At 45.8% G+C, this 144,179-nt stretch overlaps 1 protein-coding gene across 2 annotated transcripts; it reads right to left on the bottom strand.

The window, feature by feature from the left end:
* Positions 1-73,103: 73,103 nt before the first annotated feature.
* On the bottom strand, positions 73,104-123,178 carry LOC137377831 (transcription cofactor vestigial-like protein 3). 2 transcript variants are annotated; one of them, XM_068047909.1, is made up of 4 exons: positions 122,989-123,178; positions 122,008-122,244; positions 80,460-80,870; positions 73,104-75,192 (listed from the first exon to the last, which is right to left on the bottom strand). In XM_068047909.1, the coding sequence occupies exons 1-4, from the start codon at positions 123,044-123,046 to the stop codon at positions 75,149-75,151; spliced, it is 750 nt and encodes a 249-aa protein (XP_067904010.1). In that variant the 5' UTR covers positions 123,047-123,178; the 3' UTR covers positions 73,104-75,148. The 2 variants fall into 2 exon arrangements, with proteins under 2 accessions (XP_067904010.1, XP_067904009.1); XM_068047908.1 differs by lacking the exon at positions 73,104-75,192 and having other exon boundaries at positions 80,347-80,870.
* Between the last annotated feature and the right edge of the window lie 21,001 nt (positions 123,179-144,179).

Raw genomic sequence — 144,179 nt, 5'->3', positions numbered from 1 at the left:
AGGTGATAGAGATGATGCTGAAATAAAAAAGAGGGTATATGTATGTCAGGTGAACTCATCAAGTGAGATCCAGGCCATATACAATAAGTTAAGAGAGGAGGTGAGGAGGAAAATAAGACTGACAGAGAGAGAATATGAGAATAGAATGGCAGTCAACATAAAAGGGAACCCAAAGATCTTCTACCCGCATGTAAATAGTAAGCGAGAAGTAAGAGGAGGAGTGGGGCCGATTCGGGACAGAGAGGGAAATATATGCTTAATTTCCTTTGCTCTATGGAAAATAAACTCAACTTTTCCAACCTAACCTTGTAACTAAAATCCCCCATCTCTGGAATCATTCTGGTAAATCTCCTCTGCACCCTCTCAAGGACCCTCACATCCTTCCTGAAGTGTGGTGACCAGAACTGGATGCAATACTCCAGTTGGGGCCTAATCAGAGCTTTATAACAAAAATCACAAGAAGTCAGCATACAGCACAGCGAGTTAATTAGGAAGGCAAATGGAATGTTGGCCTTTATTGTGAGGGGGATGGAGTGTAACAGTAGGGAAGTCTTGCGACAACTGTACAGGGTGTTGGTGAGACCACACCTAGAGTACTGTGTACAGGTTTGGTCTCCTTATTTAAGATATATTTGCATTAGAGGCCGTCCAGAGAAGGTTCACTTGGCTGAAGGAGTTGTCTTATGAGGAAAGATTGAGCAGGTTGGGTTGATACCGATTAGAGTTTAGAAGAATGAGAGATGATCTTATTGAAACATATAAGATCCTGAGGGGGCTTGACAGGCTAGATACTGAGAGGATGTTTCCCCTCCTGGGGGAATCTAGAACTAGGGAACACAGTTTCAAAATAAGGGGTCTCCATTTAAGGGGGAGCTGAGGAGGAATTTCATCTCAGAGGGTTGTTAATGTTTGGAATTCTCTTCCCCAGAGAGCAGTGGAGGCTGGGTCATTGAATATATTCAAGGCTGAGTTAGATAGATTTTTGATCCACAAGGCAGTCGAGGGTTATGGGGACAGGCAGGAAAGTGGCGTTAAGGCCACAATCAGAACAGCCATGATCTTATTGAATGGTGAAGCAGGCTTGAGGGGCTGAATGGCCTACTGTTGCTCCTATTGCTTATGATCTTATGCACTTAAATTCCCCTCCAAATCACATCGAATCCTGACTTGGAAATATATTGCCATTCCTTCATCATCACTGAACTTCCCACCTAAAGGTTCCTCAGATCTTAGCTGAGCATCAATTTAAAGCTGTCTCATAAGGAAGCATGTAGGATCACCAAACTTTCCATGTAGGATCACCAAACTTTCCATGTAGGATCACCAAACTTTGTACATACAAAGTCAGTGATAGTTGTGTATCATTGACTTTCTGCAGTAACAAATGAAAGTTAATTGTTTGCCAATAGTTAAAGCAAAGATACACATGACACTTCTGCAAAACACATCAGAATTGCCACAAGTCAACCAGGGGGGAAACATGGGGAAAACACCAACATAGCAAATGAACCAAAAATTACTTGCAGGGGAAGCTAATTCGAATTTCTTGACACTTATCACTCAAATGACTACACTGACTTTTTCTTCCAACCATACTGAGTAGTTTCCAGAGCGTTTTGGTGAACCATTTAACTTCTGGTGTGTAATCTCACACAATCTGAGGAACAATGCTGAGCATTGCACAAATGACACTGACGTTGCAAAGCCAGAACTGAAAAGAAGCGTGTCAGAGATTGGCAGAGTGTGAATCACTCAGCTAGTTGTGTTGCTGCCTTTTCGATAAATGCAGGATTTGTTTGTCACAGTAGTGAAGGTAATTGTTCCTAAATGTGTAATTACAGATACTCAGTTCCTTTCTACATTTACATTGAATAAACACTGACAGACTGGTGCAGGAAGGCAATCTGAGGTCAGACAGATTCCTTTTTCATTTGGTGTGTGTGGAAAACATTTGTGGTATGCATGCAATTTCTTTACTTTTTGTTTAATATCTATAAATTTAAGGTTGTTTCTTGGTTTGGGGATTAGTCAGACTTCAGGGGGGGAATCTTATGCTCTGCCCCGTGGCGGCTTTGGAGGCAGGGAGAGCATAAAATTGGGTGGGATGGTGGTGGGGGGTGGGGGGAGGGGGGTCGGAGTGGGGGGGGGGGGGGGGAGGGGGGTCGGAGGGTCGGAGTGGGGGGGGGGGAGTGGGGGGGGAGTGGGGTCGGAGTGGTGGGGGGGAGTGGGGGCAGAGTGGGGGAGGGGGTTGCTGAATGGCCTTCCTGCCCCACCGCCAATTGAGGCCCTTAAGTGGGCAATTTATCCCAAATTAAGGGCCTCGTCCAGCCGCTGCCGCAATTCGCCGTGTGACTGAGGGCCCTGTCGCTGCACGGGAAGCACAGCACGGAAAACCATCTGGGCTGCTTCCTGACTCCGGTGGTGGGGGAGGTGGGTTCCCTTGTTAATAGGCCTTTAGTGCCAGAACAAGGAACCCGGCATCGGGAAGGGGGGTGGGGGGGCCGCTGAGAGCCACCCACCCCCCTGCCTTGCTAACAATCCTCCTACCCCTCCCTCCGCCGCAACCCCCATCCCGTGAGACCCCTCCTGCACTCACCTACCTGCGGCCTGGGTCCAGCCTTGGGTTGGTTCTCCACCAACAGCAGCCACTGTCTCTGCTCAGTAGAAGATCTGCCAGCTTCTGATTGGCCGGCAGCTCTCCGAGGGCAGGACTTCCAGTGACAGGGTCTTTGATCCCGTGGAAGGCACACCGCTGTCCAGTTGTGTGCCGAATTGGCACAAGATTTGGCATGGAGATATTGCCATCACTTTTTCTGGATGTCGAGAGCCCCATCGCCAGCATAAAATCCCAGCCTATATCTCATTTCTGTAGCTAGGTAAACGTCTGGGAGTGTGCCTCCCTCATCTTAACAAGAGATGTTTTTTGATGTTCTTCCAAATGAGTCTGGCTGATACATTAATCTAAAAGTATTTAGAATTACATCTCGTGTACAGCACAGAAACAGGCCATTCGGCCCGTCTGTTCCATGTTGGTGTTTCTGATCCACACAAGCCTCTTCCCGCCCCTCTTCATCTCACTCCATCAGCATATCCTTCTCCATCTGTTTATCCAGCTTTCCCATAAATGCATCTATACCATTCACCTCAATGGTTCCCTATGGTAATGAGATCCACATTCTCACCACTTTCTGGGTAAAGGAGTTTCTCCTGAATTCTCGATTGGATTTATTAGTGACTGTCTAATATTGATGGCCCCTAGTTTTAGACTTCCCACAAGTGGAAACAACTTCTCTGTGCTTACCCTATCAAACTCTTTTAAGACTTTCAAGGCCTCCGTTAGCTCACCTCTCAGACTTTTTTGTAGAGAAAATAAACTGACAATAACAAATACTGAATTGGAGAGTAATCACTTCAAAGCACATTGCATGGTGTGGTTGTGCCTTGTTTTACTAATTTTTAAAAATTCATTCTTGGGCTTTGAGCATCGTTGACAAAGCCAGCATTTATTGCCCATCCCTAATTGCCCTTGAGAAGGTGGTGGTGAGCTGCCTTCTTGCACCACTGCAGTCCATGTGGGGTGGGTACACCCACAGTGCTGTTTGGAAGGGAGTTCCAGGATTTTGACCCAGTGACAGTGAAGGAACGGCGATATAGTTCCAAGTCGGGATGGTGTGTGACTTGGAGGGGAACTTGCAGGTGGTGATGTTTCCATGCATTTGCTGCCCTTGTCCTTCGAGGTGGGAGAGGTCGCAGGTTTGGAAGGTGCTGTCGAAGGAACCTTGGTGTGTTGCCGCAGTGCATCTTGTAGATGGTACACACTGCTGCCACTGTGCATCGGTGGTGGAGGCAGTGAATATTTGTGGATGGTGTGCCAATCAAGCGGGCTGCTTTGGTGTCAAGCTTCTTGAGTGTTGTTTGAGCTGCACACATCCAAGCAAGTGGAGAGTATTCCATCACATTCCTGACTTGTGCCTTGTAGATGGTGGACAAGCTTCGGGGAGTCAGGAGGTGAGTTACTCACCTCAGGATTCCTAGCCTCTGACCTGCTCTTATAGCCACGGTATTTATATGGCTACTCCAATTCAGTTTCTGGTCAATGGCAGCCCCTAGGATGTTGATACTGGGGGATTCAGTGATGGTAATGCCATTGAATGTCAAGGGGAGATGGTTAGATTCTCTCTTGTTGGAAATGGTCAATGCCTGGCACTTGTGTGGCACAAATGTTACTTACCACTTATCAGCCCAAGCCTGGCTATTGTCCAAGTCTTGGAGCAGCAAATACAGTATACTAAATTGAAAGAAGTACAAGTAAATCGCTGCTTCACCTGAAAGGAGTGTTTGAGGCCTTGGATAGTGAGGAGAAAGGAGGTAAAGGGGCAGGTGTACACCTCCTGCGATTGCAGGGGAAGGTGCCATGGGAAGGGGACGAGGTGTCAGGGGTAATGGAGGAGTGGATGAGGGTCTTGCAGAGGGAATGATCCCTTTGAAATGCTGACAGGGAAGTGGGGGGGGGGAAGATGCGTTTGGTAGTGGCATCACGCTGGAGGTGGCAGAAATGACGGAGGATAATCCTTTGGATATGGAGGCTGGTGGGATGGAAAGTGAGGACAAGGGGAACCCTGTCGCGGTTCTTGGAGGGAGGGGAAGGGGTGAGGGTAGAGATGTGGGAAATGGGCCGGACACGGTTGAGGGCTCTGTCAACCACAGTGTGAGGGAATCCCCGGTTGGGGAAAAAGGAAGACATATCAGAAAGGCTGTTGTGGGTGGTAGCATCATCAGAGCAGATGCGTCAGAGATGGAGAAACTGGGAGAATGGAATGGAGTCCTTACAGGAGGCAGGGTGTGAAGAAGTGTAGTCGAGGTAGCTGTTTGTGGATTTTGGGAAGGAGGTAGAAGCGGGCTGTCCGGGGTTACGTTACTATGAGGTTGGAGGCTGTAGAGGGAAGATCTCCAGAGGAGATGAGGTCAGTGACAGTCCTGTGGACAGTAGCTTGATGATCGGTGCTGGGGTCCTGGTCCGGGGGAAGTAGGAAGAAGTGTCTGAGAGGCACTGAGCCTCTGCAAGGTAGAGGTCGGTACGCCAGACAACAACAGCACCATCCTTATCTGCAGGTTTGGTCACAATGTTGAGGTTAGACCTGAGAACACGGAGTGTCGCAAGTTCAGAGGGGGACAGGTTAGAGTGAGTGAGGGGGGCAGAGAAATTGAGATGACCAATGTCTCGCCGACAGTTTTCAATGAAGAGATCAAGAGCGGGTAAGAGGCCAGGGGGAGGGGTCCAGGTAGAGGGAGAATGCTGGAGGCGGGTGAATGGGTCTGCTGGTCGGGGGGAGGACTCCTGGTCAAAGAAGTGAGCCCGGAGGTGGAGGCGACAGAAGAAGAGCTCAACGTCATGCCGAGTGAGAAATCCATTGAGGTGGGGGTGTAACGGAATAAAACTGAGACTTTTGCTGAGTACAGAACGTTCAGCATCAGAGAGGGGGAGGTCAGAGGGTATAGTGAATACATGGCAAGGGGTCAAATCAGAAGGGGTGGGGTCAGAGGGAAGTGAAGCGGAAGGTGGATCTGGAGGGGCATTAGACCCCATCAGCTGCTGGAGCTTGCGTTCCTTAACGCCTGAAAGGAAGAAAAAAAGTTTTTTGTTAATGCGTCGGATGAGACGAAAGATGAAATGAAACTGCGGAGTAGAACAGCTTTGAGATAAGGTGAGGCAGTGCTGCTGGAGAGAGAGGTCCAGTGTGTGCATATGGCGGCGCATAGCACTGAGTGTGGATCTCAGGATGCGGCGAGAGTAGCAGTCCGAGGAATGTTGTATTTCTCGGAGATACCTGTGATCCTGGGTGGATTCAAAGCATGATGGGTGAAACTGCAGTTGGAATCCACGTGGAATAAGTTGGAGCCGGAGACAGTCACTGAGGAAGGAGATGTGGCTGTGAAAACGAGTTTTGGTAGATACCTTATCAAACACCAGGAGGGAAATAGAAAGCAATGAAGGTGAACAAGGTAAAAGAGACAAACGAAAATCCCGTTGGAGAGAAGAGCAGAACTTCTTCAAGGTGGGCATTCCTGGAAGAGAAGTGGCAGTGAATTAAACACTAAAATAAAAACAAAATACTGTGGATGAAGATTGAGAGTAGACTGATGGGGCGGTAATTGGTCAGGTTGAACTTGTCCTGCTTTTTGTGTACAGGACATACCTGGGCAATTTTTCACATTGCAGGGTACATGCCAGTGTTGTAGCTGTACTGGAACAGCTTGGCTAGGGGCACGGCAAGTTCTGGAGCACAGATCTTCAGTACCATTGCCGGAATATTGTCAGGGCCCATCGCCTTTGCAGTATCCAGTGTCTTCAGTCGTTTCTTGATATCATGTGGAGTGAATCGAATTGGCTGAAGTCTGGCATCTGTGATGCTGGGGACTTCAGGAGGAGGCCGAGATGGATCATCAACTCGGCACTTCTGGCTGAAGATTTTTGCAAATGCTTCAACCTTATCTTTCGCACTGATGTGCTGGGCTCCCCCCATCATTGAGGATGGGGATATTTGTGGAGCCACCTCCTCCAGTTAGTTGTTTAATTGTCCACCACCATTCACAGCTGGATGTGGCAGGACTGCAGAGCTTAGATCTGATCCATTGGTTTTGGGATCGCTTAGCTCTGTCTATCGCATGCTGCTTACGCAGTTTGGCACACAGATAGTCCTGTGTTGTAGCTTCACCAGGTTGCCACCTCATTTTGAGGTATGCCTGGTGCTGCTCCTGGCATGCCCTCCTGCACTCTTCATTGAACCAGGGTTGGTCTCCTGGCTTGATGGTAATGGTAGAGTGGGGGATATGCTGGGCCATGAGGTTACAGATTGTAGTTGAGTACAATTCTGCTGCTGTTGATGGCCCACAGCATCTCACGGATGCCCAGTTTTGCATTGCTAGATCTGTTCGAAATCTATCCCATTTAGCACGGTGATAGTGCCACACAACACGATGGACGGTATCCTCAATGTGAAGATGGGACGTTGTCTGCAAAAGGACTGTGTGGTGGTCACTCCTACCAATACTGTCATGGACAGATGCATCTGTGACAGGTAAATTGATGAGGACGAGGTCAAGTATGTTTTTCCCTCTTGTTGGTTCCCTCAACACCGGCCGCATACCCAGTCTAGCAGATATGTCCTTTTGGACTCGGCCAGCTCAGTTAGTAGTGGTGCTACCGAGCCACTCTTGGTGATGGACATTGAAGTCCCCCACCGAGAGTACATTCTGTGCCCTTGCTACCCTCAGTACTTCCTCCAAGTGCTGTTCAACATGGAGGAGTACTGAGTCATCAGCTGAGGGAGGGCGGTAGGTGGTAATCAGTAGGAGGTTACCTTGCCCATGTTTGATCTGATGCCATGAGACTTCATGGAGTCTGGAGTCGATGTTGAGGACTCCCTGGGCAACTCCTTCCCTACTGTATACCATTGTGCCACCACCTCTGCTGGGTCTGTCCTGCCGGTGGGACAGGACGTACCCAGGGATGGTGATGGCAGTGTCTGGGACATTGTCTGTCAGTTATGATTCCGTGAGTATGACTATGTCAGGCTGTTGCTTGACTAGTCTGTGGGACAGCTCTCCCAACTTTGACACAAGCCCCCAGATGTTAGTAAGGAGGACTTTGCAGGTCGACAGGGCTAGATGGTACACACTGCTGCCACTGTGCGTCAGTGTGGAGGGAGTGAATGTTGAAGGTGGTGGATGCTGCCGTGCCCGGCCAGTAGCCGTTAAAGTCACTGTAGCCTTGCACTTCTTCACCTCTGGCTCCTTCCAAGGATCAATTGTGGACCTTAGGGGCATCTCTCAAGCAGCTGCACACTGCTGCACCTCGCAGCTCACTGATGCCCTACTTGTGAATGTTAGGCAATACATACAATTTCAGACAGATGAGGCCTCACAGGCACAAAGGGCAGTGGGCTTTGCCTCCATTGCTGGATTCCCCCAGGTGCAGGGCATCATTGATTACACCCATGGCCATTGAGCAAGTGCCCAGTGAGATTCAACAACAGGAAGGGCTTCCACTCCCTCAACATTCAGCTGGTCTGCGACCCCAACAATAGCTTCCTGTATTTGTGTGCTCGCTTTTCTGACAGTTGCCATGACTCCTTCATCCTTGTCCAGTCCAGGCTGCCTCAGCTCTTCATTCTACCACACCCCCTATCTCCGTGGATAGATTCTAGGGGACAAGAGATATCCCTTGAAAACAGGCCTACTCACCCCTTTACAAGAACACATGATAGAGCCACAGAGGTGCTACAATCAAAGCCAACTGCTCACGAGGACCACCATTGAGCAGGACATCGGGCTTCTGAAGATGCAGTTCTGGTGCCTGGACTGGTCACGTGGTGCCCTGCAGGACTCTCCTGCAAGGGTCTCACACATGGTGCTGGTCTGCTGTGCTCTCCATAACATGGCCCTCCAGAGACGTGTGGACCTTGAAGAGGGTGAAGCGCTGGATGGACCCAGAACATCAGCGTAAGCACAGGAGCAGAAGGTGGAGGCAGGGGTGGAAAAGGAGAAGAGGAAGATACAGAACACAGAGATGGCCTTGCTGCACAGGGAGGTGGCCCCAGCTGCACAGGGAGGGGGCCGGACCCTGCTCAGGTCTCGAGGGTCTCGTCAGGATGCCATCAACATAAGGGATCATCTGATTCAGGCTCGTTTCAGTTGAGCCCCTCTGACCCAGGAGGAACAGCATGATCTGGAACACACGTGGAGCTTCCTGTGAGAGCACTGCCATTGAGGATGCAGCTTGGAACAGCTCAACTCTTATCACCAATGAAGGATACACATCTGCCCAGAGGTTTCACTGTCACTCTTTATGCACCCTTGCTTCCCTTCGCCACTTCATCCCTCTTTTCTTGCCCTGCCTTTAATAAAAGGCAGCTCACACGTCTGACTTCCTGTGTCAATATTTACATGGTGCTCCAAAAGACAAAAAATGTAGTTACAGGTGAAAGAAACCCGAGTCACCCACACAGTCACCCACACAGTCACCCACACAGTCACCCACACAGTCATCCAAAAAGTCACCCACACAGTGACCCCCTCACTGACCCACACAGTCACCCACACAGTCACCCACACAGTCACCCACACAGTCACCCACACACTGACCCGCTCAGTGACCCGCTCAGTGACCAGCTCAGTGAATCACTCAGTCACCCGCTCAGTCACCTGCTCAGTGACCCACACAGTCACCCACACAGTCACCCACACAGTCACCCACACAGTCTCCCACTCAGTCACCCACTCAGTCACCCGCACACTGACCCGCACACTGACCAGCTCAGTGAATCACTCAGTCACCCACACAGTCACCCACACAGTCACCCACACAGTCACCCACACAGTCACCCACACACTGACCAGCTCAGAGAATCACTCAGTCACCTGCTCAGTGACCTGCTCAGTGACCCACACAGTCACCCACACAGTGAACCACACAGTCACCCACACAGTCACCCACACAGTCACCCACACAGTCACTCACACAGTCACCCACACAGTCACTCACACAGTCACCCACACAGTCACCCACACAGTGACTCACACAGTCACCCACTCAGTGACCCACTCAGTGACCCACTCAGTGACCCACTCAGTGACTCACTCAGTGACTCACTCAGTGACTCACTCAGTGACTCACACAGTCACCCACACAGTCACCCACACAGTCACCCACACACCGACCCACTCAGTCACCCACACAGTCACCCACACAGTCACCCACACAGTCACCCACACAGTCAGTCACTCAGTCAGTCACTCAGTCAGTCACTCAGTCAGTCACTCAGTCACCCGCTCAGTCACCCGCTCAGTCACCCGCTCAGTGACCCGCACAGTCACCCGCTCAGTGACCCGCACAGTCACCCGCTCAGTGACCCGCACAGTCACCCGCACAGTCACCCGCTCAGTCACCCGCTCAGTCACCCACTCAGTCACCCACTCAGTCACCCACTCAGTCACCCACTCAGTCACCCACTCAGTCACCCACTCAGTGACTCACACAGTCACCCACACAGTGACTCACTCAGTGACCCACACAGTGACTCACTCAGTGACCCACTCAGTGACCCACTCAGTGACCCACTCAGTGACCCACTCAGTGACCCACACAGTCACCCACTCAGTCACCCACTCAGTCACCCACTCAGTCACCCACTCAGTGACTCACTCAGTGACCCACACAGTCACCCACTCAGTGACCCACACAGTCACCCACACAGTCACCCACACAGTGACTCACTCAGTGACCCACACAGTCACCCACTCAGTCACCCACTCAGTCACCCACTCAGTCACCCACTCAGTCACCCACTCAGTCACCCACTCAGTGACTCACACAGTCACCCACTCAGTGACCCACACAGTGACCCACTCAGTGACTCACACAGTCACCCACTCAGTCACCCACTCAGTCACCCACTCAGTCACCCACTCAGTCACCCACTCAGTGACTCACACAGTCACCCACTCAGTGACTCACACAGTCACCCACACAGTGACTCACTCAGTGACCCACACAGTGACCCACACAGTGACCCACACAGTGACCCACACAGTGACCCACACAATGCTCGGCTTGACATGGTGGTCTCCACTCTCAGTCATTTCTATGCTGTGCTCCTTTTGTGGCCTCTGAGTAGGTGGAGGCAACTGCTCACCTGTCTCCGCCTGCGGCTGAGATGCACGAGGTGGTCGTCCTCATTGTGGAGGTGCCTGTGGAGGCACCTCCAGGGGATGCTGCACCGGCATCAATGCAGGGGAACCTCCGTCACTGGGCCCTGCTGCACAGATAGTCCCTTCAGTCAGAGCGGCCAAGGAGGCTGATAATGATGATGTTGCCCCATGAGGGGTGGCACCCTCATCCTCCTTGGTGAGTGGCTGAGCCCTTTGCTGATGCTCCAGATGGCTGGAGGGGAGCACCAGCTAGGGCACAACTGGCATCCCCTCCAAGCATCTCTGCATCATTAGCGTCACTGTCTGATCAAAGCTACATAGTGTGGCATACATTCTGTGGAGGTCAGTGCGTTGCTACTGCATGCATTCTGAATGCTGCAGCACATGGCTCTCTATGACGTTGACCACTCTCTCAATGGAGGAGATCATGCTGTCAAAGCCCTGAGCCACCATTGTGCACATGAACTGATTGGACTCCTCCATTCTCAGCCCATAATCCCGCACTGCCCCAGGGAACTCTGACATCTGGAAGCACATCTGTTGTTACTGATCTAAGTACAGCCTCCTTTCCTGTGCCTCCCGAGACCCTGCATCTGTACCCAGCTGAGCAGGGTTGTGTCTGTCCTCCATTCTCCGTGGAGGACTGCCCACAGCTGCCTCTGTCACCTACTCCTGCACAATTGTGATACACTCATAGTTCATTGCCAGACCCCCCTTTTTGTTAGTATCTAATAAGTTCTGTTAATGGATGTTAAATACCTAGTAGTTGAAGGTAATAGGGTGAACAGGTGTTGGGTGTTGATTAGTTAAGTGTACTCAGATGTGTATACATAAAGAAGAGCCAGTCAACACTGGCTGGGTGTTGTTTGGAAAGGAGAAATAAGCTCTGTGACAAACAGTAAATAATCTCCACTAAAGCATCCTGGTCTCAGGGTCTTCTTTGCAAACAGGCTTGGAAGTTTCTCTGACACTTGTATGTGTGAGGACCCACTGTATCTGTGCTGGGGGATGGTGTGTCTATAAGGTATGACAGTGCTTGCTCTGAGGTCTGTTTGATATCGCTTGGCTCAGTGATACTACAGGAATCAGTCTTTGTGTCACCATGTCAGAATCTGCAGGAGACACAAGAGGAGATCATGGGAACTAGCCTTGGAGAGCAGAAACCTCTACAGTGCTGAGGCTTCTCAAAGCAGCTCAGTCTTTGGCATTCTGTTGGATGGATCGGATCCAACAGATTCTGCATCGGATTCTGTTGGATGCAATGCACTCCGTTAATGTATGCATTCCATTTTCTCTTCATCCTCTCCACCAGGGATGCCCATCTCGCCTTCCCCCAACTTGCTCATGGTCAGCTACTCTGGCAATCTCCATGGCTGCCTCTTCTATGCTGGTGACATTGTGAAAGATGGGGACCCCTCCTCTGATCTGGGCTCTTTCATGGGCATTGTCAGCCCATCTCAAAAGAGAGAGAGATAAAGCATTGCTGGCCTCTATGGCCAATGCTACCTGCTCATTTTCATAAGCTGCATGTATCAGTGCTGGCAAGTCCTCAACAGCACTAGGACTCTGAGCCTTGCTGAAGGGTCAGTGAGTGCCCTGGGTACACATTCCTCCCATGCTCCCTCAGACTCCTCAGCTGGTGTGTCTCCAGAGTTTGAATACCCAGAAACCTGTTATGAGGGTTTGGTGTTTCACTCACCTTGTCAGAGTGAAGAAGGTCATTAGACCTCTTTCAGCATTGGAGACAGTTCCTCCAGACCACACCCTGTCTGCTCAGGGTCTCTGCCACCTCGATCCAGGCCTAGGTTGCTTGCTCTGGGAGGGTGGCCTTCTCCTGCCACCGTCCGTGAAGGAAATCTCCCTCACTGCCTCGAGTGGGACCTCCGGGTTTGCATCTGCAAAGCCAGAGGCAGCCCTACCCTAGGTTCCAGCCGACTGCCTCTCCTGCTCCATCAGTAACAGTACCACAGCAATTGATTGAGTGAAATGGCAGCCACAGTAATAGCTGCTGTGGTAGGTTTGAATTGGGCCTTTTCTCTTTCAGACCACCTCTAACCCTGCCCTGGAAGCTGCTAATTGGCTGCCCAACCAACCTGCCAGCCAGTTAACAGGCCCTGCACACAGCCCCCCCCCCCCAATTCTTAACAATCAGGGCCTGTGCGACTGCTTCCCCCCTGGGGCCAGGGTCGGGACCTGGAAACAGTGCTGCTATCTGATTCCTGACCCTGGAAGGAAAATCAAGCCTCAGGTCGCTCTGTTCCTGCTGTCCCTTTAAAATTGTACTGTTTAGTTAATACTGTCTCCTCGTCAAAGGTCATTGCAGAAAATAAAAGCTCATGGTGTAGGGGGTAACATATTGGCATGGATAGAAGATTGGCTAGCTAACAAGAAACTAGGCATAAATGGGTCATTTTCTGGTTGGCAAGATGTAATGAGTGGTGTGTCACAGAGATCGGTGATGGGGCCTCAACTTTTTACAATTTATATAAATGACTTGGAATGAAGGGACTGAAAGTATGGTTGCTAAATTTGCTGATGAGACAAAGATAGGCAGGAGAATAAGTTTATGAAGAGGACATAAGGGGCCTACAAAGGGATATATATAGGTTAAGTGAGTGGGCAAAGACCTTGCAAATGGATTATAATGTGGGAAATTTTCTACTTTGGCAGAAAGAATAAAAGAAGCATATTATCTAAATGGTGAGAGATTGCAGAGCTCGGAGATGCAGAGGGATCTGGGTGTCTTAGTGTATGAATCGCAAAAGGTTAATATGCAGGTACAGAAAATGATTAGGAAAGCGATTAGAATGTTAGAGTCATAGTCATAGAGTTATACAACACAGGAACAGGCCCTTTGGCCCATCGTGTCTGTGCTGGCCATCAAACACCTATCTATTCTAATCCCATTTTCCAGCACTTGGCCCCTTGCCTTGTATGCTATGGTGTTTCAAGTGTTCATCTAAATACTAATGTGCGGGTTCCTGCCTCTACCACCTCTTCAGGCAGTGCGTTCCAGATTCCAACCACCTTCTGCGTGAAAAGATTTTCCTCAAATCCCCTCTAAACCTCCTGCCCCTTACCTTAAATCTATGCCCCCTGGTTATTGACCCCTCCGCTATTGGAAAAAGCTTCTTCCTATCTATCCTATCTATGCCCCTCATAATTTTGTATACCTCAATCATGTCCCACCCTCAGCCTTCTCTGCTCGAAGGAAAACAATCCTAGCCTTTTCAGTCTCTCTTCATAGCTGAAATGCTCCAGCCCAGGCAACATCCTGGTGAATCTCCTCTGCACCCTCTCCAGTGCAATCACATCCTTCCTATAGTGTGGTGCCCAGAACTGTACACAGTACTCCATCTGTGGCCTAACTAACATTTTATACAGCTCCATCATAACCTCCCTGCTCTTATATTCTATGCCTTGGCTAATAAAGGCAAGTATCCCATAGGCCTTCCTAATCACCTTATCTACTTATGCTGCTGCCTTCAGTGATCTATAGACAAGTGCACCAAGATCCCTCTGTATTTCCTAGGGTCCTACCATCCATTGTATATTCCCTTGCCTCGTTAGTCCTCCCAAAATGCATCACCTCACACTTCTCAGGATTAAATTCCATTTGTCGCTGCTCCACCCATCTTACCAGCCCATCTATATCATCCTGTAATCTAAGGCTTTCCTCCTCACTATTTACGACATCACCAATTTTCGTGTCATCTGCGAATTTACTGATCATACCTGCTATGGTCACATCTAAATTATTAATATACACTACAAACAGCAAGGGTCCGAGCACCAATCCCTGTGGTACACCACTGGTCACAGGCTTCCACTCGCAAGAACAACCCTCGACCATCACCCTCTGCCTCCTGCCACTAAGACAATTTTGGATCTAATTTGCCAAATTGCCCTGGATCCCATGGGCTCTTACCTTCTTAACCAATCTCCCATGCGGGACCTTATCAAAAGCCTTACTGAAGTGCATGTAGACTACATCAACTGCTTTACCCTCGACACATCTAGTCGCCTCCTCGAAAAATTCAATCAAGTTAGTTAGACATGATCTCCCCCTGACAAAGTCATGCTGACTATCCCTGATTAATCCCTGTCTCTCCAAGTGGAGATTAATCCTGTCCGTCAGAATTTTCTTCCAATAGTTTCCCTACCACTGATGTTAGACTCACCGGCCTGCAATTACCTGATTTATCCCTGCTACCCTTCTTGAATAATGATACTACATTATTATTGTTTATCGCGAGGGGAATCGAATACAAAAGTAGGGAGGTTATGCTTCAGCTATACAGGGCATTGGTGAGACCACATCTGGTGTACTGTGTACAGTACTGGTCTCCTTATTTAAGGAAGGATGTAAATGCGTTGGAGACAGTACAGAGAAGGTTTACTAGACTGATACCTGGAATGGGTGGGCTGTCTTATGAGGAAAGATTGGATAGACTAAGCTTGTATCTGCTGGAATTTAGAAGAGTAAGAGGCGACTTGATTGAAACATATAAGATCCTGAGGGGTGTTGACAGGATGGATGTGGAAAGGATGTTTCCCCTTGTGGGTGAATCTAGAACTAGGGGTCACTGTTTAAAAATAAGGGGTCACCCATTTAAGACAGAGATGAGGAGAAAGTTCTTTCTGAGAGCTGTGAGTCTTTGGAATTCTCTTCCTCAAAAGGCAGTGGAAGCAGAGTCTTTGAATATTTTTAAGGCAGAGGTAGATAGATTCTTGGTAAGCAAGGAGTGAAAGGTTATCAGGGGTAGGTGGAAATGTGGAGTAATCAGTTCAGTCATGAACCTATTGAATGGCAGAGCAGGCTCAAGGGGCCGAGTGGCCTACTCCTAATTCATATGTTTGTATGTTACTATCCTCCTCGCTGTTTAATTACATTTCTGAATTTTGTATCATCTGCAAACTTTTAAATTATGCCCTTGATACTCAAGACCCATTAATGTATATTAAAAAAAGCAGTGGTCCTAATACTGACCCCTGGGGACTCCATTGTATTCCTTCATTCTGAAAAACAACAGCAACAACTTGCATTTTTGTGGCACCTTTACTGTAGTAAAACTTCCCAAGGTGCTTCACAGGGAGCGATTATCAAACAGAATTTATCACCAAGCCACAAAAGGAGATATTAGGTCAGATAACCAAAAGCTTGGTCAATGAGGTAGGTTTTAAGGGGCATCTTAAAGGAGGAGAGAGAGAGACAGAGAGGTTTAGGGAGGGAATTCCAGATCTTGGGGGTGAAAGCATGGCCACCAATGGTGGAAAGTTTAAAATTGGGGATGCTCAAGAGGCCAGAATTAGAGGAATGCAGGGATCTTGAAGGGTTGTGGGACTGCAGGAGATTGGAGATAGAGGGTTGAGGCCGTGCAGAGATTTGAAAATAAGAATGAGAATTTTAAAATCAAGATGTTGCTTGACCAGGAGCCAATGTAGGTCAGTGAGCACAGGGGTGATAGAGAAACGGGACTTTGTGTGAGTTAAGAGATGGGCAGCAGAGTTTTGGGTGACCTCAAGTTTATGGAGGGTAGAATGTGGGAGACCAGCCAGGAGTGTGTTGGAACAGTCAAGTCTAGAGGTAGCAAAGGCATGAATGAAGGTTTCAGCAGCAGATAGGTTAAGGCAGGGGCGGAGTTGGCTGATGTTAGAGATGGAAATTGGCAGTCTTAGTGACATTGTGCATGAACTGTCTGGTTCAACCCAGACAGTTGCCAGCGAGAGGGATGAAGTAGGTGGCTAGGGAATGGAGTTTGTGGCCAATCACCATTTACCTTCTGCTTTCTGTCCCTTTGCTAATTTTGTATCCAGTCTGCCACTTTTATCCCATCAACTTCAATTTTGCTATCAAGCCTATTTATTATGTGATACTTTTTCAAACATCTTTTGAAAGTCCATATGCACATCAACTGCATTATCCTCATCAACCCTCTTTGTTACTTCATCAGAGAACTCGAGCAAGTTAGTCCAACATGATCTGACTTTAACAAATCCATGCAGACTTTCACTTATTCCCTCATACTTTTCCAAATGCCAATTAATTTTGTCCCAGATTGTTGTTTCTAAAAGCTTTCCCCCAATGACATTAGACCGACTGGCCTGTAGTTGCCAGGTTTGTCCTTCTCCCCTTTGTTGAACAAGGGTATAACATTTGCAATCCTCCAGTTCTCTGGCACCAACCCCGTATCTAAGGAGAATTGAGGACTGAGGACTCAGTAATCAAGAATGCATTCCATCTGGTCCGAGTGACTTTTCTACTTTGAGTGCACCATCCTTTTCAGTCTCTCCTCTTTATCTATTTTTATCCTATCCAATATCACTACTGCCATCCCCTTTACTGCTACATTGGCAGCATCCTCTTCTCTAGTGAAGACAGATGCAAAGAGTACTTGAGCCATGCTGTCAGCCTCCTCAAGCAGATCTGCTTTTTGGTCCCGAATTGTTCCCATTATTCCTTTGGCTACTCTTTTGCTATTTATTACTGATCTTACACAGTTTAAACTCACAAGAACATAAGAAATTGGAGCAGGACTAGACCATTCGGCCCATCGAACCTGCTCTGCCATTCAATACGATCACAGCTGATCTTGTCTTTAACTCCAGTTTCCCACCCACTCCCCAGATCCCTTGATCCCCTGAGAGATAAAAATTCTGTCAATCTCAGCCTTAAATATATTCAATGATGGAGCATCTACAACCCTCTGGGGAAAATAATTCCAAAGATTCACAACCCTTTGAGTGAAGAAATTTCTCCTCATCTCTGTCCTAAATGATCGGCTCCTTATCCTGAGACTGTGTCCCTGTGTTTTAGATTCCCCAGCGACATAAAACAACTTCTCAGTGTCTAACCTGTCAAGCCCCTTCAGAATCGTCTGTTTCAATTAGATCGCCTCTCATTCTTCTGAACTCCAGAGAATATATACCTAATTTACTCAGCTCTCATCATAGGACAACCCCCTCATCCCAGGGACCAATTTAGTGAACTTTTGCTGTAGTCTCTCCTATGCAAGTATAGCCTTCCTCAGACATGGAGTCCAAAACTGCACACAGTATTCCAGGTGTGGTCTGACTAAAGCCCTGTACAATTATAGCAAGACTTCATTATTCCTGTACTCCAATCCCCTTGCAATAAAGACTACATTGCCATTTGCCTTCCTGATTGCTTGCTGTACCTGATTGCTAACTTTGTGTTCCTTGTACAAGCACACCCAAGTCTCTGAGCATTGTCATGCTAGCCCCCCCACCTGCCAAGAATGAGGCACATTAATTTTGTCATGAACATTGATTTTTAACTGGAGTGAGGAAATGACTTGTTAAACAGATCAGCCATGTTGGAAAAGACATTTGCATATTAACAGACAGTGCTTGGAAGGACAACGGACCATTCCCTGACACATTCAACCCACAATGGACCTTGCTCACCTGGTATTGTGTGTAAGAGGAGCATTCCAGAGACTGCTAAAGTGATACAATCCAGGACTGGTTAGACCAGCTGGTCACATGACCAACTGGCTGTTCCAGAGTCTTTTGAACTAGCCACAGATAATTTGAACTCAGACTGTTTGCTTCTGGAATGAGAATATCTCTCCTGTCTGCTCCCATCTCTTTCTCACAAACCTTTTAATCCACTGAAGGCACATGAGCCCCCAAGGGAGAAAAGTCTCCTACAGCGAACAAGGTTTAAGAAGAATACTGGGCCCCAACAAAAAGATCTACCAACAATCAAGGACTCTACATTGAACTCGTAGAACCGTAACAAAAACTCTTCAGATATTGCCTCAAATGTTTCCACTTTATTTTTCTTCTGCTCTTTTCTGACTCTTTACATGAGTGTATTGCATATGTATACTAGCATAGACATGTCGTGTATCCATAGTCGTCAACCGAATTAGAGTTGAAGCTTAATAAATTTCAACTTTTCTTCTTTAAACCTAGGAATGCCTGTTTGTGCTGGTTTCTTTGTCTTATAATTGAAAAGCAGTGAACAAGGATTCACTAAGGGGGAGCTAAAAACACGGTGTGTTTAAAATTAAACCCTGTTATGGTAAGACCAGGTGAAGGCTGAGAGGGAACCCTAGACCTCTTTCTCACCTGGTGGTAACAACATCAACATTACAAGTTTCACACCTTTCAAAAAATATTCTGCTTTTTATTCTTACGACCAAAGTGAATAACTTCACACTTCCCTACATTATACTCCATCTGCCATCTTGTTGCCCACTCACTTAACCTGCCTATATCTCTTTGCAGCCTCTCTGTCCTCCCCACAGCTTACCTTTCCACCGAGCTTTGTACCATCAGCAAACTTGGATGCATTCTGATGAAAGGTCACAGACCTGAAACGTTAACTCTGTTTTTCTCTCTCCACAGATGCTGGCAGTCCTGAGTATTTCCAGCACTTTGTTTTTATTTTGGATACATTACTCTGTGTGTCTTTGTCTAAGTTTTTAACATAGATTGTAAGTAGTTGAGGCCCCATCACTGATCCTTGAGGCATTTCACTAGTTACAGTCTGCCAACTTGAAAATGCCCTATTTATCCCTACTGTCTGCTTCTTGTCCATTAATCAATCCTCTATCTATGGTGTTACAAATAGGTGAGTAAGGGGTCCCCTCTCAGCCTTTTCCTGGTTTGACCGTAACAGGGTTTAATTTTTAAAACAGTGTTTTTAGCTTCCCCTCAGTGAATCTTTGTTCACTGCTGTCCAATTGTAATGGCAAATAAATTAACCAGACAAGTTTTCTGTTTTGAACAAAGGAAGGTGTGAGTTTATTAACCTTAAAACTTTTATTCGATTAAAACTTCTAAAAATACACGCCGTGACCACGCTAGCATGCATATGCGATAAACACATGGATAGAGACAGAAAAGTGGAAAGAATCAATGGGAAAGGTTTGAATCAATAGCTGGAGTTTCATTTACTGTCTTTTGAGTTTGATGTAAAGTCTTTGATTGCAATTCGATCTTGCCGTCTCGTTGGGGCCCAGTACACACTTTCAAACTTGTTTCGATGGTTTTTTGTCTTCCTGAAATACAGTTGCAGTTTCTTTTCATGAGAGAGAGAGAGAGAGAGAGAGAGGGTGATGCTATCTTCCTTCAAATTCAGTTGCAGTCTAACCTCAAACTGTTCCGTGAACATAATTCAAACCAAACCTCGGCCAATCATGTGGCTAGCTCCCCACCTGGATTGTTTGTGGATTCTTTCAATCTCAGTAGACTTCCTCAGTAGGGATCTGGAACGCTAGCTTCCCACACACACATCTTTTGGTCAAAATCCAACTGGTTAATTGAACCAGGGAGCAGTTCCATTGTCTTCTACAGGCAACTGTCTCCCAGAATACAAATGAGCAGTATGTTTTCAGCCACTGCTGTGATCTCTTTAAACAAGTCATCTTTTCAGTCCAGCAACAATTTAAAATTAATATTCCATATGATGAAATTAATATGCCTCATTCTTGGCAGGTGTGTTTTCATCAAAATGCTAATATATTATCCCCAACTCCATGAGCCCTTATCCTGCATATTAATCTTTTGTGGGGCACCTTATCGAATGCCTTTTGGAAATCCAGGTATTCTACATCTACTGGTTCCCCTTTATCTACCCTACTAGTTACATCCTCAAAAAGCTCTAATACATTTTTCAAACAGGATTTCCCTTTTCATAAAACCATGTTGGCTTGTTCTAATCATACAAACTTATGGACATACGAATTAGGAGCAGGAGTAGGCCACTCGACCCCTCGAACCTGCTCCACCATTCAATAATATCATGGCTGATCTGATTGTAACTTCGACTCCACATTCTCGCATACCCCGATAACCTTTCACCCCCTTGCTTACCAAGAATCTATCTACCTCAAACTCTCTCCCACAAACAGCAGTTGAAGCTAGAACAGTTGTTAATTTTAAATCTGAGATAGATAGGTTTTTGTTAACCAAAGATATTAAGGGATATGGGCCAAAGGCAGGTATATGGAGTTAGGCCGTGGATCTGCCATGATCTCATTGAATGGGGCGGAACAGGCTCGAGGGGCTGAAGGGCCTCCTGCTCTTCCTGTCTTCCTTAGAGAAAACAAGGTGACCCCTTATTTTTAAACAGTGACCCCTATTTCTAGATTCTCCCACAAGAGGAAACATCCTTTCCACATCCACCCTGTCAAGACCCCTCAGGATCTTATATGTTTCAATCAAATCGCCTCTTACTCTCCTAAACTCCAGAGGATACAAGCCTAACCTGTAAAATCTTTCCTCATAAGACAATACCACCCATTCCAGGTATTCTTTTTTTCTTTTTCTTTTGGGCCTCCTTATCTCGAGAGACAATGGATACGCGCCTGGAGGTGGTCAGTGGTTTGTGAAGCAGCGCCTGGAGTGGCTATAAAGGCCAATTCTGGAGTGACAGGCTCTTCCACAGGTGCTGCAGAGAAATTTGTTTGTTGGGGCTGTTGCACAGTTGGCTCTCCCCTTGCGCCTCTGTCTTTTTTCCTGCCAACTACTAAGTCTCTTCGACTCGCCACAATTTAGCCCTGTCTTTATGGCTGCCCGCCAGCTCTGGCGAATGCTGGCAACTGACTCCCACGACTTGTGATCAATGTCACACGATTTCATGTCGCGTTTGCAGACGTCTTTATAACGGAGACATGGACGGCCGGTGGGTCTGATACCAGTGGCGAGCTCACTGTACAATGTGTCTTTGGGGATCCTGCCATCTTCCATGCGGCTCACATGGCCAAGCCATCTCAAGCGCCGCTGACTCAGTAGTGTGTATAAGCTGGGGATGTTGGCCGCTTCAAGGACTTCTGTGTTGGAGATATAGTCCTGCCACCTGATGCCAAGTATTCTCCGAAGGCAGCGAAGATGGAATGAATTGAGACGTCGCTCTTGGCTGGCATACGTTGTCCAGGCCTCGCTGCCGTAGAGCAAGGTACTGAGGACACAGGCCTGATACACTCGGACTTTTGTGTTCCGTGTCAGTGCGCCATTTTCCCACACTCTCTTGGCCAGTCTGAACATAGCAGTGGAAGCCTTACCCATGCGCTTGTTGATTTCTGCATCTAGAGACAGGTTACTGGTGATAGTTGAGCCTAGGTAGGTGAACTCTTGAACCACTTCCAGAGCGTGGTCGCCAATATTGATGGATGGAGCATTTCTGACATCCTGCCCCATGATGTTCGTTTTCTTGAGGCTGATGGTTAGGCCAAATTCATTGCAGGCAGACGCAAACCTGTCGATGAGACTCTGCAGGCATTCTTCAGTGTGAGATGTTAAAGCAGCATCGTCAGCAAAGAGGAGTTCTCTGATGAGGACTTTCCGTACTTTGGACTTCGCTCTTAGACGGGCAAGGTTGAACAACCTGCCCCCTGATCTTGTGTGGAGGAAAATTCCTTCTTCAGAGGATTTGAACGCATGTGAAAGCAGCAGGGAGAAGAAAATCCCAAAAAGTGTGGGTGCGAGAACACAGCCCTGTTTCACACCACTCAGGATAGGAAAGGGCTCTGATGAGGAGCCACCATGTTGAATTGTGCCTTTCATATTGTCATGGAATGAGGTGATGATACTTAGTAGCTTTGGTGGACATCCGATCTTTTCTAGTAGTCTGAAGAGACCACGTCTGCTGACGAGGTCAAAGGCTTTGGTGAGATCAATGAAAGCAATGTAGAGGGGCATCTGTTGTTCACGGCATTTCTCCTGTATCTGACGAAGGGAGAACAGCATGTCAATAGTCGATCTCTCTGCACGAAAGCCACAATGTGCCTCAGGGTAGACGCGCTCGGCCAGCTTCTGGAGCCTGTTCAGAGCGACTCGAGCAAAGACCAGTAAATATCATGCAATGATTTTCTAAATGCATTGTTAAGACTTTCTTAATAACAGATTCCAGCATTTTCCCAACAACTGATGTTAGGCTAACTGGCCTGCAGTTCCCTGTTTTCTCGCTCCCTCCTTTCTTTAAATGCGTTGTAACATGCCAACTTCCAATCCACTGGGAACGTTCCAGAATCCAGGGAATTTAGCAAACTCCTCCATAGTCTGTTAACTGGAAATAAACTATCAATAGGGACTCTTTCATTATTTTACAGATCTTTATCAGGTTACCTCTAAGTCTACACTGCTCTAAATTAAATAGACTTAGGCTCTTGAGCCTATCTGAGTAGCTGAGGTTTTTAATGCTCAAATCATTCTTGTTACTGTCCGCTGGTCCTTATCCAAAGTCATGTGTGTGGATCAAAACTGGGCCCAGTACTCCAGGTGCAGCCTGTTCAGTGTCAAAGTGATGTCCTCTGTTTTATACTGAATGGTTGTATTAATACAGACCTGCTAGCCTTTGCTACAGGTTCTCCACATAGGTCAGGAATCTTCAAAATGGCAATCGGTCCCCAATGGCAACATGGGAGCTCAATCTGCATACGTAAAGAAGGATCCCACCAATTTCAAGTGGGTGCTCCCGCCACATGCTCAGGTGATCAGGTTAAAATTCCAGAATGTGGGATCAGAGCAGGAGGTCAGAATCCCGGCTGATTTCGACAGCTTGGTTTTCCATCAGGTGGATAGTGTTAAAATTGCTCCTTATAGAGAGATGGAGAAAGAGAGCGACAGTGACAGATATAGTGCAAGACATAAACATGGAAAGCAGGAAACAGAAAGGATAAGACAATGTGGGACAAGCAGGATGTCGCAAGATATCTGATCTGCAAAACAATTTAAACCGTTTTTCTGTTTGTCAGCAACACTAGCAGGGACAGCCCTGGTGGCATTAAAAGTTCTGTATTTCCCACACATCTCTCACTTCACACTTCTCAAAGGGTCACACCCCTCAAACGCTCATTGTTATCAAAAATTCACTAATATCTTTACCCCACCTGGGTCTATATGTGACTGCAATCCCACACCAATATGGCTGATTCTTCATTTCTCTCTGAAAAGGCTGAGCAAGTCACTCAGTTTTATCAACTTGCAAGCAAGGAAAACAAGAAGAAAACAGTAGAAACAACCTGACATTGACCTAGGCACTGCCCAGTCAATCTTGCAAAGTCCTCCTCACTAACATCTGGGGGCTTGTGCCAACATTGGGAGAGCTGTCCCACAGACTAGTCAAGCAACAGCCTGACATAGTCACACTCACCAAATCACACCTTCTAGACAATGTCCCAGACTCCTCCATCACCCATCACTGGCTATGTCCTGTCCCACTTGTATGTTTGGTTGGTATGCTACCACCTTCATATACTTAATTGGTGTGGCTTAGAGAGGTTCCTTAGTTTTGAGTACTTAGAACATTAAGCTTTACTACATAATAATTATGCACAGCTTCACACCAGTGCGTGTGACTCCTCTGAAGCCATGCTGCATCTCTCCAAGTCTCTATCACATGTGATCTCTTACATCATCATGGTAGGAGGTGTTCTTTACACTTTCTCAACATTAACTCTTTCAGACCCTTATACTACACCACTGGCAGGACAGGCCCACCAGAGGTGGCGGGGGTACAGTGATATACAGTCGAGAGGGAGTGGGCCTGGGAGCCCTCAACATCGACTCCGGACCCCCATCTGGCCTCGTGTTCTCCTCCCATTCCTTGTCCTGACCAAGGGAGAACCTCTAGCAAGATTCCCATGACCAATCACTTCCTTTCTCCTGGTGACTCCTATAAGATGTCCAGTAAGGTGGAGAAATGCAGCACTCTCTCCTTTTGGGTGAAGTGCTCAGAGAATTTTGGAATAATTGTCGATAGTGTGTTGGTGAAGTCTGACAAAGGGTCTCAGAAATTTTCCCAATTTGCTTCAAAAGTCCTGTTTACATCTCCAGCAGTGAGTAAACAGCAAAAGGTGATATACCTTTAAGTAGTGCTCGAAACTCTCTATGGCTGATCTACTTCTGTTCTGTTGATCCATGTTGGGAGAGGATGTTAAACCAAATGTTACCAAAACACTGTGCAGCCTTGTTAGTGAATGCTAGCAGGCAATTTAATTATCAATCATCCACTTAATAATCGGTTGAGGAACAGAGGGATCTGGTGGGGGGTGGGTGTACAGATACACAAATCATGAAAAGAAGTGATGCAGGTTAATAAGGCCATTAAAAAAAAAAGCACTGGAGTTCATTTCTAGAGGAATAGAATTGAAAAGGAGAGAAATTATGCTAAACTTGTATAGAAACTTGTTTAGACCACATTTGGAGCTCTGTGAACAGTTCTGGTCTCCATATTACGAAAAAGATATAGAGGGAGCGGAGAAGGTGAAAAAAAGACTTCCTAGAATGATACCAGAACTGAGGGGTTATATTTAGCAGGAAAGATTAACCAGGCTGAGAAATGGCCGAGGGGTAAGCTGATAGAGGTCTTCAAGATAATTAAATCGTTAGATATTGTAGATGTAGATGTACAGAAGATATTTAAATGTGTGGGCGTGACTAGAACCAGGGGCCCTAAATGTGAAAAAAAAAGTGCTGGAACTACTCAACAGGTCTGGCAGCATCTGTGGAGAGAGAAACAGAGTTAACGTTTCAGTTTGATGACTCATCAGTTCAGATGGGGTGAGATGAGGAGGGGTAGGAGGGGGGCTCATGTGGAGCATAAACACCAACACGGAGCAGTCGGGCCGATTGGCCTGTCTCTGTGCTGGAAATACTTTATAATCGATGTAAACAACTGACAGCTGAACAGGATTACAACAACAACTTGCATTTATAAAGCACCTTTAATGTAGTAAAATGTCCCAAGGCGCTTCACAGGAATATTATCAAACAAAATATAACACCAAGCCATATCAGTCGATATCAAGACAGGTGACCAAAAGCCTGGTCAAAGAGGCAGGTGTTAAGGAGCCTCCTAAAGAAGGAGAGAGAGAGAGAGAGATGGAGAGGCGGAGAGGGTAAGGGAGGGAATTCCAGAGCTCAGGTTCCAGGCAACTGAAGGCCAGTGGTGGAGCTAATATTAAAATATAAAGGAAATGATCTTATCTGAGCCCAGCTTACTTAATAATTTTAAATGGGTAAAAAGAGAACAGATTTTGTAGTTGCTATGATGAAAGAGCAGGGGAGTGGAACTGGATCATTATTTCAAAGAGCCATCACTTTCACTGCTCTATCTTTCTATGATTCGATGAATAGTTTGAAGAACAGGTGCTATAAATGCTCAGACCTTCCCGAGTACATTTTACCCTGGTTAATGCTTCTATCTTGTACTGCACATTGTGAGTAAATCTGCTTTACACCAGAAATCTCACCACACAACATCCTACTCTCAACTGTTTCGAAATCCCTCACGGCAACTTTAGACTCAACTAAGTTATATGATGTTGCAAATGTCAACCAGTCACAACTATTGGCAAACTGGCAAGCAACATTCAGTGAAAAATGTCAAGAAATCATATCACTTTGAAAAGCTGACTGGTGCTTTTAGTTATAGTGAGTTGTGAAATATGTCGGTGTGACAAGGGGAACTTTTTAACCCTTTAAATATCGAATTCTGTTTGCAGATATGAAAATACACAAATATTTTTGCCATGTGCCTGATATCATGCTGCAGCTGTACAGAATCTTAGTTAGGCCACACTTAGAATATTGCGTGCAATTCTGGTCGCCACACTACCAGAAGGACGTGGAGGCTTTGGAGAGGGTACAGAAGAGGTTTACCAGGATGTTGCCTGGTCTGGAGGGCATTAGCTATGAGGAGAGGTTGGATAAACTCAGATTGTTTTCACTGGAACGATGGAGGTGGAGGGGCGACATGATAGAGGTTTACAAAGTTATGAGCGGCATGGACAGAGTGGATAGTCAGAAGCTTTTTCCCAGGGTGGAAGAGTCAGTTACTAGGGGACAGAGGTTTAAGATGCGACGGGCAAAGTTTAGAGGGGATGTGCAAGGCATGTTCTTTCCACAGAGGGTGGTGAGTGCCTGGAACCTGCTGCCGGGGGAGGTGGTGGAAGCAGGTACAATAGCGACGTTTAAGAGGCATCTTGACAAATACATGAATAGGATGGGAATAGAGGGATACGGTCCCCGGAAGTGCAGAAGGTGTTAGTTTCGGCAGGCATCAAGATCGGTGCAGGCTTGGAGGGCCGAATGGCCTGTTCCTGTGCTGTACTGTTCTTTGTTCTATATAGTGCCTTTCACAACCTCGGGACATGTTAAAGCTTGTGTGGAGCATGAACGCCAGCATTGACCATTGCACTGAATGGCCTGTTTCTGTGCTGAAACAATTCAATGTAAAGCATTTTAAAGCCAATGAAGTATTTTTGAAGTGTATTCATTGTTGTAATGTAGGAAATGTGGCAACCAATTAACACACAGCAAGTTTCCCAAATTACAATGTGATAATGGCCAGATAATCTGTTTTTGTGATGTTGGTTGAGGGATAAATATTGACCAGAACACCAGGGTAAAACTCCCCTGCTCTTCTTCAAAATAATGCCATGGGATCTTCTGCATCCACGAGAGAGCAGACAGACCTTAACGTTTCTTTCAAAAGACAACACCTCCAACAGTGCAGTGCTCCCTTGGTACCGCACGGGAGTGTCTGCCTTGATTTTTGTGCTCAAGTACCTGGAGTGGGACCTTGTGATTCAGAGGCAAGAGTGCTATATTTTTGAATCTTAACCGTGTTCAGTACCAAGCTCCTCTGTTGTATCAAACAGCTCCAGCAGTTCAAAGCGAAGGCCCACCAGTACCTTCTCAGGGCAACTCGGGGTGGCTGTCTCTTGAATGACACATTAAACTGAGGCCGCCTCTGCCCTCTCACATGAATGCAGAAGATTCAATGGCACTATTTCGAAAAGAGTAGAGGAGTTATCCCTGTGTCCTTGCCAGGGACACTCTCGGCCTGGGAACAAATGAAGGAAAAAATAATGCACAATCCAGATGACTAGTTGCTCTGAGAGTGTTTTTTATTCTGTGACATTTTATAAATTGTGGATTGAAGGGAAAGTACTGTTTTCAGTTCAACATTCATACACAAAGTGAAAGCATCAGTTGTTGTGATCTCATGGATTGACAACACCAGTTATGGTTTAAAGGGGTACATTGAGCAGTCACAGTGTTTTCAAAGATTTCTTAGTTCCATTCTCATGGAACCGCGATTAAGTAGGAAACTTTATTGAATGTCACTTGGTTGTGCTAGCATTGGTGAGGGTCTAACATTGCAGACGGAAGGATCTGAACTAACCCTGTCACAACACTGAACAGAAACTGCTTGAATGAGTACTAGAGGAACTGTCATGCTAGGCCCCCACCTGCCAAGAATGAGGCACATTAATTTTGTCGTGAACATTGATTTTTAACTTTTGCTGGAGGGAGGAAGTGACCTTTTAAACTGATCGGCCATGTTGGAAAAGACATTTGCATATTAACAGACAGTGCTTGGAAGGACAAAGGACCATTCCCTGACACATTCAACCCACAATGGAGCAGCTATTATTTGTAAGAGGAGCATTCCATAGACTGCTATGGTGATACAATCCAGGACTGGTTAGATCAGCTGGTCACATGACTAACTGATCCAGGGTCTTTTGAACCAGCCACACAGAGTATGAACTCAAAGACTGTTTGCTCCTGGACTGAGAAGATCTGTCCTGTCTGCTCCCATCTCTTTCTCACAAGCCTCTGAATCCACTGAAGACACATGAACCCAGAGAGAGAAAAGTCTCCTACAGCAAACAAGGTTTAAGAAGAATACTGGGCCCCAACGAAAGCAAGATCTACCGACAATCAGGGACTTTACAGTGAACTTGATGAACCGTAACAAAAACTCTTCAAATATTGCCTCAAACTTTTCCACTTTATGTTTCTTCTGCTCTTTACTGTCTCTATTTGCATGAGTGTATCGCATATGAATGCTAGTGTGGGCATGTTGTGTATCCCTAGGCGTCAACCGAATTAGAGTTGAAGTTTAATAAATTTCAACTTTTCTTCTTTAAACCTAAGAAAGCCTGTTTGTGCTGGTTTCTTTGCCCTATAATGGGAAAGCGGTGAACAAGGAGTCACCAAGGGGGAGCTAAAAATATAGTGTGTTTAAAATTAAACTCTGTTATGGTAAGACCAGGTGAAGGCTGAGAGGGAACCCTAGACCCTATCTCACCTGGTCATAACAGGAGCAGATGTGTCATCCTCAGCACTGGCATTTGAGAAAGACACCAACTGAGGCATCCTTTTCACAGGTATATGTTATCGGGTTACTACAGGGGTTAAATATTATAAAGTAACCAATCTTGTGTGGCATTATTGACAGGCAGACTGTGGTCTGAAGCAGGCTTGAGATGTTTAGTTGCTGATGTAGAGTTGTGTTGGGCCTAGCTTCTCCACATAAGTGGTCGAAGTCGGCACATCTTGAGGCTAATTGCTGTTTCTATAAATTTCTCCCCAGTTGCGGATCCTGGTAAATCTCCAGTTCCTCCTTTTGCAGATAGGCTGCATGATCAAGGTCAGAACAAGCTAGCAGGAAATAACAGCCTTTATTTCTCTTTCACATACTTTTTAAAAAAGATTATTTAGTTGGAATTTGTTGCTGTCTTATTAATATAACATTTGAGCCAATCAGGTGCAAGAATCGCACATATGTACTGCATATGTCAGAGTGTGACCCTGTCAAACATGCTGGATGCATGTTAGATTTAGGTAAATCAATGTTAATACAGGACATCCTCATAAACATGCTCCCAATCTCTGGAATTGGCTCCTTTTAATCCCCTCTGCCTCTCCAGCTCTTTCTCCTCTTTTCAGATCATCCTTTAAGCTCATCTTTCCAAGCAAACCTTTGACCTCCCCATCTGATCTTCCGTTTCTTGTCTGGGCGTCTGTTTCCCTCACATCAGTGTACAAAGCACCATGGGAGATCTTCCAAGTTAAAGGTGCTATATAAATGCAAATTGTTTATGGAGCTTGCTTTGAGGTTTACTGTTAGGATCAGGATGTATCATCAGGGTTGCAGATATAAAATGGTTTTCTAGATAATAATTGAATAACAAGGAATAAAAGGAAGGCAACAAAATTAAACAATGCCAACAGATCTTCCCCTTTGACTCTTGAGGAAGGGTGTAACCAATTTAAAATTGTAACTAACAGTGAGGGGACAGATTAGGAGAAGTTTCTCAAACAAAGGGTCATGAGAGCACAGAATGCTTTGCATTAGAACTAGCTGAGGCAAAGACTCATTCATGTTTTACAGGAAATTTGGATAAATATTTGAAGCAGAAGTGGTGACGGCTATATGGAGAGGGAAGGGAATTGGAATTAAATTTTAATTGAACCAAGAAACCACAGTTTACATATCAGTTTATCATAGAATCATAAAATAGTACAGCACAGAAGGAGGCCATTTGGCCCATCGAGTATTTTCTGGCTGTTTCAAAGAGCAATCCAGTTAGTCCTACTCCCAATTTCCTGCAAGTATTTATCCAATTCCCTTTCAAGGGCTACTATTGAATCTGTATCCATCACCCTTTCAGGCAGTGCATACTAAATCCTAACCACTCGTTGCATAAAATGTTTTTCCTCATGTTGTCTCTTGTTCTATTGCCAATCACTTTAAATCTGAGTCCTCTGGTTATTGACCCTTCAGCCATTGGAAACAGTTTCTCTTTATTTACTCTTCTAAACACTTCATGATTTTGAATACCTATATCAAATCTCCTCTTAGCCCCCTCTGCTCAATGGAGAAAAACCCCAGCTTCTCCAGTCTATCCATGTAACTAGAATCCCTCATCCCTGGAAGCATTCTAGTAAATCTTTTCTGTACTCTCTCCAAAGGTTTCGTATTCTTCCTAAAGTGTGGTATCCAGAGTTGGACGTAATACTCCAGAAGGAGACCATTTGATTCATTGTGGCTTTTTCAGCTCTTTGCTCAAGCAATATAAAACTAGACCCTCTGCCCCCTCTCTCAAAGCCCTGTAGTTTCCTCTGCTTCAAATATATATCCAATTTTCCTTTAAAAGATGAAATATTCTCTGCTTTAACAGATCCCTGTTATGAACAAGTTGGGAAATCCATTTGTGTCTCTGTCAGGGGCTTGGAAGATAAACACACATGTTGAAATATCCTATGTGACATCAGTAAGAGGTAGCAATAAACTTAATTGGTTTGTGGGGTTGTTGATGCAGACAGGTCAGCTCAGGAGGTTGCTTTGGGGTGCCATGGAAAGGGCAATTATAGATAATAAAACAATAAATGGGATGGACTTACGGGAACAAGAAGTTAAGTAAACACAATTATAAACATTTTAATTAGATAAATGCTCACAACTTCAAGAGCAAGAGAATTCCAGTAAAATATTAAGTGAAGATGGTAGTTAAAGATATGGATTTTAAAATCAGGATAAACACACACAGGATGGTAACACCTATATGCTAAAAGTCAGATGACACTTCAGAAACAGTATAAACATGAGAGGTTTTCAAGCAAAGATTAGAAGTGTTGAATCCTCGACAATGCTTCTCAACTACAGGGAATTTAAGGTAAAACGTTTACTTTAAATTTTGATGGATATTCTGGATATTCTAAGATATTTTACTATAACATTAGCAAGGTTAAACTTTTGGATTCTATGTTAGAAATAAGATTATGTGTTGCATCTTTTAGTAATAGTTGATATTGTGATATTCTTATCCACTTAGAAGTGTATTGCATGTTAAATTCTTTGATAAATCTATAAAAGTTAATAAATCGTCTCATGTAACATTCTGTATACAACTACAAAAATCCCCCTCTCTGTGTCTCTTTAAGTGGAGAGATACGTATTAAAGAGAATTCCCAGACCCTTATAATATCTGGGATAACCTCTCCGTTCATTCACACCATTCAGTGATTTTTCTCCCATCATGCATTGCCTCGCACTTTTTGATTCGTTCATGGGATGTGGGCATCACTGGCCAGGCCAGCATTTATTGCCCATCCCCAATTGCCCTTGAGAAGGTGGTGGTGAGCTGCCTTCTTGAACCGCTGCAGTCCATGTGGGGTAGGTACACCCACAGTGCTGTTAGGAAGGGAGTTCTGGGATTTTGACCCGGCGACAGGTCCTTAACTGCATTAAACTGTATCTGCCACCTGCCTGCCCATTCTGCTATCCTTTTTGTTTTCCTGAAGTCTCTTACAGTGCTCTTGACTGGGTCATCAGCAAATTTTGGGATTGTAGGGTAGTATTTCCTTGGATTTTCTACCATTGTGCTGGTGTAACTATGCCTCAATTACGCACATGAACAGGATCTCCTCTACACTTTTGGCAAAACTATAGCAGTGAAGCAGTGGAAATTCCAAGGAAATTCAGGGCCTACATTTCTATACCAAGTCCAAATCATCTCGATATACACCCTGAAACAAAGTGTAACCAGTATCCGTCTCTGGAGAGCACCATTTCCAGTCCTTCGCCAGTTTCAGCAGCAATATTTACTGTAACTCTTTGTTTCCTGTCTGTCAACTAATCTTCTAACCATGTTGCTACATTTCCTCAGAACATATGTTCAAATTTTACAAATACAAAAGCAAAATACTGTGGATGCTGGAAATCTGAAACAAAAACAGAAAATGCTCAGCCGATCAGGCAGCAACTGTGGAGAGAAAGGTCACAGACCTGAAAGGTTAACTCTGCTTCTCTCTCCACAGACGCTGCCAGACCTGCTGAATATTTCCAGCATTTTCTGTTTTTGTTCCAAATTTTACTATCTAGCCTCTTGTGAGGCACCATATTGAAAACCTTCTGAAAATTCATAAACACTCCATCGACTGCATTCCTTTTATTTACCAATTGGCCACTTCTTCACAAAAACTATTAGATTTGCCAAATACCGCTTGCCTTTAACAAATCCGTGCTGACTTTGCTCCATAAACTGTGCATTTCTAAATGCTGACTAATTTGATTTTAAATTATGGATTCTGATGTTGATATTCTCCCAGAGATTTTCCAATTTTGCTGTAAATTTGACAGAACATCGGTGGAAATCCCAGAGAAATGGCATGAAGATTAATTTCTTTGGGGTTTCTGTGATCTTTTGGTAAAGTTACGGTGGGCGATTGGGAGTTCTGCTGTGAAAGCTACTGCCGTAAATGTTTGTCCACAACTGACATTAACTGGTCAGTAGTTACCTGGTTTATCTTCTCTGATCCAGAACACGGCTGTTACACCAGTTACTTTTCAGTCCCAAGGTACAATTTGGATATTTAAGGGCGATTGGACAGTAGTATCCAGAATCACTGCTATCCCCTCTCTAACTGCCTTTAACAGCCCCGGATGTACAGATGGACCCAGTGACGAATCCACCTCCAGTTCTGCTCATTCGTCCCATCCAAAATCTTTTCACCAGTTCTCTCTATCAATTGTTCCACAGCCTCCTCTAATACACCTACATCCTCACTGCCACCATCACTTGTCAAAACAGCTGCAAATATTTATTTAATATCTCCACCAGACCTTCCACCTACACAGTTAAACTTCAACCCTAACTTTCATTTTGTTCATGCATTTAAAAGCTCTTACTATTTCCTTTCTTCTTATCTTCTGGTCTTTTTCCATCCTCCCCTTTTCACCTTTCTAATTTCTATTCACCTTCCTGTTACACTTTGTATATTCCTCATGATTATCTTCAGTTTTGTTAACCCTAATTTTATTTGCTACAAGAGCAGCTCAGAGGTGAGGAATCCTGCGGTGAGTAACTCACCTCCTGACTCCCCAGTGTCTGCCCACCATCTACAAGGCACAAGTCAGGAGAGTGATGGAATACTCTCCACTTACCTGGATGGGTGCAGCTCAAGAGGCTCGACACTATCCAGGACAAAGCAGCCCCCTTGATCAGCACCACATCCACCACCTTCAACATTCACTCCCATCACCACAGTGGCAGTAGTGTGTACCATCTACAAGATGAACTGCAGCAACTCGCCAAGGCTCCTTTGAGAGCACCTTCCAAACCCACGACCTCTACCACCTAGAAGGACAAGGGCAGCAATTGCATGGGAACACTACCACCTGCAAGTTCCTCTCCATGCCACGCACCATCCTGACTTGGAATGATATCACTGTTCCTTCACTATCGCTGGATCATAATCCTGGAGCTCCCTTCCTAACAGCACTGTGTAATGCCAATCACTTGTTGCCATATAGAATATATTTACTTTGTATTCTATGCATCTGATATTTGCAGCTTTCCAATATTGATCCATTAGCACATTTCTGCAGTTTTCTATCTCATTAACTTGGCCCACGTTCCCTTTTTATCTTACTCAGTGTTGCCTTATTCTAACCCAGCACCCTTAGTGTTGACTCTTCATTCTCATTTTCTATACTTTTTTTGAACCTAACTAAGTTGTGGTCACTATTTCCTCATTGCTCTCCAATTCTCACATCAGTTACATGGTCCACTTCATTTCCCAGAAGAAAATTAAGCAAGGCTTCTTCCCATGTTATACGCAAAACTGACTGATCTCAGAAGCAGTCCTGGGTACTTTCTAAAAGGTGTTCGTATTACCTTTCTTTCTATCTTGGGATGTTTAAATCATCCAATACTATTGCCCTACTGTCCTTGTATACTCTGAACTGTCTGCAATCTCTACCTCTAGCTTACCCCACTGTTTGGAAGTCTGTAATTCCCCTAAAATCTGTACCAGTTCCCTTCCTGTTTCTCAAGAAGTGAAATTAGGAAACACTTCTACACACAAAGTATGGCAGAAATTGAGAACTCTCTCTCGCAAATGGCAATTGATGCTAGATCAATTATTAATTTTAATCCTGAGATTGATAGATTTTTCTTGTCCAGCGGTATTAGGGGATATGGGACAAAGGAATTAGGTGACAGATTAGCCATGAACTCAATGAATGGCAGTACATGTTCAAAAGACTGAATGACCTACTCCTGTTCCTATGTTCCTTAACACCATCTACATGGATTCTGTTTCCTCCAGGATATCCTCATGTTCTGTGATAGAGTTCTTCACCAACACTGTCATCTTATCCATCCCCCTTTCTTGCCTCTCTGCCTCTCTTGAAAATGTTAGAACTGGGAATAATACATTCCCCATCCATGCATATAACTTCTAGCTGCTTTCCCTGCCTTTCCAGAAGTTTTCCCACTCATTCAATGATGTCTTTCACCTTGGCACCAGGCAGCAACATATCATTCATGACTATAAAAAAATTGGCTATTCTGCTGCCTATCAAATTCTCCCATTACTAACATTCTCCTATTCTTCTAGTTTACTTACCTCCAGCTTCCAGGTAGTCCTTTGCTACACGATGATGCAAATGTTGCCCAGGATCATCCACCTCTGGGTCACTGTTATTGTCCATCAATACTTGTCCAAAACTAACAATCGTAAGACCTCTGGGGTTGAAATCTTGACAAGAATGTTCCTCAAGTACACCAGACGAATACTTAACTCCTTGTCAAGAAACTTTGCAGGGTTTACCACCCAGCCTGTACCTGGGACTGAGTGATGCCCAAATGTGACTGAGCAACTCTGCTTCATCAACAGGAGTCAACCTAGAATCAGAGAATCATAGGATAATACAGCATAGAAGGAGGCCATTCGACCCATCGAGTCTGCAATGGCTCTTTCAAAGCGCAATCCAATTAGTCCCCATATCCTGTAATTTGGTCTCCTTCAAGCATTTATCCAATTCCCAAATCTGTATCCATCACCCTTTCAGGCAGTGCCTTCCAAACTCAAACCACTCTTTGCATAATATGCTGGAACTCCCTTCCTAACAGCACTGTGGGTCTACCTACCCCACATGGACTGCAGTGGTTCAAGAAGGCAGCTCACCACCACCTTCTCAAGGGCAATGAGGGATGGCATTAAATGTTGGTCTTGCCAGCGATGCCCATATCCTAAGAACAGATTTTAAAAATGAAGCACTGAAATACATCTCAAAACACTTGACAATACATGCCATTCCCTTGCATGATTTTCTATAGTTATTACATATCTTGAGTCATATTTGTATCTGATTGTACACACAGTTTACATTTAGTCACACTGGAGTGTTTTTTTTTGTTCATGGGATGTGGGCATCACTGACCAGACCAGCATTTATTGCCCATCCCTAATTGCCTTTGAGAAGGTGGTGGTGAGCTGCCTTCTTGAACCGCTGCAGTCCATGTGGGGTAGGTACACCCACAGTGCTGTTAGGAAGGGGGTTCCAGGATTTTGACCCAGCAACAGTGAAGGAACGGTGATATAGTTCCAAGTCAGGATGGTGTGTGACTTGGAGGGGAACTTGCAGGTGGTGGTGTTGACATGCATCTGCTGCCCTTGTCCTTCTAGTTGGTAGAGGTCGTGGGTTTGGAAGATGCTGTCTAAGGAGCCTTGGTGAGTTGCTGCAGTGCATCTTGTAGATGGTACACACTGCTGCCACTGTGCGTCGGTGATGGAGGGAGTGATTGTTGAAGGTGGTGGATGTGGTGCTGATCAAGCGGGCTGCTTTGTCCTGGATAGTGGTGAACTTCTTGCGTGTTGTTGGAGCTGCACCCATCCAGGCAAGCGGAGAGTATTTCATCACACTCCTGACTTGTGCCTTATAGATGGTGGACAGGCTTTGGGGAGTCAGGAGGTGAGTTACTCGCTGCAGAGTTCACCTGCTCTTATAGCCACAGCATTTATGTGGCTACTCCAGTTCAGTTTCTGGTCAACGGTAACCCCCTGGATGTTGCACTTTATATCACCTCAATATTGTACGAGTGATGCTGAACACTCGGAATCATTAACGTCAGGAAAGCTAGCAGTACATTCTCAACAAGGAGAACACATCATTTTATCAGCAGCTGAAAGATAAATCAACATTATGCTTAATTACTTTGAATTATTAAAAAAAGACTTAATAGATAGGGCAATGGTTTTAAACTCCCAGTCACTGTGCTTTAAGCAAACAGAATTTTCTTGAGAGGCAGAAAGAGAGAGACAGAAAGAAAGAGTGTGACTGAAGTTGAGATAGGGAAGAAGAAAGGAAGAAATATGGAGAACAACAAAAGAGAAGCAGGGACATATGTAGAAGAAAACAGGATGACAGAAAGAGAGAGAGGGGGAGAAACAGAAAAGCAGAAAGAGAGAGATAGAGGGTGGGGAAATGAAAAACCAAAATCTTTGTGGCCTAATTTCACCCACAGAATTCATATCTTTCTATCTATTTGTTCTTGGCACACAATTTCTTCCCTGTTCTCTGTAACCGTTACAAATATTTGATTGGATGATACACCTTAACCCACCCAGCAATGGATGGTTTTAAAGTTTTTTGATGTGTAATAATCACAGAAACACGTCCCTATCAAATCACATTAGCTCGAAACAAGTGGAAAGCAATCAGTGTAGCGAACATTTGGGATGACATCACGGAATCATAGCTGTGGTTTTGGTGTGTCACTGATATATATTGGTCTAAATAGTAAGCAGTCTGCTAAATATGTAAATATTTCTTTAAGACTGAAATTGCTACACTCTGCGTAGGGAGATCTGACTTTTACCTACATTAATCGCAACTGCCCGCAAGGGTCGGTTGAAAGTTTTCTATCTTCTGAGTCAGATAGTTGCAGGTTTAAGACCCAGTCCAGGGGCGGCAGTGGGTGGCTTGATGCTACAGCACGGAAACCCTGTGAGGAAAGAAAGAACTTGCATTTCTATAGCACCTCTCACTGACTCAGGACGTCTCAAAGGGCTTTACAGCCAATTAAGTATTTTTGAAGTATAGTCACTGATGTAGAAAATGTGGCAGCCAATTTGCACGCAGCAAGATCCCACGAATAGCAATGAGATGATGATTAGACTGTCTGCATAGTGAATATTGGTTGAGGTTTAAAACAAACTCCCATTCCAGATACATAATCTAGGCTGACACAATGCAATACTGAGGGAGTGCTGGGGGAGAGGCAGGCCAGTATTTGTTGTCCATCCCTAATTGCCCTTGACAACTGAGTGGCTTGCTAGGCCATTTCAGAGGGCAGTTAAGAAGCAACCACATTGCTGTGGGACTGGGGTCACATGTAGGCCAGACCAGGTAAGGACAGCAGATTTCCTTCCTGTAAGGACATTAGTGAACCAGAGGGGTTTTTATGACAATCGATAGTTTCATGACACCGTTACTGAGACTAGCTTTCAATTCCACAGCTCAGAAATAAAAGCTGTCTCCACTGAGTTAAATTGTGCAGAAAATGAACTGTGAACTTCATGGATTATGCTGCCCTCCATAGGGCAAGATGGCAATGAATGGGGTAATTGTTCATTGGAATCTTTTACCTCTGTTTGTCACCATTCTATTACTTTTTCCTTTCAGAAGAACATAAGAAATTGGAGCAGGAATCGGCTGTTTGGCCTTTGACTCAGCTCTGCCATTCAATAAAATCATGGCTGATCTAATCTCGGCCTCAACTCCACTTTCCTGCCCATTCTCCATAACCCATTACTAATTAAAAATCTGCCTATCGCCTCCTGAAATTTACTCAATGTCCCGGCATCCACCGCACTCTGGGGTAGTGAATTCCACAGACTCACGACCCTTTGAGAGAAATAATTCCTCCTCATCTCTGTTTTAAATCTGCTACCCCTTATCCTAAAACTATGACCTCTCGTTCTAGATTGCCCCACCAGAGGAAACATCCTCTCTAAGTCTACATTGTCAATCCCCTTAATCATCTTATATACCTCAATTAGATCTCCTCTCATTCTTCTAAACTCCAGAAAGGGCCTAAACTGCTCAATCTCTCTTCATAAGACAAACCCCTCATCTCTGGAATCAATCTAGTGAACCTCCTCTGAACTGCCTCCATTGCAACTACATCCTTCCTCAAGTAAGGGGACCAAAACTGTACGCAATACTCCAGGTGCGGTCTCACTAATGCCTTGTACAGTTGCAGCAACACTTCCCTTTTTTTATACTCTATTCCTTTAGCAATAAATGCCAAAATTCCATTTGCCTTCCTTATTACCTGCTGTACCTGCATAATATTACAACTTACTATCCCACCTATTTTAGTGTCATCTGCAAATTTGGCTATAATACCTTCTATCCCTACATCTAAATCATTCATATAGATTGTACATAGTTACACTCGGCAAGTTACACTCCCTCTTGGGCAAGTAAGTCCTTCCTTAGGACAGGAGATCAAAACGGCACACAGTATATCAATGCCCTGTATAATAGTGAGGCTTCTTTACTGTTATTCTCCAATCTCTTTGTAACAAAAGCTAACATACCATTTACCTTCCTAATTGCTTGCTGTACCTGCATGTTAACTTTCTGTGATTCATGTACAAGGACACCCAGGTCCCTCTGAATGCAAACATTTCCCAGTCTCTCACCATTCAAAAATATTCTGCTTCTTTTATTTTTCCTACCAAACTGGATAACTTCACACTTCATCACATTGTATTCCATCTGCCATTTTCTTGCCCACTCACCCAACCTGTATATATCCCACTGCAGCCTCTTTGCATCCTCCTCAGCACTTACTTTCCCACCAAACTTTGTATCTTCAGCAAATTTGGTTACTTTACACTCAGTCCCCTCAACTAAGTCATTACTATAGATTGTAAAAAGCTGAGGCCCAAACATTGAACCTTGTGGTTCTCCACTACTTACAGTTAGCCTGGGGAGATGGTGGTGTAGTGGTAATGTCACTGAGCTAGTAATTTAGAGGCCAAAGCTAATTCCCTGGGGAATTTCTTGACTACACTTCTTCACACCCTGTTTTCTGTAAGGACTCCATCCCATTCTCCCAGTTTCTCCGTCTCCGATGCATCTGCTCTGATGATGCAACCTTCCACAACAGCGCTTCTGATATGTCTTCCTTTTTCTTCAACCGAGGATTCCCCCCACCGTGGTTGACGGGGCCCTCAACCGTGTCCGACCCATTTCCCACACTTTCCACACCATCAACCTCCACATCTAAAGGATCATCCTCCGCCATTTCCGCCACCTCCAGCGTGATGCCACCACAAAACACATCTTCCCCTCCCCTCCCCGTCAACATTCCGAAGGGATTGTTCCCTTTGCAACACCCTGGTCCACTCCTCCATTACCCCCACCACCTCGTCCGCTTCCCATGACACCTTCCCCTGCAATCGTAGGAGGTGTAATACCTGCCCATTTATCTCCTCTCTCCTCACTGTCCAAGGCCCCGAACACTCCTTTCAGGTGAAGCAGCGATTTACTTGTACTTCTTTCAATGTAGTATACTGTATTCCTGCTCACAATGTGGTCTCCTCTACATTGGGGAGACCAAACGTAGATTGCATAACCGCTTTGCGGAACACCGACGCTCGATACGAAACGTGACTGCGAGCTTCCGGTTGTTGGCCATTTCAATGCTTCCCCCCCTGCTCTCATGCTCACTTTTCTGTGCTTGGCCTGCTGCACTACTCAAGTGAACATCAATGCAAGCTCGAGGAGCAGCACTTCATCTTTCGATTAGGCACTCTACAGCCTTGTTGACTCAACATTAAGTTCAACAATTTCAGAGCATGACTGGCCCTTTTTTATATCTTAATTTTTATTTTATTTTTTCACCATGTGCCTGTTTTTCATGAGCATTTGGACAGAGCTGCTCATTACTCTGTCATTAACACTCTCTCTGGACTAATACTTTGTCTTTTACCACAAGCATTAACACTCTCTTTGCCTTTGTCCCATTACAGCATTGTTATTTAATCTCTCCTGCCCTCTGCCCTATCACACACCTTCCCTTTTGTTCTCTTCCCCAGCAAAACACCCCCCCTTTCACTTGCTTAGAACCTAATTCTTTTCTAACCTTTGTCAGTTCTGATGAAAGGTCACTTACCTGAAACATTAACTCTGCTTCTCTCTCCACAGATGCTGCCAGACCTGCTGAGTATTTCCAGCACTTTCTGTTTTTAGTTCCCTGGGGAAACAGGTTCAAATTTCACCATGGCAGCTGGTGGAATTTAAATTGATTAATTAATGAAAATCTGGAATTGAAAGCCAGTCTCAGTAATGGCACTTTAGGGAAGGAAATCTGCTGTCCTTACCTGGTCTTTGCTACATGTGACTCCAGACCCACAGCAATGTGGTTGACTCTTAACTGCACCTCTGAAATGACCTAGAAAGCCACTCAGTTGTCAAGGGCAATTAGGGATGGGCAATAAATGCTGGCTTTGCCAGTGATGCCCACATCCCATGAAAGAATAGAAAAAAACTGAAAATGCCATACTTTCTGTTTTCTTTCTATTAACCAATCCTCAATCCATGCTAATACATTACTCCCAATCCCATGAGTCCTAATTTTGTGTAATAACCTCTTGTTTGGCAGCAAAGGAAAACCAAGGGATTGATTAAGAAGGGGAAAATAGAGTACAAGAGTAAGCTTGCGGGGAACATAAAAACTGACTGTAAAAGTTTCTATAGGTATGTGAAGAGAAAAAGATTGGTGAAGACAAATGTAGGTCCCTTACAGTCAGAAACAGGAGAATTTATTATGGGGAACAAAGAAATGGCTGACCAACTAAATGCATACTTTGGTTCTGTCTTCACAAAGGAGGACACAAATATCATACCAGAAATGTTGGGGAACACAGGGTTTAGTGAGAGAGAGGAACTGAGGGAAATCAGTATTAGTGGAGAAATGGTGTTGGGGAATTTAATGGGATTGAAGGCCGATAAATCCCCAGGGCCTGATGGTTTGCATCCCAGAGTACTTAAGGAAGTGGCCCTGGAAATAGTGGATGCATTGGTGGTCATCTTCCAAGATTCTACAGACTCTGGAACAGTTCCTACAGATTGGAGGGTAGCTAATGTAACCCCACTATTTAAAAAGGGAGGTAGAGAGAAAGCAGGGAATTATAGACCAGTCAGCCTGACGTTGGCAGTGGGGAAAATTCCAGAGTCCATTATCAAAGATTTTATAGCAGAGTACTTAGAGAACAGTGGTAGAATCGGGCAGAGTCAGCATGGATTTATGAAAGGGATTTCTTGCTTGACAAATCTACTAGAATTCTTCGAGGATGTAACTAGTAGAGTTGATGAGGGGGAGCCAGTGGATGTGGTTTATTTGGACTTTCAGAAGACTTTCGACAAAGTCCCACATAAGAGGTTAGCGTGTAAAATTAAAGCGCATGGGGTTGGGGGTAGTGTATTGTGATGGATAGAAAATTGGTTGGCAGACAGGAAACAAAGAGTAGAGATAAATGGGTCTTGTTCCGAATGGCAGGCAGTGACTAGTGGGGTACCGCTGGGATCGGTGCTAGGACCCCAGCTAGTCACAATATATATTAATGATTTAGATGAGGGAACTAAATGTAATATTTCCAGATCTGCAGATGACACAAAACTGTGTGGGAGGGTGAGTTGTGAGGAGGATGCAGAGAGGCTTCAGGGTGATTTGGACAAGTTGAGTGAGTGGGCAAATGCATGGCAGATGCAGTATAATGTGGATAAATGTGAGGTTAACCACTTTGGTAGCAAAAACAGGAAGGCAGATGATTATCTGAATGGCTATAAACTGAGAGGGGAATATTCAGCGAGACCTGGGTGTTCTCGTACACCAGTCGCTGAAGGTAAACATGCAGGTGCAACAGGCAGTAAAAAAGGCAAATTGGCCTTCATAGTGAGAGGATTTGAGTACAGGAGCAGGGATGTCTTGCTGCAATTATACAGGGCCTTGGTGAGGCCACACCTGGAATATTGTATGCAATTTTGGTCTCCTTATCTGAGGAAGGATGTTCTTGCTATAGAGGGAGTGCAGTGAAGGTTTACCAGACTGATTCTTGGGATGGTGGGACTGACGTACAAGGAGAGATTGAGTCAGTTAGGATTATATTCGCCGGAGTTCAGAAGAGTGAGGGGGGATCTCATAGAAACCTATAAAATTCTAACAGGACTTGACAGGGTAGATGCAGGAAGGATGTTCCCGATGGTGGGAGAGTCTAGAACCAGGGGTCATAGTCTAAGGATACGGGATAAACCTTTCAGGACTGAGATGAGGAGAAATTTCTTCACCCAGAGAGTGGTGAGCCTGTGGAATTCGCTCCCACAGAAAGCAGTTGAGGCCAAAACATTGTATGTTTTCAAGAAGGAGTTAAATATAGCTCTTGGGTCTAAAGGGATCAAAGGGTATGGGGCGAAAGCGGGAACAGGTTACTGAGTTGGATGATCAGCCATGATCATCATGAATGGCAGAGCAGGCTCGAAGGGCCGAATGGCCTACTCCTGCTCCTATTTTCTATGTTTCTATGTTTATCAAATGCTTTTGAAAATCCATTTACACCACATCCATTGATTCCCCCTTAACCATCTTACTAGTTACATCCTCAAAAAACTCTAACAGATTTGCCAGAAATGATTACACTTTAATAAATCTGTGTTGGCCCTGCTTATTCGTTTCATGATTTTCTAAGTGCCCTGTTACCATACCCCTAATAATAGATTCTAGCATTTTCCTTCCTACCTTGTGTCAGAATAATTGGCCTAAAGTTCCCCATTTTCTCTCTCCTTCCTTTCTTGAATGATGGGATTATGTTTTGCTACCTTTCAATCCATGGGGACTATTCTAAAATGTAAGGAATTCTGCAAGATTAAAACAAACGCATCCACTATCTCTGCAGCCACCTCTTTTAAAACCGTGGATGGAGGCCATTACGTCCAGGGGATTTGTCACCACTTAGTCCCATTCATTCCTCTAGTCCTCACTGTCACTTGACTCGCCTCTGCCAGGCCTCGGGATCCAGACTGGATTTTATGGACCCCAGGCCCTTAATTGGTCTTAGGCGGGACTTCCACCTCACTTTGCAACCACGGGCTGAATTTAGTGTTGGCAGCAGGGGTCTCCTTCAGCGGTCAGCTGGACCTGTGGCCAAATCTTGTCAGCAGCAGCCAATCAGAGGCCGGCAGCTCATCGACCTCAGCAATGCCACAGGGAGTGGTGGCCACTGCTGGGGCTGCACCTGAAAGAAGCGCACACATCAATGGATGTGCGCCCTCACAAATAGACAAGTGGGGTCTGGGGTGTCGAGGCCTGTTAGGCAGGCCCCAGTGAGAGTAGGGGGGTGAGGGTTGATAAGGGCAGGCACCGCCATTGGTGCGGGGGCAGCCATTGCCGCCGGGGGCCCCTACATGGGCTAAAGAGTGCCCGTAAAGGAGGGCAGCTCCCCCACCTGGAGCCTGCCAGGAAGCTGCCAGGATTTACCTGGCGATCTCCACATGTGGCAGAGGACCCCCTCCCCCCCACCCCCACCCCTCCCCCCCACCACATCCTCCTCCCCCCCACCATCCCACTGGAAGCAGGAAGAAGCCCTTAATTGGCCACTTAAGTGGCTCAACTGAGCTGTGGGCCCGCCACCTTCCTCACCGCTGGTAAGATGGCAGGTCCCGTCCTTGCCTCCCATCCCATACCCAGAGGGCTGGTAAAACCCAGCCTCACATCTTCATAATGGCTCGTAGATCAAATCTATTAATTTCTCTTTGTGCTATTAAATCATCTAATTTGTTGCAAATGCTTCACACATTCAGATATAGTGACGAGATTTGCTGTTTTTAATTATCTCTGATGTCACCTTAGTCACTCCCGCCCTATTATCTTTGTTACTCTCCCTGCCCTATCCTGACTCACTCTGCTTATTTTAACCCAAAATACTGCTCTGCTCCAGAGCCTTGACATTCCTCTCACTGCTTTTGAATTTACCCTTTTCTGACGCCTCTCACCACCACTTCCCTCTGTTAGTTTTAAGCCCTAACCAAGCCCGAGTTATACAATTCGCCAGGACACTGTTTCCAGCCCAGTTTAAGTGGAGCCCATACCAATGGAACAGTTTCCTCTTTCCATATGAATTAGGAGCAGGAGTAGGCCATTCGGCCCCTCGAGCCTGCTCCACCATTCAATAAAATCATGGCTGATCTGTTTGTGTTTCGAATTCCACACTCCCATCTACCCCTATAACCTTTGATTCCCTGACCTAACCAGAATCTATCTACCGCCGCCTTAAAAATATTCAATGACCCCGCCTCCACCATCTTATCTATTTATTTATTTAGAGATACAGCACTGAAACAGGCCCTTCGGCCCACCGAGTCTGTGCCGACCATCAATCACCCATTTATACTAATCCTACATGAATCCCATATTCCTACCACATCCCCAATTCCCCTATCACCTACCTATACTCAGGGCAATTTAGAATGGCCAATTTACCTATCAACCTGCAGGTCTTTGGCTGTGGGAGGAAACCGGAGCACCCGACGGAAACCCACGCAGTCACAGGGAGAACTTGCAAACTCCGCACAGGCAGTACCCAGAAACTGTCTGAGGCGGACAGTTACAAAGTCGCACAATCCTCTGAGAGAAAAAATTTCTCCTCATCTCTGTCCTGAAAGGGCGACCCCTAATTTTAAAACAGTGCCCCCTAGTTCTGGACTCACCTACAAGAGGAAACATCCTTTCCACATCCACCTTGTCAAGACCGTTCAGGATTTTATACACTTCAATCAAGTCTCCCCTCACTCTTCTAAACTCCAGTGAAAACAAGCCCAGTCTGTCCAACATTTCCTCATAAGACAACCCACTCATTCCAGGTATCAATCTAGTCAAACATGGGCAAGGTAACCTCCTACTGATTACCACCTACTGCCCTCCCTCAGCTGATGACTCAGTACTCCTCCACTTGGAGGAAGCTCTGAGGATGGCAAGGGCACAGAATGTACTCTGGGTGGGGGACTTCAATGTCCATCACCTAGAGTGGCTCGGTAGCACCACTACTGACCGAGCTGGCCGAGTCCTAAAGGACATTGCTGCTAGACTGGGTCTGTGGCAGGTGGTAGGGGAACCAATACGAGGGAAGAACATACTCGACCTCGTCCTCACCAATCTGCCTGCCGCAGATGCTTCTGTCCATGACAGTATTGGTAGGAGTGACCACCGCACAGTCCTTGTGGAGACGAAGTCCTGCCTTCACATTGAGGATACCGTCCATCGTGTTATGTGGCACTATCACCGTGCTAAATGGGATAGATTTTGAACAGATCTAGCAATGCAATACTGGGCATCCATGAGGCGCTGTGGGCCATCAGCAGCAGCAGAATTGTACTCAACCACAATCTGTAACCTCATGGCCTGGCATATCCCCCACTCTACCATTACTATCAAGCCAGGAGACCAACCCTGGTTCAATGAAGAGTGCAGGAGGGCATGCCAGGAGCAGCACCAGGCACATCTCAAAATGAGGTGTCAACCTGGTGAAGCTACAACACAGGACTATCTGCGTGCCAAACTGCGTAAGCAGCATGCGATAGACCAAACTAAGCGATCCCATAACCAACGGATCAGATCGAAGCTCTGCAGTCCTGCCACATCCAGCCGTGAATGGTGGTGGACAATTAAACAACTAACTGGAAGAGGTGGCTCCACAAATATCCCCATCCTCAATGATGGGGGGAGCCCAGCACATCAGTGTGAAAGATAAGACTGAAGCATTTGCAACAATCTTCAGCCAGAAGTGCCGAGTTGATGATCCATCTCGGCCTCCTCCTGAAGTCCCCAGCATCACAGATGCCAGACGTCAGCCAATTCGATTCACTCCACGTGATATCAAGAAACGACTGAAGGCACTGGATCCTGCAAAAGCTATGGGCCCTGACAATATTCCGGCAATAGTACTGAAGACCTGTGCTCCAAAACTTGCTGCGCCCCTAGCCAAGCTGTTCCAGTACAGCTACAACACTGGCATCTACCCTGCAATGTGGAAAATTGCCCAGGTATGTCCTGTACACAAAAAGTAGGACAAATCCAACCCGGCCAATTACCACCCCATCAATCTACTCTCAATCATCAGTAAAGTGATGGAAGGTGTCATCAACAGTGCCATCAAGCGGCACTTACTTCGCAATAACCTGCTCAGTGACGCTCAGTTTGGGTTCCGCCAGGGCCACTCAGCTCTTGACTTCATTACAGCCTTGGTTCAAACATGGACAAAAGAGCTGAACTCAAGACGTGAGGTGAGAGTGACTGCGCTTGACATCAAGGCAGCATTTGACCGAGTATTGCATCAAGGAGCCCTCACAAAACTGAGGTCAATGGGAATCAGGGGGAAAACCCTCCGCTGGCTGGAATCATACCTAGCACAAAGGAAGATGGTTGTGGTTGTTGGAAGTCAATCATCTGAGCTCCAGGACATCACTGCAGGAGTTACTCAGGGTAGTGTCCGAGGCCCAACCATCTTCAGCTGCTTCATCAATGACTTTCCTTCAATCATTAGGTCAGAAGTGGGGATGTTCGCTGATGATTGCACAATGTTCACCACCATTTGTGACTCCTCAGATACTGAAGCAGTCGTGTAGAAATGCAGCAAGACCTGGACAATATCCAGGCTTGGGCTGATAAGTGGCAAGTAACATTCGCGCCATACAAGTGCCAGGCAATGACCATCTCCAACAAGAGAGAATCTAACCATCTCCCCTTGACATTCAACGGCATTACCATCACTGAGTCCCCCACTATCAACATCCTAGGGGCTACCATTGACCAGAAACTGAACTGGAGTAGCCATATAAATACTGTGGCTACAAGAGCAGGTCAGAGGCTAGGAATCCTGAGGCGAGTAACTCACCTCCTAACTCCCCAAAGCCTGTCCAACATCTACAAGGCACAAGTCGGGAGTGTGATGGAATACTCTCCACTTGCCTGGATGGGTGCAGCTCCAACAACACTCAAGAAGCTCGACACCATCCAGGACAAAGCAGCCCACTTGATTGGCACCCCATCTACAAACATTCACTCCCTTCACCACCGACGCACAGTGGCAGCAGTGTGTACCATCTACAAGATGCACTGCAGCAATGCACCAAGGCTCCTCAGACAGCACCTTCCAAACCTGCGACCACTACCAACTAGAAGGACAAGGGCAGCAAATACATGGGAACACCATCACCTGCAAGTTCCCCTCCAAGTCACACACCATCCTGACTTGGAACTATATCACCATTCCTTCACTGTTGCTGGGTCAAAATCCTGGAACTCCCTTCCTAACAGCACTGTGGGTGTACCTACCCCACATGGACTGCAGTGGTTCAAGAAGGCAGCTCACCACCACCTTCTCAAGGGCAATTAGGGATGGGCAATAAATGCTGGCCTGGCCAGCGACGCCCACATCCCATGAATGAATTAAAAAAAAACCTCCTCTGAATTGCCTCCAATGCATTCACATGATGAAGGGTCACTGACCTGAAACATTAACTCTGTTTCTCTCTCCACAGATGCTGTCAGTTCTGCTGAGTATTTCCAGCATTTCTTGTTTTTATTCCAATGCATTCACATCCTTCATTAAATAAGGAGACAAAAACTGCACACAATATTCGATATGTGATCTCACCAATGCCCTGTAGAACTGAACATAACATCCTTACTTTTATTTTCAATTCTGCAGTCGTTCTCCCGTAATACTCCGCTTATCTATTCTACCTGCCAAAGTAAACAACTTCACATTTTCCCACATTATACTGCATCTGCCAGGTTTTGCCCATTCACTCAACCTATCTATATAAGTCTGCAACCTCCTTATATCCTCTTCACAATATACTTTCCTACCTATCTTTGTGTCTTCTGCAAATTTAGCTACCATGCCATCGCTCCCTTCATCTAAGTCATTGATATAAATTGTAAAAAGTTGAGGCCCCAGCACAGATCCCTGCGGGACTCCACTCGTCACATCCTGCCAATCAGAAAAGGACCCATTTATTCATACTCTCCGTTTTCTGTCAGCCAGCCAATCTTCTATCAATGTTAATATGTTACCCACTACACCATGAGCTCCTACTTTGTGCAATAACCTTTTATGTGGCACCTTGTCAAACGCCTTCTGGAAATCCAAGTACAGTATGTCAACAGGCTCCCCTTTATCCACATGCATGTCACTCCTTCAAAGAACTCCAATAAATTGGTTGAACATGATTTCCCTTTCACAAAACCATGCTGACTATTCCCAATTACCTTGGGTTTTTCTAAGTGCCCAGCTACAACCTCCTTAATAATCGATTCCCCAGTACTGGTGCTAGTGCCCCATGAATCGAAATTCCTTCTTACCACACCACTCTCTGAGCCACACATTTAATTCTCTCATGTGCTTGACTCTGTGCCAATTGGCCTGTGGTTCAGAAAACAATGCAGAAATTATTACCTTTGCGGTTCTGCTTTTTAATTTGGACCCTAACGCCTCAAAGTCTCAGCAGAACCTCATTTCAAGTTCTACTTATGTTGTTGGTTCCTTTGTGGACCACAATAACTGGATCCTCCCCACCCTGACTCCAAATTCATCTCCAGCCATGAGGAGATGTCTTTAACCCTGGCACGGGGCAGGCAACACAACCTTCGGAACTCCTGGTCACAGCTGCAGAGAACAGTATCTTTCTCCCTGACTACACTGTCTTCGATCACTATTCTCTACCACTATTGGGAGATCGCCTGTGAATTGAGGTTCTGATGAAGAAACTACCCTGTGGATACCGTGGATTTCTTGGAGTTGGAAGCAGCATTCAATGTTATTCAGCTGACTTGTCTGTTCATTCAACCAAACTGTCTTTGTCATTTATTGATTAGTTTCCTGACTCCAGTTTTTTGGAGCTATTACTGATAGTACAAAGAAATCAATGCAGGTTCCATACAATCTGCTCAGTAACCCAGCTTTGCTTTGACATTTGACATCACTACCAGTGCTCAGTGACACAAACAGCCAACATTTATTTCCTGCAATTGCACAGCCACTAACTTCTTCTTCTTAGGCAGTCCCTTGGCACCGAGGATGACTTGCTTCCACTCTGGTTCAGTGAGTTCTAAAATGGCTAACGAGTCTAACGTGAAGTGCAGACTCTCCCACATGTGGGGAAGGGGCTGTTTGAAGAGTTGGATAGCTGAGTTACTTGGGGAGCTCCTTCCACTGCCTGAACTTGGCCTTTGTGCGCTCTCATTGAAATCTCACGAGGTGTTCGGTAGCTTCCCGAATGCACCTTCTCCAGTTTGAACGGTCGATGAACAGGGAGTTGGTGGGTAGGTTGGATTTCTTCAGGGATGCCTTGAGAACATCCCTAAAGTGTTTCCTCTGTCCTCCTGCGGTGAAGCTCAGGGTAGAGCAGTTGCTTCGGGAGCTGGGTGTCAGGCATGTGAGTGTAAAGTGTAAAGATTCCACTAGAACTAACATTGCCCTCATGTTATTGGCTGATTGTTCCACTTGGCAGTCTCTTTGCTTTCTGTTACCCGGAAACAGTGCCAAGTGGAAGCTGCTCGGAGATGCCACTATCACTTGCTGATCCACTGTAACTTTCGGTCATGTCTACAATCACATTGGGTTCATTGGCATTACTTGGAGGCAGAGATACACAGCTCAACAAGGCAATGAAACATCTGCGGAACTTAACAGGAAAAAGATACAAACACAATCAAGTGAAAGAAAGCTGCTGGAGTGCAGCTCTTTATACCTCAAACCTAATCTAGTTAACACCTTTCATTTTTATTGAAGACTGCTTGTCCTGTTGTCTGACCGCAGAGAACCCTGGTCTCAATAGGTAGCACCCTGGCTTCCAGTTACAAGATTGTGAGTTTTAAGTTCCAAACCACAGACTTGAAACATAATCTGGGTTGCCACTAGTGCTACAGTACTGAGGGAGAGCTGCACTGTCAGAGGGTCAGTACTGAGGGAGAGCTGCACTGTCAGAGGGTCAGTACTGAGGGAGAGCTGCACTGTCAGAGGGTCAGTCCTGAGGGAGTGCTGCACTGTCAGAGGGTCAGTACTGAGGGAGTGCTGCACTGTCAGAGGGTCAGTACTGAGGAGTTGCTGCACTGTCAGAGGGTCAGTACTGAGGGAGTGCTGCACTGTTGGTGGGTCAGTACTGAGGGAGTGCTGCACTGTCAGAGGGTCAGTACTGAGGGAGTGCTGCACTGTTGGTGGGTCAGTACTGAGGGAGTGCTGCACTGTCAGAGGGTCAGTACTGAGGGAGTGCTGCACTGTCAGAGGGTCAGTACTGAGGGAGTGCTGCACTGTTGCAGGTGCTGAACTTTTGGATGAGATGTTTAACCAAGGCCCTGAATGCCCTTTCAGGTGGATGTTAAAGATCCCATATCAGGTATTTCGAGGTCCCGGCCAATATTTATCCCTCAACCAACGTAATTTCAAGTGTTAGTGGTTGAGGCAGAAACTATGCTGACAGCAACTTGCATTTATATAGCACCTTTAACATTGTAAAACATCCCAAGTTGCTTCACAGGAGGATATCAGACAGAATGAGATCCTGCAGGCAGATTTGGGAAATTGGGAAATAAATTAAGAAGTAGGACATCAAAGTTTGTAATCTCTGGATAACTCCTGGTGCCACACACGAGTGAATACAGAAATAGGAGGATAGTGGAGCCGAATGAGTGGTGCCGGTGGTGCAGGAGGGAGGGTTTTAGATTCCTGGAACACTGGGACCAGTTTTGGGGCTGGTGGGATGTGTACAGACTGAACGGGCTGAACCTCAACTAGACCAGGACTAATATCTTGATGGGAAGGTTTGTTAGTGCTGTTGGGGAGAGTTTAAACTCACTGGGGAAGGGATGGGAAACTGAGCATTGATTCAGAAGCAAGAGAAGTAAAGCTGGAAATAGAAGAAAATAGTGAACAAAGCAGCGTTCAGTGAGTGGTGAGATATCCTTCAATGTAAGAGTTTAGTGTTATGAAAGTTTCCATTTTTGTTAAAAATTGAGAATCTATATTTTTAAAAACTGAAAAGGATTTCATGGATACTGGAATCTTGAAGAAGCTAAACTCTGGGTGTTTTTTAAAACAAAGGTCAACAGAAGGTTGACCAGTAAACAAATTTTTACTGGAAGGTACATGTTTGCAAAGAACCCAGCAGGGGGTTGTGTTCTAAGCTGAAAGGACAGATGTTTACAACGAAATGACACCACAATTTATGGTTGTCACAAAATTGTTGCTGAACTGTTAGTTTCATTTTGAACTGTTAAAAAAAGCCAGTTGATTTGGCTAAACACAGGCAGTTGGAGCTTGCTAACTGACCTGCCATGAGGACAGAAGATCCAGCCAGCTGATATCTCTCACTTTGAAGAATCCCTGCTCTTGAAAAGCAAATTCTGTATCAAGTTGTACTGTGGCCTCCTGTATTTGAAGAAATCCCACATGTTTGCAGAAAACCTTGCATCTTTGAAGGAACTTTGCACCGAATGTGCAAGAATTGAAACTTTTGTTGCTGTACACCTGATGTAAGATCTATGTGAAGCCTTCTGTGCTGAATATCTTTGACAGCCTACCCAGACTGTTCATCACATTGCCTGGAAAGTACTGTTCTCGGAAGATTCCTAGTGGCAGTCACCTATTCGCCTTTGGGGCACCTCACCAAAAAAAAAAGGACTTCCATATCTTTTCTTCAGTATTTTTTTTTATTCCTTCTGTTTCTTTCTAACAGCTGTAAACAAAAGTCCTTTTTTCCCCCCAGTTAACCAGTTGTGTACGTGAGTGTGTGTGAGGGCTAGGATAAAAATAAAGGACTTTAATATTTCCAGTTGTGCATGTTTTACTTCATTATTGGTTAATACTTGGTTTATAATAAATGGATAATTTAGTTGTTTATTAAAGAAACCTGGTTGGTGTGCTTTATTCTGGGGAAAAGTAGAGTATCTGATTGATTGTTTTGTTAAGTGGGAAAATTTAAATATATGTTGTGACCTGTGGAGAAGTGGGACTGAATTAACAGTGCACTCCTCCCACCTCGGTCGTAACACCAGTGAATAAGGCAAATGAACTGAGGGCACAGATATTTAGGTGGGAATGTAAGCTGTGAGAAGGACACAGGCTGCAAAGAGATATAGACAGGGTAAGTGAGTGCCGAACTAGGCAGCAGATGGAGTATAATGTGCGAAAGTATAAGGTTATTCACTTTGGTCGTAAGAATAGAAAAGCAGAATGTTTTTTTAAAAGATGTGAAACTTGTAAATATCGATGTTCAGAGAGACTTGGGTGTACTCGTACAAGGAACACAGAAAGTGACATACAGGTACAGCAAGCAATTAGGAAGGCAAATGGCATGTCGGCCTTTATTGCAAGGGGATTGGAGTACAGGAATAAAGAAGTCTTACTAAAATTGTACAGGGTTTTGGGGAGACCACATCTGGAATACTGTGTGCAGTTTTGGTCTCCATATTTAAGGAAGGAAACTTACCAGGCAGGGAGAGATCTTGATGGTGTTATCAGGGCGAGTGTGAGTTGTGTTTCTTTGGATTTTTTTGGAGGGGGTTTCAGTGTTGACTTTGGCCTTTCACCCTGTTGCTGTTGGAGTTCTCCCATGGTTGTTGTTTTCATGCTGGCTTGGGTCTTGTTGCCTGTCCAGGGAAGACTTTAAGCAAATGGCTGCAACTAACACCCGAGGTCCAGGCCAGGGGTTGTGTAACACTGTTCGGGTGCCGGTGAAAAACAGTGAAGGAGGTGTACCCATGGACCGGGCCTTCTTCATTAAATGAGTCCTTTTCCAATGCTGTGGATTCGAAGCTACCGACATCTTCTGACTGCAGGACTTCCCCAGCGGCGGTCACTTCAATGTGACGTTTAAGAGCATGGAAGGATGCGTGAAATTCCTGAAGATATTCAAGGAGAGAGAAAACCAGGAGCCGCTGTTGATCCTCACGGCGGGGCTGCTGTTTACACTGTCATCGCAATGGGACTGGGCGGTGTCCATCCACCTCTACAACCCCCATGTTCCTGTCATAGATGTGCTTGCTTTCCTCGCCAGGTGCAACGAGGTGGCTGCGAGAGGCACCAAGGTCAAGGACCTGTTTGGGATTTGGACCAGCAAACAGCAGGTCAAGGTGACCTTGAAGGTGGATGCCTGCGGAACCGTCCTCCATCCTCCCTCCAGCTTCACTATCAGGGGAAGTCAAGGCTTACTGAAAACGATGGTTATTCTAGGCAGGATTGCTGGAGTAAACCACTTTTAGTACAGATGTGGTATCTAGTGCGATAACCCTTGCTGCTGAGCAAGCCTTCCATGAAAAAGGCACAAATGGAAATGGACACAGAACATGATTAAAGGAATTGTCTTTGGGAAGTCAGTAGATAGTGTAAATTGCATATCAAGACATTATTGCACCCCTTTAACAAAGCTTAGCATCTCTAATAAGAAGTGTTAATGGTATCAGGCGATCGAATTTGCCAATGACAAAGTGTTGTCCCTTGGCCTGGGAAGCCAAGAAAATAATAAGAGCAGTTGAAAGCACTGTAGAAGCGATAGATAATGACATGGAACTCTCTGCCTGCAAGGGTGCTGGAAGCGGAGATGATCAATGACTTCAAGAGGAAGTTGGATGGCTACCTGAGAAAATAGACTTGCAGGGCTATGGGGATCAAGCTGGGGAGTGGGAGTGACTGCATAGCTCCGTGGAGAGCTGGCATGTACTCGATGGGCCGAATGGCCTCCTATGTTGACTATGAAGCTATGACTTTGGGATAACGTTCATTCGACAAAGAGTGCCCTTGTAAATATGGGTTGTAAAAAATATGGAAAATCATTTTTTTTTGCTTTGATCCACCGAAGAGTGTGCACAGGCCTCCATAGTGCGTCCTCGTCCATTAGGTGTATGGAGTGAAGGGTGGGTGAGATAAGCCAGCCACTCATCTCCCTGTTGCCAGGAGCTGAACCACTCCAGGCAGCCATTGGAGTGAATATGGGGCCTGAAAGGGCAGAGCAGGGGCAGGCTGAAGGCAATGGGGGCTCTTCTCAAGGTGCTTTGATGGCTGAAGGCAGATTTTCAGCCTCTTTGCTGGTGACACCAATGCTGCATGCTGGTCTGATGACTGAGGCAGCCCCTGTACAGATACAGGTGTCCCTGAATGTGTCAGGCATCTAGAGGACATACAGGGAGTCAGAAACCAGGTCTTCAGTGGATACCCCTTGTCCCTCAGGATCCAGCCATGAAGACATCGGGTGGCTGGAAGAGCTAAAGCAACTAGAACTGTCTAAGGCAGCTTCCTGGGAACTGTGCACACATCCACAAGATCCTTTTCTGGTGGTCGCAGACTGTTTGAACATTCATCGAGTGGAATCCCCTTCTTGTTCACGAAGGCTCTTGGCTGCTCTGTACGTGCGTGCAGTCAATTACCTCCTGCACCTGAGGGATTCCAGCAATGGCACCAAATGCCATTGTCCTCTCAGTCTGACTGGCCTAATTGGTGTGAAACCTTATGTATTGCCCTGCCCTCCGGTACATGGCATCTGTTACCGGCTTGAAGCTGCGATGGTAAGTGGATCCTGAACCTTGAGCTTAATTTTAACCCAACCCGAGGGAATGGGATGGAATCCAGTTTAAGTGCCCATCATTGTCTGTGCCAGTTCTCTGTAACAGCAACTCATCTAGTCCCACTCTCTGTCTTTTCCCCATAGCCTTGCAAATTTTTCTTCTTTAGATATTTATCCATTTCTCTTTTGAAAGCCTCGATTGAATCTGTCTCCAGCACACTCTCAGGCAGTGCATTCCAGATCCTGACCACTCGCTGTGTAAAACGTTTCTCCTCATCTCACTGATGCTTCTTTGGCCAATCACCTTAAATCTGTTTCTCGAGCTTTCTGCCAATGGGAACAGTTTCTCTCTATCTACTCTGTCCAGAACGCTCAGGATTTTGAACACCTCTATCAAATCTCCTCTCTTTTTTACTTTTTTATGCAGTGGGTGGTAATCACCTGGAACTCGCTGCCCACAAGGGTGGTGGAAGTGGAGATGATCAATGACTTCAAGAGGAAGTTGGATGGCCACTTGAGAGAAATAGACTTGCAGGGCTCCGGGGATCGAGCCGGGGAGTGGGGCTGATTGCATAGCTCGTTGGAGAGCCAGCATGGATTTGATGGGCCGAATGGCCTCCTTCTGTGCCGTAAGTGACTCTGACTCTTCTCCAGGAAAACAGCCCCAGCTTCTCCAATCTATCCACATAACTGCAGTTCCTCATCCCTGACCATTCTCCTGGATCTTTTCTGCACTCTCTCTAATGCCTTCACGTCCTTCTTGAAGTGCGCTGCCCAGAATTGGACACAATACTCCAGCTGAGACTGAACCAGTGTTTTATAACGGTTTACCATAACTTCCTTGCTTTGGTACTCTATGCACCTATTTATAAAGCCCAGGATCCCGTATGCTTTATCAGCTGCTCTCTCAACCTGACTTACTCCCAGGTCCCTCTGCTCCTGCCCCCCCCTTTAGAAATGTATCCTTTATTTTATATTACTTTTGCTCGTTCTTCCTCCCAAAATGGATCACTTCACACTTGTCTGCATTAAATTTCATCTGCATGTGTCCGCCCATTCCACCAACCCGTTTATGTTCTCGTGAACAGGATCACTATCCTCCTCACAGTTCACAATATTTACAAATTCAAAATCAGAAAAAGAAGGAAAAAACTGGCTGCTTATTCATTATCTGTCAGCCACTGGTGAAATTGGACCGTGGCGGGCGATGTTGGGGAGCTGGCCTGATGGGGCCAATGCCACTTTACCATTCCCCCACATTCCCATCTGAGCACCCACTACCACGAGGATTGTAAAATACCTCCATGAGAGGTTGTTTCACCTGGCTGGAGAATCCAAAACATGGGGACACAGTCTCAGGATAAGGCGTCAATTATTCAGGACTGAGATGAGGAGAAATTTCTTCACTCAAAGGATTGTGAATCTTTGGAATTCTCTACCCCGGGATGTTGTCAATGCTCCATCGTTGAATCCATTTAAGGCTGGAATAGATAGATTTTTGGTCTTGCAGGGAATCAAGGGATATGGGGAGTGGGCAGGAAAGTGGAATTGAAGCCCAAGATCAACCATGATCGTATTGAATGACGGAGCAGGCTCGATGGGCCAGAGGGTCTACTCCTGTTCCTAATTCTTGTGTTGGGTGGTGGTTCCTTGTACCTTCTGCCCTTATCCTTCTGGTTGATAGAGGTCGTGGGTTTGGAAGGTGCTGTCGAAGGAGCCTTGGGGTGTTGCTGCAGTGCATCTTGTAGATGGTACACACTGCTGCCACTGTGTGTCGGTGGTGGAGGGAGTGAATGTTTGTAGATGGGGTGCCAATCAAGCGGGCTGCTTTGTCCTGGATGGTGTCGAGATTCTTGAGTGTTGTTGGAGCTGCACCCATCCAGGCAAGTGGAGAGTATTCCATCACACTCCTGACAGGCTTTGGGGAGTCAGGAGGTGAGTTACTCGCCGCAGGATTCCTAGCCTCTGACCTACTCTTGTAGCCACAGTATTTATATGGCTACTCCAGTTCAGTTTCTGGTCAATGGTCACTCCCCAGGATGTTGATAGTGGGGGATTCAGTGATTATAATGCCATTGAATGTCAAGGGGAGATGGTTAGATACTCTCTTGTTTGAGATGGCCATTGCCTGGCACTTGTGCGGTGCGAATGTTACTTGAAAAACTTCTAAATATAATGAAAGGAGGTGACATTCAGTTGGTTTATTCATAGAGAAAGGAGGCACAGGCGGCAATGTTGCTGAGCAACAGATTGTCACAGCGCTGTAATACTACGGATATTCCAGTCCAGGACAGGCTGGGATCATTCTGCAGGAAGCTATATTTGCTGTGTATTAGTTATCACTGAATATTGTTTTAGAATAAAGCAGGAAGCTTGCTGTGGGCCTTCTGTCAGTGTTTCTGTAGATTTCCTGCTCCCCTCTCACGTTATGTTTGATCGTGTTTGATGCCACATTCCCAGTGAATGGAGCAGTCTCCATGTCAGAAGAGGCCAGGAGTAGAGAGGTGGATACACTCACACTCACACTCACACTCACACGCACACGCACACTCACACTCACACGCACACTCACACGCACACTCACACTCACACTCACACTCATTCCTTCACAAACACACTCACGCATTCCCACATTCACACAAATGCTCATACACACTCACTCATATACTCACACTCACATACTGATCACTCACACACACTCACTCTCACTCAGACACTCATTCGCTCTCACTCGAACACTCACACTTACACAAACACGCTCACTCATATACACATTCACAAAGACACTCACACACTGACTAACACACACATATACACACTCTCACAACAGATTCTCACACTCACACACACATACATTCACGCACTCACTCGTGCACACACACGTAAACTCATTCACATACACACATACCTTCTCCTTATTTTCTCTATCAAAACCCTTCATGATATTAAACACCTCTATTAAATCTCCTCTTAACCTTGTCTACGCTAAGGAGAAAACCCCATCTTAGAGTCATAGAGTTATACAGCACAGAAACAGACCCTTCGGCCCATCGTGTATGTGCTGGCCATCAAGCACCTATCTATTCTAATCCAATTTTCCAGCACTTGGCTTGTATGCTCTGGCGTTTCAACTGCTCATCTAAATACTTATAAATGTTGTGAGGGTTCCTGTCTCTACCACCTCTTCGGGCAGTGTGTTCCAGATTCCAACCACCCTCTGGGTGAAAACATTTTTCCTCAAATGCCCTCTAAACCTCCTTCCCCATTAACTTAAATCTATGCCCACTGGATATTGACCCCTCAGCTAAGGGAAAATGTTTCTTCTTATCTATCCTATCAATGCCCTTCATAATTTTGTTTTCCTCTAGCAGGTCTCCCCTCAGTCTTCTCTGCTCCAGTGAAAACAACCCAAGCCTATCCAGTCTCTCTTCATAGCTGAAATGTTCCATCCCAGGCACCATCCTGGTGAATCGCCTCTCCAGTGCAATCACATCCTTCCTATATTGTGGCGACCAGAATTGCACACAGTACTCCAGCTGTGGCCTTACCAAAGTTCTGTACAACTCCAACATGACCTCCCTGCTTTTGTAATCTATGCCTCGACTGATAAAGGAAAGTGTCCCATATGCCTTTTTCACCACCCTATTAACCTGCCCTTCTGCCTTCAGAGATCTATGGACAAACACGCCAAGGTCCCTTTGTTCCTCGGAACTTCCCAGTGTCAGGCCATTCATTGAATACTTCCGTGTCACATTACTGCTTCCAAAGTGTATCACCTCACACTTTTCAGCGTTAAATTCCATCAGTCACTTTTCTGCCTATTTGACCATCCCCTCTATATCTTCCTGTAACCCAAGACACTCCACCTCATTGTTAACCACTCGGCCAATCTTTGTGTCATCGGCGAACTTACTGATCCTACCCCCCCACATAGTCATCTATGTCGTTTATATAAATGACAAACAATAGGGGACCCAGCACAGATCCCTGTGGTACGCCACTGGACACTGGCTTCCAGTCACTAAAACAGCCGTCTGTCATCACTCTCTGTCTCCTACAGCTAAGCCAATTTTGAATCCACCTTATCAAGTTACCTTGTATCCCATGTGCATTTGCTTTCTTGATAAGTCTCCCATGTGGGACCTTGTCAAAGGCTTTGCTGAAATCCATGTAAACTACATCAACTGCACTACCCTCATCTACACACCTGGTCACATGCTCAAAAAATTCAATCAAATTTGTTAGGCATGACCTCCCTCTGACAAAGCCATGCTGACTATTCCTAATCAAATTTTGCCTCTCCAAGAGGAGATAGATTCTCTCCTTCAGAATTTTCTCCAATAGTTTCCCTACCACTGACGTGAGACTCACTGGTCTGTAGTTCCCTGGCTTATCTCTACAACCTTTCTTAAATAGTGGGACCACATTAGCTGTTCTCCAGTTCTCTGGCACCTCTCAGGATTAAACTCCATTTGCCACTGCTCTGCCCATCTTACCAGCCCATCTATATCATCCTGTAATCTAAGGATTTCCTCCTCACTATTTACGACAACACCAATTTTCGTGTCATCTGCGAACTTACTGATCATACCTCCTATATTCACATCTAAATCATTAATGTACACTACAAACAGCAAGGGTCCCAGTACCGATTCCTGTGGTACACCACTGGTCACAGGCTTCCACTCGCAAAAACAACCCTCTACCATTACCCTCTGCCTCCTGCCACTAAGCCAATTCTGGATCAAATTTGCCAAATTGCCCTGGATCCCATGGGCTCTTACCTTCTTAACTAATCTCCCATGCGGGACCTTATCAAAAGCCTTACTGAAGTCCATGTAGACTACCTCAACTGCTTTACCCTCATCTACACATCTAGTCACCTCCTCAAAAAATTCAATCAAGTTAGTTAGACACGATCTCCCCCTGACAAAGTCATGCTGACTATCTCTGATTAATCCCTGCCTCTCCAAGTGGAGATTAATCCTGTCCCTCACAATTTTTTCCAATAGTTTCCCAACCACTGATGTTGGACTCACCGGCCTGTAATTACCCAGCTTCTCCAGTCTCTCCACATAACTGAAGTCCCTCATCCCTGGAACCATTCCAGTAAATCTCCTGTGCAGCCTCTCCAAGGCCTTGACATCTTTCCTCAATGTGGTGTCCAGAACTGGACGTAATCCTCCGGCTGGGGCCTAAACATTGATTTTTAAACCAAGAGAGTACAACATCCGTCTACAGTTCTGATGAAAGGTCACTGACCTGAAACGTTAACTCTGCTTCTCTCTGCACAGATGCTGCCAGACCTGCTGAGTATTTCCAGTACTTTGTGTTTTTATTTCAAATTTCCAGCATCCGCAATATTTTGCTTTTAACCATCTAATGTAACCATTTGCTGCCATTTTCACCTTTGCTGACATGCAATGATGATGCATTGTATTAATTGTATATCAATTAGGGGTTAATAGTTTTCAGGTGGTGGGTATTAACTGGAGACTCTCCTGTGCTGATATATTTCAGAGCAGACAGTAAGAGGGTTGTTGGGTTTGCACGATATGTAATGTGTGTCTCTGTAAATAAAAGCTCGTCAGTTCCTTCACTGCTGGGTTATCTGCCTTCTAACACAGAGCACGACTACAGTAGTGTTTAATTATCACAAGATTCAGCTGTCCTTCTAATAATGTGTTTGTAAAGTGACAAGGCAAGAAGCAATACATCATTTTACTGGGACCGCGACCACATCAATAAGTGGCTTTAAAATTTCTGGCAGGAGCACAAAAACATAAAGTGAAAACTCGGATCAATCACAATCGCGATGTGCTGTGGGATATGACAGGATGAGGAACATACAAGCAAAGTACACCCCAGGTACACTGAGTACAGTGTGCCCCAGGTACACTAAGTAGAATGTGCTTCTGGTATACAGAGTACAGTGAACTTCAGGTATACCGAGTGCAGTGTGCCCCTGGTATTCTGAGTACCGTCTGCTCCACATTTACTGAATACAGTCTGCTCCAGGTATACCGAGTACAGTGAGCTACGGGTGTACCGAGTTCCGTGTGCCCCAGGTGTACCGAGTACACCCTGCCCCAGGTGTACTGAGTACAGTGTGCTGCATGTATACAGAGTACAGTGTGCTCCAGGTATACTGACTAGGGCGGCGCAGCGGTTAGCACCGCAGCCTCACAGCTCCAGTGACCCGGGTTCGGTTCTGGGTACTGCCTGTGCGGAGATTGCAAGTTCCCCCTGTGACCTCGTGGGTTTCCGCCGGGTGCTCCGGTTTCCTCCCACAACCAAAGACTTGAAGGTTGAGAGGAAAATTGGGCATTGTAAATTGCCCCTAGTGTAGATAGGTGGTAGGATAATTGAGGGAAGGTGACATGTGGTCGGGAATATGGGATTAATGTAGGATTAGTATAAAATGGGTGGTTGATGGTCGGCACAGACTTGGTGGGCCAAAGGACCTGTTTCACTGCTGTATCTCTCTATGACACTATGACTACAGTGTGCTCCAGGTATACTGAGTACAGTCTGCTCCAGGTATGCTGTGTACAGTGTGCCCCTGGTATACTGAGTACAGTGTGCCCCTAGTATACTGAGTACAGTCTGCTCCAGGTGCATTGTGTACACTGTGTTCGGGGTATACTGAATACAGACTGTTACAGGTATATTGAGTACAATTTGCTCCAAGTATACTGAATACAGTCTGCTCCAGGTATACTGAATACAGTGCACCCCAAGTATACTGAGTACCGTGTGCCCCAAATATACTGAGTACAGTGTGCCCCAGGTATGCTGAATACAGTGTGGTCCAGGTGTAGTGAGTACAGTCTGCTCCAAGTATACAGAGTACCGTATGCTCCAGGTATACTGAGTACACTGTGCTCCAGGTATACTGAATACAGTCTGCTCCAGGCATACTGTGTACAGTCTGCTCCAGATACACTGAGTACAGACTACTCCAGCTACACTGTGTACAGTGTGCCCCAGGTATACGGAGTACAGTGTGCCCCTGGTATACTGAGTACAGTCTGCTCAGGGGTGCTGAGTACAGTTTGTTCCAGGTATGCTGAATACAGTCTGCTTTAGATAGACTGAGGACAGTCTGCTGCAGGTATACTGAATGCAGTGTGCCCCACGTATACTGACTACACTGTGCTCCAAATATACTGAGTACAGTGTGCTTCCGGTATACTGACTACACTGTGCTGCAGGTATACTGACTACACTGTGCTCCAAGTATACTGACTACACTGTGCTCCAAGTATACTGAGTACACTGTGCTCCAGGTATACTGACTACACTGTGCTCCAAGTATACTGAGTACAGTGTGCTTCAGGTATACTGAATACAGTCTGCTGCAGGTAGGCCGAGTACAGTGTATACTCCAGGTATACTTAGTGCAGTATGCCCTTGGTATCCTGAGTACAATGTCCCCCAGGTATACCGAATACTGTGTGCTCCAGGTATACTGAGTAGAGTCTGCTCCATGTATACTGAGTGCAGTCTGCTTCGGGTGTACTGAGTACAGTCTGCTCCAGGTAGACTGACTAGTGTGCGCTCTTTTATTAGAATTAGAACATTACAGCGCAGTACAGGCCCTTTGGCCCTCGATGTTGCGCCGACCTGTGAAACCATCTGACCTACACTATTCCATTTTCATCCATATGTCTATCCAATGACCACTTAAATGCCCTTAAAGTTGGCGAGTCTACTACTGTTGCAGGCAGGGCGTTCCACGCCCTTACTACTCTCTGAGTAAAGAAACTACCTCTGACATCTGTCCTATATCTATCACCCCTCAACTTAAAGCTATGTCCCCTCGTGTTTGCCATCACCATCCGAGGAAAAAGACTCTCACTATCCACCCTATCTAACCCTCTGATTATCTTATATGTCTCTATTAAGTCACCTCTCCTCCTCCTTCTCTCCAACGAAAACAACCTCAAGTCCCTCAGCCTTTCCTCATAAGACCTTCCCTCCATACCAGGCAACATCCTAGTAAATCTCCTCTGCACCCTTTCCATAGCTTCCACATCCTTCCTATAATGCGGTGACCAGAACTGCACGCAATACTCCAGGTGCGGTCTCACCAGAGTTTTGTACAGCTGCAGCATGACCTCGTGGCTCCGAAACTCGATCCCCCTACTAATAAAAGCTAACACACCATATGCCTTCTTAACAGCCCTATTAACCTGGGTAGCAACCTTCAGGGATTTATGCACCTGGACACCACGATCTCTCTGTTCATCTACACTACCAAGAATCTTCCCATTAGCCCAGTACTCTGCATTCCTGTTACTCCTTCCAAAGTGAATCACCTCACACTTTTCCGCATTAAACTCCATTTGCCATCTCTCAGCCCAGCTCTGCAGCCTATCTATGTCCTTCTGTACCCTACAACATCCTTCGGCACTATCCACAACTCCACCGACCTTCGTGTCATCCGCAAATTTACTAACCCACCCTTCTACACCCTCTTCCAGGTCATTTATAAAAATGACAAACAGCAGTGGCCCCAAAACAGATCCTTGCAGTACACCACTAGTAACTAAACTCCAGGATGAACATTTGCCATCAACCACCACCCTCTGTCTTCTTTCAGTTAGCCAATTTCTGATCCAAAGCTCTAACTCACCTTCAACCCCATACTTCCGTATTTTCTGCTATAGCCTACCATGGGGAACCTTATCAAACGCCTTACTGAAATCCATATACACCACATCCACTGCTTTACCCTCATCCACCTGTTTGGTCACCTTCTCGAAAAACTCAATAAGGTTTGTGAGGCACGACCTACCCGTCACAAAACCGTGCTGACTATCTCCTAATGAACTTATTCTTTTCAAGATGATTATACATCCTGTCTCTTATAACCTTTTCCAACATTTTACCCACAACCGAAGTAAGGCTCACAGGTCTATAATTACCAGGGCTGTCTCTACTCCCCTTCTTGAACAAGGGGACAACATTTGCTATCCTCCAGTCTTCCGGTACTATTCCTGTCGACAATGACGACATAAAGATCAAGGACAAAGGCTCTGCAATCTCCTCCCTAGCTTCCCAGAGAATCCTAGGATAAATCCCATCTGGCCCAGGGGACTTATCTATTTTCACACTTTCCAAAATTGATAACACCTCCTCCTTGTGAACCTCAATCCCATCTAGCCTAGTAGCCTGAATCTCAGTATTCTCCTCAACAAAATTTTCTTTCTCTACTGTAAATACTGTATACTGAATACAGTCTGCTCCAGATATACAGAGTACAGTGTGCTCCAGGTATACCGAATACACTGTGCTCCAGGTATAATGAGTACAGTCTGCTCCAGGTATACTGAGTACAGTATGCTCCAGGTATACTGAGTACAGTATGCTCCGGGTATACTGAGTACTGTCTGCTCCGGGTATACTGACTGGTTTCTGCTCCAGGTATACAGAGTACAGTCTTCTCCAGGTATACAGAGTACAATGTGCTCCAGGTATACTGAGTACACTGTGCTCCTGGTATACTGAATAGAGTCTGCTCCGGGTATACTGAGTACAGACTGCTCCAGGTATACTGAGAACTGTCTGCTCCGGGTATACTGACTGGTTTCTGCTCCAGGTATACAGAGTACAGTCTTCTCCAGGTATACAGAGTACAATGTGCTCCAGGTATACTGAGTACACTGTGCTCCTGGTATACTGAATACAGTCTGCTCCAGGTATACCGTGTACAGTTTGCTCCAGATACACTGAGTACACACTACTCCAGCTACACTGTGTACAGTGTGGCGCAGGTATACGGAGTACAGTGTGCCCCTGGTATACTGAGTACAATCTGCTCCGGGTATACTGTGTACAGTCTGCTCCGGTTATACTGTGTACAGTCTGCTCCAGATATAATGACTGGTTTCTGCTCCAGGTGTACAGAGTACAGTCTGCTCCAGGTATACAGAGTACAGTCTTCTCCAGGTATACAGAATACAGTGTGCTCCAGGTATACTGAATAGAGTCTGCTCCAGGTATACTGAGTACAGTCTGCTCCGGGTATACTGACTGGTTTCTGCTCCAGGTATACAGAGTACAGTCTTCTCCAGGTATACAGAGTACAGTGTGCTCCAGGTATACTGAGTACACTGTGCTCCTGGTATACTGTGTACAGTCTGCTCCGGGTATACTGAATAGAGTCTGCTCCGGGTATACGGAGTACAGTCTGCTCCGGGTATACTGAATACAGTCTGCTCCGGGTATACTGACTGGTTTCTGCTCCAGGTATACAGAGTACAGTCTTCTCCAGGTATACAGAGTACAGTGTGCTCCAGGTATACTGAGTACACTGTGCTCCTGGTATACTGAATACAGTCTGCTCCAGGTATACCGTGTACAGTCTGCTCCAGTTACACTGAGTACAGACTACTCCAGCTACACTGTGTACAGTGTGCCACAGGTATATGGAGTACAGTGTGCCCCTGGTATACTGAGTACAGTCTGCTCCGGGTATACTGTGTACAGTCTGCTCCAGGTATACTGAATACAGTCTGCTCCAGGTATACTGTGTACAGTCTGCTCCAGGTATAAAGACTGGTTTCTGCTCCAGGTGTACAGAGTACAGTCTGCTCCAGGTATACAGAGTACCATATGCTCCAGGTATACTGAGTGCACTGTGCTCCAGGTATACTGAATACAGTCTGCTCCAGGTATACTGACTACACAGTGCTCCAAGTATACTGAGTACACTGTGCTCCAAGTATACTGACTACACTGTGCCCCAGGTATACTGAATACACTGTGCTCCTGGCATACTGACTACACTGTGCTCCAAGTATACTGAATACAGTGTGCTCCAAGTATACTGAGTACAGTGTGCTTCAGGAATACTGAGTACAGTCTGCTCCGGGTGTACTGAGTACAGTCTGCTCTGGGTGTACTGAGTACAGTCTGCTCTATGTATACTGAGTGCAGTCTGCTCCAGGTATACTGTGTACAGTCTGCTCCGGGTATACAGAGTACAGTCTGCTTCGGGTATACTGAGTACAGTGTACTCCAGGTATACTGAATAGACTCTGCTCCGGGTATACTGAGTACAGTCTGCTCCAGGTATACTGTGTACAGTCTGCTCCAGGTATACTGAGTACATTCCGCTCCGGGTATACATGGTACAGTCAGCTCCAGGTATACTGTGTACAGTCTGCTCCATGTATACTGTGTACAGTCAGCTCCAGGTATTTTGAGTACAGTCTGCTCCAGGTATACTGAGTTCAGTTTGCTCCAGGTATACAGAGTACAGTCTGCTCTATGTATACTGAGTGCAGTCTGCTCCAGGTATACTGTGTACAGTCTGCTCCGGGTATACTGAGTACAGTCTGCTCCGGGTACACTGAGTACAGTGTACTCCAGGTATACTGAATACAGTCTGCTCCGGGTATACTGAGTACAGTCTGCTCCAGGTATACTGTGTACAGTCTGCTCCATGTATACTGTGTACAGTCTGCTCCGGGTATACTGAGTACAGATTGTTCCGGCTATACTGAGTACAGTCTGCTTCAGGTATTCTGAGTACAGTCAGCTCCAGGTATTTTGAGTACTGTCTGCTCCAGGTATACTGAGTACAGTGTTCCCCAGGTATACTGTGTACACTGTGCTCCTGGTATACTGAATAGAGTCTGCTCTGGGTATACTGTGTACAGTCTGCTCCGGGTATACTGAGTACAGTATGCTCCGGGTATACTGAGTACAGTGTGCTCCAGGTATACTGAATAGAGTCTGCTCCGGGTATACTGAGTACAGTCTGCTCCGGGTATACTGAGTACAGTGTGCTCCGGGTACACTGACTGGTTTCTGCTCCAGGTATACAGAGTACAGTCTTCTCCAGGTATACAGAGTACAGTGTGCTCCAGGTATACTGAGTACACTGTGCTCCTGGTATACTGAATACAGTCTGCTCCAGGTATACCGTGTACAGTCTGCTCCAGATACACTGAGTACAGACTACTCCAGCTACACTGTGTACAGTGTGCCGCAGGTATACGGAGTACAGTGTGCCCCTGGTATACTGAGTACAGTCTGCTCCGGGTATACTGTGTACAGTCTGCTCCAGGTATAATGACTGGTTTCTGCTCCAGGTGTACAGAGTACAGTCTGCTCCAGGTATACAGAGTACCGTATGCTCCAGGTATACTGAGTGCACTGTGCTCCAGGTATACTGAATACAGTCTGCTCCAGGTATACTGTGTACAGTCTGCTCCAGATACACTGTGTACAGACTACTCCAGCTACACTGTGTACAGTGTGCCCCAGGTATACGGAGTACAGTGTGCCATTGGTACACTGAGTAGAGAGTGCCTCTGGTATACTGAGTACAGTCTGCTCAGGGGTACTGAGTACAGTTTGTTCCAGGTATACTGAATACAGTCTGCTCCAGGTATACTGTGTACAGTCTGCTCCAGATACACTGTGTACAGACTACTCCAGCTACACTGTGTACAGTGTGCCCCAGGTATACGGAGTACAGTGTGCCATTGGTACACTGAGTAGAGAGTGCCTCTGGTATACTGAGTACAGTCTGCTCAGGGGTACTGAGTACAGTTTGTTCCAGGTATGCTGAATACAGACTGCTTTAGATAGACTGAGGACAGTCTGCTGCAGGTATACTGAGTGCAATGTGCCCCAGGTATACAGATTACAGTGTTCTCCAGGTATACTGAGTACAGTGTGCTTCAGGTATATTGACTACACTGTGCTCCAGGTATACTGACTACACTGTGCTTCAGGTATACTGACTACACTGTGTTCCAGGTATACTGACTACACTGTGCTTCAGGTATACTGATTACACTGTGCTGCAGGTATACTGACTACACTGTGCTCCAGGTATACTGACTACACTGTGCTTCAGGTATACTGAATACACTGTGCTCCAAGTATACTGACAATACTGTGCTCCTGGTATACTGACTACACTGTGCTCCAAGTATACTGAATACAGTGTGCTCCAGGTATACTGACTACACTGCTCCTGGCATACTGACTACACAGTGCTCCAAGTATACTGAATACAGTGTGCTCCAAGTATACTGACTACACTGTGCTCCAAGTATACTGAGTACAGTGTGCTTCAGGTATACTGAGTACAGTCTGCTCTGGGTGTACTGAGTACAGTCTGCTCTGGGTGTACTGAGTACAGTGTGCTCTAGGTATACTGAGTACAGTCTGCTCCAGGTATACTGAGTTCAGTTTGCTCCAGGTATACAGAGTACAGTCTGCTCTATGTATACTGAGTGCAGTCTGCTCCAGGTATACTGTGTACAGTCTGCTCCGGGTATACAGAGTACAGTCTGCTTCGGGTATACTGAGTACAGTCTGCTCCTGGTATACTGTGTACAGTCTGCTCCAGGTATACTGAGTACATTCCGCTTCGGGTATACATGATACAGTCAGCTCCAGGTATACTGTGTACAGTCTGCTCCATGTATACTGTGTACAGTCAGCTCCAGGTATTTTGAGTACAGTCTGCTCCAGGTATACTGAGTTCAGTTTGCTCCAGGTATACAGAGTACAGTCTGCTCTATGTATACTGAGTGCAGTCTGCTCCAGGTATACTGTGTACAGTCTGCTCCGGGTATACAGAGTACAGTGTACTCCAGGTATACTGAATACAGTCTGCTCCGGGTATACTGAGTACAGTCTGCTCCAGGTATACTGTGTACAGTCTGCTCCATGTTTACTGTGTACAGTCTGCTCCGGGTATACTGAGTACAGATTGTTCCGTCTATACTGAGTACAGTCTGCTTCAGGTATTCTGAGTACAGTCAGCTACAGGTATTTTGAGTACAGTCTGCTCCAGGTATACTGAGTACAGTGTTCCCCAGGTATACTGTGTACAGTGTGCCCCTTGTATACTGAGTACAATGTTCCCCATGTATACTGAGTGCAGTCTGCCCCAGGTACACCGAGTACAGCATGCCCCAGGTACTCCGAGTGCTGTGTACCCCAGGTACACCGAGTGCAGTGTGCTCCAGGTATACTGAGAACTGTCTGCTGCAGGTACACTGTGCACAGTTTCCCCCTGGTATACTCAGTACAGTCTGCTCCAGGTATACTGAGTACAGTCTGTTCCTGTTATACTGGATACAGTGTACCCCGGCTATATTGAGTTATGTGTACCCCTGGTATACTGAGCAATGTTTGCCCCTCGTATACTGAGTACAGTTTGCTCCAGGTATACTGAGTACAATGTTCCAGAGGTATACTGAGTATAGTGTGCCCCAGGTATACTGTACAGTGTGCCCCAGGTATACTGAATACACTGTGCTCCAAGTATACTGACTACACTGTGCTCCAGGTATACTGACTACACTGTGCCCCAGGTATACTGAATACACTGTGCTCCAATTATACTGAGTACAGTGTGCATCAGGTATACTGACTACACTGTGCTCCTAGTATACTGAGTACAGTGTGCATCAGGTATACTGACTACACTGTGCTCCATGTATACTGACTACACTGTGCTCCAAGTATACTGACTACACTGTGCTCCAGGGAGACTGAGTACAGTGTGCTTCAGGTATACTGACTACACTGTGCATCAGGTATACTGACTACACTGTGCCCCAGGTATACTGAATACACTGTGCCCCAGGTATACTGAATACACTGTGCTCCAAGTATACTGACTACACTGTGCCCCAGGTATACTGAATACACTGTGCCCCAGGTATACTGAATACACTGTGCTCCAAGTATCCTGACTACACTGTGCTCCAGGTATACTGACTACACTGTGCCCCAGGTATACTGAATACACTGTGCTCCAAGTATACTGAGTACAGTGTGCATCAGGTATACTGACTACACTGTGCTCCATGTATACTGAGTACAGTGTGCATCAGGTATACTGACTACACTGTGCCCCAGGTATACTGAATACACTGTGCTCCAAGTATACTGAGTACAGTGTGCATCAGGTATACTGACTACACTGTGCCCCAGGTATACTGAATACACTGTGCTCCAAGTATACTGAGTACAGTGTGCATCAGGTATACTGACTACACTGTGCTCCATGTATACTGACTACACTGTGCTCCAGGTATACTGAGTACAGTGTGCTTCAGGTATACTGACTACACTGTGCTCCAAGTATACTGACTACACTGTGCTCCAAGTACACTGAGTACAGTCTGCTGCAGGTGTACTGAGTACATTCTGCCCCAGGTTTACAGAGTACAGTGTCCCGCAGGTATACAGAGTACAGTCCTCTCCAGGTATACCAAATACAGTGTGGTCCAGGTATACTGAGTACTGTATGCTCCAGGTATACTGTGTACAGTCTGCTCCGGGTATACTGAGTACAGTGTGCTCCGGGTATACGGAATACAGTCTGCTCCGGGTATACTGAGTCCAGTCTGCACCAGGTATTTTGAGTACAGTCTGCTCCAGGTATACTGAGTACAGTGTGCCCCAGGTATACTGAGTACAGTGTGCCCCTGGTATACTCTGTACAATGTTCCCCATGTATACTGAGTACAGTCTGCCCCAGGTGCACCGAGTGCAGTGTGCCCCAGTTACACCGAGTACAGTGTTCCCCAGGTACACCGAGTACAGTGTGCTCCAGGTATACTGAGAACAGTCTGCTCCAGGTACACTGAGTGCAGCCTGCTACAGGTACACTGAGCACAGTGTGCTCCAAGTACACTGGGCGCAGTATGCTCCAGGTACACTGAGTGCAATCTGCTCCAGGTACACTGAGTGCAGTCTGCTGCAGGTACACAGAGCACAATCTGCTCCAGGTACACTGAGCGCAGTCTGCTGCAGGTACACAGAGTGCAGTCTGCTGCAGGTACACAGAGCGCAGTCTGCTGCAGGTACACTGAGTGCAGTCTGCTGCAGGTACACAGAGTGCAATCTGCTCCAGGTACACAGAGTGCAGTCTGCTGCAGGTACACAGAGCGCAGTCTGCTGCAGGTACACTGAGCGCAGTCTGCTGCAGGTACACTGAGTGCAGTCTGCTGCAGGTACACAGAGTGCAGTCTGCTGCAGGTACACAGAGTGCAGTCTGCTGCAGGTACACTGAGTGCAGTCTGCTGCAGGTACACAGAGCGCAGTCTGCTGCAGGTACACTGAGTGCAGTCTGCTGCAGGTACACAGCGCAGTCTGCTGCAGGTACACTGAGTGCACGTGGAGGCTCTTTAGTGGCCGTCAATAGGCGTTTGGGGCGAGAGCAGGTGGGGAAGGCCCCACCCCCACCGAGCCTCCCACTCTATTTTAATTACCCCCCCCCCCTCCCCCGCCACCAGCCCGCTCTTTGGGGGATGTAAAATTCCGGCCACAGTCTTTTAAAACACTATATTCTTCATTTAGTGTCAATATTGAGGCATTTAATATAACTCAAACAATTAGGTCTTTGGATTCTTGATTAACCTGATATTTGCTTTGTTATTCCACATTTATATCTTTATTTGATGATATAATTAACTGCTCTTTATCAATGCTTTACTGCTGAGGTTGTATAAAAAGAAACTTGCATTTTAATCTTTGTTCACTGCATATTCTTATTACACTCATAAACATTCAGCAGATCCTGAACTTTAAATGTAACCTTAACCCAGACCCAACCCTTGGGTTGCAACAACTACCGTGGAATCTCCCTGCTCAGCATAGTGGGGTAAGTCTTTGCTCGAGTCGCTCTGAACAGGCTCCAGAAGCTGGCCGAGCATGTCTACCCTGAGGCACAGTGTGGTTTTCGAGCAGAGAGATCGACTATTGACATGCTGTTCTCCCTTCACCAGCTACAGGAGAAATGCCGCGAACAACAGATGCCCCTCTACATTGCTTTCATTGATCTCACCAAAGTCTTTGACCTCGTCAGCAGACGTGGTTTTTTCAGACTACTAGAAAAGATTGGATGTCCACCAAAGCTACTAAGTATCATCACCTCATTCCATGACAATATGAAAGGCACAATTCAGCAAAGCAGCGCCTCATCAGACCCCTTTCCTATCCTGAGTGGCGTGAAACAGGGCTGCGTTCTCGCACCTACACTGTTTGGGATCTTCTTCTCCCTGCTGCTCTCACATGCGTTCAAGTCTTCAGAGGAAGGAATTTTCCTCCACACAAGATCAGGTGGCAGGTTGTTCAACCTTGCCCGTCTAAGAGCGAAGTCCAAAGTACGGAAAGTCCTCATCAGGGAGCTCCTCTTTGCTGACGATGCTGCTTTAACATCTCACACTGAAGAGTGTCTGCAGAGACTCATCGACAGGTTTGCGGCTGCCTGCAACGAATTTGACCTAACCATCAGCCTCAAGAAAACAAACATCATGGGACAGGACGTCAGAAATGCTCCATCCATCAATATCGGCGACCACGCTCTGGAAGTGGTTCAAGAGTTCACCTACCTAGGCTCAACTATCACCAGTAACCTGTCTCTAGATGCAGAAATCAACAAGTGCATGGGAAAGGCTTCCTCTGCTATGTCCAGACTGGCCAAGAGAGTGTGGGAAAATGGCACACTGACACGGAACACAAAAGTCCGAGTGTATCAGGCCTGTGTCCTCAGTACCTTGCTCCATGGCAGCGAGGCCTGGACAACATATGTCAGCCAAGAGCGACATGTCAATTCATTCCATCTTCGCTGCCTCCAGAGAATCCTTGGCATCAGGTGGCAGGACCGTATCTCCAACACAGAGGTCCTCGAGGCAGCCAACATATACACCCTACTGAGCCAGCGGCGCTTGAGATGGCTTGGCCATGTGAGCCGCATGGAAGATGGCAAGATCACCAAGGATACATTGTACAGCGAGCTCGTCACTGGTATCAGACCCACCGGCCGTCCATGCCTCCGCTTTAAAGACGACAGTAAACGCGACATGAAGTCCTGTGACATTGACCACAAGTTGTGGGAGTCAGTTGCCAGTGATCGCCAGATCTGGCGGGCAGCCATAAAGACAGGGCTAAAATGTGGCGAGTCGAAGAGACTTAGTGTTGGCAGGAAAAAAGACAGAAGCCCAAGGGGAGAGCCAACTGTGTAACAGCCCCAACAACCAATTTTATCTGCAGCACCTGTGGAAGAGCCTGTCACTCTAGAATTGGCCTTTATAGCCACTCCAGGCGCTGCTTCACAAACCACTGACCACCTCCAGGCGCTTACCCATTGTCTCTCGAGACAAGGAGGCCAAAGAAGAAGAAGAACCCTAGGGAACAGGATGGGTTCCAGTTTAAATGTCCATTTTACACCTGTCCCACTTTACCCTCGTTGACTTTAATGGGAAATAAAGGATTGCTTAAATCAGGATTTTAGCCTCTGTCAATATTTATTTCCAATCAGCAAAGTTCAGGTATGAAGACTTAACACATATTAAACTTGGTGAAGAATTGGTGCTCAGAACAGTGACTTTAACACAATCAGATGCCAACTTCACCAGTCAGGGTATAATCTTCAAATTGTTTGTTTCCAGGGCAAACGATTACAGATTTGGTGGGTGACAGTGACCCATGCCAATGGCAGTTTCTGTAGGCAATGCAGGGGTAACTGCGCGGATACCTGCTCAGCGCTCTCAGTGCACAGAATTAACACTCCCCAGGTCTACACACCCCCAACCCCCACGTTCCATTAACCTGGTTGATGCTGTTTTGAGAGGGAATTTCAATTAGCTTCAGCATCCCCGAGTTGGGCAGGGACAATGTTCCCACTCCCAATCACTGACCCTTGTTGGAAGTGTTTGATGATAGGATCAGTAAGAGCTGATGCCTTACAAGGTCAAATAGCCTGTTGATGTTCAGTGTCCAGCCTCCAACATTAAGAGTGTGGTGAAGGGTGTATTTGGAGGGTGGGGAGTTACAGAGAGGGGCATCAATCAGCACAGTTATTTGCAAATCCCACCCCTACCTCTCACATTATTGGTGCCAGTGTATCAATCCTTACTGCCAGTCCTTCCCTCAGCCAACTGGAAAGCAAACAGACTCTGCTAATCAGCCAATTGGCCTGTTACCCATCTCCAATATTTTTACAACTGTTAAACAAAACTGTTCAAAGAAAATGAAAGAAAACATAAATTATTTTCAATATCCCTTTGTTTTATCTCCCGGATTGTCCGCAGCAGATTAATGATCAATTCCTATAGAGTTCAGGACAATCTCTGCACACTCCCTGAATCCCAGACTGCCAATAGATGGGGCTAAAGGATTATTAATGATATACTGACAGCATACTGTCGAACGCAAGAATTTTAGAGTTCTTTGAATAATTAATGTTATGAGATTTAGAAACTTCAGCAGCTAATATTTAATTAATGTCAAGTGCACCTATCTGTGAGTAAATGGGAAACACCTCCATAATGGTGAGATTCCTAATCATCCTGATTTATTTTTATCCTTTTCAAATCCCTGGCTTCACCCCTCCCTATCTCTGTAATCTCTGCCAGCTCCACAAACCTCCAAGATCTCTGAACTCCTCCAATTCCGGCCTCTTGTGCATCCCCGATTCCCATCGCTCCACCATTGGTGGCCGTGCCTTCAGCTGCCTGGGCCCTAAACTCTGGGATTCCCTCCCTAAACCACCTCCTGTGGTTGGGTGTGACATTTGCCTGATAATGCTCCAGTAAAGCACCTTGGGACATTTTTCTATGTTAACAGAGCTACATAAATGCAAGTTATTTCTAAATAGTCCATGTTTTTCTTATGCCTTGAGTTGTGTATTTGGAAGAACCAATTTATAACTTGAGAAAACACATTAAACCATTGTTCCTGGGTTGTCCCTATCAGAAGGCTACCAGCAAAGCTCATGAATAAATGTTCAGCAAACTGCACCAAGAGTTATTTGACAATCCAGATCTCTGTACTCATGAAAGAATATTGTGGATTAAGGCCAGGAAAGGTCAAAGTCCGAGTGAGAAATAGGACATTTTTCTACAGGTGCTTGTTTTGTTCTGATTGCCTGATTACCCAGTAAAATGCGGGCACAGACTCAGTGGGCCGAATGGCCTCCTTTCCATGCTGCAATCCTTGACAGGTTGAAGGAGATCAACCTCAATAATCAGGTCCCTGAATTTACATGTTTTAAATCCAACTCCCTTGTCTCATGACAGACCAATATCCCAGTCTTGGAGCTGGATAAGGAATGGAATCAACAGGAGCAGCTCAGACAAACAGTCCAGGAATCCAAGCAAAGCAGACACCAGTATAAAGGAGAGTTTACAGGTGATGGTGCAGTAAGAGATCTGGGCGAGTGGTGAGGATCGCAGTTACGATAAGATTAAAGCGTTGCAGTTCATTCTAATACCAGTATAGGTCCTTCCTCCTCTGCTGATGTTGGAAACCTATAGAAGAAATGTAAAATTAGATCAAATAATGTTACGTTACTCATCATATCATTCAGACCAGTCTTGACTTGATGGTGGCCCTGCCCAGACAGTGGATTTCCTCAAGGTGAGTCACAGATCTTCCACAGAAATTACAGTGGACAAGCAAAGAAAATTCAATCCCATTACCCAGACCAACATTCCCACTGCAGTACTGAGGGAGTGCTGCACTGTCAGAGAGTCAGTACTGAGGAATGCTGCACTGTCAGAGGGTCAGTACTGAGGGAGTGCTGCACTGTCAGAGGGTCAGTACTGAGGGAGTGCTGCACTGTCAGAGGATCAGTACTGAGGGAGTGCTGCACTGTCAGAAGGTCAGTACTGAGGGAGTGCTGCACTGTCAGAGGGTCCGTACTGAGCGAGTGCTGCACTGTTAGAGGCTCAGTACTGAGGGAGTGCTGCACTGTTAGAGGGTCAGTACTGAGGGAGTGCTGCACTGTCAGAGGGTCAGTACTGAGGGAGCGCTGCACTGTTAGAGGGTCAGTACTGAGGGAGTGCTGCACTGTCAGAGGGTCAGTACTGAGGGAGTGCTGCACTGTCAGAGGGTCAGTACTGAGGGAGTGCTGCACTTTCAGAGGGTCAGTACTGAGGGAGTGCTGCACTGTTAGAGGGTCAGTACTGAGGGAGTGCTGCACTGTCAGAGGGTCAGTACTGAGGGAGTGCTGCACTGTCAGAGGGTCAGTACTGAGGGAGCGCTGCACTGTTAGAGGGTCAGTACTGAGGGAGTGCTGCACTGTCAGAGGATCAGTACTGAGGGAGTGCTGCACTGTCAGAGGGTCAGTACTGAGGGAGTGCTGCACTGTCAGAGGATCAGTACTGAGGGAGTGCTGCACTGTCAGAGGGTCAGTACTGAGGAATGCTGCACTGTCAGAGGATCGGTACTGAGGAAGTGCTGCACTGTCAGAGGGTCAGTACTGAGGGAGTGCTGCACTGTCGGAGGGTCAGTACTGAGGGAGTGCTGCACTGTTAGAGGGTCAGTACCGAGGGAGTGCTGCACTGTCAGAGGGTCAGTACTGAGGGAGTGCTGCACTGTCAGAGGGTCAGTACTGAGGGAGTGCTGCACTGTCAGAGGGTCAGTACTGAGGAAGTGCTGCACTGTCAGAGGGTCAGTACTGAGGGAGTGCTGCACTGTTAGAGGGTCAGTACCGAGGGAGTGCTGCACTGTCAGAGGGTCAGTACTGAGGGAGTGCTGCACTGTCAGAGGGTCAGTACTGAGGGAGTGCTGCACTGTCAGAGTGTCAGTACTGAGGGAGCGCTGCACTGTCAGAGGGTCACTACTGAGGGAGTGCTGCACTGTTAGAGGGTCAGTACCGAGAGAGAGCTGCACTGTTAGAGGGTCAGTACTGAGGGGGTGCTGCATCGTCGGAGGGTCAGTACTGAGGGAGCGCTGCACAGTCGGAGGGTCAGTACTGAGGGAGCGCTGCGCTGTCGGAGGGTCAGTACTGAGGGAATGCTGCATCGTCGGAGGGTCAGTACTGAGGGAGTGCTGCACTGTCGGAGGGTCAGTACTGAGGGAGTGCTGCATCGTCGGAGGGTCAGTACTGAGGGAGTGCTGCACTGTCAGAGGGTCAGTACTGAGGAATGCTGCACTGTCAGAGGATCGGTACTGAGGAAGTGCTGCACTGTCAGAGGGTCAGTACTGAGGGAGTGCTGCACTGTCGGAAGATCAGTACAGAGGGAGTGCTGCACTGTCGAGGGTTAGTACTGAGGGAGTGCTGCACTGTCGGAGGGTCAGTACTGAGGGAATGCTGCATCGTCGGAGGGTCAGTACTGAGGGAGCGCTGCACAGTCGGAGGGTCAGTACTGAGGGAGCGCTGCACCGTCGGAGGGTGAGTACTGAGGGAGCGCTGCACTGTCGGAGGGTGAGTACTGAGGGAGTGCTGCACTGTCGGAGGGTCAGTACTGAGGGAGTGCTGCATCGTCGGAGGGTCAGTACTGAGGGAGTGCTGCACTGTCGGAGGGTCAGTACTGAGGGAGTGCTGCACTGTCGGAGGGTCAGTACTGAGGGAGTGCTGCATCGTCGGAGGGTCAGTACTGAGGGAGTGCTGCACTGTCGGAAGATCAGTACAGAGGGAGTGCTGCACTGTCGGAGGGTTAGTACTGAGGGAGTGCTGCACTGTCGGAGGGTCAGTACTGAGGGAATGCTGCATCGTCGGAGGGTCAGTACTGAGGGAGCGCTGCACAGTCGGAGGGTCAGTACTGAGGGAGCGCTGCGCTGTCGGAGGGTCAGTACTGAGGGAATGCTGCATCGTCGGAGGGTCAGTACTGAGGGAGTGCTGCACTCTTGGAGGGTCAGTACTGAGGGAGCGCTGCACCGTCGGAGGGTCAGTACTGAGGGAGTGCTGCACGGTCAGAGGGTCAGTACTGAGGGAGTGCTGCACGGTCAGAGGGTCAGTACTGAGGGAGCGCTGCACTGTCAGAGGGTCAGTACTGATGGAGCGCTGCACCGTCGGAGGGTCAGTACTGAGGGAGTGCTGCACTGTCTGAGGGTCAGTACTGAGGGAGCGCTGCACCGTCGGAGGGTCAGTACTGAGGGAGCGCTGCACCGTCGGAGGGTGAGTACTGAGGGAGCGCTGCACTGTCGGAGGGTGAGTACTGAGGGAGCAGTATACCGTCAGAGGGTCAGTACTCAGGGAGCGCTACACCGTCAGAGGGTCAGTACTGAGGGAGTACTGCACTGTTGGAGGGTCAGTACTGAGGGAGTGCTGCACTTTCGGAGGGTCAGTACTGAGGGAGTGCTGCACCATCGGAGGGTCAGTACTGAGGGAGTGCTACACCGTCGGAGGGTCAGTACTGAGGGAGTGCTACACTGTCGGAGGGTCAGTACAGAGGGAGTGCTGCACAGTCAGAGGGTCAGTACTGACGGAGTGCTGCACTGTCGGAGGGGCAGTACTGAGGGAGTGCTGCACTGTCAGAAGGTTTTTTTTAATTTCCAAAATATACTTTATTTATAAAAATCTGTAAAAAAAAATACATTGCAAAACAGTTCAAAACAGCACCGTCTACAATACAAAGAGTGCAAAGGAGATCAGTTTCCTTCGATACAGGAGTGAGTTGCCTCACAACCCTTCCATTTCTTTTCTCATGCCATGTACATTTTGCAGCAAACAAATATTTTCTGGATTCAGTTCAAGGAGTTTTTCATGGATCCAGCCCCTCAGTTCACTTTGGACAGAGGACCTTACACAGTGGTCTTTCCCTATTGTTCCTTTGCAGTGGCTGCCCCAAACTTTAGTGCGTCCCTCAGCACATGGTCCTGGACCTTGGAATGTGCCAGTCTGCAACACTCGGTCGTGGACAACTCTTTGCGCTGGAAGACCAGCAAGTTTCGGGCAGACCAAAGGGTGTCTTTCACCGAATTGATTGTCCTCCAGCAGCAGTTGATGTTTATCTCGGTGTGTGTCCCTGGGAATAGCCCGTAGAGCACAGACTCCTGTGTTACCGAGTTGCTTGGGATGAACCTCGACAAAAACCACTGCATTAGCTATGAGGAGAGGTTGGATAAACTTGGATTGTTTTCACTGGAACGACAGAGGTGGAGGGGCGACATGATAGAGGTTTACAAAGTTATGAGCGGCATGGACAGAGTGGATAGTCAGAAGCTTTTTCCCAGGGTGGAAGAGTCAGTTACTAGGGGACATAAGTTTAAGGTGAGAGGGGCAAAGTTTAGAGGGGAGGTGCGAGGCAAGTTCGTTACACAGAGGGTGGTGAGTGCCTGGAACTTGTTGCCGGGGGAGGTGGTGGAAGCAGGTACGATAGTGACGTTTAAGAGACATCTTGACAAATCCATGAATAGGATGGGAATAGAGGGATACGGATCCCGGAAGTGCAGAATGTTTTAGTTTAGGCAGGCATCAAGATTGGTGCAGGCTTGGAGGGCCGAATGGCGTGTTTGTTCTGTACTGTTCTTTGTTCTTTGTTCTTTCCACACCTGCTTTGCAAACTCCCCAGCTGCCCTTCCAAGCATCTATTTGGAAGAAGGTCAGTGATCTCCTCTTGAGGACAATACTTATTTCTCAACCAACTCAACCAACACCACCAGAAACAGGTTAACTCGTTTTCTATCTCATTGGTATTTGTGAGGACACTGGAATTGAAACTCCACTTTGGATCCAAGAAAGATAAAGTATTTTCTAATTGTTGTGAAGGATGGAAGGTAGCTGGCGTAGACACGATGGGCTGAACGGCCTCCTTCTGTGCCTTAACATTTCTATAATTCTATGGAACTCTAGGGGAATGTGTCCATGTACATGAATCATTTAAAGTTAGTGGATGGGTAGGAAAAGTGATCAGAAAGGCAAATAGAATGTTGACCTAAAGTGTTGCTTGTGTTGTACAAAGCCTTGATCAGAGCCCAACTGGAGAAGCTGTGTTCAGTAAGCACTTCAGCGTACAAAGATTTGTATCGATCTGGAACTCTCTCGGGCCAGGCCACTGCTAAATTCATCAGGTCCATTTTCCATGGCTGCCTTGACAGATGTCTAAAACAGATATCAGGCCACTTGTCAGGTACAGTAGTACAGTGGTAATGTTGCTGGACTAATAATCCGGAGACCTGGACTAATACTCCAAGGGACATGAGTTCAAATCCCCCCACAGCAGCTAAGGATTTTAAATTCAGTTAATTAAATAAATCTGGAATAAAAAGCTAGTCTCAGTAATGGTGACAATGAAATTACTGGATTGTTGTTAAAAACCCATCTGGTTCGCTAATGTCCTTTAGGGAAGGAAATCTGCTGTCCTTACCTGGTCTGGCCTACATGTGACTCCAGACCCACAGCAATGTGGTTGACTCTTAACTGCTCTCTGAAATGGCCCAGCAAGTCACTTAGTTGTTAAGGGCAATTCGGGATGGGTAATAAACGCTGGTCTTGCCAGTGACTCCCACATCCCATAAAATAATTTTTAAAAATGTAGTTATATTTCCATAAAATTCATGTTTTATACAGTCATTTGGGAAGGTTTAGAAAATGGGTGGATTGGACTCAGACAGGTTATTGCCAAATTTGTCTGCTTTGTACCAGTTTCATCCCTGGAAAAAATACTGATTTCTGCTCTGACAATAATATCACTGACTGTGATTAATTTCTATTGGTAATTGGAATTGTCTATTTCTATTTCTGATAATTAATAAAACAAACACACTTGCTTTATATAGAGCCACAAGGCAGGAGTTTATAATCACATTCCCATTCTCCATGACTTCCTCTGTAAGTCACTTGGCATACCTATATCAGAGTTCATACTCTGCCCCATGTCAGCAAGTCCAGGTTCAGGGCCTGCCCATGTCGATGTGATGTTTGGTTTTGGAATGGCCTGTGGCTGACTGGGTCCAGTAGCTGGCCTCTCACCGTGTAGAAGGGAGCTATACTGTCGGTTGTTAATTGCAGCTGGCATCATTCGGTGGAGCTCAGGCATTGGCTGGCGACAGACAGTGCCATCTAGACTTTGACTGCTCATGACAGGTAAGAGCCATGGATTGTGAGGTTGCGTTGGGGGATTCTGATGGGAGCCTGGCCTGTACTGAGCCACAGGCTCACTCGCAGCATTTCTGGTCACAGTAGAGAGTATGGGTCCTTGGTATGGACTGGACCAGAACTGAGCTCGAGGACTCCACCGGTGAGTGGGCTGCTTCTCATCTGAAAAATAGAGGAAATAGTGTTGAATAGATATATCGAAGTCAACCTATGCTTCAGATGTAAACAGGAGTCATTTAATGTAAACAATATGGCAGCATTGTGGCTGTGTCACTAAACTGGTAACCCAGACAACAGGAGTTCAAATCCCACCACTGCAGTTTGAAAATTCAGGTTCAGATAAAGAGAAATCTGGAATAAAAGGCCACTCTCATTAATGGTGCCATGAAATTACTGGACTGTTGTAAAAACCCATCTGGTTCACTAATGTGCTTTAAAGAAGGAAATCTGCCATCCTTACCTGGTCTAGCCTACATGTGACTCCAGACCTACATCAATGTGGTTGATCTAACTGCCCTTTGAAATGGCCTAGCAAGTCCCTCAGTTATATCAAACCGCCACCACTGGTTCAAGAAGGCAGCTTTTGCCACCACCTTCTTAGGACAACTCGGGATGGGTATTAAATGGAAATCTGCTCAGCAATGGCCACATCCTGTGAAAGAACTTTTAAAAAGATCAGAAAAATACTTTGACACTTGGAACAAAGCAGGGATCAATGTCTCACAGAAGATGGATGCAATCAAAATGTGATTTATTCAAACTGGCGAAGACAGCAAAGAATGGGGCTCGGTGACAGGACAGGGGATGGGGGACAAAGGTCAGTGACGGGACAGTGACAGGGATGGGTATACCTAGAGCACACAGTGACGTGGGTAATGGGGGATGGGGGCTGTGGGATTCCACTCAGTGATGGGGCGGGATGGGGAATGGTGCTCAGCAATGGGATGGGGTGCGGGACAGGAGAATGTCAGGGGCTGATACAATGAACCTGTGCAGAGTGTTACGGTCATAACAAGAACCAATCGGACAGGTTTTCTTGAGTTAACAAAGAAAGAGGATAACTTTATTGTACTTAAACCGAAACAATTAAATAATAAACTATGTGCCAACTTTCACTCTCTCACACACACTAGAGGTTTACACACACACAAATGGGTTACAGAGTGTGGAAAGGTAGATTTGTTGCGTTAGAGTCCATTAAAAGAAAGGTATACAGTCTGTGAAGTTTGGTGATTCAGTTGGCTTCTAGCTGTCAAGAGTCTATTTCACCGTCATGGGATATGAGCACCATAAGCATTATTAAGGCTGATTCAATAATAATACAATAACTTTGAAAGCAGAATTTCCAAAGTTTCATTACATCTGGTTTTCACATCAAATATCTCAGTACATTTGCTGCGTTGCATTTTGCTGCAAATTTTCTGTAACATTTCTGCAAAACGTTTTGCTCAATACCTCCAGGATTGGCTACAAATGTGCTAAAGGCAGATATTGGCAAAGGAAACAGAGGCATAAACAAACAAAATTGGATAGAGCACAGAAACAGAAGAGTGCCATTCAGCCCATCAAGACTGTTCCACCATTCAATTAGTTCATGGCAGATCTGTATCGCAACTCCACCTACCTGACTTGGTTCCGTAACCCTTAATCCCCTTACCCCCAAAAAACATCTATCAATCTCAGTTTTGAAATGTCCAATTGACCTCCAGCCTCAACATCTTTTTTGGGGAGAGAGTTCCACATTTCCACTCCCCTATGTATGAAGAAGTACTTCCTGACATCACCCCTGAACAGCCTAGCTCTAAATTTAAAGTTATGCCCCCTTGTTTTGGACTCTCCCCACCCCCCCACCCCCCCCCACCACCACCACCAGAGGAAATAGTGGCCGGGATTTTATTTGGGTGATGGGGGTCTTGACGTCCGGCAAAAGTGCCACCATAAACCTCACGTCGCCCCTTGTGTGGGAGGCCCACTGAATCAAGTGTCAATTAGGCACTTAACTGGAGAGTGGTGGGTCTTCCACGGGATCAAGGACCCCCGTGATAGAAGCCCCGCCTTCTGAGAGCTTCTGGCCAATCAGAGGCCGGCAGCTCATTAACTGAGCACTGCCCTCGTGGAGGCAGTGGCTGCTGCCTGTGGAGTGCCCACCCGAGGCCCAGGAGTGTTGATGGACCCAGACCACAGAGGTGGTCTTGGCGGGAGAGGTCTGATGGGTGGGGATCGTGGGGGAGGGGGCTGTAGAGGCATTGGCAGCAAAGGCAGGACAATGGCTCTCAATGGCCCCCCCCCCTCCAAGATGCCGGGACCCTCATTCAGGCACTAAGAGCCTTTTAATGAGGGATCCTACTCCCACGCCCCCACGCCCCCTCAATGGATTCGGGAAGTAGCCTGCATGGTTTTCTTGCAGTGCTTCCATGCTGCCACAGGATCGCCCGCTGCTCGGCTAATTAAGATGGCAGCAGGATGAGGCCCTTAAATGGGCATTAATTGCCCACTTAAGGGCCTCAATTGGTGGCGGGGCGGGAAGGTGGGAAAGTGGCGGGGTCACCCCATCACCATCCCACCCGATTATACGCTCTCCCCTCCTCCAGACCTGCCACAGTGGAGAGCATAAAATTCCCCCCAGTTCCTCTCTATCTACTCTATCAAATCCTTTAATTGTCTTAAACACCTCTATTAGAAAATCACTTAATTTTCTGTACTTGAGGAAAAACAAATCCAGTCTCTGATACCAATCCTCATAATTTAACTCTTTTGGCTCTCGATATATTTCTGGTGAATCTGCACTGCACCCGTGCCCAGAACTGAAGGCAGTAACTCCAGACGGGGTCTAACCTGAGCTCTGTACAGCTGTAACATATCCCACCCCTTTCTATTCCAGTCCTTTTGAGATAAAGGCCAACATTCCATTGACCTTTTAAATTATAGTGTGTACCTGCCCATTAGCTTTTCGTGATTTCTATCCATGAGCCCCTAAATCTCTCTGTTCCTCCACAGTTCCTATTTTCCTGGCATTTAGAAAATACTCTGATCTATCTTTCTTAGATACAAAGTGAATGACCTCGCATTGAACTCCATCCATCTCAGTTGCCTCTTGAAAAGGACGATTCATAGATCTTGAAAGGTATGTGACTGAGTTTGTGCTAATTTGTTGCTGATCCTTTTTCACCCTCGTTATGCTGCAGACTGTTCACTAGTGCAATGCTGGCTTGTTGTCACAGTATTGCACAAAGAACAGTATAACTGTGGTTTGACATCATTGGCCTGTGGATGTTTAGTATTTTGCCAACTGTACTGAAAGGGCCCCGTCATCCTGCTCGAGATCCTGCCAACTGTACTGATTGCCGCTGTTGCTAGGCTACCTTTAGAAATAGTATTTTTTAAATTTTGTTTTAAAGCAGACTTATATGTGTATAAGTCATTGAAGGTGGCAGGACAGGTTGAGAGAGCGGTTAATTAAGCATACAATATCCTGGGCCTTATTAATAGTGGCATAGAGTACAAGAGCAAGGAAGTTATGTTGAACTTGTAGAAGACACTAGTTCGGCCTCAGCTGGAGTATTGCGTCCAGTTTGAGCGCCACACTTTAGGAAAGACGTGCGGGCATTGGAGAGAGAACAGAAAAGATTCACGAGAATGGTTCCAGGGATGAGGAATTTCAGATATCAAGATAGATTGGAGAAGTTCGGACTGTTTTCCTTGAAGAGAAGGCTGAGAGGTGATTTGATAGCGGTATTCAAAATCATGAGGGGTCTGGACAGAGTAGAGAGAGAGAAACTGTTCCCACTCGTGAAAGGATCGAGAATGAGAGGGCACAGATTTAAAATATTTGGTAAGAGAAGCAAAAGTGACATGAGGAAAAACTTTTTCACGCGGCGAGTGGTTAAGGTCTGGAATGCGCTGCCTGAGAATGTGGTGGAGGCAGGTTCAATTGAAGCATTCAAAAGGGAATTAGACAGTTATATGAAAAGGAAAAATGTGCAGGGTTATGGGGAGAAGGCGGGGGAATGGCACTGAGTGAAATGCTCTTTCAGAGAGCCAGTGTGGACACGATGGTCCGAATGGCCTCCTTCTGCATTGTAACAATTCTGTGATTCTGTAAATATTAGGAAAGATTCCTACGTGTGTGAACCTTTAAATGCATGACACAGAGCACAGCTCCGCTTGTATACAGGACATTGCAGAGCCAGCAGTATAACTTACTGCTGCCAGCTTGCACTGTATCCATGCGGGTACCAGTAACAAACTGCTTAGATGATTTTTCATTCCTTAATACTTACGTGACAAAGAGGTATTTTCACTACTGCCCTGCCCACAATAGGTCAACAGGAAAAAATTTAATAGCCAGCCTCCCATCTCCCACCCTTCATAAACTTATATCCTAACTTACACCAGGTCCCATTCATTCATCACCCACTGTGCTCATTAACCTACACTGACTCCTGCTCTGCCAATTCCTTAAAATTCTCATCCTTGTTTTCAAATCCCTTCATGGCCTCTCCCCTCCCTATCTCGGTAACATCCTACAACTCTCCGAGATCTCTGTGCTCCTCTAATTCTGGCCTCTTGAGCATTCCCAATTTTAATCGCTCCACCTTTGGCGGCTGTACCTTTAGCTGCCTGGGCCCAAAGCTCTGGATTTCCCTCCCTAACCTTTCCCCCTCTCCACCTCTCTCTCTCCTCCTTTAAGACGCTGCTTAAAACCCGTCTCTTTAACCAAGCTTTTGATCAACTGTCCCAATCTTTCTTGCTATGGCCTGGTGTCCAGATTTGTCTGACTATTCCTCTATGTAGTGCCTTGGGACATTTTCCTGCATTAAAGGTGCTTTAGGAATGCAAGTTGTTGTTGTGGGTTCACACTCCATTTGTCTAAGTGCAGAGAGCTTGGGTGGAGATTGGCAGAGGAGAAAGAACCCCACAGTGTGCACAAGAGTATTGCTGGAGTTTAACTAGTGCTACAACCAGGTGAGAAAGAGGTCTAGGGTTCCCTTTCATCCTTCACCTGGTCTTACCATAACAGGGTTTAATTTTAAACACACCATGTTTTTAGCTCCCCCTTGGTGAATCCTTGTTCACCGCTTTCCAATTAGAAGGCAAAGAAACCAGTACAAACAGATTTTCTTAGGTTCAGAGAAGAAAAGTTGAAATTTGTTAAACTTAAAGTCTAATTCAGTTGGCGCCTACGGATACACGCCACGCCCCACGCTCTCATGTATACGCGATACACATCTGAAAATAGAGACAGACAAGAGCAGAAAGAAAAATAAAGTGGAAAAGTTTGAGGCAATATCTGAAGAGTTTTTGTTATGATTCTTCGAGCTCACTGTAGAATCCTTGATTGTCAGTAGATCTTGCTTTTTGTTGGGGCCCAGTATTCTTCTTAAACCCTATTTGCTGTAGGAGACTTTTCTCTCACTGGGTTCATGTGTCTTCAGTGGATTCAGAGGCTTGTAAAAAAGAAATGGGAGCAGACAGGAGAGAGATCTCAGTCCAGGAGCAAACAGACTTTCTGTTCAAACTGTTTGTACAAATTCAAAAAACTCAGGTTGCCCAGCAGGTTGGTCATGTGACTGGCTGGTTTGACCATGTCTGTTTGTGTATTCGGCCATCTTAGCACTCAACCTGGAATGCAAGCTCCCCCACCTTCAATGTCTGGTGATCAAAAGTCCATTGTGTGTTGAATGTCAGGGAATGGCTGCTTTGTCCTTCCAAACACTGTCCAGTAACAGTTTAAAATCAATGTTCATGACAAAATTAATGTGCCTCGTTCTTGGCAGTTGGGGGCCTAGCATGACATCTCCACACCCAGTGGAATGAAATGCGATTTGAGGAAAGAGCATTTCATTAAAAGGGTGAAGAGAAAAATGTCAGATACAGAAAAAAACATGCATTTCTCTCATTCATTCCCATTCATTCATAAATCCTAAAACTTATTACAACCTGTCTTCTCTTGGTGCCAGTGCTGCTTTAATTGGCCCCTTTTTGGCATCCCAATAAACATATGGTTCCTTTTTGCGGGGAGGTTTCTCTTACGTTTGTCCATTTCCATGACTGCCTAGGGTCTTTGTTCCTGCTGAGGTAATTTTTTTTCAAAAGAGTCAGTAGTGGGTGGGTCTATCCTGAACTCTCTTTCAGTGCTTTGCTGAGTCATGCAAAGGCTTTTGATTTCAGGGGATGGGTGGTTTGCTTTTTTTCTGACTGTGGGGGAGGATTCTTTGTTAATCTCCCCTTTTTCCCAGAGGACACTCCTGCCTGCCGGTAATTGTGCAGACTCTACTGCACATCCCTGTGGCACTTCGACTAGGTAAGGCATCACCCTCACGGTTTCTCTGCCCCTAGAAGTCTTTCTTTGTCTCTGCAGGCTCCTGTAAATGCTGTTAGCAACTCTGGTGGGGTGTGTCTCGTGTCTGCATTTACATAGGAGGATGTGGGGTCTAACCTTTCACATTTTTCGTGGTTGGCTGACTGGACAGTAGGGGTTTTCATCCGAGATTCCTCCTGGACTTCCTTTAACCTTCCCTCTTGGTCACTTTTTCCCCTTCTTTGTCTAACCTTTGACCAGGCGTGGACCTGCCTGTCCCTTTTTGTTCTCGGCGGGGGTCCCTTGCAGTTCACCAGCCCTCTGCCGGAGGGTCCTCCAAGCACCGGTACAGGACTTAGGGGTGCAGGTTTCACTGTAGGTTTGGCGTTTCACCTCAACCTGGCACATGTGGCAACTCCTGCAGTACTCCACCACATCATTGTGGAGTTCTGGCCAGGCAAACTGCTGTCTTATGCGGGTTTTGGTCTTTTGTATACCGGCATGTACAGACACTGTAGTCTCATGGGCCCTTCTTAATATTTCTCCCCGGTACCTCTGCGGCACCACTAACTGGTGAACCACTGTCAACCCCTTGCTCTCAGGTCTGTGAGGAGAACTCCATTTCCTCATCAGTACCTCATTCTTTAAATAGTAGCAATCAGGGACTCCCTCTGCTTCACTTTCAGAATGGGGCAGCCTGTGCTAACTCTCACAATACTGAGTCGGCTCATTGAGCCTCAGCTAGGGAAAATCCATTTAATTCATTCCCTGGGACTCCTAACTTTCCAAAGAAAGTCTCAGACAGACAGACCTCATGGTCAACTTCCTGCAGTGTCAATGCAGTCTCCTCTGGGGGAGCTGGTTTGATCATGGTCTGATCCACTACACATTCAGGGACTCTGCAGGGAACCGTCTCCTGCCACTGCCCTGTCTCTCTGACCTCCTGCAGTCTTTCTTTTACCACAGTGGGGGAGGGGGGGTTACCACCTTCACCCCCGCCAGATCATTACCTAGGAGCAGGTCAACCCCATCCACAGGCAAACTATGGACAATCCCTACGGTCACCGGTCCCGAAACTAGGTTGCACTCCAGGTGCACCTGGTGTATAGGTACAGACGTACACTGCCCTCCAATACCATTCACCACCATTCTGGTGTTCACTGCACTCTCTGGAGGAAAGGTCAGGCCTTTTCCCAGTAAAAGGGATCTAGTGGCCCCTGTGTCCCTGAGAATTACTATGGGCTTGCTTGCCCTACTTGAGGGCGATGGGGTTACTTTCCCTTCAGACACAAAACCCTAATAACTCTCAGGAACCCTATTAAATTTTCCTGCACTTGCAGCGGTAGACTCCCTGGGTCTGACTCTTACTGCAGTTAAAGCCACAGCTTGTGTTCTGCTGTGCTTTCCTTCAGGGTCCTTTCTCCTTCACTGAGTGGGTGTGCCCCAATTATCCCCACAGGTTTTCCCTTTAGTTTCCAGTAGTCAGCATTTAAATGCCCTGCCTGATTACAATGGAAGCACACAGGTCTCCGGATCTCACTCTTGCTCACCGCACCTTCCTTTTTGTCTCCTGCTTCCCTTTCTCTCCCAGGACTGCTTGGGCTCCTATCACCTTCCCACCCTCTGTCCCTTTCGGATTTGTGGGGGTGACTTATAAATTAAAGCAAACTCATTGGCCAGGACGGTCACTTGCCAGGCTCTCTGGACCCGCTGCTCCTCTACATGGGTCTTTATTGAGAATGGGAGAGAGTTTTTAAATTCCTCTAACAGAATTACTTCTCTGAGATTCTCATAGCTGAACTGTACTTTAAGAGCCCTCAGCCACTGGTCAAAAGCCAGCTGCTTACTTCTTTCAAACTCCAGATAAGTTTGATTAGCTTGTTTAGTTTAGTTTAGTTTAGAGATACAGCACTGAAACAAGCCCTTTCGGCCCACCGAGTCTGTGCTGACCATCAACCACCCATTTATACTAATTAGAATTAGAATTAGAACATTACAGCGCAGTACAGGCCCTTCGGCCCTCGATGTTGCGCCGACCATCTGACCTACACTATTCCATTTTCATCCATATGTCTATCCAATGACCACTTAAATGCCCTTAAAGTTGGCGAGTCTACTACTGTTGCAGGCAGGGCGTTCCACGCCCCTACTACTCTCTGAGTAAAGAAACTACCTCTGACATCTGTCCTATATCTATCACCCCTCAACTTAAAGCTATGTCCACTCGTGTTTGCCATCATCATCCGAGGAAAAAGACTCTCACTATCCACCCTATCTAACCCTCTGATTATCTTGTATGTCTCTATTAAGTCACCTCTCCTCCTCCTTCTCTCTAACGAAAACAACCCCAAGTCCCTCAGCCTTTCCTCGTAAGACCTTCCCTCCATACCAGGCAACATCCTAGTAAATCTCCTCTGCACCCTTTCCAAAGCTTCCACATCCTTCCTATAATGCGGTGACCAGAACTGCACGCAATACTCAAGGTGCGGCCTCACCAGAGTTTTGTACAGCTGCAGCATGACCTCGTGGCTCCGAAACTCGATCCCCCTACTAATAAAAGCTAATACACCATATGCCTTCTTAACAGCCCTATTAACCTGGGTAGCAACTTTCAGGGATTTATGTACCTGGACACCAAGATCTCTCTGCTCATCTACACTACCAAGAATCTTCCCATTAGCCCAGTACTCTGCATTGCTGTTACTCCTTCCAAAGTGAATCACCTCACACTTCTCCGCATTAAACTCCATTTGCCATCTCTCAGCCCAGCTCTGCAGCCTATCTATGTCCCTCTGTACCCTACAACACCCTTCGACACTATCCACAACTCCACCGACCTTCGTGTCATCCGCAAATTTACTAACCCACCCTTCTACACCCTCATCCAGGTCATTTATAAAAATGACAAACAGCAGTGGCCCCAAAACAGAACCTTGCGGTACACCACTAGTAACTAAACTCCAGGATGAACATTTGCCATCAACCACCACCCTCTGTCTTCTTTCAGCTAGCCAATTTCTGATCCAAAGCTCTAAATCACCTTCAACCCCATACTTCCGTATTTTCTGCAATAGCCTACCGTGGGGGACCTTATCAAACGCCTTCCCCATCCTACACATCCTAAATCTTGCCTAATCGCGTCATAATTTCCTTTCCCCCAGCTATAATTCTTGCCCTGCGGTATATACCTGTCCCTGCCCATCGCTAAGGTAAACCTAACCGAATTGTGATCACTATCGCCAAAGTGCTCACCTACATCTAACTCGAACACCTGGCCGGGTTCATTACCCAGTACCAAATCCAATGTGGCATCGCCCCTGGTTGGCCTGTCCACATACTGTGTCAGAAAACCCTCCTGCACACACTGGACAAAAACAGACCCATCTAAAGTACTCGAACTATAGTATTTCCATAATCCCATATTCCTACCACATCCCCACCTGTCCCTATATTTCCCTACCACATACCTATACTAGGGGCAGTTTATAATGGCCAATTAACCTATCAACCTGCAAGTCTTTGGCATGTGGGAGGAAACCGGAGCGCCCGGAGGAAACCCACGCAGACACAGGGAGAACTTGCAAACTCCACACAGGCAGTACCCAGAATTGAACCCGGGTCGCTGGAGCTGTGAGGCTGCGGTGCTAACCACTGCGCCACTGTGCCGCCCCAAGCTTGCTTCTTGAGGTTTCAAAACCTTTGGCAACAGGCTTTGGGTACTAATTCATATGCCCCTTTTGCGATTCATGCACTAGGACACCCAGTTCCCTCTTCATCTCAGAGCTCTGCAATCCCTCACCATTTAGATAATGTGCTTCTTTTTTATTCTCCCTGCCAAAATGGACAATTTCACATTTTCCCACATTATACTCCTTTTGCCAGATCTTTACCCACTCACTTAACCTATCTATATCCTTTTGTATCCTCCTTTATGTCCTCTTCACAACTTACTTTCCTACCTTAACTTTGTGTTATCAGCAAATTTAGCAACCATACCTTCGGTCCCTTCATCTAAGTCATTTATATAAATTGCAAAAAGTTGAGGCCCCAGCACAGATCCCTGTGGCACACCACTCATTAGATCTTGCCAACCAGAAAATGATCCATTTATGTCGACTCTCTGTTTACTGTTAGCTAGCCAATCTTTTATCCATGCCAGTATGTTACCCCCCTATATCATGAGCTTTTATTTTCCGCAATAACCTGCTATAACATCTTTAATAATAGCTTCTAACATTTTCCCTAAGACAGGTGTTAAGCTAACTGGCCTGTAGTTTCCTGCTTTCTGTCTCCCTCCCTTTCTGAATAAAGGAGTTACATTCGCTATTTTCCAATCTAATGAAACCTTCTCCAAAACTAGGGAATTTTGGAAAATTAAAACCAGTGCATTAACTATCTCACTAGCCACTTCTTTTAAGACCCTAGGATGAAGTCCATCAGGACCCGGAGACTTGTCAGCTCACAGCTCCAACAATTTGTTCAGTACCACTTCCCTGGTGATTGTAATTTTCTTGAGTTCCTCCATCTCTCCCATTTCCTGATTTACAGCTAATACTGGGATACTTGTATCCTGTATAGTGAAGACCGATGCAAAATACCTGTTCAATTCATCCCACCCTTGGAATTTTTCTTTCACATTGGAAAGTATCTATTCTGTGTATTCTGAAATATCCCTTTAAATATCTGCCACTGCATTACTATTGATCTAACCCTTAAGCTCCTTTGCCAGTTCACTTTTTCTGGCTCTGCTTTCATGCCCTCATAATTGCCCTTTATTTTTTTATTTAGAGATACAGCACTGAAACAGGCCCTTCGGCCCACCGAGTCTGTGCCGCCCAACAACCACCCATTTATACTAACCCTACAGTAATCCCCTATTCCCTATCACTTCCCTACACTAGGGGCAATTTACAACGGCCAATTTACCTATCACCTGCAAGTCTTTGGATGTGGGAGGAAACCGGAGCACCCGGCGAAAACCCACGCAGACAATTTGGAAACTTGCAAACTCCGCACAGGCAGTACCCAGAATCGAACCCGTGTCCCTGGAGCTGTGAGGCTGCGGTGCTAACCACTGCGCCACTGTGCTGCTCATATTTAAGTTTAAAATATTAGTCTTAGACCCATTCTTCTCTCCCTCAAACTGAATGTAAAATTCAATCATATTATGATCACTGCTGCCTAGGGGCACCTTCACTATGAGGTCATTAATTAGTCCTATCTCATTGCACAATACCAGGTCTAGTATAGCCTGCTCTATGGTTGGCTGCCGAACGTGCTATTCTCAGAAACTATTCCAAAAACATTCTATGAACTCCTCATCTAGGCTACCTTTGCCCATCTGATTTTTCCAGTCTATATGTAGATTAAAATCTCCCATGATTATCACTGTACCTTTCTGACAAGCACGCTTTATATCTTCTTTTATAGCCCGTCCTACTGGTTACTGTTAGGGGGCTTGTACACCACTCCCACAAGTGACTTCTGATGAAAGGTCACTGACCTGAAACGTTAACTCTGCTTCTCTCTCCACAGATGCTACCAGATCTGTTGAGTATTTCCAGCATTTTTGGTTTTATCCCACAAGTGACTTCTTGCCTTCATCATTCCTCATTTCGACACAAACTGCTTCTACGTCCTGGTTTCCTGAACTTAGGCCATCCTCTCTATTGTGATAATACCGTCATTAATTAACAGAGCCACCCCTCCACCTTTTCCTAGCTTCCTTTCCTTCCTGTCATGTACCCTTCAATATTCAGGTCCCAATCTATGTCGTCCTGCAGCCATGTCTCTGTAATGGCTATCAGATCGTACTTATTTATTTCTATTTGTGCTTTCAGTTCATTTGTTTTGTTTCGAATGCTACATGCATTCAGATACAGACCCTTTAGTTTTGTCCTTTTATTATTTTTGAAACCTCTAGCCATGTCTGCTGATTTATTCTTGGATGAAATATATCCTAGGCTGTTAAAAGAAGCGAGAGAGGAAATAGCAGAGGGTCTGACCATCATTTTCCAGTCCTCACTGGATACAGGTGTGTGCCGAAGGATTGGAGAATTGCTAACATTGTACCTTTGTTGAAAAAGGGAGCGAAGGATAGACCAAATAATTACAGGCCAGTCAGTCTAACCTCAGTAGTGGGCAAATTATTGGAATCTATTCTGAGAGACAGGATAAATTGTCATTGAGACAGGCACAGGTTAATCAAGGATAGTCAGCTTGGATTTGTTAAGGGAAGATCTTGTTTGATCAACTTGATCGAATTTTTTGAAGAAGTAACAAGGAAGATAGATGAGGGTAGTGCAGTTGATGTAGTCTACATGGATTTTTAGCAAGGCTTTTGACAAGGTACCACATGGCAGACTGGCTAAAAAAATAAAATCCCATGTGATCCAGGGAAATGCAGCAAGGTGGATACAAAATTGGCTCAATGGCAGGAAACAAAGGGTAATTGTTGACGGGTGTTTTAGCGACTGGAGGGCTGTTTCCAGTGGTGTTCCGCAGGGCTCAGTACTGGGTCCCCTGCTTTTTGTGGTATATATTAACGATTGGATGTAAATGTAGGGACCATGATCAAGATGTTTGCGGACGACACAAAGATTGACCGTGTGGTAGATCGTGAGGAGGATAGCTGTAGGCTGCAGGAAGATATTGATGGTCTGGTCAGATGGGCAGAAAAGTGGTAAGTGGAATTCAACCTGGAGAAGTGTGAGGTGATGTATTTGGGGAGGTCAAATAAGGCAAAGGAATACATGATTAATGGGAAAATACTGAGAAATGCAGAGGAAGTGAGGGACCTTGGAGTGAATGTCCACAGATCCCTGAAGGTAGCAGGACAGGTCGATAAGGTGGTTAAGAAGACATATGGGATCCTTTCCTTTATTAGCCGAGGTATAGAATACAAGAGCAGGGAGGTTATGCTGGAACTGTATAACTCATTGGTTAGGCCACAACTTGAGTACTGTGTGCAGTTCTGGTCACCTCATTACACAAAGAATGTAACTGCACTAGAGAGGGTGCAGAGGAGATTTATGAGGATGTTGCCAGGACTGGAAAAATGCAGCTATGAGGAAAGATTGGATAGGCTGGGGTTGTTCTTCTTGGAACAGAGAAGACTGAGGAGAGATCTGATTGAAATGTACAAAATTTTGAGGGGCCTGAATAGAGTGGAGGTGAAGGGTCTATTCACCTCAGCAGAGAGGTCAGTGATGAGGGGCATAGATTTAAAGTGATTGGTAGAAATATTAGAGGGGAGACGAGGAATAATTTTTTCACCCAGAGGATGGAACTCACTGCCTGAAAGGGTAGTTGAGGCAGAAACCCTCAACTCATTCAAAAGGAGTCTGGATATGCACCTCAAGTGCTGTAATCTGCAGGGATACGGACCAAATGCTGGAAGGTGGGATTAGAATAGGTTGATCGTTTTTCAGCCGGCACAGACACGATGGAGCAAGTGGCCTCCTTCCGTGCCTTAAACTTTCTATGACTCTGTGATTTGTACTCTCTGTCCCTTCCTATCACAGTCTGTTTATCATTTCCTGTATTACCTTTCTTTCTTGCCTTGTCTCTACTGTTTGATTTACCAAATCCTCCCAAATTTGATCCCTTGCCTCACTATTTAGTTTAAAACCCTTGCTACTTCCCTATTTATGCAACTCACTAGAACACTGGTCCCAGCATGGTTCAGGTGTCGACTGTCCCAACGGAAGAGCCCCCACTTTCCCCAGTACTGGTGCCAGTGTCCCACAATCCAGAACCACTTCTATCACACCAGTCTGTCAGCCACGCATTCATCTCTGTCATTTTATTTGCCCTACTCCAATTTGCACGTGGCTCCGGTAATAATCCAGGGATTATTACCTTTGAGGTTCTGCTTCTTAATTTGGTGCCTAGCTCCGCATACTGACTAAGCAGAACCTTTTTCCTTGTCTTGCCTATGTTGTTGGTACCTACATGGACCACGACGAGTGGATCCTCCCCCTCCCGCTCTAAGTTCAACTCCAGCCTGAGCAGCTGTCCCGAACCCTGGCACCGGGGCAGGCAACACAGCCGTCTGGACTCTCGCTCTTTGCTGCAGAGAACAGTGTCAATCCCCCTCACTATACTGTCCCTTACTACCACTACATTCCTTTTTGCTCCCTCCACTTGAATGGCTTCCTGTACCATGGTGCCATGGTCAGTCTGCTCAGCCACACTACAGCCCTCACTCTTGTCCATGCAAGCTGCAAGAACCTCAAACCTGCTGATCAACTGCAAGGACTGAGGCTCCTCCACTCACACCTTCTTGATCCCCTTACCTGCCTGACTCGCAGTCACCCCCTCCAGTCCCTGACCATTAACCAAAACAGATGACCCTATCCTAAGGGGTGTGACTGCCTTCTGGAACAAAGTGTCTAGGTAACTTTCCCCCTCCCTGAAGCATCGCAGTGTCTGCAGCTCGGCCTCCAGCTCAATGACTCTGAGCCGAAGCTCCTCATGCTGCAGATACTATAAACATGGTTGCCATGGATTGCAGTGGCATCCAGGAGCTTCCACATACTGCAGCCACAGCACATTACCTGTCCTGCCATCTTTATTGTGTTAATTTAATTTCATTTATTTTTCTTAATTAATTTATAGTTCCCCTCCCTTCCAAACTCCCTCACTTACCAGACACCCAGCTTCACACTCTGTGCCCTCTAGCAGCACTCAGTGCAGCCAAGCACTGAGAGTCCCCTGAATTTATACTCTTGAAAGCAATGATGTGTCAGCTTTGCTAGCGCTCAGGAACCAGTTTAAGCTCGCTTCCTAATTAACTAGCGACAGTTACTCTCAGACAGTTTGCATATACCTGTTTAAACTGTAAGAAACTTAACATGCCTCTCAACTTAAACAGTAATTTCAGTTAACTGTTAAATGCAAACAACTCGACTTTAGAGAGATTAAGCCTTAAAATGCCCTCACTTATCTAACTCCCTTCTTCATACTCTGTGCCCTCCAGCTGCATTCAGTTATTCTCCCTAAATAGGATTCTTTTCCCCACGGCTCCTCCCCCAACTTTACTATTAGAGAAAAATGAAATGCAATAGAAAGTGATTCAAAAATATTTAACTAAGGCCACTCATCTCAGCAATGGGGAAATGATTTCCTCTGGTGGTACGTGGCAGGTGGGGGGAGTCCAGAACAAAGGGGCATAACTGTAAAATTCGAGCCAGGCCGTTCAGGGGTGATGTCAGGAAACACTTCTTCACACAGTGGGGAGTGGAAATCTGGAACTCTCTCCCCCAAAAGGATGTGAATGTTGAGGGCCAATTGAGAATTTTAAGACTGAGATTGATAGATTGTTATTGGCTAAGGGGGTTGAAAGATATCCAATATATTGTTACTGACTAAGGGGATTGAGGGAGACAGAGCAAAAGTGGGTAAATGGAGCTGAGGTTCCGATCAGCCATGATCTAATGGAATGGTGGAACAGATTCAAGGGCTGAATGACCTCCTCCTGTTCCAATCTTACAACACCATATGACAATACAATATTTGGAGGCACATGAACTGTTGCTGTTTTACCATCAGACAGCAGGTAAACTCAGGATCATAAAAGATAAAAAGAACCATCTCTGTCTGTCTGTGCAGTGCCAGAGTTCAGAACCAAAATACACCACTCGCCCCCTAAACCCCTCAATTGATTTCTTGTTCACCTTGATCTTAAACGATCGATGTTATGGATTTCGATCACCTCCCTGGACAGTCCATTCCAAACATATCCCTCCCTCTGTGTGTTATATCTGATCTGTCCATTCACCTCCTCTCCTATACAATCTATATGACATCTTCAACATAGCTTAACGTCCAAAGGTGATTCACTAGAAACGTCAAGACCTCAATAAAGCACAAACCAGATTGAAAATCAAACAAATACCATTAAATATCAATATAATGATGCAGATCCTTGTCATGTGCAATATGCCAGATCAGAATAAAAAACTTGTAACTGAGGTAACTGAGAAGGTTGACCATCCGTTAGTGAAGGAGGCCAGGGGTCAAGGCATTGGCATGGAATTGGGATTAACAAATATCTCACATATATTGAGTTGATTAAAAGATGCCATCGTGGCCACAGCTGCTGCTTGCTCTAACCATGGGGATCAGTTTATGTCTTTTGTGGATGCCAATAATTTAACCCTCCGTGACCCTCACTTAATAGGCCAAACTAACGGAAGCCAATTGCTATCACCTGTCAATTGGACTCTGATCCTGATTCCTTTAAAATTAACTCTGAGATGTATGCCTGAGAACAAGTAACTTCTTTAATTCAGCCCAGCCATATTATGAAGTGTTTCTCTGTGCATATAACTAAAGGCTGGTCAGTCTGACCTCGGTGATGGGCAAATTATTAGAATCAATTCTGAGAGATAAGATAAACTATCATTTAGAAAGGCACGGTGGCGCAGTGGTTAGCACCGCAGCCTCACAGCTCCAGGGACCCGGGTTCAATTCTGGGTACTGCCTGTGTGGAGTTTGCAAGTTCTCCCTGTGTCTGAGTGGGTTTTCTCCGGGTGCTCCGGTTTCCTCCCACAAGCCAAAAGACTTGCAGGTTGATAGGTAAATTGGCCATTATAAATTGTCACTAGTATAGGTAGGTGGTAGGGAAATATAGGGACAGGTGGGGATGTGGTAGGAATATGGGATTAGTGTAGGATTAGTATAAATGGGTGGTTGATGTTCGGCACAGACTCGGTGGGCCGAAGGGCCTGTTTCAGTGCTGTATCTCTAATCTAATCTAATCAGGGAGAGTCAGCATGGATTTGTTAAGGGAAGGTCATGTCTTACTGTTTCCAGTGGCTCAGTGTTGGGTCTCTTGCTGTTTGTGGTATATATTAATGATTTGGACTTAAATGTGGGAGGCATGATTGGGAAATTTGCTGATGACACAAAAATTGGCCGTGTAGTTAATAGTGAAGAGGAGAGTCATAGACTCCAGAATGATATCAATGGTTTGGTTGAGTGGACGGAAAAGTGGCAAATGGAATTCAATCCAGAGAAGTGTGAGGTAATGTACTTGAGGAGGGCAAATAAAGCAAGGGAATACACAATAAATGGGAGGATATTGAGAGGAGTAGAAGAAGTGAGAGACCTTGGAATGCATGTCCACGGGTCCCTGAGGGTGACAGGACAGGTAGATAAAGTGGTGAAGAAGGCATATGGAATGCTTTCCTTTATTGGCTGAGGTATAGAATACAAAAGCAGGGATGTAATGCTGGACCGTATAAAACACTGGTTAGGCCACAGCTGGAGTATTGCGTACAGTTCTGGTCACCACATTACAGAAAGGACATAATTGCTCTGGAGAGAGTACAGAGGAGATTTACAAGAATGTTGCCAGGGCTTGAAGGTTGCAGCTATGAGGAAAGATTGGATAGGCTAGGGTTGTTTTCCTTAGAACAGAGGAGGTGAGGGGTGACTTAACTGAGGTGTACAAAATTATGAGGGACCTAGATAGAGTAGACAGGAAGGACCTGTTTCCCCTAGCGGAGAGGTCAATTTTTAAAAATTCATTCATGGGATGTGGGCGTCGCTGGCCAGGCCAGCATTTATTGCCCATCCCTAATTGCCCTAACTGAGTGGCTTGCTAGGCCATTTCAGAGGGCATGTAAGAGTCAACTACATTGCTGTGGGTCTGGAGTCACATGTAGGCCAGACAGGGTAAGGACAACAGATTTCCTTCCCTAAAGGACATTAGTGAACCACATGGTTTTTTTTTACAACAATCGACAATGGTTTCATGGCCATCATTGGACTAGCTTTTAATTCCAGATTTATTAATTCAATTCAAATTTCACCTTCTGTTGTGGTGGGATTTGAACCCATGTTCCCTGAGCAATACCCTGGGTCTCTGGGTTACTAGTCTAGTGACAATACCACTACGCCACTTTTCCGTCCACTCAACCAAACCACTGATATCATTCTAGAGTCTACAGCTATCCTCTTCACTATCAACTACACGACTAATTTTTGTGTCATCAGCAAATTTCCCAAACATGCCTCCCACATTTAATTACCGGGGGCACAGATTTAAGGTGATTAGTAGAAGGATTAGAGGGGACATGAGGAAAAACCTTTACCCAGAGGGTGATGGGTGTCTGGAATTGGAGGCAGAAACCCTCAACTCATTTAAAAGGTACCTGGACATGCACCTGAAGTGCTGTAACCTGCAAGGCTACGGACCAGGTGCTGGAAGGTGGGATTAGATTGGGTGGCTAGTTTTTTCAGCTGGCGCAGACATGATGGGCTGAATGGCCTCTTTCTGTGCCATAAGTTAACGGTTCTATGGTTCTACATTGACCACAGTAATTCACCACTGATACCTGTCTAGTATCTGCTATAATCGTTAATATTGTTGACATGCATTAAACAGGGCAAATTATTCATTGTGGAACTATTAAGCAGCAGATCCTCACTTAACCATCATGTTATGCCGGCAGTGAATTTCCGACTATTCATTCCTGAATGATCCTTTCAGTTTCTGTCTTGCTGGGCACGGTGGGAACCACTCTCACCTCTGAGTCATCAAGGTTATCACTTCAAACCCATTCTGGAGCCTTGGGTTCATAATTCAGGCTGGGACTCCAGTGCAGTACTGAGGGAGTGCTGGACTGTTGCAGGGTGAGTACTGAGGGAGTGCTGCACTGTCAGAGGGTCAGTACTTAGGCAGTGCTGCACTGTCAGAGGGTCAGTGCTGAGGGAGTGCTCGATTGTTGGAGGGTCAGGACTGAAGGAGTGCTGCACTGTGCGAAGGTCAGTACTGAGGGAGTGCTGCATTGTTGGAGGGTCAGTTCTGAGGGAGTGCTGCCTTGTTGGAGGGTGAGTACTGAGGGAAAGCAGCACTTTCAAAGTGTCAGAACTGAGGGAGTGCTGCATGTCAGAGGGTCAGTACTGAGGGAGTGCTGCAGTCGGAGGGTCAGTACTGAGGGAGTGCTGCATTATCCGAGGGTCAGTACTGAGGGAGTGCTGCACTGTCAGAGGGTCAGTACTGACGGAACGCTGCACTGTCGGAGGGTCAGTACTGAGGGAATGCTGGACTGTTGGAGGGTCAGTTCTGAGGGAGTGCTGCATTGTTGTAGGGTCAGTTCTGAGGGAGTGCTGCCTTGTTGGAGGGTCAGTACTGAGGGAGTGCAGCACTGTTGGAGGGTCAGTACTGAGAGAGTGCTGCACTGTCGGAGAGTCAGTACTGAGGGAACGCTGCACTGTCGGAGGGTCAGTACTGAGGGAGTGCTGCATTGTTGCAGGGTCAGTTCTGAGGGAGTGCTGCCTTGTTGGAGGGTCAGTACTGAAGGAGTGCAGCGCTGTCAGAGGGTCAGTACTGAGGGAGTGCTGCATGTCGGAGGGTCAGTACTGAGGGAGTGCTGCACTGTCAGAGGGTCAGTACTGAGGGAGTGCTGCAGTGTCGGAGGGTCAGTACTGAGGGAGTGCTGCACTGTCATTGCAGCAGCTTATTCGGGAGCAGAGAGTGCGAGCGAGTGAGCAGCTGGGAAGGTCAGTTTCAGCTTAAACTTAATTCCCTTTTGTTTTCGGCGGACCAAGGGGCTGCTGGGTAAGTAAAACCCTATATATTTGGGCCGTTTCTGAACCCGAGACACTACACCTGTAGTGTCTCTCACCTACCCTCCTCCTCTAACCAAAAAAAAGGACTCGGTGGTGTGTAGATAAGGTAAGGCTTTTTCTATTTTTTTTTATGGTGTGATTGGTAAAAACTTTTCGTTCCTTTTTCATTTTTTCTAAGTTTCAGACTAAGTTAAGCTTAAGATTAAAAATGGCAGGAGATCTCAGACCCGTGTTATGCTCCTCTTGCTCAATGTGGGAGCTCAGGGACACGGCTGATGTCCCTGAATCCTTCACGTGCTGCAAGTGTGTCCAGCTGCAGCTCTTGTTAGACCGCATAACGGCTCTGGAGCTGCGGATGGACTCACTTTGGAGCATGCGCGATGCTGAGGAGGTCGTGGATAGCACGTTTAGCGAATTGGTCACACCACAGATTAGGATTGCTGAGGAAGAAAGGGAATGGGTGACCAAAAGGCAGAGAAAGAGCAGGAAGGCAGCGCAGGTGTCCCCTGCGGTCATCTCCTTCCACAACAGATATACCGTTTTGGATACTGTTGAGGGAGATAGCTCACCAGGGGAAGGCAGCAGTAGCCAGGTTCATGGCACCGTGGCTGGCTCTGCTGTTCAGAAGGGTGGCAAGAGTGGAAGGGCTATAGTCATAGGGGATTCGATTGTAAGGGGAGTAGATAGGCGGTTCTGTGGTCGAAAACGAGACTCCCGAATGGTATGTTGCCTCCCAGGTGCACGGATCAGGGATGTCTCAGAACGGCTGCAGAACATTCTGAAGGGGGAGGGTGAACAGCCAGTTGTCATTGTGCACATAGGCACTAATGATATAGGTAAAAAACGGGATGAGGTCCTACAAGCAGAGTTTAGGGAGTTAGGAGCCAAGTTAAAAAGTAGGACCTCAGAGGTAGTAATCTCAGGATTGCTACCAGTGCCACGTGATAGTCAGAGTAGAAATGAAAGAATAGTCAGGATGAATGCGTGGCTTGAGAGATGGTGCAGGAGGGAGGGGTTCAGATTTTTGGGACATTGGGACCGGTTCTGGGGGAGGTGGGACTATTACAAATTGGACGGTCTACACCTGGGCCGGACTGGAACCAATGTCCTTGGGGGTGCTTTTGCTAACGCTGTTGGGGAGGGTTTAAACTAATGTGGCAGGGGGTTGGGAACCAAATGAGGAGGTCAGTGGACAGTAAGGAGGTAGTAACTAAAGCCTGTAAGGAACTAGGTAATGAAGTCAGCATGACGAAGGGAAAGAGTAGGCAGGGAGCAGATGATGAAAGCAAAGGGACTGGTGGTCTGAGGTGTATTTGTTTTAATGCAAGAAGTGTAGTAGGTAAGGCAGATGAACTTAGGGCTTGGATTAGTACCTGGGAGTATGATGTTATTGCTATTACTGAGACTTGGTTGAGGGAAGGGCATGATTGGCAACTAAATATCCCAGGATATCGATGCTTCAGGCGGGATAGAGAGGGAGGTAAAAGGGGTGGAGGAGTTGCATTACTGGTCAAAGAGGATATCACAGCTGTGCTGAAGGAAGGCACTATGGAGGACTCAAGCAGTGAGGCAATATGGGCAGAACTCAGAAATAGGAAGGGTGCGGTAACAATGTTGGGGCTGTACTACAGGCCTCCCAACAGCGAGCGTGAGATAGAGGTACAAATATGTAAACAGATTATGGAAAGATGTAGGAGCAACAGGGTGGTGGTGATAGGAGATTTTAATTTTCCCAACTTTGACTGGGATTCACTTAGTGTTAGAGGTCTAGATGGAGCAGAATTTGTAAGGAGCATCCAGGAGGGTTTTCTACAGCAGTATGTAAATAGTCCAACTCGGGAAAGGGCCATACTGGACCTGGTGTTGGGGAATGAGCCCGGCCAGGTGGTTGAAGTTTCAGTAGGGGACTACTTTGGGAATAGTGATCACAATTCCGTAAGTTTTAGAATACTCATGGACAAAGACGAGAGTGGTCCTAAAGGAAGAGTGCTAAATTGGGGGAAGGCCAACTATACCAAAATTCGGCAGGAGCTGGGGAATGTAGATTGGGAACAGCTGTTTGAAGGTAAATCCACATTTGATATGTGGGAGGCTTTTAAAGAGAGGTTGATTAGCATGCAGGAGAGACATGTTCCTGTGAAAATGAGGGATAGAAATGGCAAGATTAGGGAACCATGGATGACAGGTGAAAGTGTGAGACTAGCTAAGAGGAAAAAGGAAACATACATAAGGTCTAGGCGGCTGAAGAAAGACTAAGCTTTGGAAGAATATCGGGAATGTAGGACCAATCTGAAACGGGGAATTAAGAGGGCTAAAAGGGGTCATGAAATATCTTTAGCAAACAGGGTTAAGGAAAATCCCAAAGCCTTTCCTTCATATATAAGGAGCAAGAGGGTAACCAGAGAAAGGATTGGCCCACTCAAGGACAAAGGAGGAAAGTTATGCGTGGAGTCAGAGAAAATGGGTGAGATTCTAAACGAGTACTTTGCATCGGTATTCACCGAGGAGAGGGACATGACGGATGTTGAGGTTAGGGACAGATGTTTGATTACTCTTGGTCAAGTCGGCATAAGGAGGGAGGAAGTGTTGGGTATTCTAAAAGGCATTAAGGTGGACAAGTCCCCAGGTCCGGATGGGATCTATCCCAGGTTACTGAGGGAAGCGAGAGAGGAAATGGCTGGGGCCTTAACAGATATCTTTGCAGCATCCTTACACACGGGTGAGGTCCCGGAGGACTGGAAAATTGCTAATGTTGTCCCCTTGTTTAAGAAGGGTAGCAGGGATAATCCAGGTAATTATAGACCGGTGAGCCTGACGTCAGTGGTAGGGAAGCTGCTGGAGAAGATACTGAGGGATAGGATATATTCCCATTTGGAAGAAAATGGGCTTATCAGTGATAGGCAACATGGTTTTGTGCAGGGAAGGTCATGTCTTACCAACTTAATAGAATTCTTTGAGGAAGTGACAAAGTTGATTGATGAGGGAAAGGCTGTAGATCTCATATACATGGACTTCAGTAAGGCGTTTGATAAGGTTCCCCATGGTAGGCTGATGGAGAAAGTGAAGTCACATGGTGTCCAGGGTGTACTAGCTAGATGGATAAAGAACTGGCTGGGCAACAGGAGACAGAGAGTAGCAGTGGAAGGGAGTTTCTCAAAATGGTGACGTGTGACCAGTGGTGTTCCACAGGGATCCGTGCTGGGACCACTGTTGTTTGTGATATACATAAATGATTTGGAGGAAAGTATAGGTGGTCTGATTAGTAAGTTTGCAAACGACACTAAGATTGGTGGAGTAGCAGATAGTGAAGGGGACTGTCAGAGAATACAGCAGAATATAGATAGATTGGAGAGTTGGGCAGAGAAATGGCAGATGGAGTTCAAATGCGAGGTGATGCATTTTGGAAGATCCAATTCAAGAGTGAACTTTCCAGTAAATGGAAAAGTCCTGGGGAAAATTGATGTACAGAGAGATTTGGGTGTTCAGGTCCATTGTTCCCTGAAGGTGGCAACGCAGGTAAATAGAGTGGTCAAGAAGGCATACGGCATGCTTTCCTTCATCGGACGGGGTATTGAGTACAAGAGTTGACAGGTCATGTTACAGTTGTACAGGACTTTGGTTCGGCCACATTTGGAATACTGCGTGCAGTTCTGGTCGCCACATTACCAAAAGGATGTGGATGCTTTGGAGAGGGTGCAGAGAAGGTTCACCAGGATGTTGCCTGGTATGGAGGGCGCTAGCTATGAAGAGAGGTTGAGTAGATTAGGATTATTTTCATTAGAAAGACGGAGGTTGAGGGGGGACCTGATTGAGGTGTACAAAATCATGAGAGGTATAGACAGGGTGGATAGCAAGAAGCTTTTTCCCAGAGTGGGGGATGCAAATACTAGGGGTCACGAGTTCAAAGTGAGAGGGGAAAAGTTTAGGGGGGATATGCGTGGAAAGTTCTTTACGCAGAGGGTGGTGGGTGCCTGGAACGCGTTGCCAGCGGAGGTGGTAGATGCGAACACGATAGCGTCTTTTAAGATGTATCTAGACAGATACATGAATGGGCAGGAAGCAAAGAGATACAGACCCTTAGAAAATAGGCGACATGTTTAGGTAGAGGATCTGGATCGGCGCAGGCTTGGAGAGCCGAAGGGCCTGTTCCTGTGCTGTAATTTTGTTTGTTCTTTGTTCTTTGTCAGAGGGTCAGTGCTGATGGAGTGCTCGATTGTTGGAGGGTCAGTACTGAGGGAGTGCTGCACTGTTGGAGGGTCAGTACTGAGCGAACGCTGCACTGTCGGAGGGTCAGTACTAAGGGAGTGCTGCATATCAGAGGGTCAGTACTGAGGGAGTGCTGCACTGTCGGTGGGTCAGTACTGAGGGAGTACTGCACTGTCCGAGGGTCAGTACTGAGGGAGTGCTGTATGCCGGAGGGTCAGTTCTGAGGGAGTGCTGCACTGTCGGAGGGTCAGTACTGAGGGAGTGCTGCACTGTCGGAGGGTCAGTACTGAGGGAGTACTGCACTGTCCGAGGGTCAGTACTGAGGGAGTGCTGTGTGCCGGAGGGTCAGTTCTGAGGGAGTGCTGCATATCAGAGGGTCTGTCCTGAGGGCGTGCTGAACTGTCGGACGGTCAGTTCTGAGGGAGTGCTGCACTGTCGGAGGGTCTGTACTGAGGGAGTGCTGCACTGTCCGAGGGTCAGTACTGAGGGAGTGCTGTGTGCCGGAGGGTCAGTTCTGAGGGAGTGCTGCATATCAGAGGGTCTGTCCTGAGGGCGTGCTGAACTGTCAGATGGTCAGTACTGAGGAAGTGCAGCACTTTGGGAAGACTAGTACTGAGGGACTGCTGCACTGTCGGAGGGTCAGTACTGAGGGACTGATGCACTGTCAGAGGGTCAGTACTGAAGGAGTACAGCGTTGTCAGAGGATCAGTAATGAGGGAGTGCAGAACTTTGGGAAGATCAGTACTGAGGGAGTGCTGCATTGTCAGAGGGTCAGTACTGAGGGTGTACAGCGCTGTCATAGGATCAGTACTGAGGGAGGGCAGCACTATTGGAGGGTCAGTACTGAGGGAGTGCTGCATTATGGGAAGGTCAGTACTGAGAGATTGCTGTACTTTCAAAGGGTCAGTACTGAGGGAGTGCTGCACTGTCAGAGGGTCAGTACTGAGGGAGTCGCTGCACTGTCAGAGGGTCAGTACTGAGGGAGTGCTGCACTGTCAGAGGGTCAGTACTGAGGAGTCGCTGCACTGTCAGAGGGTCAGTACTGAGGGAGTGCTGCACTGTCAGAGGGTCAGTACTGAGGGAGTGCTGCACTGTCAGAGGGTCAGTACTGAGGGATTGCTGCACTGTCAGAGGGTCAGTACTGAGGGAGTGCTGCACTGTCAGAGGGTCGGTACTGAGGGATTGCTGCACTGTCAGAGGGTCAGTACTGAGGGAGTGCTGCATGTCAGAGGGTCAGAACTGAGGGAGTGCTGCACTGTCAGAGGGTCAGTACTGAGGGATTGCTGCACTGTCAGAGGGTCAGTACTGAGGGAATGCTGCACTGTCAGAGGGTCAGTACTGAGGGAGTGCTGCACTGTCAGAGGGTCAGTACTGAGGGAATGCTGCACTGTCAGAGGGTCAGTACTGAGGGAGTGCTGCACTGTCAGAGGGTCAGTACTGAGGGTGTGCTGCACTGTCAGAGGGTCAGTACTGAGGGAGTGCTGCACTGTCAGAGGGTCAGTACTGAGGGAGTGCTGCACTGTCAGAGGGTCAGTACTGAGGGTGTGCTGCACTGTCAGAGGGTCAGTACTGAGGGTGTGCTGCGCTGTTGGAGGATCAGTACTGAGGGAGTGCTGCACTGTCAGAGGTGCTGTTTTTCTGATGAGAATTTTTACCAAGGTTTTGTCCACTCTTTCAGGTGGGTGTAAAACATCCCACATCCACTATTTTGATGAAGAGTTGTGGAGCTCCCCCCCTGTGTCCTTAATTAACGTTCACACATTTGACTGTTAGCAAATTCAATTTTAATCTGTGGAAAGATTGTTTCTGTGAGTCAATGGTCAATCTATGGAACAGGCTCCCTGGGGAGATGGTGGAAGCTGTTATTAATGATTCGTTCAAATAGAAATTAGAGAGATTTATTTCAGCAAGTAACATTATGGGATCCAGTATCTGAGTAATCTGAGACATGAGGCGTGGGGAGTGGAGTTCGGGAGGAACAGGTGACCGTAGATCCATCGTTCTCAAACCTCTCCACCACTGGGGGTTTTCCTCACCTCATGTCTGGCTGTTGTAAACTCATTGATAGAGATTGATCAATGTGATTAGTCAATGACTCCATCATCATCATCATGTGACCAGCAGGATGGTGGAAGGTGATTTTGATGGACCTCGGGCTTTCTTCCTCCAGCAATGTTAATGGTCCTATCAACCAGGTTGTTAGATTACAAAACACCAATATAGACTGGGTTGAGCTGTAGAACCTGTTTCTGTGCTGTTAATTCTGTGTAATTCATGTAAATTGATCTTGGAATTTTCTGAAGCCTGTCTGTGATTATATCCTGCAGCTATTTTCCCAGTGTATTACATCAGTTATTTCACTATCAGTGGACTATGGTCAGAGCTCTTGTGACTGTTCTCCAACCAAGACAGAGCTGTGACTCCTGACTGACCCCTGACCTTGTCTTTCAGACTGCCCACATCACTCTCTCGCTGGCCTGTTCTGTACTGAGTCCCAGTATAGGCATGTGAGGCCTGTCAAATAGTTCAGCGATTTACTCTCTCCCAGTTTGATGCTGTTTCCTGGACAGAGGGTCCCTCCTCCGTCCTCCCTCCTCCAAAGCCACGGCCTTGACTGGAGGTTACCAGGTTATGGCAACAGGATTTAACACTTCAACAGACACCATCAGTTTAAGGATGTAATTAAAGAAAGAAATTACATTAATTTAGCACCTTTCACATCCTCAGACATTCCAAAGCACTTCACAGACAATAAATTACACATAAAGACAAACCGGGTTTGTGTAGAGGACGATCCAGCAATTGGATGAATGAACAGTTAGTTAATTTTGATGACATTAGTTATAAGATAAATGTTAGTCAATATATTTCTGATCTTTGAGGAGTGGCCTGACATCTTTACCTCCATCTGAACCGGTAAAGCCTTGGGTTAGTATTTCATCCAATAAATAAAACCTCTGACAGTGCAGCACTCCCTCAGTACTGACCCTCCAACTGTGCAGCTTTCCCTCAGTACTGACCCTCCGACAGTGCAGCACTCCCTCAGTACTGACCCTCCGACAGTGCGGCACTCCCTCAGTACTGCCCCTCCGACAGTGCGGCACTCCCTCAGCACTGACCCTCCAACAGTGCAGCACTCCCTCAGTACTGACCCTCCGACAGTGCGGCACTCCCTCAGTACTGACCCTCCGACAGTGCAGCACTCCCTCAGTACTGACCCTCCGACAGTGCAGCACTCCCTCAGTACTGACCCTCCGACAGTGCAGCACTCCCTCAGTACTGACCCTCCGACAGTGCAGCACTCCCTCAGTACTGATCCTCTGACAGTGCAGCACTCCCTCAGTACTGACCCTCCACCTCATGCCTTTCATCAGGAAATAGTTTCCTGGGCATTGCTCGACCTGCTGAACAACACGTCACCCATAGGGAAGTATTCAGACTCCTCAGCCTCTCCCATCCTTGTTCCTTCTGTTACCACACTGATGTTTGTCTAACTTCCTCCTCAAGGTGTCAATCATACGAATCAGGAAATGGCAGACTCACTTAACCAGCTTTTTTGTCTCAGTCTTCACAGTACAGAATGTGGATAAAATACCAGAGATACACGATGACTAGAAATAAATCTAGTGGAGGAAGTCGCTAAACTCGATATAAGTGAACACATTCTGATTGAGCAACTCATTAGAATAAAGATTGACCATTCTCCAGGGCCTGATGCTTTCCATCCCAGCGGATTAAAGAAGCATGTGAGGAAATTGTGGAGACTCTGTTATGATGTCAAACAGGCTCGTGGGGCTAAATGACCTACTCTTGCTCCTGTGATCTTGTAAAACGCTCTCAATTCAGGAATTGTCCTCTTGGATTGGAAAACTGCTAATATTGCTTGACTATTTAAAAAGAATGGGACAGAAACTCAGAAATTATCGGCCCATTAGTCTAATATCAGTTGTGAGAAATTTGCTCGAATCTGTTATTGGGGAAGAGTGTCTGAGCATTTTGACTTGTAAAGGATGAGTCATGTCTAAAGAAGCTGGTTGAATTTTTTGGAGAGGTAACTAACATGGTAGATAAGGGAGTGTCGATGGATATTGTAAGATTATTAGATTACAAAAAACTTACTAGCCAGTGTACTAATTGTTAAAATCCAGCTATTATAAACTAACAACTGACATTATTATAAACTAACAGCTTTATTAGAATCCTTCTTTGTAATCCAGTAAAGTAGGACAACTTAGGAAGTAGGGCACAATAGACACAATGTCAAGGTAGAGGGATTCTGGGAGATTATGCCAAGTTTTACAATACTTACTTGCAGTAAAAAGGTGAGACTTTGAGAGCAGACAGTGAAAATAGCTTTGTGAGAACAAAATGTAGATTTGTCTCAGAATGAGATAATGGACCACAAAATGTGTGATGCATCTGTGCGTACTGGAAGCTACAGAGATTAATACACGGGGTCCTGTTCTTTGCAGACAGAAAGAATATGCACAAACATTGCGCTTGTTCCAGCTAAACATAATAAGTGACAGCCATTTGCTAGTTCATTCCTCAGGGCAATGCCTTGACCAATCAGAGTCAAGCTGCCTGGTTTAAATTTCAAACAAAGCTTGGCAGTTAACTATCAGTCACCGTAAACTGGTGCATTTTCCATGGCAGCGCCTCTACCAATCAGAGTTCACTTGCCAACCAATCAGCACTCTCTTCTCATACAGTATACAGTGATTATTTTCCCTTACATTGGTATTCTTGTGATTGTCCTGATGAGTGCAAGACAAAAAGCTTCAACAACATGTCTCTATTTTCAGCAATACTCAAGTTCTGTATTACTAAATGACTAAATGTAAAAGCATTGAGATAAAGTACTCAGCACAAAGCGGTATTGCTTAGGTAAGTTGGAAGGGTTAGCACCAACCACAAAATGAACCTTGGTGGTTAAGAAAGGCAACCTTTAATACCAGACTGATTCGGGAAAGGGAGGGTTAATGGAAAGCAGTCAGGATAAAAGAAGCCTCGACTTTGTCCCTATACGGCAGAGAATTTTCGAACAACAACAAAGACAAGAGAAACTACAAGAGAGAAAGACAGACAAACGAAACTTGAAGACCAGAATACAAGAGAAACAAGTCTTACGCTCTGCTGCCCGGGCTCTCATACGTGCAGTATCTGAGTTCGACTCTTAATCACTGCCTGAGTTTGTGACTATGGTTTATCTGAAAACTTAATAAACTTATTCTTAACTTTATCGCAATAAAGTTGATTCACAACAGGCTTTGTGCTGTCAAGTCTGTTCCCGCATTACAAGGGGGCATAAACCACCCTATCTTATCAAATCATACAATATTATTTATGTATTGTGTCAGCCATGATTCAATGGATAACACTCTCGTCTCTGAATCAGAGCGTTATGGGTTCAAATTCCACTCCAGGACTTGTGCACAAAAATCAAGGCTAACACACCAGAGTAGTACAGTGGGAGTGCTGCATTATCAGAGGTGCCATCTTTCAGATGAGATGTTTGGGGCGGCACAGTGGCGCAGTGGTTAGCACTGCAGCCTCACAGCTCCAGGGACCCGGGTTCGATTCTGGGGACTGCCTGTGTGGAGTTTGCAAGTTCTCCCTGTGTCTGCGTGGGTTTTCTCCGGGTGCTCCGGTTTCCTCCCACAAGCCAAAAGACTTGCAGGTTGATAGGTAAATTGGCCATTATAAATTGTCACTAGTATAGGTAGGTGGTAGGGAAATATAGGGACAGGTGGGGATGTTTGGTAGGAATATGGGATTAGTGTAAGAGTAGTATAAATGGGTGGTTGATGGTCGGCACAGACTCGGTGGGCCGAAGGGCCTGTTTCAGTGCTGTATCTCTAATCTAATCAATCTAATATAACTAAAGCCCTGTCTGCCCTCTCTGGGGAATGTTTCATGGGGGAGTTCTCCCAGGTGTCCTGTGGTCAATATTTAACCTGCAATTAACATCACTAAAACAGATTATGTGGTCATTGTCACATTGCTGCTTGTGGGAGCTTGCTGTGCACAAATTGGCTGCTGTGTTTCCTACATTACAATAGTGACTACACTTCAAAAGTACTTCATTAGCTGTGGAGCACTTTGAGACATCCTGTGGTTATGAAAACTGCTGTAGAACATATACGAATTCGGAACAGGAGTAGGCCATTCAGCCCCACGAGACTGCTCCGCCATTTGATAAGATCATGATTGATCTGATTGTGGCCTCAACTCTACATTCTTGTCTACCCCCATGCCTTTTCACTCCCTTGTCAATAAGAATCTAACTCAGCCTTAAAAATATCCAATGACCCTGCCTCCATTGCTCTCTGGGGAAGAGAATTCTACAAACTAACAACCCTCTGTGAGAAAAAATTTCTCCTCATTTCAGTCTTAAATGGGAGACCCTTTATTTTTAAACTGTGTCCTCTAGTTCTAGTCTCTCCCACAAGGGGAAACATCTTCTCAGCATCCACCCTGTTAAGTCCCCTCAGGATCTTTTATGTTTTGATGAGGTCACCTCTCATTCTTCCAAACTCCAATGGATACAGGCTCATCCTGTCCAACCTTTCCTTATAAGATAACCCCTTCATCCCAAAAATCAGTCGAGTGAACCTTCTCTTAACTGCTTCAAATGCAATTATATCCTTTAAGTAAGGAAACCAAAACTGTACACAGTACTCCAGATGTCGTCTCATCAACGCCCTGTACCACTGTAGCAAACGTCCTTACATTTATACTTGATTTCCCTTGCAATAAATGACAACATTCCATTTGCCTTCCTAATCACTTGCTGTACCTGCATACTAACTTTGTGATTCATGTACCAGGACACCCAGATCCCTCTGTACTGCAAGAGTTCTGCAATTTCTCTCCATTTAAATATACTGCTTTTCTATTCTTCTGCCAGAAGTGGACAAGTTCACATTTTCTCACATTATACTCCATCTGCCAAATTTGTGCCCACTCACTTAACCTATCTCTATCCCTTTGCAGACTTATGTCCTCTTCACAACTTACTCTCCTACCTATATTTGTGTCATCAGCAAATTTAGCAACCATACATTCTGTCCCTTCATTCAAGTCATTGATATAGTAAATAGTTAAGGCCCCAGCACTGATCCCTGTGGCACTCCACTAGTTATAGCTTGCCAACCCAAAAATGACCCATTTATCCCTACTCTCTGCTTCCTGTTAGCTAACCAATCCTCATCCATGCTAATATGTTACCCCCTACACCATGGGCTCTTATTTTGTACAGTAACCTTTGATGTGGCACCTTATCAAATGCCCTTTGAAAATCCAAGTACACTGCAACTACAGGTTCCCATTTATTCACATTGCTTGTTACTTCCTCAAAGAACTCAAATAAATTAGTCAAACTTAGTTTTCCTTTCACAAACCATGTTGACTCTGCCTGATTGAATTAAGAGTTTCTAAGTGCCCTTCTATAGCCTCCTTAATAATAAATTCTAGCATTTTCCCTATGACAGAAGTTAGGCTAACTGGCCTGTAGTTTCCTGCTTTCTGTCTCCCTCCTTTCTTGAATAGAGCAGTTAATTCATTATTTTCCAATCTGATGGGACCTTTCCAGAATCTTGGGAATTTTGGAAAATTACAAGCAATGCATCTGCTATGAACAAAGAACAGTACAGCACAGGAACAGGCCATTCGGCCCTCCAAGCCTGTGCCGATCTTGATGCCTGCCTAAACTAACACCTTCTGCACTTCCGGGGTCCATATCCCTCTATTCCCATCCTATTCATGTATTTGTCAAGATGCCTCTTAAACGTCTCTATGGTCCCTGCTTCCACCACCTCCCCCGGCAACAAGTTCCAGGCACTCACCACCCTCTGTGTAAAGAACTTGCCTCGCACATCCCCTCTAAACTTTGCCCCTCTCACCGTAAACCTATGTTCCCTAGTAACTGACTCTTCCACCCTGGGAAAAAGCTTCTGACTATCCACTCTGTCCATGCCACTTATAACTTTGTAAACCTCCTATCATGTCGCCCCTCTACCTCTGTCGTTCCAGTGAAAACAATCTCAGGAGCTACTTCTTTTAAGACCTTAGGATGCAGTCCATCAGGTCCTGGGGACATGTCAGCCTTTAGTTCGAATAGTTTTCTCAGTACTCTTTCCCTGGTGATTGTAATTGTTTTAATTTCCTCCCTGCCTTTCACTTCATGATTTATAAGTATTTCTGGGATGTTATTTGTATCTTCTACAGTGAAGACGGACATAAAATATATGTTCAACACTTCTGCCATTTCCTTATTTCCCATTATTAATTCCCCAGTCTTACCCTCGAAGGGACCAGTGCTAACTTTAGTTACTCCTTTCCTTGGTAAACACTTGTCGAAACTCTTACTATCTGTTTTTATATGCAAGTCTTTCTTTCTACATCCAGAAGGGATTTGACAAATTTCCCACACAAGAGACTGTTAACAAAAATGAGAGCGTATGAAATTGGAGGCAACTGATTGGATAGTGATTTGATTAGGAGGCGAGGGAGAGAGCAGGAATAATTGGTGTGTACTCCAGTTGTCAGGATGTAACTATTGGGAATCCCTTGGGATCTGTACTGGGGCCTCAGTTTTTTATAATATTTATATATTTCTTAGATAAAGGATAGAGAGCTGTATATCCAAGTTTACTGATGACATTAAGTTAGATGATACAGTCAACAGAATAGACTGGGGCAGGAAGTGGCAAAAGGTCATTGATCGATTAAGTGAATGGAAAACACTGGCAGTTGGAGTTCAATATGGGGAAATGTGAGGTCATCCACTTTGGATCCCAAGCAAGATAGACTGGATTATTTTCTAAATGCTAGGAAAGCGGAGAAGCAGAGAGATTTAGGGGTCCAAGTACAGAAAGTGCTAAAAGCTAGTAGACAGGTACAATAAAATGCTAATGAAATAGTGAACTTTATTTCAAGAGGGCTGGAAAACAAAGGGAAGAAATTAATGCTGGTTCTGGTTAGACCCCATCTGGTGTAACTGTGTTCAAATCTGGGCTCTGTGCTTCAGGAAGGATTTATCAGCCTTGGAGAGGGTGCAGCACAGACTCACCAGAATGATCCCAGGGCTAAAAGGGTTAAATTATGAAGTCAGGTTGCACAGACTAGGCTTGTATTCCCTCGAGTGTAGAAGATTAAGGGATGATCTAATCACGGTGTTTTAGATGATTGAAGGATTTGTTAAGGTAGAGAGAGAGAAACTAATTCCACTTGTCGGGGGAGTCCAGAACAAGGGGGCAGAACCTTAAAATTAGAGCTAGGCTGTTCAGGGGTGATGTCAGGAAACACATATTCACACAAAGGGGAGTGGAAATCTGGAGCTCTCCCCCTAAAAGGTTGTTGAGGCTGGGGGTCAATTAAACATTTCACTCCTGAGATTGATAGACTTTTGTAAGGGGATTAAGGATTATGGAACCTAGGTGAGTGGATGGAGTTAGGATACAGATCAGCCACGATCAAATATAAAGGCGGAGCAGGCTTGAGGGGCTGAAGGGTCTCCTCCTGTTGCTAAGCTTGTTCCCGTATGGAACAGAGTGCAGAGCAGATCAGACACTGAGAGTTAACAGGACACAGGCTTCATTCTCTGGCCCTGCGATTGATGCTTGCACCATATATGCAGAACTGTCAATGCAGATACTCACTGTGTTGCAGATACTCACTGTTGCTGCAGATACCCACTGTCACTGCAGATACTCACTGTCACTACTGATACTCACTGTTGCTGCAGATACTCACTGTCGCAGCAGATACTGTCACTGCTGTAGCCGATACTGTCACTGCAGCTAGTTACTGTTTCTGCAGATACTCATTGTTGCAACAGATATTGTCACTGTGGATACCCACTGTTGCTACAGATTCTCACTGTTGCTACAGATACTCACAGTTGCTGCAGGTACTCACTGTTGCAGCAGATACTCACTGTTGTAGCCGATACTGTCACTGCTGTAGCTGATACTGTCACTGCAGACAGTTACTGTTTCTGCAGATACTCATTGTTGCAACAGATACTGTCACTGTGGATAGTCACTGTTGCTACAGATACTCACTGTGTTGCAGATACTCACTGTCACTGCAGATACTCACTGTCACTGCAGATACTCACTGTTGCTGCAGATACCCACTGTTGCTGCAGATACTCACTGTCACTGTAGATACCCACTGTTGCTGCAGATACCCACTGTTGTAGCCAATACTCACTGTCACTGCAGATAGTCACTGTTGCTACAGATACTCACTGTCAGTGCAGATACTCACTGAGTTGCAGATACTCAATGTCACTGTGAATACTCACTGTCACTGTGGATTCTCACTGTCACTACAGATACTCACTGTTGCTGCAGATACTCATTGTCACTGCAGATACTCTCTGTTGCTGCAGATACTCACTGAGTTGCAGATACTCACTGTCACTGCAGATACTTACTGTCACTGTGGATATTCACTGTCTCTGCATATACTCACTCACTGTGGATACTCACTGTCTCTGCAGGTATTAACTCTCACTGCAGATACTCACTGTCTCCCCAGATATTCACTGTCACTGTGGATACTCACTGTCACTGCAGATACTCACTGTCACTGCAGATACTCACTGTCTCTGCAGATAATCACTGTCACTGTGGATATTCACTGTCTCTGCAGATACTCACTGTCACTGCAGATACTCACTGTCTCTGCAGATAACCACTGTCACTGTGGATATTCACTGTCTCTGCAGATACTTACTGTCTCTGTAGATACTCACTGTCTCTGTAGATACTCACTGTCACTGTGGATATTCACTGTCTCTGCAGATACTTACTGTCACTGTAGGTATTAACTCTCACTGCAGATACTGTCACTGAGATACTCACTGTCACTGTGGATACTCACTGTCACTACAGATCCTCACTGTCTCTGCAGATGCTCACTGTCACTGCAGATACTGTTGCTGCAGATACTCACTGTTGCTGCAGATAGAAATGTAGAAACATAGAAAAATAGGAGCAGCAGTAGGCCATTCGGCCCTTCGAGCCTGCTCCACCATTCAATACGATCATGGCTGATCATCCAAACTCAGTAACCTGTTCCCGCTTTCTCACCATATCCCTTGATCCCATTAGCCTTAAGAACTATATCTATCTCTTTCTTGAATATATTTAATGATTTGGCCTCAACTGCTATCCGTGGTAGAGAACTCCACAGGTTCACCACTCTCTGGGTGAAAAGATCTCTCCTTATCTCAGTCCTAAATGGCTTACCCTTATCCTTAGACTGTGACCCCCTGGTCCGGGACTCCCCCACCATTCGGAACATCCTTCCTGCATCTAGTCTGTCCAGTCCTGTTAGAATTTAGTAGGTTTCTATGAGATCCCCTCTCATTATCCTAAACTCTAGCGAATACAAGCTTAACTGACCCAATCTCACTTCATACGTCAGTCCTGCCATCCCAGGAATCAGTCTGGTAAACCTTTGCTGCACTCCCTCCATAGCAAGAACATCCTTCCTCAGATAAAGAGACCAAAACTGCACACAATACTCCAGATGTGGTCTCACCAAGGCCTTGTATATTTGCAGCAAGACATCCTTGCTCCTGTACTCGAATCCTCTCACTATGAAGGCCAACATACCATTTGCCTTCTTAACTGCCTGCTGCACCTGCATGCTTACTTTCAGCGACTGGTGCACAAGGACACCCAGGTCTCATTGCACCTCCCCCTTTCCCAATCTATCACCATTCAGATAATAATCTGCCTTTCTGTTTTTGCCACCAAAGTGGATAACCTCACATTTATCCACATTATACTGCATCTGCCATGCATTTGCCCACTCATTCAACCTGTACAAATCACACTGGAGCTTTTCTGCATCCTCTTCACAGCTCACACTCCCACCCAGCTTTGTGTTGTCTGCAACCTTGGATATATTACATTTAATTCCCTCATCTATATCATTAATATATATTGTGAATAGCTGGGGTCCCAGCACTGATCCCTGCGGTACCCCACTAGTCACTGCCTGACACTCGGAAAAAGACCCGTTTATTCCTACTCTTTGTTTCCTGTCTGCCAACCAGTTCTCTATCCATGTCAGTACCTTACCCCCAATCCCATGTGCTTTAATTTTGCACGCTAATCTCTTATGTGGGACCTTATCGAAAGCCTACTGAAAGCCCAAATACACCACATCCGCTGGTTCTCCCTTATCTATTCTACTGGTTATATCCTCAAAAAATTCTAGTAGATTTGTCAAGCATGATTTCCCTTTTGTAAATCCATGTTGACTTTGTCCGATCCTGTCAATGATATCCAAGTGCTCTGCTATTACATCTTTTATAATGGACTCCAGCATTTTCCCCACTACTGATGTCAGGCTAACTGGTCTATAATTCCCTGTTTTCTCTCTACCTCCTTTTTTAAATAGTGGGGTGACATTAGCTACCCTCCAATCCGTTGGAACGGTTGCGGAGTCTATAGAATTTTGAAAAATGACCAGCAACGCATCTACTATTTCTAGGGCCACTTCCTTAAGTACTCTGGGATGTAGATTATCAGGCCCTGGGGACTTATCGTCCTTCAATCCCATCAATTTCCCTAACACCATTTCTCTACTAATATTGATTTCATACAGTTGCTCCTTCTTACTAGACCCTATGTTCCCCAACATTTCTGGGAGGTAATTTGTGTCCTCCTTTGTGAAGACAGAACCAAAGTATGTATTTAATTGGTCTGCCATTTCTTTGTTCCCCATTATAAATTCCCCCATTTCTGACTGTAAGGGACCTACATTTGTCTTCACTAATCTTTTTCTCTTCACATATCTGTAGAAGCTTTTACAGTCAGTTTTTATGTTCTCTGCAAGTTTACTCTCATACTCTATTTTCCTCTTAATCAATCCCTTTGTCCTCCTTTGCTGAATTCTAAACTGCTCCCAATCCTCAGGTTTGCTGCTTGTTCTGGCCATTTTATATTTCTCCTCTTTGGATCTAATACTATCCCTAATTTCTTTTGTAAGCCACGGTTGAGCCACCCTTCCTGTTTTATTTTTGTGCCAGACGGGAATGAACGATTGTTGTAATTCATCCATGTGTTCTTTAAATGCTAGTCATTGCCTATTCCACTGTCAACCTTTTAAGTAACGTTCCCCAATCTATCATAGCCAGTTCATGCCTCATACCTTCATAGTTTCCTTTATTTAGATTCAGCACCCTAGTCATAGAGAGAAACAGCACTGAAACAGGCCCTTCGGCCCACCGAGTCTATGCCGACCAACAACCACCCATTTATACTAATCCTACATTAATCCCATATTCCCTACCACATCCCTACCATTCTTCTACCACCTACCTACACTAAGGGCAATTTACAATGGCCAATTTTCCTCTAAACCTGCAAGTCTTTGGCTGTGGGAGGAAACCGGAGCACCTGGCGAAAACCCACACGGTCACAGAGAGAACATGCAAACTCTGCACAGGCAGTACCCAGAACCTAACCTGGGTTGCTGGAGCTGTGAGGCTGCGGTGCTAACCACTGTGCCACCCAGTCTTGGAATCAACTCTCTCACTCTCCATCTTAATGAAGAATTCAATCATGTTATGGTCTCTCTTCCCCTAGGGACCCCGCACAACAAGATTGTTAACTAAAATAAAAGCAAAATACTGCGGATGCTGGAAATCTGAAATAAAAACAAGAAATGCTGGAACCAACTAATCCTTTCTCATTACACAATACCCAGTCTAGAATGGCCTGTTCTCGAGTTGGTTCCTCAATGTATTGGTCCAAAAAGCCATCACATATGCACTCCAGGAATTCCTCCTCTACAGTATTATTGTTGATTTGGTTTGCCCAATCTATATGTAGATTAATGTCACCCATGATTGCAGTTGTACCCTTAATGCATGCGTATTTAATTTCCTGTTTAATGCCATCCTCTACATCCCCACTGCTGTTTGGGGGTCTATATACAACCCCCACCAACGTTTTCTGCCCTTGGTGTTTCTTAGCTCCACCCATACAGATTCCACATCAGGATTCTCTGAGCTAATATCCTTCCTCACGATTGTATTGATTTCCTCTTTTACTAACAACGCTACTCCACCTACTTTCCCTTTTTGCCTGTCCTTCCTAAATACTGAATACCCCTGGATGTTCAGTTCCCATCCTTGGTCACCCTGCAGCCATGTCTCCGTAATCACAACTAAATCGTATCCATTTACATCTATTTGTGCGGTTAATTCACCTGCCTTATTGCGAATACTCTCGCATTGAGACACAATGCCTTTAGGCTTATCTTTTTAACATTCTTAGTCATCTTAGCATTATTTCACACTACGGCCCTATTTGTTTCTTGCCCTTGATTTCTCTGCCTTCCACTTTTGCCTTTTTGTTTCCTGTCTTTCGTTTCTATCCTTGTTTCCTCCTCCTCAGTCTCCCTGCTCAGGTTCCCATCCCCCTGCCGTTCTAGTTTAAATCCTCCCCAACAGCACTCGCAAACACCCCTGCGAGGACATCGGTTCTGATCCTGCCTGGGTGTAACCCGTCCCGCTTGTACAGGTCCCACCTTCCCCAGAACGGGTCCCGATGTCCCAGGAATCTAAATCCCTCCCTCCTGCACCATTTCTCCAGCCACACATTCATCTGGTCTATTCTCCTGTTCCTATACTCACTAACACGTGGCACAGGAAGTAATCCTGAGATTACTACCTTTGAGGTCCTGCTTTTTAATTTAGCTCCTAACTCCTTAAATTCATCTTGCAGGACCTCATCCCTTTTTCTACCTATGTCGTTGGTATCGACATGTACCTTGACCACTGGCTGTTCACCCTCCCCCTTCAGAATGTCCTGCAGCCGCTCCGAGACATCCTTGACCATAGCACCAGGGAGGCAACATACTATACTGGAGTCTCATTTGCGGCCACAGAAACGCCTGTCTGTTCCCCTTACAAATGAGTCTCACTGTCGCTGCAGATATTCACTATCACTGCAGATACTCACTGCGTTGCAGATACTCACTGTCACTGCAGACACTGTCACTGCAGATACTCACTGTCACTGCAGATACTCACTGTCACTGCAGATACTGTCACTGCAGATACTCACTGTCACTGCAGATACTCGCTGTCACTGCAGATACTCACCGTTGCTGCAGATACTCACTGTCACTGCAGATACTCACTGCGTTGCAGATACTCACTGTCACTGCAGATACTGTCACTGCAGATACTCACTGTCACTGCAGATACTCACTGCGTTGCAGATACTCACTGTCACTGCAGATACTGTCACTGCAGATACTCACTGTCACTGCAGATACTCACTGTCGCTGCAGATACTCACCGTTGCTGCAGATATTCACTATCACTGCAGATACTCACTGCGTTGCAGATACTCACTGTCGCTGCAGATACTCACTGTCACTGCAGATACTCACTGTCACTGCAGATACTCACTGTCGCTGCAGATACTCACTGTCGCTGCAGATACTCACCGTTGCTGCAGATACTCACTGTCACTGCAGATGCTCACTGTTGCTGCAGATACTCACTGTCGCTGCAGATACTCACCGTTGCTGCAGATACTCACTGTCACTGCAGATGCTCACTGTTGCTGCAGATACTATGTCTCATAACTGAGCTGCTTTGGTGCTGATACCATTAGATAGTTGCCATGAGTACAATCCAAATGATGGTCATAATAAGAAGCTGTTTCTGAGAAAGGTTTCAATTGACAATATCTCCACCTCTGGGGATAGGTTGTCTACTAATATCCATTATAAGTCCACCGACTCCCACAGCTACCTGGACTACACTTCTTCACACCCTGCCTCCTGTAAGGACTCCATTCCATTCTCCCAGTTTCTCCGTCTCTGACGCATCTGCTCTGATGATGCTACCTTCCATGACAGCGCTTCTGATATGACCTCCTTTTTCCTCAACTGAGGATTCCCTCCACTGTGGTTGACAGGGCCCTCAACCGTGTCCGACCCATTCCCCGCACCTCTACCCTCACCCCTTCCCCTCCCTCCCAGAACTGTGACAGGGTTCCCCTTGTCCTCACTTTCCACCCCATCAGCCTCCATATCCAAAGGATCATCCTCCGCCATTTCCGCCACCTCCAGCGTGATGCCACTACCAAATGCATCTTCCCCTTCCTTCCCCTGTCAGCATTCTGAAGGGATCGTTCCCTCCGCAACACCCTTGATCACTCCTCCATTACCCCCACCACCTCGTCCCCTTCCCATGGCGCCTTCCCCTGCAATCGCAGGAGGTGTAATACCTGCCCATTTACCTCCTCTCTCCTCACTATCCAAGGCTCCAAACACTCCTTTCAGGTGAAGCAGCGATTTACTTGTACTTCTTTCAATGTAGTATACTGTATTCGCTGCTCACAATGTGGTCTCCTCTACAATGGGGAGACCAAACGCAGACTGGGTGACCGCTTTGCGGAACATCTCCGCTCAGCCCGCAAGCATGACCCTGAGCTTCCGGTTGCTTGCCATTTCAACATTCCCCCCTGCTCTCATGCTCACATCTCTGTCCTGGGATTGCTACAGTGTTCCAGTGAACATCAACGCAAGCTCGAGGAACAGCATCTCATTTATCGATTAGGCACACTACAGCCTGCCGGACTGAACATTGAGTTCAATAATTTCAGAGCATGACGGGCCCCCCATTTTACTTTTATTTTTAGTTTTTTTTTTCTTTTTCCTTTTTCTTCCCTTTTTTAAATATATTTTTGGGTGTTTATTTTATTTTATTTCATCTTAGTTTGTTTAGTTTGCTTATCCACTGTTTTTTTTCATGTTTGTACTTGCTGCTGTTCCATTTTCCTATCTGAACGAATGCTTTGTCTTTCACCACACCATTAACATACTGTTTGCCTTTTGCTCCATGACCTGCTGGTCAGTTATTCTCTGTGACCTTGTCCTATCAACACCTTCTCTTTTGTTATCTCTTGCCCCACCCCCGCTTTACTTGCTTAAAACCTTTCACATTTCTAATATTTGTCAGTTCTGAAGAAGGGTCACTGACCTGAAACGTTAATTCTGCTTCTCTCTCCACAGATGCTGCCAGACCTGCTGAGTATTTCCAGCACTTTCTTGTTTTGATTTCAATTGACAATATGCTGCTCCCCCTCACCCCCCACCCCCCACCCCAAGTGCTTTGGTATTAAACCAGCAGCCCACACTCAGCAGCCGGGTTACATCTCTTACCTGTCTTTGCTTCGATGCTCTCAGTTTTCCTTTTTGAACAGACGTCTATGGGACTACTGCTTCGTTTCAAAGCCCTGGTGAAGTGTTCATCGACCATGCTATTGATGTCCCCTTTGAAGTAGGTGAAGATCATGCAGCGAGAGCTGCTCTCAGTCTCGTGGACTCGCACTGTGCTGATTCGGGCGCTCATGCCCTCCCGTTCTGATTTTCCCACTTTCTGCTGCTGACTAATTCTTTCTGTCAACACAAAGAAAATGCTGAACTCTTCAGGCTCCATAGCTGAGATCCCAGTGACTAAAGTTATCATCCTGGAACCATCTATTCCAATTGTCAGAGAATCTTACAGCACAGGAAGAGGCCATTGGGCCCACTGTACCTCTGCTGGCTCTTTGATTAGTTCCTCTCCACCTGCTCTTTCCCCATAGAGCTGATAATGTTTCCTTTTCAATTATTTATCCAATTCCCTTCTGAAAGTTACTAGTGAATCTGCTTCCGATATTCCAGGCAGCGCGTTTCAGGTCAGAACAACTCACAGCATTAAAAAAGTCTAATTTCCTCTCTGGTCTATTTGCCAATTACCTTAAATCTGTGTCCTCCGGTTATCGAACGTCCTGCCACTGGAAACAGTTTCTCCTTATTTACTCTATCAAAACCCCTTCATGATATTGAACATCTCTATTAAATCTCCCCTTAACCTTCTCCGCTGTAAGGAGAACAATCCCTGTTTCTCCAGTCTCTCCACATAACTGAAGTCCCTCATCCCTGGGAACATTCTAGTAAATCTCCTGTGCAGCCTCTCCAAGGCCTTGACATCCTTCCTCAATGTGGTGTCCAGAACTGGACACAATCCTCCGGCTGGGGCCTAAGCAGTGATTTATAAAGATTGAGAGGTCCAATATTATCTCTGACCAATGTGAGTGACCTCTCGATGTTGTATAGTATGATGGGAGGGATCCCTCATGTACTCCTGCATTTCCCTACCTGGCTCTTCCTCCATGTGTGTGCTGCCCTGACGATCCTCGATACTGAAGCTGCTCATATCTCAATCACGGTTAAATGTCACCTAAGACGGGGATCCTCCTCCTTCAGTGCCCATCGCCGTTAAACTCCAATGTTTCCTGCACTGTGTCGCTGGTCTAGTTTATCGGAATGAAGCAGCTCGAGCTGATTGGAAAGGACTGGGCTGCTGAATCCTCCCTTCCTTAGTGAGAGCGTTTGAGCAGCAGCTGGGGCTGTGGTTGCAGCTAAACCAGAGGAATGCTCACCAACTTGTTAGCCGAGCTCAGGAATGAGGAAAAACCCATGTTACTTCTCTTAACTGTGGCCTTTAGAAAGCTACATTTCAGTCAGAAGTTATTGAGACTCGTGCTCCCAGTTTACTTTGTGTGCTTATTTTAGAAACTATTGTAGAATGTAGTCTGGCAACTGGAACTGTAGTGATGGTTTGATAATTGGAGCTGTCTGGCTCACATATGTTTCAGAGGATCTAAAAAATAAAATGCTCTGCTTGAACAGGATGCTCAGTGGAGAAGTGAGCCTGCCCACAACTTACACACTGAGTGTCCACTGCTATCATCCGTCAGGCATAGCCAGCAGTTAGTACACTCACACACACACACTGACACATACACACACAGACACACAAACACACACACACAAACACACACACACTGACACACACTGACACACAGACACACACTTACACACACAGACACACAGACAAAGACACACACTGACACATACACACACAGACACACAAACACACACACACAAACACACACACACTGACACACACACACACAGACACACACTGATACACACAAACACACACACAGACACACACACACAGACACACACACAGAGTCACATAGACACTGAGACACACACACACAGAGTGAGACAGACACTGACACACACACACAAACACACCTTCATGCACAGACACAAACACGCTAACACTCTTACACACAGGCACACTTACATGCACTCTCACACCCACGCAGCACAGGCAGACATACGCAGAGACACAGTTAACAAACACAAATAAAAATTATACTTGTTTATATGTATTTATATATAATGATGCCTATATGTTTATATATATAAAACATGTAAACACAAACTATTGACAACTGTTAACAAGGGTCAACTTGGCTCCGTGCTAGCACTCTCTCTTCTGAGTCACAGGGTGAGAAGGGTTTGAGTCCCATGACAGACTGAGACTGCTGTGTAATACGGAGGCAATACAGCCTTTAAGATGAGATCTCATTTGTAGAGTCAGGCAGCGGGGAAGGGCAGTGTAGTGGTTCTGTGATTGGACTAATAATCCAGAGAACCCAAGTTTAAATCCCACCGTGACAGCTTGAGCATTTGAATTCAGTTTTAATAATCTGGAAATAAAAAGCTGGTCTCAATAACAGAGACCATGAAGCTGTTGGATTGTTGTAAAAACACAACTGGGTCACGAATCAACTCGTGATGTGCAATAAGTACCAGCTTTGCTAATGGAGACCCCATCCCAAGAATGACAGATTCTGTGGTGTTAATCAAAGCAGAGCAGGGAATTTCCTGGTGTCCTGGCCAATATTTACCTCTCAAAGCAGTTTGACTTGTCCCATTGCTGTTTATCAGCCATGTTTTCTACTTTACTGTGATTGCAGTGCGGAAATATTTTTTCAAATTATTATCTTTTCTTGTTGGTGCCTGTGCAGGCAAGGCTTTGAAAGACTATAGGAATAGCTGTACAATGACGGCAGGTTAAAGAGCCTCTGCTCCAATCCAGCCTGTTGCACACCTTGGCGAAACCTTGTGTATCACAGTATATCTACATTCCATCCACCTGAAACCCATGTGATCTCTTGGGAGAGACAACAAAACAGATAAAAACCCAAGATAATTTAGGGAAAAATAATCTGGGAGATTCCTCTGCAGCCCAGTCGTCCCCATTACCCCCCACGCCCCCCCCTCAAAGACCTCCAACAATGGGAACTAGAGTGGGAGATCGCTCTGGTCCCTGAATTCCCTGCAGTTCCTATCTCTTGTCACAGAGTCATTTAGACATAGAGTTGCACAGAAGGAGGCCATTCAGCCCATCGAGTCCATCTACAATGTGATGTTCAGCGAATCAGCACCCTCTGCAGAGCCGACAGCCTCTATTCTCTGGGAAAAGAACCACCCCCTGTCATCAAACCCCGATCTGATTTTACACAACTTAAAATTGTGACACCTGGCCCTCCCTAATCGATTTAAATGGAACAAACTGTCAACTGGAATTCAATCTATTCCCTTCATTACCTTATAAACCTCAATCAGATGATCCCTGTCTACATTATTCTAAAGTGTAGAGTTCTACCTCGTGGGAGCTCTCTGCACACAGCTCCATTCGACCCTGCTACCATCTGAACATGGGACAGAAGCTCGAACAGTGCCCACAGTGCAACCACAGCAAGAAGCTGCATTTCTCCTCATTAGCCTCTGGTTTGCGTGCACTTAGCCACAGTTGTGACTGTCTGCAGAAACTGGAGAAGGCAGGGTGCGGATGGGACAGAGTGCATTCATCAGCCCCTATCCCCAGGCTGAAATAGCTCAGTTTGGAAAGCATTAGACTGAAGATCTAAAGGTCCCTGGTTCAATCCCGGGTTTCAGCGATTCTGCTAGGGCGGCACAGTGGCGCAGTGGTTAGCACCGCAGCCTCACAGCTCCAGGGACCCAGGTTCAGTTCTGGGTACTGCCTGTGTGGAGTTTGCAAGTTCTCCCTGTGACCGCGTGGGTTTTCGTCGGGTGCTCCGGTTTCTTCCCACAGCCAAAGACTTGCAGGTGATAGGTAAATTGGCCATTGTAAATTGCCCCTAGTGTAGGTAGGTGGTAGGGAATATGAGATTACTGTAGGGTTAGTATAAATGGGTGGTTGTTGGTCGGCACAGACTCGGTGGGCCGAAGGGCCTATTTCAGTGCTGTATCTCTAAATAAAAAAAAATTTAAAAAATAAAATCTATCCAAGGTCCAGTGGGAAATCATTCAACTGAAAAGTAAAGCCTGGGTTTTCTGCTATGATTAATCCCTGGCCATGGTTAGAATGGTGATCTGCACTGTGTCACACTGATAGCACTCCAGTTTACTGTAATATGGCTGGTCTGTGCTACAATTACCTGGAGAATTTTCCAAACACATTTTAGTTTTGTGTTTTTCAAGCTGACCAAAAAAGCTTTTTATCCTCCATAAATCAATTTGTGCAATTACCAAATTAATTATCAAAATGATACGTTTAAGGGGAAGCTGTTCAAACACATGCTGGAGGAAAGAGTAGGAGGAAATGCTGTTAGGGTGCAAGAGGCTTGTGTGCAGCCAAAATACCAACATGAACCAATTGGGCCGAATGGCCTGTTTCTGTGTTGTACATTCTATGTAACAGCAAATGCTAGCAGCATCTGTGGAGAGAAAAACAGAGTTTATGTTTCAGGTCAATGACCTTTCACCAAAACTGGTGAATATTTATGGCATTAGCTGTTTTTATGTCAGATTTCCAGCATCTGCAGTTTTGTGCTTTCGGGGGTTTTACTGAATTGGTTCTGTTCTGTTAGACTAGTTAAGAGTGGGCTGGATTTTACAGGCGCCACCCCCCCCCTACCCTGATGTCAGGGTTCATGGTGGGGCCGCCACGCACCCCTACGCCAGGAGTGCCGGTCCCGATATTGCTGGCAGTAGCGAGGCTTCATGGCACTCCCCCCACCCCCACATGGCAACGGGACCTCTATTTGCATATTTAAATAAATTAAATCACCTGAAGTCCCGCCCCAATCTTCACCCCCGGCAGCCGGCACTCCCGCGCCTTCAGATCCTCGTCCGGGGAAACGAGGCGCAACACTGGTCGGGAGGGGGGAGGAGGTAAGTTTCCCAGTGCGGGTGGGAGGGGGAAACGGGGTCAAATTAGCGTCATGAGTGTAGGGGATGTTGGGAAGGGTTATAGTTTGAAGTTTGTGCAGTTGGTGGGGAGAAGGACAGATTGTGAAGACAAGTGTTTTGGGTGGGGGAAGGGAAACAAGCTAATTTAATTGTTATTGGTGGGGGGGGGGGGTGGGAGAGGGGCAAAAGAGATGTATTTATTTTTATTTAATGTACCTTTAAATATTTAAATTAGTCAGTGGGGTTGGTGGCCCTTTATAACTGGTATCTGTGCCTGCGCACAACCAGCTGATGCCTTTGCCAGGGACGGGCAGCTCTTGATCAGCCTGCGAAGGCAGCAGCAATTTTTTTCACGATATTTTCGGCAGGCTTATAAAATCCAGCCCAGTGTGTGGGAGTTTCTTGATAAGTATTCAGGATCAAATGTGTCCGAGCTGGGCCTATTTTCCTATCTCTTCCACTCCATTATACTCAACAACTTCACTCATTGGCAGGAATCTGTAACAAGTAGAGTTATTCTTAAGAGGTTTGACAGGTTAGATGCTGAGAGGCAGTTTCCCCTGGTTGGGAGTTTAGATCTCGAGCTCACAGACACAGTCTCAGTCTCAGGATAAGGGGCAGGCCATTTTAGAGATACAGCACTGAAACAGGCCCTTCAGCCCACCGAGTCTGTGCCGACCATCAACCACCCATTTATACTAATCCTACACTAATCCCATATTCCTACCACATCCCCACCTGTCCCTATATTTCCCTACCACCTACCTATACTAGGGGCAATTTATAATGGCCAATTTACCTACCAACCTGCAAGTCTTTTGGCTGTGGGAGGAAACCGGAGCACCTGGTTTTTAAGGTAGACTCTTCAATATCTATGGCTCAGAAAAAGCTTCTTTTCTATAATTCTGTTTGTTCAATTTTTATTTTTGTGATCAACTCAATTAAATAACTTAAATACCGAAATCTCAGTTAGCGCCCTGTGCCAAATAATGATAGAGAGCAAGGGAGAGAGAGAATAAAAGCAAGGGAGTAAGTGTTGAAACACAATGTAGGATCTCAATTGGAACTGAGCAGGTACATACCAGCAGGTGACCTCCAGCCACTGCCCCCTCCAGTGACATTGCTACTTTTCTCCTTCATACACAAGAGGCCAGGATTAGAGGAGCACAGATATCTCAGAGGGTTGTGGGTCTGGAGGAGATTACAGAGATAGGGAGAGGGGAGTCCATGGAGGCATTTGAAAACAAGGATATTCTTTCTCCTATTTTAGATTTCAAACACAATACTTTGCCTCCTTCATATCAAACCCTTTATTTATTCTCAGGATGTAGATGTTTCTGACAAGGCTTACATTTAATGCCCATCGCTAGTTTCCGGTATAAATGCTCGGTCATTTCAGAGGGCAGCTGAGAGTCATTATGTTGGTGTGACTCTGGAGTCACACATAGGCCCAGACTGGGTAAGGACGGCACATTTCCTTCCCTAAAGGACATTGGTGACCTAGATGGGTTTTTAAGACAATCCAACAGCTTCATGGCCACTGTTACTGAGACCAGATTTTTATTTCCATATATTTAAAATGAAATTCGAATCCCCAAACAGCTGCAGTAGAATTTCACCTGATGATCTCTGGATTGTTAATCCAGTAACAAAGCCACAATATTATCCATTTACTTGCACAGGACATTCCTGCTAGAGATTGAGCACAAAGTCTAGGCTGACACTCCAATGCAGTACTGAGGGAGTGTTGCACAGCCGGAGGTGCCAGCTTTCAGGTGAGCTGTTAAAACCGAGGCCCTGTCTGCTCTCTCTCCAACCACTGTTGGAAAAGGGGCAAAGGAGTTCTCCCTGGTGGCCTGGGGCCAATATTTATCCCTCAACCAACATCACTAAAACAGATTCTCTAGTCATTATCACATTGCTGTGCACAAATTGTCTGCCAAGTTTCCTACATTACAACAGTGACTACACTTCAAACGTACTTCATTGGCTGTAAAGCACATTGGAACATCCTGAGGTTGTGAAAGGTGCTATATAAATGCAAGTTCTTCCTACCAGTGTGGGAGTGTTCAACCTGTAACACTGCATAGTTCCAGGCTACTCTTCAGGCTCCCTGGGGCAGTTGCACTGTGCACCACCCTGCCTTGGAATGCAAGAATCATTCAGGCTATTGTTTCTAATGGAATTGAATCCACCGATACTGGCTAGGAGAGACACAGAATGTCACAACAATAAACACAATCAACAGCTTCTGCAAAATGTTGCTAAAATCAACTGTGCCCAAAAGGGGAGCCAGCGAGGTGTTTCCTCATTGTGATTTTGAATTATTGTTGGATAAATAACACAGATTAGATGGGAGGCTGATGAGGTCAGGACTGAAGTATCATCTGAAATGAAACCATTTCTAGAGAACTGACTGAAACTTGAGTAAATACTGAGCAGTGCCAATGGAAAGAACTCAAGCAAAGGCACAATGGATAGCACAGGATGTTAGAAAAAGGGTTTGTTTTTCAAGTTATAATTAGGAGACAGAGTTAAATTGTCAGTGTAAGAATATAGAAAGAACAATTAGATGTGCAAAACATGTAATTAGGACTCAGTTTACCTGGTATATAGGATTATTATTACCTCTGTCATCAATAATCTGTTAACAAAATTAAAGCCGATGGGATTAAATGAGGGCAGCATGGCAACAAGATTGGCTAAGGATCAATTCCATCCAATTTGGACCATGGTCAGGGACAGGAGGGTGTGACTGTGAGTGAGGCAGATATGGGGATCCAAAATTTAGTTTTGGAGGAGCCTCACCCAGTGCCCTTATCCAATCGGTATGAGGTTCTTGCTCCCATTGTGGACGAGGGCAGAGACTACAGGGAGGATGAGCGAACTGACCACAGCACCATGGTTCAGAGCACCATTCAAGTGGGGGGAGAAAAGAGAAATGTAATTGTAGTAGGGGATAGCACAGTTAGGGGAGTAGATACTGTTCTCTGCAGCAAAGATAGAGAGTCCCGAAGGCTGTGTTGCCTACCTGGTGTCAAGGTTAAGGACATGTCTTCAGGGCTGGAGAGGAACTTGGAGTGGGAGGGAAAGGATCCAGTTGTCGTGGTCCACGTAAGTACCAATGACATAGGTAGGACTAGGAAAGAGGTTCTGCTGAGGGACTATGAGCAACTCAGGGCCAAATTAAAAAGCATGAACCACAAAGGTAATAATGTCCGGATTACTACCTGAGCCACGTGCAAATTGGCGTAGGGTAAATAAGATCAGAGATAAATGTGTGACTCAAAGATTGGTGTGGGAGAAATGGGTTCCGATTCATGGGACACTGGCACCAGTACTGGACAGAGAGCTGTTCCGTTGGGATGGCGATTCACCAGTGTCCTGGCGAATCATATAACTAGGGTTGTAGATAAGGCTTGAAACTAAATAGTGGGGGGGGAGGGTTCAATTGAAAGGAAGTTTAAAAAATCAAAAAGTAACAAGAGAGCAGAGGTGCAGGATAGTGAAGGAGCATAAATTAATCAGAGAGTGACAGGAAGGGACAGACAGTACAAGCATAAGAGTACAGCAGAAATTAGAACCAGAGTAAATAAAAATGGTAAAACGTCAAAGCTTAAGGCTCTTTATCTGAATGCACGCAGTATTTGTAACAAGATAGATGAGCTGACGGCACAGATAGAAATAAATGAATATGATTTGATAGCTATCACAGAGACGTGGTTGCAGGATGACCAGGACTGGAATCTTAATGTTCAAGGATATACCTTGAAGAATAGGCAGAAAGGAAAAGGAGGTGGGGTAGCTTTGTTATTAAAGGAAGGGATCAGTGCAGTTGTGAGTAATGATATAGGTGTAATAGATCATGATGTGGAATCAGTTTGGGTGGAAATAAGGAATAGCAAGGGAAAGAAATCATGGGTGGGAATGGTCTATAGGCCCCTGAGGAGTTGCCTCTCTCTGTAGGACAAAATATTAATCAGGAAATAACGGAGGCGTGTAAGAAGGGCACTGCAATTATCATGGGTGATTTTAATCTGCATATAGACTGGACAAATCAAATTGGCAAGGGTAGCATGGAAGAGGAATTTGTAGAGTACCTCAGAGATTGTTACTTAGAGCAATACGTTGCAGAACCTACCCGGGAACAGGCTATTTTAGATTTGGTAACGTGTAATGAGGTAGGATTAATAAGAGATCTCGTAGTTAAGGATCCTTTCGATGGGAGTGATCATAACATGGTAGAATTTCAAATTCAGTTTGAGGGCGAGCAACTCGGTTTCAAACCAGTGTCTTCAACTTAAACAAGGGCAATTACAGAGGTATGAAGACAGAGTTGTCTAAAGTGGGATGGGAAGATAGACTACAGGGGAAGTCAGTAGATGAGCAGTGGCAGACTTTTAAGCAGATATTTCATAATACTCAGCAAACATTTATTCCAGTAAGAAGGAAGGATTCGAAGAGAATGAAGAACAACCCGTGGATAACAAAGGAAGTTAAGGAGAGTATCAAATCAAAAACAAAGGCGTACAATGCGGTGAAAACGAGTGGTAGGCCAGAGAATAGGGAATTTTTTAGAAACCAGCAGCAGATGACTAAAAAACTAATAAAGAGGGAGAAAATTGATTTTGAGAGTAAATTGGAAAGAAATATAAAAACAAACAGTAAGAGCTTCTACAGGTATATTAGAAGGATGAGAGTAGCTGAAGTGAGTGTGGGACCCTTAGAGGATGAGAATTAATAATTAGAGGGGAATTAATAACAGGGAACAGGGAAATGGCAGGTTATTTAAACCAATATTTTGCATCTGTCTTCACGGTGGAGGACACTATAAACATCCCAACAATAATAGATGAGCAAGGTGTAAATGGGAGGGAGGAACTTGTAACAATCTCTATCACGAGGGAAAAGGTGCTGGACAAAGTGATGGGACTAAAGGCAGACAAGTTGCCAGAACCTGATGGCCTGCATCCAAGGGTTTTAAAAGAAGTGGCTGCAGAGATAGTGGAGGCATTGGTCATAATATACCAAAACTCACTGGATTCCGGTAGGGTACCAGCGGATTGGAAAACCGCGAATGTGACACCCCTGTTCAAGAAAGGAGGGAGACAGAAAGCAGGAAACTATAGACCACTTAGCTTAACATCAGTCATTGGGAAAATGCTAGAGTCCATGATGAAGGAATAAATAGCAGGACATTTAGAAAAACATAATGCAATCAAACAGAGTCAACATGGTTTTATGAAAGGAAACTCATGTTTGACAAATTTGTTAGAGTTCTTTGAGGATATAACAAGCAGAGTGGATAAAAGGGAACCGGTAGATGTAGTGTATTTGGATTTTCAGAAGAGGTTTGATGAGGTGCCACATCAAAGGTTACTGCACAAAATAGGAGCTCAGGGTATTGGAGCAAAGAAGGATGAGAGGTGACTTGATAGAGGGGTACAAGATGATGAGAGGCATAGATAGAGTGGATAGCCAGAGACTTTTTCCCAGGGTGGAAAGGGCTATCACCAGGGGGCATAATTTTAAGGTGATTTGAAGAAGGTTTCGTGGAGATGTCAGAGGTAGGTTCTTTACACAGAGAGTGGTGGGTGTGTGGAATGCGCTGCCAGCGGTGGTAGTAGAAGCAGATACATTAGGGACATTTAAGCGACTCTTGAATAGGTACATAGATGATAGTAGAATGAAGGGTAGGTAGTTAGTTTGATCTTAGAGTAGGTTAAAGGTTCAGCACAACATCGTGGGCCGAAGGGCCTGTACTGTGCTGTACTGTTCTATGTTCTATGTTCTATAATGTGTTGGCATGGATTGAGGATTGGCTAACACACAGAAGACAGAGAGTTGGGATAAATGGATCTTTTTCAGGTTGGAAAGCCATAACTAGTGGGGTGCCACAAGGATCGGTCCTGGGGCCTCAACTATTTACTATCTATATTAATGACTAGGAGAAACGGACTGAGTGTAGTGTATCCAAGTTTGTTGACGATACAAAAATAGGTGGGAAGGCATGTTGTGATGAGGAAACAAAGAATCTGTAAAGGGATATAGATAGATTAATTAGTGGACAAAAACTTGGCAGATGGTGTTCAATGTGGGAAAGTGTGAGGTAATCCACTTTGGTAGGAAGAATAAAAAGGCAGATTATTATTTAGATGGAGAAAGACTACAAAATACTGCAGTACAGAGGGATCTGGGTGTTCTTGTACAGGAAACACAAATAGTCAGCATGCAGGTGCAGCAGGTAATTAGGAAGGCAAATGGAATTTTGGTCTTTATTGCTAGGGGGTTAGAGTTTAAAAATAGGGAAGTCTTGTTACAACTGTATACGATGTTGGTGAGGCCACACCTGGAGTACTGCGTACAGTTTTGGTCCCCGTATTTAAGGAAGGATATACTGGCATTGGAGGCAGTTCAAAAGAGATTCACTAGGCTGATTCCTGGGATGAAGGGATTGTCTTATCAAGAACGGCTAAACAGGTTAGGCCTTTATTCATTGGAGTTTAGAAGAATGAGGTGATTTTATCGAAACATATAAGATTTTAAGGGGGCTTGACAGGGGGTAGATGTTGAGAAGATGTTTCCACTGGTGGGGGAATCTCAAACTAGGGGACATAGATACAGAATAAGGGGGCACACATTTAAAACTGAGATGCGAAGGAATTTCTTCTCTCAGAAGGTGGTGAATCTCTGGAATTCTCTACCTCAGAGAGTTGTGGAGGTTAGGTCACTAAATGTATTTAAGGAGGAGGTAGATAGATTTTTGAAATCTCAGGGAGTCGAGGGTTAGGCGGAGCAGGCCCGAAAAAGGAGTTCAGGTCTGGGACAGATCAGCCATGATCTTAATGAATGGTGGGGCAGGCTTGAGGGGCTGAATGGCCTACTCCTGCTCCTATTTCTTATGTTCTTATGTTCTTAAGGGACATGGTGACTGTGTAGTCGTTTTTCAGATGGAGGTGTGATTTGTTGTTTCCCAGAGGTCGGAATGAGGGCCACTGTTTTTGATATATATATTAATGACCTGGACTTTGGTACACAGGACATCATTACAAAGTTTGCTGTTGACATGAAATTTGGAAATGTAGTTAAACAGTGAGGAGGATAGTAACAGACAGACCGGTGAAATGGGCAGACATATGATATTTAACAGAGAGAAGTGTGAAGTGATGCAATTTTTTTGGTAGAATGAGGAGAGGAAATATAACAAAATGGTACAATTTTAAAGGAGGTACCGGAACAGAGAGACCTGTGGGTATATTGGCACAAATATTTGAAGGTGGCAGGAGAAGGTAAGAAGACTGGTAGAAAAGCATGTGAGATCCTTTGCTTTAATCATTGAGATATAGAGTACAGAAGCAAACAAGTTCTGCTCAACCTTTATAAAACACTGGTTAGGCCTCAGCTGGAGTATTGTGTTCAGTTTTTTTGATTCCTTCATGGGATGTGGGCGTCACTGGCCAGGCCAGCATTTATTGCCCATCCCTAATTGCCCTCGAGAAGGTGGTGGTGAGCTGCCTTCTTGAACCGCTGCAGTCCATGTGGGGTAGGTACACCCACAGTGCTATTAGGAAGTTTTGGGCACTACACTTCAGGAAGGATGTCAAGGCCTTGGAGAGGGTGCAGAGGAAATTTACAAGAATAATACCGAGGAATTTCACTCACGTGGAGAAGCTGGGATTATTCTTCTTCGAGTCGGGAAGGTTTGATGGAGATTTTCAATATCATGAAGGGTTTTGATGGAGTAAATAAGGAGAAACTGTTTCCAGTGGCAGGAGGGTCGGTAACCAGAGAGACACAAATTTAAGGTGATTGTCAAAAGAGGCAGAGGCGTCATCAGATAAAACGTTTTTAGACAGTGAGTTGTTGTGATCGGGAATGCGCTGCCTGAAAGGGCAGTGGAAGCAGATTCAATAATAACTTTCAAAAGAGAATTGGAAAATACTTGAAGAAAAAATTGCAGGGCGATGGGGAAAGATCAGGATGGTGAGAATAATTGGATAGCTCTATCGAGGAGCCAGCACAGGCTCAATGGGCTGAATGGCCTCCTTCTGGGCAGTATGATTCTATGATTACAACACTGATTGCATTTGAAAAGTTCTTCATTGACTGTAAATCATTTTAGGATGTGCTGAGTTTGTGAAAGGTTTTAGATTTAGATTTAGATTTAGAGATACAGCACCGAAACAGGCCCTTCGGCCCACCGAGTCTGTGCCGGCCATCAACCACCCATTTATACTAATGCTACACTAATCCCATATTCCTACCACATCCTCACCTGTCCCTATATTCTCCTACCATCTACCTACACTAGAGGCAATTTATAATGGCCAATTTACCTATCAACCTGCAAGTCTTTGGCATGTGGGAGGAAACCGGAGCACCCGGAGGAAACCCACGCAGACACAGGGAGAACTTGCAAACTCCACACAGGCAGTACCCGGAATTGAACCCGGGTCGCTAGAGCTGTGAGGCTGCGGTGCTAACCACTGCGCCACTGTGCCGCCCATAAGGTGCAATATAAAATGTAAATTTTTACTTTTATTCTTTAAAAACATTAAAAATAGACTTGCTTCACACAAGGTCAGAATACCCTGTTTAGAATGTGTTTCTTACACAGCCTGATCAGCACTTGGGCCATTGGCTGCATTAGTCTTTTGTTGAGTTGGTGTACGTGTTGTCAACTTTCCTTCTAATTTCCACCCTTCTCTCACCTTTACATGGTCCATCTCTGACACTTCCCTTCCCTTCCTCAAATTCTCTGTCTCCATCTCTGGGGATAGGTTGTCTACTAATATCCATTATAAGCCCACCGACTCCCACAGCTACCTCGACTGCACTTCTTCACACCCTGCCTCCTGTAAGGACTCCATTCCATTCTCCCAGTTTCTCCATCTCCGACGCATCTGCTCTGATGATGCTACCTTCCATGACAGTGCTTCTGATATGACCTCCTTTTTCCTCAACCGAGGATTTCCCTCCACTGTGGTTGACAGGGTCCTCAACCGTGTCCGACCCATTTCCCGTACCTCTACCCTCACCCCTTCCCCTCCCTCCCAGAACCGTGACAGGGTTCCCCTTGTCCTCACTTTTCATCCCACCAGCCTCCATATCCAAAGGATCATCCTCCGCCATTTTCGCCACCTCCAGCGTGATGCCACTACCAGTCGCATCTTCCCCTCCCTTCCCCTGTCAGCATTCCGAAGGGATCGTTCCCTCCGCGACACCCTGGTCCACTCCTCCATTACCCCCACCACCTCGTCCCCGTCCCAGGGCACCTTCCCTTGCAATCGCAGGAGGTGTAATACCTGCCCATTTACCTCCTCTCTCCTCACTATCCCAGGCCCCAAACACTCCTTTCAGGTGAAGCAGCGATTTACTTGTACTTCTTTCAATGTAGTATACTGTATTCGCTGCTCACAGTGTGGTCTCCTCTACATTGGGGAGACCAAGCACAGACTGGGTGACCGCTTTGCGGAACATCTCCGCTCAGTCCGCAAGCAGGACCCTGAGCTTCCGGTTGCTTGCCATTTCAACACTCCCCCCTGCTCTCATGCTCACATCTCTGTCCTGGGATTGCTGCAGTGTTCCCGTGAACATCAACGCAAGCTCGAGGAACAGCATCTCATTTACCGATTAGGCACACTACAGCCTGCCGGACTGAACATTGAGTTCAATAATTTCAGAGCCCCATTTTTTATTTTGAGCTTTACCTTTTTTTTTAGTTTTACTTTGTATTTTTAATTTTTATTTAATTTTATTTTAATTTGTTTCATCATTACACTTTTTTTTACCATGTGCCTGTCCACTTTATGTATCATGTTTTTCTTTTGGCTAGGGCTTTCAATAGACAGTCATTTAACACCCTCTCTGCTCTAACGCTTTGTCTTTCAGCACACCATTAACACACCCTTTGCCTTTGCTCCATGACCTTCTGGTCAGTTATTCTCTGTGACCTTGTCCAATCAATACCTTCCCTTTTGTTATCTTTGCCCCACCCCCTGCTTTACTTGCTTAAAATCTATTACATTTCTAACCTTTTCCCGTTCTGATGAAAGGTCACTGACCAGAAAGATGCTGTCAGACCTGCTGAGTATTTCCAGCATTTTTTGTTTTTATTACGTGTTGTCTATTTCTGCTTGATGGACTGTCTGAGCAGGAGTAGGGAATATTGGTCAGTGTTGAGTGTGTTAACCAGTGTCTGTGCTTGGAACTGTCGATCACCCGACCAGTTGAAGACACAGCATGTTGCTGGAATGTTGTTCAGCAGGTTGCTCATGTTTCTAAGGTTCTGCAGACGTTTCATTGGCATCTGGAGTAAGGTGCCCTGGGTGCATTCTGACTTTTGGGTAGCTACCCAATCTGGTGGTGAAGAGCTGCTCACAATCCCCCCACTTCTGGGGATTTTACATCAAGATATAAAGTTTTAACAGCACAGAAACAGGCCATTCGGCCCAACTGATCCACATGAGCCTCCTCCAGCCGGTCTTCATCTCATCCCCATCAACATATCCTGCCATGTGATTCTTTCTCCCTCGTGTGTTTATCCACCTTCTCCTTTAATAATATTCACCTCAGCCACTCCCTGTGGTAGCAAGTTCCACATTCTCCCCACTGATTAAAATGGCAGGGGGATGGGAACCTTTGCAAGGAGTTAGAGGAGGGGGGATCAAAGACAAAAACAAAAGACAGTAAGGGGAATAAGAAAAGTGATAGGCAGAGAAATCAAGGGCCAGAATCAAACAGGAACACAGTGAAAAATAGTGGGAAGAGGACAAGTAATGTTAAAAAGACAAGACTTAAGGCTTTGTGCCTTAACAAGCAGAGCATTCGCAATAAAGTGGATGAATTAAGCGCGGAAATAGATGCAAACAGGTATAATATAGTCGGGATTACGGAGACATGGCTGCAAGGTGACCAGGGATGGGAAATGAACATCCAGGGATATTCAGTATTTAGGAAGGACAGACAAAAAGCAAAAGGCGGTGGAGTTGCATTGCTGGTTAAAGAGGAAATTAATGCAATATTGAGGAAGGATATTAGCTCTGACGATGTGGGATCTGTATGGGTAAAGCTGAGAAACACTGAGGGGCAAAAAACGTTAGTGGGGGTTGTATATAGACCCCAAAACTGTAGTGATGATATTGGGAATGGCATTAAACAGGAAATTAGAGATGCATGTGATAAAGGAACATCTGTAATTATGGGTGAATTTAATCTGCATATAGATTGGGCAAATCAGTCACAATACCCTAGAGGAGGAATTCATGGAGTGGATACGGGATGGTTTTCTGGACCAATACATTGAGGAACCAACGAGAGAACAGGCCATCCTAGACTGGGTATTGTGTAACGAGAGAGGAATAATTGAAAATCTAGTTGTGCGAGACTCTTGAGTTGGGACGTCGTGTTACATAACATTGGTTAGGCCGCATTTGGAGTACTGTGTGCAGTTCTGGTCGCCGCACTACAGGAAAGATGAGATTAAACTAGAGAGGGTGCAGAAAAGATTCACAAGGATGTTGACTGGTTTGGAGGGCTTGAGTTAGAAAGAGAGATTGGATAGGCTGGGTCTGTTTTCCCTGGAGCGAAGGAGGCTGAGAGGGGACATGATAGAGGTATATAAAATTATGAGAGGCATAGATAGGGTAGATAGCCAGAGTCTGTTTCCCATGGTAGGGGTGACTAAAACTAGAGGGCATAGATTTAAGGTGAGAGGAAGGAGGTTTAAAGGGGATCAAAGGGGTAAGTTTTTCAAACAAAGAATAGTGGGTATCTGGAATGAGCTGCCTGAGGAGGTGGTGGAGGCAGGAACAGTAGCGACATTTAAGAGGCATCTGGACAGGTACTTGAATGAGCAAGGGATAGAGGGATATGGAATTAATGCAGGCAGGTGGGATTAGTATAGATAGGCATTATGGTCGGCATGGACGCGGTGGGCCGAAGGGCCTGTTTCTATGCTGTACGACTCTATGAATCTATGACCCCTTGGGGAGGAGTGACCATAATATGATATAATACTTCATCAAGATGGAGAGTGACATAGTTGATTCTGAGACTCGGGTCCTGAAACTTAGTAAAGGAAACTACGAAGGTAAGAGGCACGTGTTGGCTATGATGGATTGGGAAACATTACTGAAAGGGATGACAGTGGATAGGCAATGGCAAACATTCAAAGAGCACATGGATGAACTGCAACAATTGTTTATTCCTGTCTGGCGCAAAAGTAAAACGGGAAAGGTAGCCAAACCATGGCTGACAAGGGAAATTAGAGATAGCATTAGATCCAAGGAAGAGGCATATAAATTTGCCAGGAAAAACAACAGACCTGAGAATTGGGAGCAGTTTAGAATTCAGCAGAGGAGGACCAAGGGATTGATTAAGAAGGGAAAATAGAGTACGAGAGCAAGCTTGTGGGAAACATAAAAACTGACTGTAAAAGTTTCTATAGGTATGTGGAGAGAAAAAGATTGGTGAAGACAAATGTAGGTCCTTTACAGTCAGAAACAGGGGAATTTATTATGGGGAATAAAGAAATGGCTGACCAACTAAATGCATACTTTGGTTCTGTCTTCACAAAGGAGGACACAAATATCATAACAGAAATGTTAGGGAACACAGGGCTTAGTGAGAGAGAGGAACTGAAAGAAATCAGTATTAGTAGAGAAATGGTGTTAGGGAAATTGATGGGATTGAAGGCTGATAAATCCCCAGGGCCTGATGGTATGCATCCCAGAGTACTTAAAGAAGTGGCCCTAGAAATAGTGGATGCATTGGTGGTCATCTTCCAAGATTCTGTAGACTCTGGAACAGTTCCTACAGATTGGAGGGTAGCTAATGTAATCCCACTATTTAAAAAGGGAGGTAGAGAGAAAGCAGGGAATTATAGACCAGTCAGCCAGACGTCAGTAGTGGGGAAAATTCCAGAGTCCATTATCAAAGATTTTATAGCAGAGTACTTAGAGAACAGTGGTAGAATCGGGCAGAGTCAGCATGGATTTACGAAAGGGAAATCATGCTTGACAAATCTACTGGAATTCTTCGAGGATGTAACTAGTAGAGTTGATGAGGGGCAGCCAGTGGATGTGGTTTATTTGGACTTTCAGAAGGCTTTTGACAAAGTCCCACATAAGAGATTAGCATGTAAAATTAAAGCGCATGGGATTGGGGGTAGTGTATTGCGATGGATAGAAAATTGGTTGGCAGACAGGAAACAAAGAGAGGGATAAATGGGTATTTATCCGAATGGGAGGCAGTGACTAGTGGGGTACCGCAGGGATCGGTGCTAGGACCCCAGCTATTAACAATATATATTAATGATTTAGATGAGGGAACTAAATGTAATATCTCCAGATTTGCAGATGACACAAAACTGGGTGGGAGGGTGAGTTGTGAGGAGGATGCAGAGAGGCTTCAGTGTGATTTGGACAAGTTGAGTGAGTGGGCAAATGCATGGCAGAAGCAGTATAATGTGGATAAGTGTGAGGTTATCCACTTTGAGGCCCTAGGACCGATCCTTGTGGCACTCCACTAGTTACGGCTTTCCAACCTGAAATAGACCCATTGATCCCGACTCTCTGCCTTCTGTGTGTTAGCCAATCCTCAATCCATGCCAACACATTACCCCCAATACCCTGAGCTCCTATTTTGTGCAGTAACCTTTGATGTGGCACCTCATCAAACCCCTTCTGAAAATCCAAATACACTACATCTACTGGTTCCCTTTTATCCACTCTGCTTGTTATATCTTCAAAGAACTCGAACAAATTTGTCAAACATGATTTTCCTTTCATAAAACCATGTTGACTCTGTTTGATTGCATTATGTTTTTCTAAATGGCCTGCTATTTATTCCTTCATCATGGACTCTAGCATTTTCCCAATGACTGATGTTAAGCTAAGTGGTCTATAGTTTCCTGCTTTCTGTCTCCCTCCTTTCTTGAACAGGGGTGTCACATTCGCGGTTTTCCAATCCGCTGGTACCCTACCGGAATCCAGTGAGTTTTGGTATATTATGACCAATGCCTCCACTATCTCTGCAGCCACTTCTTTTAAAACCCTTGGATGCAGGCCATCAGGTTCTGGCAACTTGTCTGCCTTTAGTCCCATCACTTTGTCCAGCACCTTTTCCCTCGTGATAGAGATTGTTACATGTTCCTCCCTCCCATTTACACCTTGCTCATCTATTATTGTTGGGATGTTTATAGTGTCCTCCACCGTGAAGACAGATGCAAAATATTGGTTTAAATAACCTGCCATTTCCCTGTTTCCTGTTATTAATTCCCCTCTAATTATTAATTCTCATCCTCTAAGGGTCCCACACTCGCTTCAGCTACTCTCATCCTTCTAATATACCTGTAGAAGCTCTTACTGTTTGTTTTTATATTTCTTTCCAATTTACTCTCAAAATCAATTTTCTCCCTCTTTATTAGTTTTTTAGTCATCTGCTGCTGGTTTCTAAAAAATTCCCTATTCTCTGGCCTACCACTCGTTTTCACTGCTTTATACGCCTTTGTTTTTGATTTGATACTCTCCTTAACTTCCTTTGTTATCCACGGGTTGTTCTTCATTCTCTTCGAATCCTTCCTTCTTACTGGAATAAATGTTTGCTGAGTATTATGAAATATCTGCTTAAAAGTCTGCCACTGCTCATCTACTGACTTCCCCTGTAGTCTATCTTCCCATCCCACTTTAGACAACTCTGTCTTCATACCTCTGTAATTGCCCTTGTTTAAGTTGAAGACACTGGTTTGAAACCCGAGTTGCTCGCCCTCAAACTGAATTTGAAATTCTACCATGTTATGATCACTCCCATCGAAAGGATCCTTAACTACGAGATCTCTTATTAATCCTACCTCATTACACGTTACCAAATCTAAAATAGCCTGTTCCCGGGTAGGTTCTGCAACGTATTGCTCTAAGTAACAATCTCTGAGGTACTCTACAAATTTCTTTTCCATGCTACCCATGCCAATTTGATTTGTCCAGTCTATATGCAGATTAAAATCACCCATGATAATTGCAGTGCCCTTCTTACACGCCTCCGTTATTTCCTGATTAATATTTTGTCCTACAGAGAGGCAACTCCTCAGGGGCCTATAGACCATTCCCACCCATGATTTCTTTCCCTTGCTATTCCTTATTTCCACCCAAACTGATTCCACATCATGATCTATTACACCTATATCATTACTCACAACTGCACTGATCCCTTCCTTTAATAACAAAGCTACCCCACCTCCTTTTCCTTTCTGCCTATTCTTCAAGGTATATCCTTGAACATTAAGATTCCAGTCCTGGTCATCCTGCAACCACATCTCTGTGATAGCTATCAAATCATATTCATTTACTTCTATCTGTGCCGTCAGCTCATCTATCTTGTTACAAATGCTGCGTGCATTCAGATAAAGAGCCTTAAGCTTTGATGTTTTACCATTTTTATTTACTCTGGTTCTAATTTCTGCTTTACTGCTATGCTTGTTTAAAGTGACTCAAGCTCGAGTCGCTTTAAACAGGTTCCAGAAGCTGGCCGAGCGCATCTACCCTGAGGCACAGTGTGGCTTTCGTGCAGAGAGATTGACCATTGACATGCTGTTCTCCCTTTGTCAGCTACAGGAGAAATGCCGCAAACAACAGATGCCCCTCTACATTGCTTTCATTGATCTCACCAAAGCCTTTGACCTCGTCAGCAGATGTGGTCTCCTCAGAGTACTAGAAAAGATTGGATGTCCACCAAAGCTACTAAGTATCATCACCTCATTCCATGACAATATGAAAGGCACAATTCAACATGGTGGCTCCTCATCAGAGCCCTTTCCTATCCTGAGTGGCATGAAACAAGGGCTGTGTTCTCGCACCCACACTTTTTGGGATCATCATCTCCCTGCTGCTCTCACATGCGTTCAAGTCTTCAGAAGAAGGAATTTTCCTCCACACAAGATCAGATCGCAGGTTGTTCAACCTTGCCCGTCTAAGAGCGAAGTCCAAAGTACGGAAAGTCCTCATCAGGGAACTCCTCTTTGCTGACGATGCTGCTTTAACATCTCACACTGAAGAGTGCCTGCAGAGTCTCATCGACAGGTTTGCGGCTGCCTGCAATGAATTTGGCCTAACCATCAGCCTCAAGAAAACGAACATCATGGGGCAGGACATCAGAAATGCTCCATCCATCAATATTGGCGACCACGCTCTGGAAGTGGTTCAAGAGTTCACCTACCTAGGCTCAACTATCACCAGTAACCTGTCTCTAGATGCAGAAATCAACAAGCGCATGGGAAAGGCTTCCACTGCTATGTCCAGACTGGCCAAGAGAGTGTGGGAAAATGGCGCACTGACACGGAACACAAAAGTCCGAGTGTATCAAGCCTGTGTCCTCAGTACCTTGCTCTATGGCAGCGAGGCCTGGACAACGTATGTCAGCCAAGAGTAACGTCTCAATTCATTCCATCTTCGCTGCCTCCGGAGAATCCTTGGCATCAGGTGGCAGGACCATATCTCCAACACAGAAGTCCTCGAGGCGGCAACATCCCCAGCTTATACATACTACTGAGTCAGCGGCGCTTGAGATAGCTTGGCCATGTGAGCCGCATGGAAGATGGCAGGATTCCCAAAGACACATTGTACAGCGAGCTCGCCACTGGTATCAGACCCACCAGCCGTCCATGTCTCCGCTTTAAAGACGTCTGCAAACAGGACATGAAGTCCTGTGACATTGATCACAAGTCGTGGGAGTCAGTTGCTAGCGTTCGCCAGAGCTGGCGGGCAGCCATAAAGGCGGGGCTGAAGTGTGGCGAGTCGAAGAGACTTAGCAGTTGGCAGGAAAAAAGAGAGTCGCAAGGGGAGAGCCAACTGTGTAACAGCCCCGACAAACAAATTTTTCTGCAGCACCTGTGGAAGAGTCTGTCACTCTAGAACTGGCCTTTATAGCCACTCCAGGCGCTGCTTCACAAACCACTGACCACCTCCAGGCGCTTACCCATTGTCTCTCGAGACAAGGAGGCCAAAGAGAAGAGACTCTTATGCTTGTACTGTCTGTCCCTTCCTGTCACTCTCTGATTAATTTATGCTCCTTCACTACCCCGCACCTCTGCTCTCCCGTTACTTTTTGACTTTTTAATCTTCCTTTCAATTGAACCCTCCCCCCCCCACTATTTAGTTTCAAGCCTTATCTACAACCCTAGTTATACGATTCGCCAGGACACTGGTGAATCGCCATCCCAACGGAACAGCTCTCTGTCCAGTACTGGTGCCAGTGTCCCATGAATCGGAACCCAT

This window comes from Heterodontus francisci, chromosome 15 (assembly GCF_036365525.1).
Source record: "Heterodontus francisci isolate sHetFra1 chromosome 15, sHetFra1.hap1, whole genome shotgun sequence".
In the NCBI taxonomy this organism is placed as follows: domain Eukaryota; kingdom Metazoa; phylum Chordata; class Chondrichthyes; order Heterodontiformes; family Heterodontidae; genus Heterodontus; species Heterodontus francisci.
The sequence above is the reverse complement of the archived record's forward strand: the minus strand, read 5'-3'. Positions and strand labels throughout refer to the sequence as shown.

Coding starts and splice junctions, on each gene's coding strand:
- LOC137377831 (XM_068047908.1), bottom strand. CDS start 123,046: ATGAGCAGCTTCAGTATCGAGGATCGTCAGGGCAGCACACACATGGAG. Junction 122,245..122,988: donor ACACATGGAGGAAGAGCCAG/GTAGGGAAATGC, acceptor TTGTGTTGACAG/AAAGAATTAGTCAGCAGCAG. Junction 80,871..122,007: donor GAGCATCGAAGCAAAGACAG/GTAAGAGATGTA, acceptor TCTATTTTTCAG/ATGAGAAGCAGCCCACTCAC.